This window comes from Amblyomma americanum, chromosome 1 (genome assembly GCF_052857255.1).
Source record: "Amblyomma americanum isolate KBUSLIRL-KWMA chromosome 1, ASM5285725v1, whole genome shotgun sequence".
NCBI lineage: Eukaryota > Metazoa > Arthropoda > Arachnida > Ixodida > Ixodidae > Amblyomma > Amblyomma americanum.
The window spans coordinates 179,533,360-179,653,666 of NC_135497.1; the positions used below are offsets into that span (position 1 = coordinate 179,533,360).

The 120,307-nt window shown below is 46.4% G+C and overlaps 6 protein-coding genes across 6 annotated transcripts; all 6 read left to right on the forward strand.

Moving 5' to 3' along the window:
- Positions 1-5,295: 5,295 nt before the first annotated feature.
- On the forward strand, positions 5,296-19,112 carry LOC144093835 (tubulin beta-4 chain-like). The gene is made up of 7 exons (XM_077627559.1): positions 5,296-5,454; positions 6,203-6,311; positions 7,718-7,828; positions 16,215-16,459; positions 16,612-16,811; positions 18,299-18,735; positions 18,886-19,112. Exons 1-7 carry the CDS (start codon positions 5,398-5,400, stop codon positions 19,056-19,058), a joined length of 1,332 nt encoding a protein of 443 aa, XP_077483685.1. The 5' UTR covers positions 5,296-5,397; the 3' UTR covers positions 19,059-19,112.
- A 5,502-nt stretch (positions 19,113-24,614) lies between these two features.
- On the forward strand, positions 24,615-38,456 carry LOC144093843 (tubulin beta-4 chain-like). The gene is made up of 7 exons (XM_077627567.1): positions 24,615-24,800; positions 25,549-25,657; positions 27,064-27,174; positions 35,559-35,803; positions 35,956-36,155; positions 37,643-38,079; positions 38,230-38,456. Exons 1-7 carry the CDS (start codon positions 24,744-24,746, stop codon positions 38,400-38,402), a joined length of 1,332 nt encoding a protein of 443 aa, XP_077483693.1. The 5' UTR covers positions 24,615-24,743; the 3' UTR covers positions 38,403-38,456.
- Positions 38,457-43,992: 5,536 nt separating this feature from the next.
- On the forward strand, positions 43,993-57,810 carry LOC144114268 (tubulin beta-4 chain-like). Its single transcript, XM_077647887.1, has 7 exons — positions 43,993-44,151; positions 44,900-45,008; positions 46,415-46,525; positions 54,913-55,157; positions 55,310-55,509; positions 56,997-57,433; positions 57,584-57,810. The coding sequence occupies exons 1-7, from the start codon at positions 44,095-44,097 to the stop codon at positions 57,754-57,756; spliced, it is 1,332 nt and encodes a 443-aa protein (XP_077504013.1). The 5' UTR covers positions 43,993-44,094; the 3' UTR covers positions 57,757-57,810.
- A 5,533-nt stretch (positions 57,811-63,343) lies between these two features.
- Positions 63,344-77,109, forward strand: LOC144093850 (tubulin beta-4 chain-like). Its single transcript, XM_077627579.1, has 7 exons — positions 63,344-63,504; positions 64,253-64,361; positions 65,768-65,878; positions 74,262-74,506; positions 74,659-74,858; positions 76,346-76,782; positions 76,933-77,109. Exons 1-7 carry the CDS (start codon positions 63,448-63,450, stop codon positions 77,103-77,105), a joined length of 1,332 nt encoding a protein of 443 aa, XP_077483705.1. The 5' UTR covers positions 63,344-63,447; the 3' UTR covers positions 77,106-77,109.
- Positions 77,110-82,681: 5,572 nt separating this feature from the next.
- Positions 82,682-96,514, forward strand: LOC144093858 (tubulin beta-4 chain-like). The gene is made up of 7 exons (XM_077627592.1): positions 82,682-82,857; positions 83,606-83,714; positions 85,121-85,231; positions 93,618-93,862; positions 94,015-94,214; positions 95,701-96,137; positions 96,288-96,514. The coding sequence occupies exons 1-7, from the start codon at positions 82,801-82,803 to the stop codon at positions 96,458-96,460; spliced, it is 1,332 nt and encodes a 443-aa protein (XP_077483718.1). The 5' UTR covers positions 82,682-82,800; the 3' UTR covers positions 96,461-96,514.
- A 5,459-nt stretch (positions 96,515-101,973) lies between these two features.
- Positions 101,974-115,839, forward strand: LOC144093866 (tubulin beta-4 chain-like). Its single transcript, XM_077627604.1, has 7 exons — positions 101,974-102,182; positions 102,931-103,039; positions 104,446-104,556; positions 112,942-113,186; positions 113,339-113,538; positions 115,026-115,462; positions 115,613-115,839. The coding sequence occupies exons 1-7, from the start codon at positions 102,126-102,128 to the stop codon at positions 115,783-115,785; spliced, it is 1,332 nt and encodes a 443-aa protein (XP_077483730.1). The 5' UTR covers positions 101,974-102,125; the 3' UTR covers positions 115,786-115,839.
- The last annotated feature ends 4,468 nt before the right edge of the window (positions 115,840-120,307 follow it).

Below are 120,307 nucleotides of genomic sequence, written 5' to 3' on the forward strand. Positions count from 1 at the left end.
AGTTTTGATGAGCTATTATTGTTCTCGGATACTTCCTGTCTGATGATGTGGCAAATTCTCTGTGCTGTCGAAACAGATATGAGACGAGCCGGTTTGTAGAACATCGCTACGGAGAATACATTTTGCTTATTCTCAGTGTTACTTGACTGAGGTTTTTGGCGTATTATCTAGCCATCATCTTTTGTCTCACATTTTTACGATCTTGAACAAAAATTTCAGTGACGGGATCTTCGTCAATACTAGGACGATCGAATCCCTTTCCTTGAGAGGCTCTTCTAATTGGAAGGAAAACACGTTGAGAAGACGCCGACAGGACATCAAGTGGCATTTGAGGCTGCTTGACCAATTGTTCAGCAATAGTCCAGCTCCTCGGGGCTGCTGAACCTGTAGCGATCGAACCACAAGGCCCATATCTCGTCCTTCTGTGAGCGGCATAGCCCTAACCCGGGACGCTGCGCAGAAAGGTTCGTCGTCAAAGGCTTTGGCGATTCGCCACTGTGAGGAGCCCTCAACCCTTAACACTCAACGAACATTGTCCGTGTTGAATTCTGCGCTATTGATTCAGAATCCCTTAGCGTGGTGTCCACAGAAACGGAGGGTAGGTGCTTTGGAAGCCACGCGAGATTTCGTGATCTGAAAGCCCTATGGTTGGAGGCGGGAGCGAATTTTCCGGCTAGGGCCTGGGGTAAACAGCTTTTTGTCTCTATAGCAGTTTAGCGTCAGCATCACCAGCTCTTAACGCGATAGCGGTAAAGGCCCCGTTCACCCGAAAATCCAGTACCGATGTTCGTGTTTTCGGTGTTGCGAGTGAAAAATCGCAAGCTCTTGATTGCCCAGGTAGAATGCCCAGGTATTTTTGGATGCAAAGTAGAGAACGACCGTCTGCATATATGGTAATTAACCGATTGCATTACCGCGTTATACCCTTAGGGCGGAGCTTAAGTGATCATTCCAAGTTTTGCATGGCAGGTAGGAAAGCGCTTCCTGATGTCCCCGAGGGGCTCAAGTATGTCTCCGTAGTACGTTTTCATTACAGGATAGGTTCCCATTTCGTCGACTACCGCTTGGTTTTATGACCGCGAGCTGTGGCGTTCGTGATTTGATTCCCGGTGTGTAGAGCCCATGTCATGGTAAGTGGTTCTCAGCTGGTACCCCCATGGCGGAATATTTGGGAAGCCTTCTCGATGGGGCTACCGCTGGTGTAATTACGACTGATTGTCTGCGAGTCGAGGTTACTGTCAAGGATCTGTGCCATCTGTTGCCGTCGGCGACTGCGAGGATTTTCGTGGTCAAATAGCATCCAGGTCGCGGCAGTGTAACGCGAAATTCGGCGACAACTCGTGCACTACTGGAGTGGAACTCGTTGCATTTTTATCGCCTTACCGTAATATCCGGTATACAGTCCGCACGCAGTGTATAGTCCGCAACACACAATTTTGGCTGCATATGGATTGTAAAACTTTTATTTCCAACAGTTTGAGAGGCTTTAGGCCCCTCGCCTAAACGACAGCCAGAATGTCCTGGCTTGTGGCGGCGTCTTCGGCCAGTTGTACGACCTTTGTCTGAATCATCAGATCGGTGCTGAATAGGAGAGTCTCCCATTGGTCAAGCGACAGAATTTTTTCCCTCCAGGGGGGCAAAAGGGCATTTCCAATATATATGGTTGAGATCCGCGTTGTGGTGACATAGCTTGCACACATTTGAATAGTGTGACGAATAATAAAGACTACACATACCTGGGTTCTGGAACGTATGAGTCTGGAGAAGGCTGATGAGAAAAAAAAATACTAGACTTTCCGCACTCGTTACATACACTATCAGAATCAGGCGTGCGAACAGCACATAAAATTATATTTGGCGCAGTTCAAGTATCACAAAACGTGGCAATAGAGTAAGCTTCGCGAACTTTGTGCCACATTCAGCGATGCTGAAAAGGAAAAAATGCTGTGCAGTGCATATATACAGATGGTCCGCAAAGCGCAAAATATAAATTTTTTAGCATGTATAACTCGCAGACTGTATACCAGAAACAATAGTATATGTTACAGAATTTCTGCCCCTCCCCCTAAAAGAGCCGCTTGCTATATATATATATATATATATATATATATATATATATATATATATATATATATATATATATATCAAATTCTTTCTCAGTATACAGGAAATGCTAGGCATCACATGGGGCAAGGAAATATGCTACAGATTAGAAATTACGACCTACACTGCGCTCATCATCCTCGTCCGTAGAGTTTTCCTCGTTCCATTTACTTACAAGCACAAGGCACTCCGAGCGTATGCAAATTCTAAAGCTTCATTTGGGTAAGCACAACGAATGAATGAGTCAAATAACATTTATTTACTTACATTCAACCGCATAAACGAACAGTTCGATCAGTGTTTATATTTTTTAACGGCAAGCTCATGATTCACCCAAAGATGAGGAAGACGAGGTTTGCGACGTTCCGCGATGTGTTCATCTCTAAAAACTCAAATTTCCTTTAAATAATATAAGGCACACTTTTTACGCACTTCTTGGCCTTCGCCGGATTCTGAGCTGATCCCTCTTTATGGGAGTTAGTCATTAACCTTGCGAGACCAACGACAACCAAACACGGTTGACTACAAATCACCTACTCCTTCAGTGCAGGTGCCCGCCGCGGTGGCTCAGTGGTTAGGGCGCTCGACTACTGATCCGGAGTTCCCGGGTTCGAACCCGACCGCGGCGGCTGCGTTTTTATGGAGGAAAAACGCTAAGGCGCCCGTGTGCTGTGCGATGTCAGTGCACGTTAAAGAACCCCAGGTGGTCAAGAGTATTCCGGAGCCCTCCACTACGGCACCTATTCATTTCTTCTTTCACTCCCTCCTTTATTCCTTCCCTTACGGCGCGGTTCAGGTGTCCAACGATATATGAGACAGATACTGCGCCATTTCCTTTCCCCCAAAAAAAACAATTATTATTATTATCCAGCGCAGATCGGGTTTGGGGTAGGTGTCGCATTTGTAAATATACAAGCGCAAAACGTAAGCCCATGTTACGGCAGAAGGGAAGACATTACGACAAATCCATTGCTCTCCTCACTGTAGTCGCGTCTCTTTTTGTGTACTCACTTCGTTTTTACAATGCGTGAGTATCGTTACAACAGATCCTGGTTGAACGAGCGTAATGGAAACGCCTGCTCGATGCTGCGGGCATCTTGGAAGCCTTAACGCGGGAAGCAACGCGCAAGCTGTGCAACATACTCTGAAAAGCTGTTAAAATTGTATGTACTGAATTTCGCGAGATAGGGGTCACAGTCATGCTGTCACAAAAAATCCTCAGCATATTTAATCCAGTTAATGAACAATTTCGAGCGTAAGGAGGCCCGTACCAAATCGCACTCAGCTTGCCACCGTTACAAATGCTGGTAAGGAATTGTCTGTTTTGCTGCTGGGGCCTGATGTTTAATTCACAGGAAGTGCTTTTAAACACCTGTTTTGATGCACAGCACGGAGAAGGCTCAAATGCAAGCATTTTTCTCTTAGTTTTGTACACTAGGTATGCGGATATCCATGGCTATTGAGGAAGGCTCTAATTTTGTTCCTCTTACGTTATGTTAAGGTCTGTTTACACAATGAACCCCATATCGGAGACGCCGCAGTGCCTTTGGCGGTCGTCTGTTGATACCAAGGTCGCCAGTTCGATTCCTGCCGCGGCGGCCATATTTCGATGGAGGCGTAATACAAAAATGCCCGTGTGCTGCAGCGACAAGTGGCGCATGTTAAAGATCCCCATTTGGGCTACATTATTCTGCAGCCCTCCACTGCAGTGTTCCTCATACCCCATGTGTCGGTTCGAGATGTTAAACTCGACAATTACAAAAAAGAAAATCTGGAGACCAGTTTTTGTGTCGCGAAACAGGCTTCGCGTGACGTTCTCCTTTCAGTTCGTTGAGTTCGCGCCTGGCCCGTATCTGGCCTGGCCCCGGTTGATGATGATGATGATAATGATGATGATTTTGGCCTCTGGTTGAATGGTACGTACCCACGGTGGGGGATTGGACAGGGTACATTGGCCCCGGTTATCTGCGCACCAGGGGTTCCAGCAGAAATTCCGATATCCTTTTTTCTTACGGCGGACCCCGGATCCTTGGCTGCCATGTTGGTGAACGTCGCACAGTGAAATTTGATGCGCATGTCTAATCCTGTTATCAGCACCTGTGGTGCTGGAGGTCGGAGCAAGCGGCTGTAAGTGGATTAGGCATACGCACGGCCAGTCGCCGTGCTACGTTCACCAACATCAGACAATTGTCCGCGGGCAGTGTGCATACCTAACGCACCGAAAGCAGAACGCCGCCCGGACCAAGGAACGGCAAGAGGCCCGTATTGTGAATCCACATTTACTAAAGAATTCCATGATCCATCAAAAGTATCGATTATTATACCTAGTAAAATCACTGCCCGGATGAACAATTTCTGCGCAAATTGTCTGTGTTAATAGCTTGCTGTTCACCATGCATATATTGGCACATAGCCACCCAATCTGAACCTGGCAACGTTTGGCAGAAGGTTAGGTGGGCGGATGAGATTAAGAGGTTTGCAGGCATAAGGTGGGCGCAGCTGGCAAAGGACAGGAATAATTGGAGAGCCATGGGAGAAGCCTTTGTCCTGCAGTGAGCGTAGTTTGGGCTGATGACGACGATGATGATAATGACCCACCCAAACCCCCAACCCAACCTCCCATACCCACACCCAACCCCTTCCTCCCAATGGGAAGCCACTGTTTCGAGAGCACAAACCAGGATGACCAGCGCAGACTGATCGACCAGGCAACCCCGATTGGAACAGATAATGAGGCCCTGGAGTCAGGTCTCTAACCTCTTGGGGCTACAGTCAGGCTGCTGCTGCTGCTGATGATGATGATAAAATAAAGTTTTCCAATCGGTCGGTAACATTCAAACTTTAGAACCGACCGCACGCGCACAAATCGAAAGGTTAGAAAACTGAAAAAATTATGCTGCAGAATGCACGTTGTTCTTTCGAGCGAAACCAATTTCGAGCACCGAGAAAAGAAAGTTGAAGAGGCCGAGTTTGCCCCTGCAGCCAGTTGAGAGAACCCCGTTGTGCCGGAAGCTTTGCGAAACGAAAAATAGTTCGCGTTGTACGGCGCATATCCTTTACACGGCATCCTGTACGTGAACTGAAGGCCTTATATATAAGCTCTCAAACGCATTTACCATGGCAGGAACAGGCTGCGGAACTACTTTATGCGCTATTTAGTCGACACGCGTACACATATGAACAGAGTTGAGGAAGAAGTGAGCGTTGATGCGGCGCAAGGCTACAAATACGTGGACCCTTGACCCGGGCAGGCAGTCGGCATCTTGACAGCTGAGTTTCGGAGTGGCATCGAACATGCGCGAGATAGTACACATCCAGACAGGCCAGTGTGGCAACCAGATTGGGGCGAAGGTAAGCCACCTCTACCACCTCGCGGGTTATTTCACGGCTCAGGGGATCGCGGTTGCCATTCTGTCCCAGTGCCGGTCCCGGCGCGTTTTACGTTGGTGATTACGTTGTGTCCTAAACGCCACGTACTAGAATCTCGTTTCAGGATACGGGCGAAAGCAATCGCCTGTAAAGCAGTCGCGGCTTTTACCAGACGTACTGCTTTCGTTCTAAGCTGTGGCCTCTTTGCGTTGGACAATGTTGAGCCCTAGCTAATGCTCATCGAATCTCTTGTTCATGACCACTCCTTTCGCTCTGACCTTTTAATTACTGCTCGCGCTTTGAGAGCGTTGAGATATTGTTGTTGTTTTATGGCATATAGCTCATACTTTATTCCCGGTTGTAAAAAATTCGAGACAATAGGTCTTGGCGGAGAGGTGACATGGAACAGTTTTATGGCAAATGACTGCCGCAAAGCGACGGGCGAGGATTCTTTGCCGGAATTTTTTTTCGCACGACCTAGTTTTCGCGTATGATGCAATTCAAAGGCCTCAAGTGATCTTAGGCCCTGCCGGGTTTCCGCCATCAGCAAGACACATGGCGGGTGAGAATCGATGGCGGTTGAAGATTTGACTACAAAAACCAGTTGACAAGTGGAACTGTAGCAGTTATGTTGCTTTCGCTGTGAATTACAGCCTCTAAATATGCTTTGACTGCCGCCACTGCACGATGTGACGCCACTCTGATTACTGAAATCTTTTCCCGTCTGCAGTTTTGGGAGGTGATTTCCGATGAGCATGGCATCGATCCAAGCGGGGCGTACCATGGCGATTCGGACCTCCAGTTGGAGCGCATCAATGTCTACTACAATGAGGCCTCCGGTACGCATCTGGCTGTATTGCGGTTGATAATTTCACTTTTAAGCTTCCCTGTCGAGTTGATCTTGCCTTGCGGCTGTTTCGCACTGCTAAGCATTACGGAAATTTTCCGGGCCGTTTGGCACATGACTTCAACGGAAACAGCAAACGAAAGACAAAACCGAACGCTGTGTCTATGGTTGTCCCTTATTCTCGGTCCTGCCTTAATAGCGGTGTTTGTGCTGTTAAGCTGACATCTGGCCTGTCAATGGAGCTTCTTCAACGGCAGGCCTTTGCTCTTCAAGCTTTAAATTCTACAACCGATCGCGCAAACCTAGTTAGGTCGAAGTGCAAGTCTAGTGACCTCTTCTGCTTGCGGCACGTTATGTTAGGCTATTGCAGCTTTTCAGGTTGCATTGCCCCATGTCCCGCAGGGATTAGCTTGAAGGTTCTTGACCAGAAGCTTTTTTCTCATAGGCAATGAATGTTCACAACGCGAATGAGTTTTTAATAATAATAATAATAATTGGTTTTGGGGGAAGGAAATGGCGCAGTGTCGGTCTCATATATCGGCGGACACTTGAACCGCGCCGCAAGGGAAGGGATAAAGGTGGGAGTAAAAGAAGAAAGGGAGAGAGAGGTGCCGTAGTGGAGGGCTCCGGAATAATTTCCACCACCTGGGGATCTTTAACGTGCACTGACATCGCACAGCACACGGGCGCTCCATAAAAACGCAGCCGTCGCGGTCGGGTTCGAACCCGGGTTCTGAATTCCCTCGTCAGGTTTGACGAAGACATAGTACGTCTCCCCTCTACTACGTTTCCTCTTGCTGCAGTGAGTTTGTAAGGAGTTTTTAACTCTATGTTTGCTAATACTGCCGCTGTGCTTCATTTGGAAGGGGCTCGATCATGACATCCATGATTCGGCGGACGCATTTCTATGGAGGCGAGATCATAAAGAGCCGTGTGTTCTGCGCTCTTATTGCGCGTAAAGTAACCCGAGGTGGTGCAAATTTATCCAGAGGCCGGCACTACTGCGTTGATGACAGCCCATGTACAGAATTCGGAATGTTAATCCCATATAGGACACTGTAATTTTAGTAATACGGAACAGAATCGAAACAGGAGTCGCAACAGGACGTTAATGTAGTGACATCATTTTGATCCATCTCAATTTATCTATCAACATTTCACCTTATGTTTTTCTGCTGAAAGATATTTAAATATTTTATTATTAAATATAACTGGATCTGCTGTTTAAAGGCCGGAGGGTGGCGCAAGGACCTAGTAGTGCCGCTTTTATTTGCTATGACGCCTACAGTTGGCGCGCTCCATTTTCATTTCTTTAACTGGCTTTGTTGTGACGCAGGTACTTGTAATAACTGCACGGTATCTTTGCTGCCGCTAAGTGATATTTGTTTTTTGTTTGAGGAGGTAAATACGTGCCTCGGGCCATCCTGGTTGACTTGGAGCCGGGAACCATGGACGCCGTCCGCTCGGGACAGTTTGGACAACTCTTCCGGCCGGATAACTTTGTGTTCGGTAAGGGGCTTCTCGGCTTAAAACCTACTACATAAACACTCCCACAAGAGCGCACAGTATAGACTAATCTTTAAAGCGCACAACTGGCTAAATTTGTACCCACATCTCTGTACGCACAGCGAATCCTCGCTCAGTATAATCCAGTCCGAGTGGCAGTCAGTTTAATAAAGCCACGCAATCAAGTAATTTGAGTTTGATCTATGAACATTCTCATCAGTTCCTTGCGAAACCTAGGCCGCCAAGATTGAGACGCAAGCTTGGTGGTTCATCAAGAATGTAGTGCGCCGTGAAAAGAGCATATTACGAGAGAGGGAACACATGGGCCATTTCGAAAATAAAATGAATTGGAATCGAGGATATACAAGGCAAAAGCTGTCGGCGTTCAATGTGTTCATTGACGTGGACACCGTTCTAGACGCTTAAGGAAGTGCGTAAACTGGCTCCCCGGGTCAGTGGACGCTTCACTCGCCCTTCGAGGTACGTGACGATGGTGAAGACATGTGGGCTGCATACATTAATAATAATTGGTTTTTGGGGAAAGGAAATGGCGCTGTATCTGTCTCATATATCGTTGGACACCTGAACCGCGCTGTAAGGGAAGGGATAAGGGTGGGAGTGAAGAAGAAAGGAAGAAAGAGGTGTCGTAGTGGAGGGCTCCGGAATAATTTCGACCACCTGGGAATCTTTAACGTGCTCTGAAATCGCACAGCCTACGGGCGCCTTAGCGTTTTGCCTCAGTAAAAACGCAGCCGCCACGGTCGGGTTCGAACCCGGGAACTCCGGAGCAGTAGCTGAGCGCCCTAACCACTGAGTCATCGCGGTGGGTCTCTGCATACATTAGCCCTGATAACTTCGTGGTAGACACGCGGCACTGCAGTAATAGGCCGCAGCGTTCATTGGGTGATCAACCTCTCGCGATCATCAACTGCAACCTGCCACAGAGGCAGGGTGAACGCGCTGCATATCCAAAGTGCGGAAGGCAATCAAATGGGGTTTGAAAGTGATGGCTTTACTGGCCGCAAACTTGCGATTTCGCCGTGGCGGTGCTCCGAGGAAGTACATAACGTCACAACGCGCGGCTCACCGCGCATATTTCTCTCGTTCTCGCTCCCTAGTCACTACTGAGCATGCGCCACTAGTAGCATCGAGCCACATGTGTCCGCCGCTGCGCAGCGCCACGCCTTTCCTCAAAATCCAACTTTCAATTTTCAGTTTTCTCTTTTTTCTTTCCCTCCCTCCTTTATCGCTTCCTTTACGGCTCGGTTCGGGTGTCCACCGAGATATGTGAGACGGTTACTGTGTCATTTCCTTTCCTCAAAAACCAAACAAAACTAGTCAGCCGACGGTGTTCATAGTTCATTGGCGTTGACAACTTTGAAAAGGCCGTTCATTTTCACGAAAGGAATGACGTAATAATAAATGTAATAATTGGTTTTTGGGGAAAGGAAATTGCGCAGTATCTGTCCCGTATATCGTTGGACACCTGAACCGAGTCGTAAGGGAAAGGATAAACGAGGGAGTGAAAGAAGAAAGAGGTGCCGTAGTGGAGGGCTCCGGAATAATTTCGACCACTTGGGGATCTTTCACGTGCACTGACATGGCACAAGACGCGGGCGCCTTAGCGTTTTTCCACCATAAAAATGCAGCCGCCGCTGTCGGGTTCGAACCCGGGAACTCCGGATCAGTAGCCGAGCGCCCTAACCACTGAGCCACCGCGGCGCAAAACCGGCTCCGTGGGTCAGTGGAGACCTAAATCTCGCATTCATGCACGTGGGTTCCCCACACTGGATAGGCAGCGTGCCCTCCCTGCCACCCTTGGAGGTGGCACGCAGTTAATGGTTGATCGCGAGATATTGATCAGCAAACGAACGCAGCGGCCTAGCTATTGCTGCAGTGCCGCATGTCAGCCACAACGCTGTCAGCGCTATTGCATTCAGGCCCCATCTCTCTCCCACCACTGCCACGTGCATCAAATCACGAATGAGGCGTCCGCATATCCAGGCAGCCAGTTATGCGCCCTTCCTTTGTACAACTCCATCGTCGTCTAGAACATCGTCAACGCCAAGAACACAGTGAACGCCGACACCTTTCGCTTTGTATACCCTAGATTAACTGAGCTAATCCACATTAATTTTTTCCAGTTGCATGCCAACGCCATGTTGCATGAAAGCGAAAGTGAGGTGTCCACTGACCCAGGGAGCCAGTTGTGCGCCTTTCCTTTCGTAAAAATGAACGGCCTCTACGTTGTCAACACCAATGCACCAAATGAGCGCCGGCGGCTCATTTTTTTTTTTAGGAAAGGAAATGGAGCAGCAACTGTCTCATATGTCTCGGTGGACACTAGATCGAATGGATAAAGGCGGGATGGAAACCAGAAAAAAGAAAACATGAAAATCGAATTTAAGGAAAGGTGTGGCGCGACGCAGCGGCGGAACACCTATTGCTCGGTGCAACTAGTGGCTCAAGCGCAGTAGTGACTAGACACGCTTACCCGAAATGGGCCGCTGGCTATAGCCTAGCGTAGCTCTCGCTACAAAAAATTCCATCCGCATTTGACACAACACCACATCACTCAGCAAAACGCATAGGTGGCGCATTACACAAGGAAGGAAGGCGGCCGTCTGCGGGGACAATCCGGCATAAAACAAAATATTACAGACAGATATAACACAGGATATGAGCACAACTGGCGGTTCTCCCTCCCCTGTGTTCATGTCATTTGTCATGATCCATAACAGCGCGACAGACGGGACAAAGAAGAGGAGACACAACACACAGCGCTGTGTGTTGTGTCTCCTCTTCTCTGTCCCGTCTGTCGCGCTGTTATGGATCATCGTCAGCACCAACTCGCCCAACAACTGGTATTGTCATTTGTCACCCGTTTTACATAGGGACTCGCTGGAGAGATTGTGTTCTGTAGCCTAGTACAATGCGAGTCATGACTTGTTGAATTGTTTGCAGACGTGAACATATATTTTCAACTTCTTTCACCCGTCGCATTATCGGGAACTTCCGCAAGCTGTTAACTTCAACTGTGTTGAGCGTTGTTTATCTCTCTTCTCGCTACCTCCACCACGCAGCATAGGTATTGTTTTTTCCGCCCAGGACATGGCTTTCTTTCATGCCCAGCTTTCTGGGACATCTACTACTTGTGCCATCTACCGGCAGTGGCGGCAACAGGGAGCGTAACTGAATGGGAAGGGGTACAAAAAAGTCGTAAAATGTGAACAAAATCACCTACAAAAATGCTTCGGGGATTTGTGTAATATACATTTAGCTGAGGAATGTGCCGAAGTTTCTGTCCTGTGCTATTAATACACGAGCTTCCCAGCGCGTTTGAATATTATACGATGCTGCCTACGGGAGGGGGCCAAAGTTTGGCATTTTTCCAGACTTTGAAACTGTATAGCACCGTAACACGGATAGATATCGAAAATGCTTCCCAGCTTTAGGTACCCAAATATATGGTGTTTAAAATGGTGTGCAACGATCTGGCATAGCTTTGATCGAGAAGCTTCCTGAGGCCTTTTAATTGAAACGTGATATTGCCTAAAATATGAAAGATGGCGCCCGGCACCGTGCTACGCTGCAGAAATGGTTCGGACTGCTGAAGTTGCGTCCATTTCGACGCTTACCTTTTTATCGGGTGACTTTTGCCTTGCAGACAAGAAAACATGTCAGAGCTCAAACCCAGTGTCTCGACCGGAACTTTAAATAAAGAAGGTTGTTACGATGACCATGCATTAACGCAGCTACATAAAATATTAGTGGCTGTTCATATATGCTTGTCGTGGAGAGACTTTGCAAATTGTCAGCCCTTTGCTATTATCTAAAAAGTTTATTGGGGCGTGTGATCATAATATATTAGGGTATAAGAGCTAGCTCGCCTGAATTTTAGCTATTCTTGTTACTTTTAAAGAGCGTAGCGGCATTCAAACGGCCGACATTAAAATGTATTCGCGGATATAAATGTTTAAGTTTATTCTTTTAATACTTATTTAAGAAAATTTGATACAGCTTTACTCAGAAACATTCTGAAGCTGTTCAGCTGTTGTCGGGCCGAACACAGAATTCGGAGTCTAGAAGCAAATAGCGTCTAGATAGACGTTCAGGTTGTTACTGTCACGTTCACCTGTAATGCTTTCAAATTAGTGACTCTAGCGTTGTCCGAATATGGTGACTCGAGTTTGCACTTAGAGTTCTAACCTGGGTTCAGAACCTTTTGTTTTGGTCAACTAATTTTAATAAATGTGCTCGTTTCTATAGAAAATATATTTGTATGAATGTATGAATGAAAAATTTCACGCATGATCACTATTCATACTTTTATTGCTGCAGCTATTGACGACTTTTTTTTGCTGTTCTTTCATTCCGACTTCTGTAATATGCATGCATGATGTATTGCCGGGATCCATCCTGTGTAACACAACTGAAAAAGTGAGGCTTCGCTTTTGAGGTACGAAACTTCGCTTTTAAAGATACCGCAAGATACCGCCAACTTTTTTTCATTTTTGCAAACAAATTGGTGAATTTAATTGTGTCCACTTGTGGGCTACGTAAAAGCGCTTTTACATGGACGTCATCAAGGAAGCATTTCATAACGGTATATATAAATGGTAAATATGGTGGCTGTCGCAGTTTGCGGCACTGCCAGCCGCTACGCTGCCAGTCGCTGCTACGCTGCTTCGTCGGCCGATTGTCATGATATCGCATTTAATTCTCCCGCACCTCCCAGAGTGACATCGCAAGGGGCCGCCAGGTGCAAGAGGGTTAACCACGGATTAACAGGGTTAGTCGCGATGTCATATCAATCGTCTGAAGCGACTGTCTTGACAGCCTCCTTTGAAGAGCGTTTGCATCTGTCCTTTGAGGCTGGGCTGTAATAATTTTAAGCAATAAATTTTTCTTTTTCACCAGTATAATAGATGAGTTGCGTTATCGCAAGCAGCATGCTTTTAAGATTCATCTTCTTCAAAATGCTATGAAAACGTGTAAAAAATTGACCGCCAATAGCAAGATCAAAGGATGTCAAGGGGTATAAATTAGAGGGGGAAGAAAAATAAAAAACAACTAAGTGTCCTGCCCACGCCAGTACAAATACTACATTGAGACTGTTAAAAGAATGAAAACTAGAAGTGCCCCCCGTTAGGACGGCCAATAAAAATCGAGAGAAACACCCCCACAAATACATTCAAAGAGAGAGAGAGGGGCGGGTGGGGGGGTGGCAAAGTCTTGCACAGGGTGCCGGGTGATGTGAGGCCGGCTCAGGACCCAGCCGCTATGCCCACATTTCAGCGTACGCGAAATGCAACAACGCTCCGGCTGTTTACCCCCGGGGGGTCGAATTAGTTCGAAGCGCTCCAGTGCGCTGTCCCTCATAGCCTGTAATGGAACTAATTTGTATAATTTCATTGTAGCTTTTCCCAGTTCCCAGGTTACTCTGCCTGCAGCAGCTTTGATTTCTGTGGTCAGGTGAAAAACTAATTATACTGCACTGAACAATACTATCGCTTACTTTGGAAGCAGCAGCGTTTGGTAAATCAAACCAAATACAATTGTAATAGAGAGGTAGAGCGCAACAAAAATAACCAGACGCTAAAAAGGAATGTATACCAATAATATAAGTCACGAATTGTATTCTATGTTACAAAGTTAATGAGAATATCAAATAGGCGGGGATGTCATTATAGCAGGCGGGGATGTCATTATAGCACGTAGCGGAAAGCACAATGTCAGCAAATTACCATGAATGAAGGGGAAGCCTTCATAACGATAACACTCATGGGAAGTGATCTGTTACGTTTACAGTAATATTCGAAGCACTGGAGATTATATTTCTTTTCTCCTTTGCACCTTGGGGAGGAAATCGAGCAAATGTAATAGGTCTATTTTCATGGCGTCGCTGTCAATAAACTTGCACTTGTCACACTATCTGATAGCTGGTGCGGAAGGGTTATAACTTCCCCGCAAAAAGGCAAGGACAAGGGCTATAGTGCCGACATAAAATATTTTATTATACACTTTTTATACAACATTTGGAAACAGAATGTGTACAGTCAGAATCACATAGCGTGATTACCTTGTGTTCATGTTACATGTACAACCAGAACGATGCACTCCAAACGTAACGAATATGAATATAACTAAACACACTTCACAGCAACATGGCATACAAAAGAAGCAACACTTTGCGAAAAGAATAAAGAACAAGGCAAACTTTTAATCGGTTGCCAAACAAAATGAGTCAGCAAAGAAGGACATACAAATGAACATAAACGATGGCATTGAATGTGCGTAGTACTGCTGTCGTCACTTTTCTCGAGCCTGTTTGTGCGCATTGTGCACTTGATGCCAGTATCATATGATCTACGCCCGATACGACCAATCAGTTTTCTTAAATTCGCTGCAAAATTTTTTCCTGCTGCCCCGCAGAACTTAAAGGCGTGTGTGCATGTTCATTTTCAAAGCACACCCCCCCAAGTACTTTTTCTAGCTGTACTGATTGCGTTATAAATCTGTTATCCATGGTTTGTTTACATAAAAGAATTTTTTTACGCAAAAGACAAGCCAAAAGATCAGTTTAAAAGTGACAACGGGAATACTTACAAAACACACATATCACATTTATATTACACCAAAAAATTGCTCAGGGCATATATGGCAGGTAAACAGTCACATAATACAAATACACTATTTTTAGTACACACCGAACACTCCTTTAGAAGCAGGTTACATAAGGCATCAGGAACATTACTCTTCATCTTCAAGCAGTGATGCACTTTCTAAGCTAGAGGTACAACACAGCACTATAAATACAGGAGGAAACACGCAAAACTAAAAGGCACATCTCACCACATAACAGTTACCTCCTCCTATGACTACAATTATTGCTTTTCTCTTTCTTTCCTTACAAGGTTGCGAAGTTTTTCTATTGATTTGACTTTCGTCGACATTCCCATAGCCCGAAGCTCCGTGCGCAATTCTCCTTCATTCATGTCGTCCACATTTTGTAGACAGTTTCCTTCGCTCACTTTTTCATCTGCACAGCGTAGCCTCTTCGCCCGTGTCTCTTGAATACGTCCCTCAAACCAGTACTCTTGGTCCCGCTTTTTATATGCACGGCTTAGTCTGATATTCTCACTCACTTCAAGCCTTTTCGCCAGCTTGAGAGCGTCAGCGGCTGCATTCCACATGTTAGACTTCCCATGGTGTAGATGCTCTAGGACGTCGTTTTTTCCTCTAACCCTTGGCTTGAAATTCAACCAAGGCAATTGAACCTTTCGTGCTTTGCGGAAGCGTGGTGCGCCAGAATATGAATGTACGGCGTAACTCTATCGCCACCATAGCCTTTGCAACCTTGGGCCCCTAATTCTAAGAACGTGTGAAATAATTCTGAGATTTCTCTTTCTATGCAGCGACCTTCAATATCATTTTCCAGGTGGTACAAAATTTTCCGCATAAGCTTCCAAAGGAGCAAAGTTTTTTCCTCTGTTTGAGGGTGCAACTTCCCGGCCAGTTTTTCAGGCAAAGCTTTCAGCAGGCGCTCACAATCGCCCCCCAATACCGACGTGAATGTTTTTCCCTTGTTTCCTTCATTGGTTTCCCAGACGTGAAATTTAATCCCACAGTTATTTATGGCATCAACGATGTCCTGAACGTGTATGGTCATACAACGTGGGTTGCGGACTTTTTCACGGTAATCTGTCTTCTGCTTCTGAAAGCAATCCATCTACAAGGCAGTTAACTATTCTTAACTTCATGTGCAATACATCAGGAATTACTAAATTAGAGCCGAAGTTAAACAATGGCACGTTTTTCATCCCGTTCGCCTCTGCGCAGCAATCAGCTTTCATGTTCTCGAGAGTGCGGATCAAAGGAGGCTCATTAAAGCTCCTGTTACTTGTCAGAACTGAGCACCTTGTCTGTGGGTTTGCTCGACAAAATGGACAAGGATAGTGTGATGCAGCAGACTGCAGACCCTGAACAACAAGCAAAAATTTCAAATCTGACCCTAGACAGATGCGAATCGGAATCTCGTGGTCCAATACAGATATGCTACTCCTTCGTGCGACAACATTAATTTCTTTTATCAAATCCCGAAAAGCATCTCTTATTTCAAAATAACCTTCCGGGATCTCCGCCAAACCGAGAAGGCGATGAAGGTTATGGCTTTGTAGGTGCCGCGTTTTGCAGATGATGACGAATGATAATGTTGTCCAGGTCGTGCGTCTACTCACAACGCAGCCATCACCCTCTATGTTTACAAAGAGTGCCTCGGTGGAGATCTCTGTCTCTGAGTGGCTTGCCTTTATTGCCTATTCCAGTACTGATTTTCTTCAGGATACAGTTTGTGCAAGTATACGCCTTTCACAACCCGCCCCTTCAGGTCAGAATGGCGCTGGCAACAATTGGGCCAAGGGCCACTACACCGAGGGTGCTGAACTAGTGGACTCGGTGCTCGACGTTGTGCGCAAGGAAGCGGAATCCTGTGACTGCCTGCAGGGATTCCAGCTGACCCACTCCCTGGGCGGTGGTACTGGATCTGGCATGGGCACACTGCTCATCTCGAAGATCCGTGAAGAGTACCCCGATCGCATCATGAACACCTACAGTGTAGTGCCCTCTCCAAAGGTGTGTGACATTATCTGCAGGACCCAATTTCAGCATCTTTGAAACAAATCAAACATGACATTTTGGCCTTGCTTTATAAGGCGTCTTCCTTGAATTTTGATGATTAGTCGTTATGCACAAAGTTCTCATTCTCTTCCTGCGGCTACCTCTAGGTTTCGGACACTGTCGTCGAGCCCTACAATGCTACTTTGTCAGTGCATCAGCTTGTGGAAAACACCGACGAGACCTACTGCATCGACAACGAAGCACTCTACGACATCTGCTTCCGGACGCTTAAGCTCACGACTCCCACCTACGGAGACCTTAACCACTTGGTTTCTGCAACGATGTCGGGTGTGACCACATGCCTGAGGTAAGTATTTCGCAGCTTCGTTCAAGGGGTAACTTAAGCGCCTCATGCATGTTCATAAAGAGCCCAAAGAGGTCGACAGCATCCGCCGAATTGCTAGTTCCGACGGTAGTGATCGGTTCATTATGGAACAAGCACTGCAAAGACTGCGGTCGCTAAGGTCTTTTACAAAATATTTAGAGTAATACACTACAGCTAATCTCCATGTATAAAGTGCATGTGGTGGCGATATTTTCAGAAAACACAATGACGAGCAAGAAAGCAAATAAAAGCACCCTCACCATCCGCATAAAAACTAACAAACACCGCAACTGCTATAGCCAGCCAAGCAGCTGCTCAAGGAAGCTTTGAAAAGCACTTCAAGGAAAGTGAATTTGGCAACGGCAGCAATAACGAGAAGGCGGCTGTCGTCGGGAATAATGGAGTGGCGCCTAATCTATGGCATGCGATTGCACACATTGGGAATAAAATGTCCGTGTTTAACCACTGTACCTCAGAAACTCATGAGGCGAAAAGGTAAATTAAGGCCTCGCGCTGTAAATGATTAAAAACTACTCTGTTCACAAAGCAAACATCTCAAATCTCTTGGAAATAATTTAGGTGTGTGTCAGTGGAGAATGCTTATTGAACTGTTTCTCATTTATAAAGCGCACATTTATCTCGTTCAGCTCCTTAATCCTAGAGTACAGGACCTTTATATAAAGCCTCACGTACAGTGAAATCATTTATCCCCGTTTTCTCTTCGGGAAAAGGGAATACAAATTCCCACGTTTTGGTATGGAATTTTTTCTTCGATAAATAGTGGCACTTTCTGAGGAAGTTGGGAGCCACATTAGCCTACTGAGCAGTCAGTATGGAATACTGGTTGCCATTGTTGGGGGATGGTGTTTTAGGGCCTGCAGAACGATCACATAATTTTAAAGTGCCACGACAACCGGCAGACCGGTGAAGTTAATACCCATCGATGTTTTCCTAATGTAGTAATTTGTATAACCTTTGAAGCTGGATACGAAGCAGTGACCATGTGAAGAATCCATTTTTATTTTTTTGTGATTTTGCCAATGAATCGAAACAGCAACAGAAGAAATCTTGTTATCTGACTGGGGCTGGTTTGCTTCTCCGCCGTTGTAATTTGGCTGAGGCAAATAAGAGGCATGCAGTTTCAATGTTCTCTAGAACAGACTGGCAAAGTGTAAACTATGTCACTTCTGAAATTTCCATGAGTTCGTTCTTTCATTGGGCTTCGTTGTCTGCACTGGCGTGAAGAGAACTGAATTTCAAATTTGATGACCCGATATTCAAAAGCTTTGAATGAACAGCGGCAACAATCGCGACATTCTACAAGATGCCTCCACTGACCATTGTAGCTGCTCCATAATCTTACCACAATCTTGTTCTGACTGCTCCCAAACAAGAGCGCCCAACATAAATTCTCTCTCCCCTTGTGAATTAAGCGGGCTTCTAATCAAGCACCGTCCCATTCCTCACAGATTTCCTGGGCAGCTGAATGCTGATCTTCGCAAGCTGGCCGTTAACATGGTGCCCTTCCCTCGCCTCCACTTCTTCATGACTGGCTTTGCTCCACTCACGTCCCGCGGCTGCCAGCAGTACCGGGCTCTGACTGTGCCGGAGCTGACGCAACAGATGTTCGATGCCAAAAACATGATGGCTGCTTGCGACCCCCGCCACGGTCGTTACCTGACAGTTGCTGCAGTCTTCAGAGGCCGAATGAGCATGCGGGAAGTCGATGACCAGATGCTCAACATCCAGAACAAGCAGTCGAGTCACTTCGTTGAATGGATCCCGGACAATGTAAAGACAGCTGTCTGTGACATACCGCCTCGAGGTCTGAAGATGTCGGCTACTTTCATTGGGAACAGCACAGCCATTCAAGAGCTTTTCAGGCGGATCTCCGAGCAGTTTACAGGTGACCATCGTGTTTGATTTGAAAGTGCTTCTTAAAAGCACATGCTTTCGTTGTAGGGACCCATTGCTGTCGATTTTCTGGAACAGCGCGTTTTCGGGGACAGTTCTAGGAGTGTGACCCCGCCTGCTTGATATATTATTATTTTTTCAGCTATGTTCCGCCGCAAGGCCTTTCTGCACTGGTACACCGGAGAGGGCATGGACGAGTTGGAGTTCACCGAGGCAGAGTCCAACTTGAACGAACTGGTGTCAGAATACCAACAGTACCAGGAGGCCCCAGATGAGGACGAGGGGGAATTCGAGGAGACCCAGGCAGAGGCCTAGTTTGTGTGCAGTGCCTTTTTTTTGGTTTACAATAAAGTGTTTGTTTGTCATGGATCCTTCTTTTTGAGCCAGGTGCTTGTGCACTTTAGTTATGTCGTAGGCCCGGACTGCGTCACAAGGATGGTCACGCAGAGCAGCTAAGCCTTACTGTATTGCAATGTGCGCACATCTGTAAATAGCCGTGTGACTTGCGTTTTCGGCATTTTGACGAAACTCTGAAATCTGTTAAAATCTTCTCATCGAACCACTTTTAGAGCGAGCGCAAGGTGATCTTAAGGAAAACAAGTTTTGATGAGCTATTATTGTTCTCGGATACTTCCTGTCTGATGATGTGGCAAATTCTCTGTGCTGTCGAAACAGATATGAGACGAGCCGGTTTGTAGAACATCGCTACGGAGAATACATTTTGCTTATTCTCAGTGTTACTTGACTGAGGTTTTTGGCGTATTATCTAGCCGTCATCTTTTGTCTCTCATTTTTACGATCTTGAACAAAAATTTCAGTGACGGGATCTTCGTCAATACTAGGACGATCGAATCCCTTTCCTTGAGAGGCTCTTCTAATTGGAAGGAAAACACGTTGAGAAGACGCCGACAGGACATCAAGTGGCATTTGAGGCTGCTTGACCAATTGTTCAGCAATAGTCCAGCTCCTCGGGGCTGCTGAACCTGTAGCGATCGAACCACAAGGCCCATATCTCGTCCTTCTGTGAGCGGCATAGCCCTAACCCGGGACGCTGCGCAGAAAGGTTCGTCGTCAAAGGCTTTGGCGATTCGCCACTGTGAGGAGCCCTCAACCCTTAACACTCAACGAACATTGTCCGTGTTGAATTCTGCGCTATTGATTCAGAATCCCTTAGCGTGGTGTCCACAGAAACGGAGGGTAGGTGCTTTGGAAGCCACGCGAGATTTCGTGATCTGAAAGCCCTATGGTTGGAGGCGGGAGCGAATTTTCCGGCTAGGGCCTGGGGTAAACAGCTTTTTGTCTCTATAGCAGTTTAGCGTCAGCATCACCAGCTCTTAATGCGATAGCGGTAAAGGCCCCGTTCACCCGAAAATCCAGTACCGATGTTCGTGTTTTCGGTGTTGCGAGTGAAAAATCGCAAGCTCTTGATTGCCCAGGTAGAATGCCCAGGTATTTTTGGATGCAAAGTAGAGAACGACCGTCTGCATATATGGTAATTAACCGATTGCATTACCGCGTTATACCCTTAGGGCGGAGCTTAAGTGATCATTCCAAGTTTTGCATGGCAGGTAGGAAAGCGCTTCCTGATGTCCCCGAGGGGCTCAAGTATGTCTCCGTAGTACGTTTTCATTACAGGATAGGTTCCCATTTCGTCGACTACCGCTTGGTTTTATGACCGCGAGCTGTGGCGTTCGTGATTTGATTCCCGGTGTGTAGAGCCCATGTCATGGTAAGTGGTTCTCAGCTGGTACCCCCATGGCGGAATATTTGGGAAGCCTTCTCGATGGGGCTACCGCTGGTGTAATTACGACTGATTGTCTGCGAGTCGAGGTTACTGTCAAGGATCTGTGCCATCTGTTGCCGTCGGCGACTGCGAGGATTTTCGTGGTCAAATAGCATCCAGGTCGCGGCAGTGTAACGCGAAATTCGGCGACAACTCGTGCACTACTGGAGTGGAACTCGTTGCATTTTTATCGCCTTACCGTAATATCCGGTATACAGTCCGCACGCAGTGTATAGTCCGCAACACACAATTTTGGCTGCATATGGATTGTAAAACTTTTATTTCCAACAGTTTGAGAGGCTTTAGGCCCCTCGCCTAAACGACAGCCAGAATGTCCTGGCTTGTGGCGGCGTCTTCGGCCAGTTGTACGACCTTTGTCTGAATCATCAGATCGGTGCTGAATAGGAGAGGCTCCCATTGGTCAAGCGACAGAATTTTTTCCCTCCAGGGGGGCAAAAGGGCATTTCCAATATATATGGTTGAGATCCGCGTTGTGGTGACATAGCTTGCACACATTTGAATAGTGTGACGAATAATAAAGACTACACATACCTGGGTTCTGGAACGTATGAGTCTGGAGAAGGCTGATGAGAAAAAAAAATACTAGACTTTCCGCACTCGTTACATACACTATCAGAATCAGGCGTGCGAACAGCACATAAAATTATATTTGGCGCAGTTCAAGTATCACAAAACGTGGCAATAGAGTAAGCTTCGCGAACTTTGTGCCACATTCAGCGATGCTGAAAAGGAAAAAATGCTGTGCAGTGCATATATACAGATGGTCCGCAAAGCGCAAAATATAAATTTTTTAGCATGTATAACTCGCAGACTGTATACCAGAAACAATAGTATATGTTACAGAATTTCTGCCCCTCCCCCTAAAAGAGCCGCTTGCTATATATATATATATATATATATATATATATATATATATATATATATATATATATATATATATATCAAATTCTTTCTCAGCATACAGGAAATGCTAGGCATCTCATGGGGCAAGGAAATATGCTACAGATTAGAAATTACGACCTACACTGCGCTCATCATCCTCGTCCGTAGAGTTTTCCTCGTTCCATTTACTTACAAGCACAAGGCACTCCGAGCGTATGCAAATTCTAAAGCTTCATTTGGGTAAGCACAACGAATGAATGAGTCAAATAACATTTATTTACTTACATTCAACCGCATAAACGAACAGTTCGATCAGTGTTTATATTTTTTAACGGCAAGCTCATGATTCACCCAAAGATGAGGAAGACGAGGTTTGCGACGTTCCGCGATGTGTTCATCTCTAAAAACTCAAATTTCCTTTAAATAATATAAGGCACACTTTTTACGCACTTCTTGGCCTTCGCCGGATTCTGAGCTGATCCCTCTTTATGGGAGTTAGTCATTAACCTTGCGAGACCAACGACAACCAAACACGGTTGACTACAAATCACCTACTCCTTCAGTGCAGGTGCCCGCCGCGGTGGCTCAGTGGTTAGGGCGCTCGACTACTGATCCGGAGTTCCCGGGTTCGAACCCGACCGCGGCGGCTGCGTTTTTATGGAGGAAAAACGCTAAGGCGCCCGTGTGCTGTGCGATGTCAGTGCACGTTAAAGAACCCCAGGTGGTCGAGATTATTCCGGAGCCCTCCACTACGGCACCTATTCATTTCTTCTTTCACTCCCTCCTTTATTCCTTCCCTTACGGCGCGGTTCAGGTGTCCAACGATATATGAGACAGATACTGCGCCATTTCCTTTCCCCAAAAAAAACAATTATTATTATTATTCAGCGCAGATCGGGTTTGGGGTAGGTGTCGCATTTGTAAATATACAAGCGCAAAACGTAAGCCCATGTTACGGCAGAAGGGAAGACATTACGACAAATCCAGTGCTCTCCTCACTGTAGTCGCGTCTCTTTTTGTGTACTCACTTCGTTTTTACAATGCGTGAGTATCGTTACAACAGATCCTGGTTGAACGAGCGTAATGGAAACGCCTGCTCGATGCTGCGGGCATCTTGGAAGCCTTAACGCGGGAAGCAACGCGCAAGCTGTGCAACATACTCTGAAAAGCTGTTAAAATTGTATGTACTGAATTTCGCGAGATAGGGGTCACAGTCATGCTGTCACAAAAAATCCTCAGCATATTTAATCCAGTTAATGAACAATTTCGAGCGTAAGGAGGCCCGTACCAAATCGCACTCAGCTTGCCACCGTTACAAATGCTGGTAAGGAATTGTCTGTTTTGCTGCTGGGGCCTGATGTTTAATTCACAGGAAGTGTTTTTAAACACCTGTTTTGATGCACAGCACGGAGAAGGCTCAAATGCAAGCATTTTTCTCTTAGTTTTGTACACTAGGTATGCGGATATCCATGGCTATTGAGGAAGGCTCTAATTTTGTTCCTCTTACGTTATGTTAAGGTCTGTTTACACAATGAACCCCATATCGGAGACGCCGCAGTGCCTTTGGCGGTCGTCTGTTGATACCAAGGTCGCCAGTTCGATTCCTGCCGCGGCGGCCATATTTCGATGGAGGCGTAATACAAAAATGCCCGTGTGCTGCAGCGACAAGTGGCGCATGTTAAAGATCCCCATTTGGGCTACATTATTCTGCAGCCCTCCACTGCAGTGTTCCTCATACCCCATGTGTCGGTTCGAGATGTTAAACTCGACAATTACAAAAAAGAAAATCTGGAGACCAGTTTTTGTGTCGCGAAACAGGCTTCGCGTGACGTTCTCCTTTCAGTTCGTTGAGTTCGCGCCTGGCCCGTATCTGGCCTGGCCCCGGTTGATGATGATGATGATGATAATGATGATGATTTTGGCCTCTGGTTGAATGGTACGTACCCACGGTGGGGGATTGGACAGGGTACATTGGCCCCGGTTATCTGCGCACCAGGGGTTCCAGCAGAAATTCCGATATCCTTTTTTCTGACGGCGGACCCCGGATCCTTGGCTGCCATGTTGGTGAACGTCGCACAGTGAAATTTGATGCGCATGTCTAATCCTGTTATCAGCACCTGTGGTGCTGGAGGTCGGAGCAAGCGGCTGTAAGTGGATTAGGCATACGCACGGCCAGTCGCCGTGCTACGTTCACCAACATCAGACAATTGTCCGCGGGCAGTGTGCATACCTAACGCACCGAAAGCAGAACGCCGCCCGGACCAAGGAACGGCAAGAGGCCCGTATTGTGAATCCACATTTACTAAAGAATTCCATGATCCATCAAAAGTATCGATTATTATACCTAGTAAAATCACTGCCCGGATGAACAATTTCTGCGCAAATTGTCTGTGTTAATAGCTTGCTGTTCACCATGCATATATTGGCACATAGCCACCCAATCTGAACCTGGCAACGTTTGGCAGAAGGTTAGGTGGGCGGATGAGATTAAGAGGTTTGCAGGCATAAGGTGGGCGCAGCTGGCAAAGGACAGGAATAATTGGAGAGCCATGGGAGAAGCCTTTGTCCTGCAGTGAGCGTAGTTTGGGCTGATGACGACGATGATGATAATGACCCACCCAAACCCCCAACCCAACCTCCCATACCCACACCCAACCCCTTCCTCCCAATGGGAAGCCACTGTTTCGAGAGCACAAACCAGGATGACCAGCGCAGACTGATCGACCAGGCAACCCCGATTGGAACAGATAATGAGGCCCTGGAGTCAGGTCTCTAACCTCTTGGGGCTACAGTCAGGCTGCTGCTGCTGATGATGATGATGATAAAATAAAGTTTTCCAATCGGTCGGTAACATTCAAACTTTAGAACCGACCGCACGCGCACAAATCGAAAGGTTAGAAAACTGAAAAAATTATGCTGCAGAATGCACGTTGTTCTTTCGAGCGAAACCAATTTCGAGCACCGAGAAAAGAAAGTTGAAGAGGCCGAGTTTGCCCCTGCAGCCAGTTGAGAGAACCCCGTTGTGCCGGAAGCTTTGCGAAACGAAAAATAGTTCGCGTTGTACGGCGCATATCCTTTACACGGCATCCTGTACGTGAACTGAAGGCCTTATATATAAGCTCTGAAACGCATTTACCATGGCAGGAACAGGCTGCGGAACTACTTTATGCGCTATTTAGTCGACACGCGTACACATATGAACAGAGTTGAGGAAGAAGTGAGCGTTGATGCGGCGCAAGGCTACAAATACGTGGACCCTTGACCCGGGCAGGCAGTCGGCATCTTGACAGCTGAGTTTCGGAGTGGCATCGAACATGCGCGAGATAGTACACATCCAGACAGGCCAGTGTGGCAACCAGATTGGGGCGAAGGTAAGCCACCTCTACCACCTCGCGGGTTATTTCACGGCTCAGGGGATCGCGGTTGCCATTCTGTCCCAGTGCCGGTCCCGGCGCGTTTTACGTTGGTGATTACGTTGTGTCCTAAACGCCACGTACTAGAATCTCGTTTCAGGATACGGGCGAAAGCAATCGCCTGTAAAGCAGTCGCGGCTTTTACCAGACGTACTGCTTTCGTTCTAAGCTGTGGCCTCTTTGCGTTGGACAATGTTGAGCCCTAGCTAATGCTCATCGAATCTCTTGTTCATGACCACTCCTTTCGCTCTGACCTTTTAATTACTGCTCGCGCTTTGAGAGCGTTGAGATATTGTTGTTGCTTTATGGCATATAGCTCATACTTTATTCCCGGTTGTAAAAAATTCGAGACAATAGGTCTTGGCGGAGAGGTGACATGGAACAGTTTTATGGCAAATGACTGCCGCAAAGCGACGGGCGAGGATTCTTTGCCGGAATTTTTTTTCGCACGACCTAGTTTTCGCGTATGATGCAATTCAAAGGCCTCAAGTGATCTTAGGCCCTGCCGGGTTTCCGCCATCAGCAAGACACATGGCGGGTGAGAATCGATGGCGGTTGAAGATTTGACTACAAAAACCAGTTGACAAGTGGAACTGTAGCAGTTATGTTGCTTTCGCTGTGAATTACAGCCTCTAAATATGCTTTGGCTGCCGCCACTGCACGATGTGACGCCACTCTGATTACTGAAATCTTTTCCCGTCTGCAGTTTTGGGAGGTGATTTCCGATGAGCATGGCATCGATCCAAGCGGGGCGTACCATGGCGATTCGGACCTCCAGTTGGAGCGCATCAATGTCTACTACAATGAGGCCTCCGGTACGCATCTGGCTGTATTGCGGTTGATAATTTCACTTTTAAGCTTCCCTGTCGAGTTGATCTTGCCTTGCGGCTGTTTCGCACTGCTAAGCATTACGGAAATTTTCCGGGCCGTTTGGCACATGACTTCAACGGAAACAGCAAACGAAAGACAAAACCGAACGCTGTGTCTATGGTTGTCCCTTATTCTCGGTCCTGCCTTAATAGCGGTGTTTGTGCTGTTAAGCTGACATCTGGCCTGTCAATGGAGCTTCTTCAACGGCAGGCCTTTGCTCTTCAAGCTTTAAATTCTACAACCGATCGCGCAAACCTAGTTAGGTCGAAGTGCAAGTCTAGTGACCTCTTCTGCTTGCGGCACGTTATGTTAGGCTATTGCAGCTTTTCAGGTTGCATTGCCCCATGTCCCGCAGGGATTAGCTTGAAGGTTCTTGACCAGAAGCTTTTTTCTCATAGGCAATGAATGTTCACAACGCGAATGAGTTTTTAATAATAATAATAATAATTGGTTTTGGGGGAAGGAAATGGCGCAGTGTCGGTCTCATATATCGGCGGACACTTGAACCGCGCCGCAAGGGAAGGGATAAAGGTGGGAGTAAAAGAAGAAAGGGAGAGAGAGGTGCCGTAGTGGAGGGCTCCGGAATAATTTCCACCACCTGGGGATCTTTAACGTGCACTGACATCGCACAGCACACGGGCGCTCCATAAAAACGCAGCCGTCGCGGTCGGGTTCGAACCCGGGTTCTGAATTCCCTCGTCAGGTTTGACGAAGACATAGTACGTCTCCCCTCTACTACGTTTCCTCTTGCTGCAGTGAGTTTGTAAGGAGTTTTTAACTCTATGTTTGCTAATACTGCCGCTGTGCTTCATTTGGAAGGGGCTCGATCATGACATCCATGATTCGGCGGACGCATTTCTATGGAGGCGAGATCATAAAGAGCCGTGTGTTCTGCGCTCTTATTGCGCGTAAAGTAACCCGAGGTGGTGCAAATTTATCCAGAGGCCGGCACTACTGCGTTGATGACAGCCCATGTACAGAATTCGGAATGTTAATCCCATATAGGACACTGTAATTTTAGTAATACGGAACAGAATCGAAACAGGAGTCGCAACAGGACGTTAATGTAGTGACATCATTTTGATCCATCTCAATTTATCTATCAACATTTCACCTTATGTTTTTCTGCTGAAAGATATTTAAATATTTTATTATTAAATATAACTGGATCTGCTGTTTAAAGGCCGGAGGGTGGCGCAAGGACCTAGTAGTGCCGCTTTTATTTGCTATGACGCCTACAGTTGGCGCGCTCCATTTTCATTTCTTTAACTGGCTTTGTTGTGACGCAGGTACTTGTAATAACTGCACGGTATCTTTGCTGCCGCTAAGTGATATTTGTTTTTTGTTTGAGGAGGTAAATACGTGCCTCGGGCCATCCTGGTTGACTTGGAGCCGGGAACCATGGACGCCGTCCGCTCGGGACAGTTTGGACAACTCTTCCGGCCGGATAACTTTGTGTTCGGTAAGGGGCTTCTCGGCTTAAAACCTACTACATAAACACTCCCACAAGAGCGCACAGTATAGACTAATCTTTAAAGCGCACAACTGGCTAAATTTGTACCCACATCTCTGTACGCACAGCGAATCCTCGCTCAGTATAATCCAGTCCGAGTGGCAGTCAGTTTAATAAAGCCACGCAATCAAGTAATTTGAGTTTGATCTATGAACATTCTCATCAGTTCCTTGCGAAACCTAGGCCGCCAAGATTGAGACGCAAGCTTGGTGGTTCATCAAGAATGTAGTGCGCCGTGAAAAGAGCATATTACGAGAGAGGGAACACATGGGCCATTTCGAAAATAAAATGAATTGGAATCGAGGATATACAAGGCAAAAGCTGTCGGCGTTCAATGTGTTCATTGACGTGGACACCGTTCTAGACGCTTAAGGAAGTGCGTAAACTGGCTCCCCGGGTCAGTGGACGCTTCACTCGCCCTTCGAGGTACGTGACGATGGTGAAGACATGTGGGCTGCATACATTAATAATAATTGGTTTTTGGGGAAAGGAAATGGCGCAGTATCTGTCTCATATATCGTTGGACACCTGAACCGCGCTGTAAGGGAAGGGATAAGGGTGGGAGTGAAGAAGAAAGGAAGAAAGAGGTGTCGTAGTGGAGGGCTCCGGAATAATTTCGACCACCTGGGAATCTTTAACGTGCTCTGAAATCGCACAGCCTACGGGCGCCTTAGCGTTTTGCCTCAGTAAAAACGCAGCCGCCACGGTCGGGTTCGAACCCGGGAACTCCGGAGCAGTAGCTGAGCGCCCTAACCACTGAGTCATCGCGGTGGGTCTCTGCATACATTAGCCCTGATAACTTCGTGGTAGACACGCGGCACTGCAGTAATAGGCCGCAGCGTTCATTGGGTGATCAACCTCTCGCGATCATCAACTGCAACCTACCACAGAGGCAGGGTGAACGCGCTGCATATCCAAAGTGCGGAAGGCAATCAAATGGGGTTTGAAAGTGATGGCTTTACTGGCCGCAAACTTGCGATTTCGCCGTGGCGGTGCTCCGAGGAAGTACATAACGTCACAACGCGCGGCTCACCGCGCATATTTCTCTCGTTCTCGCTCCCTAGTCACTACTGAGCATGCGCCACTAGTAGCATCGAGCCACATGTGTCCGCCGCTGCGCAGCGCCACGCCTTTCCTCAAAATCCAACTTTCAATTTTCAGTTTTCTCTTTTTTCTTTCCCTCCCTCCTTTATCGCTTCCTTTACGGCTCGGTTCGGGTGTCCACCGAGATATGTGAGACGGTTACTGTGTCATTTCCTTTCCTCAAAAACCAAACAAAACTAGTCAGCCGACGGTGTTCATAGTTCATTGGCGTTGACAACTTTGAAAAGGCCGTTCATTTTCACGAAAGGAATGACGTAATAATAAATGTAATAATTGGTTTTTGGGGAAAGGAAATTGCGCAGTATCTGTCCCGTATATCGTTGGACACCTGAACCGAGTCGTAAGGGAAAGGATAAACGAGGGAGTGAAAGAAGAAAGAGGTGCCGTAGTGGAGGGCTCCGGAATAATTTCGACCACTTGGGGATCTTTCACGTGCACTGACATGGCACAAGACGCGGGCGCCTTAGCGTTTTTCCACCATAAAAATGCAGCCGCCGCTGTCGGGTTCGAACCCGGGAACTCCGGATCAGTAGCCGAGCGCCCTAACCACTGAGCCACCGCGGCGCAAAACCGGCTCCGTGGGTCAGTGGAGACCTAAATCTCGCATTCATGCACGTGGGTTCCCCACACTGGATAGGCAGCGTGCCCTCCCTGCCACCCTTGGAGGTGGCACGCAGTTAATGGTTGATCGCGAGATATTGATCAGCAAACGAACGCAGCGGCCTAGCTATTGCTGCAGTGCCGCATGTCAGCCACAACGCTGTCAGCGCTATTGCATTCAGGCCCCATCTCTCTCCCACCACTGCCACGTGCATCAAATCACGAATGAGGCGTCCGCATATCCAGGCAGCCAGTTATGCGCCCTTCCTTTGTACAACTCCATCGTCGTCTAGAACATCGTCAACGCCAAGAACACAGTGAACGCCGACACCTTTCGCTTTGTATACCCTAGATTAACTGAGCTAATCCACATTATTTTTTTCGAGTTGCATGCCAACGCCATGTTGCATGAAAGCGAAAGTGAGGTGTCCACTGACCCAGGGAGCCAGTTGTGCGCCTTTCCTTTCGTAAAAATGAACGGCCTCTACGTTGTCAACACCAATGCACCAAATGAGCGCCGGCGGCTCATTTTTTTTTAGGAAAGGAAATGGAGCAGCAACTGTCTCATATGTCTCGGTGGACACTAGATCGAATGGATAAAGGCGGGATGGAAACCAGAAAAAAGAAAACATGAAAATCGAATTTAAGGAAAGGTGTGGCGCGACGCAGCGGCGGAACACCTATTGCTCGGTGCAACTAGTGGCTCAAGCGCAGTAGTGACTAGACACGCTTACCCGAAATGGGCCGCTGGCTATAGCCTAGCGTAGCTCTCGCTACAAAATATTCCATCCGCATTTGACACAACACCACATCACTCAGCAAAACGCAAAGGTGGCGCATTACACAAGGAAGGAAGGCGGCCGTCTGCGGGGACAATCCGGCATAAAACAAAATATTACAGACAGATATAACACAGGATATGAGCACAACTGGCGGTTCTCCCTCCCCTGTGTTCATGTCATTTGTCATGATCCATAACAGCGCGACAGACGGGACAAAGAAGAGGAGACACAACACACAGCGCTGTGTGTTGTGTCTCCTCTTCTCTGTCCCGTCTGTCGCGCTGTTATGGATCATCGTCAGCACCAACTCGCCCAACAACTGGTATTGTCATTTGTCACCCGTTTTACATAGGGACTCGCTGGAGAGATTGTGTTCTGTAGCCTAGTACAATGCGAGTCATGACTTGTTGAATTGTTTGCAGACGTGAACATATATTTTCAACTTCTTTCACCCGTCGCATTATCGGGAACTTCCGCAAGCTGTTAACTTCAACTGTGTTGAGCGTTGTTTATCTCTCTTCTCGCTACCTCCACCACGCAGCATAGGTATTGTTTTTTCCGCCCAGGACATGGCTTTCTTTCATGCCCAGCTTTCTGGGACATCTACTACTTGTGCCATCTACCGGCAGTGGCGGCAACAGGGAGCGTAACTGAATGGGAAGGGGTACAAAAAAGTCGTAAAATGTGAACAAAATCACCTACAAAAATGCTTCGGGGATTTGTGTAATATACATTTAGCTGAGGAATGTGCCGAAGTTTCTGTCCTGTGCTATTAATACACGAGCTTCCCAGCGCGTTTGAATAATATACGATGCTGCCTACGGGAGGGGGCCAAAGTTTGGCATTTTTCCAGACTTTGAAACTGTATAGCACCGTAACACGGATAGATATCGAAAATGCTTCCCAGCTTTAGGTACCCAAATATATGGTGTTTAAAATGGTGTGCAACGATCTGGCATAGCTTTGATCGAGAAGCTTCCTGAGGCCTTTTAATTGAAACGTGATATTGCCTAAAATATGAAAGATGGCGCCCGGCACCGTGCTACGCTGCAGAAATGGTTCGGACTGCTGAAGTTGCGTCCATTTCGACGCTTACCTTTTTATCGGGTGACTTTTGCCTTGCAGACAAGAAAACATGTCAGAGCTCAAACCCAGTGTCTCGACCGGAACTTTAAATAAAGAAGGTTGTTACGATGACCATGCATTAACGCAGCTACATAAAATATTCGTGGCTGTTCATATATGCTTGTCGTGGAGAGACTTTGCAAATTGTCAGCCCTTTGCTATTATCTAAAAAGTTTATTGGGGCGTGTGATCATAATATATTAGGGTATAAGAGCTAGCTCGCCTGAATTTTAGCTATTCTTGTTACTTTTAAAGAGCGTAGCGGCATTCAAACGGCCGACATTAAAATGTATTCGCGGATATAAATGTTTAAGTTTATTCTTTTAATACTTATTTAAGAAAATTTGATACAGCTTTACTCAGAAACATTCTGAAGCTGTTCAGCTGTTGTCGGGCCGAACACAGAATTCGGAGTCTAGAAGCAAATAGCGTCTAGATAGACGTTCAGGTTGTTACTGTCACGTTCACCTGTAATGCTTTCAAATTAGTGACTCTAGCGTTGTCCGAATATGGTGACTCGAGTTTGCACTTAGAGTTCTAACCTGGGTTCAGAACCTTTTGTTTTGGTCAACTAATTTTAATAAATGTGCTCGTTTCTATAGAAAATATATTTGTATGAATGTATGAATGAAAAATTTCACGCATGATCACTATTCATACTTTTATTGCTGCAGCTATTGGCGACTTTTTTTTGCTGTTCTTTCATTCCGACTTCTGTAATATGCATGCATGATGTATTGCCGGGATCCATCCTGTGTAACACAACTGAAAAAGTGAGGCTTCGCTTTTGAGGTACGAAACTTCGCTTTTAAAGATACCGCAAGATACCGCCAACTTTTTTTCATTTTTGCAAACAAATTGGTGAATTTAATTGTGTCCACTTCTGGGCTACGTAAAAGCGCTTTTACATGGACGTCATCAAGGAAGCATTTCATAGCGGTATATATAAATGGTAAATATGGTGGCTGTCGCAGTTTGCGGCACTGCCAGCCGCTACGCTGCCAGTCGCTGCTACGCTGCTTCGTCGGCCGATTGTCATGATATCGCATTTAATTCTCCCGCACCTCCCAGAGTGACATCGCAAGGGGCCGCCAGGTGCAAGAGGGTTAACCACGGATTAACAGGGTTAGTCGCGATGTCATATCAATCGTCTGAAGCGACTGTCTTGACAGCCTCCTTTGAAGAACGTTTGCATCTGTCCTTTGAGGCTGGGCTGTAATAATTTTAAGCAATAAATTTTTCTTTTTCACCAGTATAATAGATGAGTTGCGTTATCGCAAGCAGCATGCTTTTAAGATTCATCTTCTTCAAAATGCTATGAAAACGTGTAAAAAATTGACCGCCAATAGCAAGATCAAAGGATGTCAAGGGGTATAAATTAGAGGGGGAAGAAAAATAAAAAACAACTAAGTGTCCTGCCCACGCCAGTACAAATACTACATTGAGACTGTTAAAAGAATGAAAACTAGAAGTGCCCCCCGTTAGGACGGCCAATAAAAATCAAGAGAAACACCCCCACAAATACATTCAAAGAGAGAGAGAGGGGCGGGTGGGGGGGTGGCAAAGTCTTGCACAGGGTGCCGGGTGATGTGAGGCCGGCTCAGGACCCAGCCGCTATGCCCACATTTCAGCGTACGCGAAATGCAACAACGCTCCGGCTGTTTACCCCCGGGGGGTCGAATTAGTTCGAAGCGCTCCAGTGCGCTGTCCCTCATAGCCTGTAATGGAACTAATTTGTATAATTTCATTGTAGCTTTTCCCAGTTCCCAGGTTACTCTGCCTGCAGCAGCTTTGATTTCTGTGGTCAGGTGAAAAACTAATTATACTGCACTGAACAATACTATCGCTTACTTTGGAAGCAGCAGCGTTTGGTAAATCAAACCAAATACAATTGTAATAGAGAGGTAGAGCGCAACAAAAATAACCAGACGCTAAAAAGGAATGTATACCAATAATATAAGTCACGAATTGTATTCTATGTTACAAAGTTAATGAGAATATCAAATAGGCGGGGATGTCATTATAGCAGGCGGGGATGTCATTATAGCACGTAGCGGAAAGCACAATGTCAGCAAATTACCATGAATGAAGGGGAAGCCTTCATAACGATAACACTCATGGGAAGTGATCTGTTACGTTTACAGTAATATTCGAAGCACTGGAGATTATATTTCTTTTCTCCTTTGCACCTTGGGGAGGAAATCGAGCAAATGTAATAGGTCTATTTTCATGGCGTCGCTGTCAATAAACTTGCACTTGTCACACTATCTGATAGCTGGTGCGGAAGGGTTATAACTTCCCCGCAAAAAGGCAAGGACAAGGGCTATAGTGCCGACATAAAATATTTTATTATACACTTTTTATACAACATTTGGAAACAGAATGTGTACAGTCAGAATCACATAGCGTGATTACCTTGTGTTCATGTTACATGTACAACCAGAACGATGCACTCCAAACGTAACGAATATGAATATAACTAAACACACTTCACAGCAACATGGCATACAAAAGAAGCAACACTTTGCGAAAAGAATAAAGAACAAGGCAAACTTTTAATCGGTTGCCAAACAAAATGAGTCAGCAAAGAAGGACATACAAATGAACATAAACGATGGCATTGAATGTGCGTAGTACTGCTGTCGTCACTTTTCTCGAGCCTGTTTGTGCGCATTGTGCACTTGATGCCAGTATCATATGATCTACGCCCGATACGACCAATCAGTTTTCTTAAATTCGCTGCAAAATTTTTTCCTGCTGCCCCGCAGAACTTAAAGGCGTGTGTGCATGTTCATTTTCAAAGCACACCCCCCCAAGTACTTTTTCTAGCTGTACTGATTGCGTTATAAATCTGTTATCCATGGTTTGTTTACATAAAAGAATTTTTTTACGCAAAAGACAAGCCAAAAGATCAGTTTAAAAGTGACAACGGGAATACTTACAAAACACACATATCACATTTATATTACACCAAAAAATTGCTCAGGGCATATATGGCAGGTAAACAGTCACATAATACAAATACACTATTTTTAGTACACACCAAACACTCCTTTAGAAGCAGGTTACATAAGGCATCAGGAACATTACTCTTCATCTTCAAGCAGTGATGCACTTTCTAAACTAGAGGTACAACACAGCACTATAAATACAGGAGGAAACACGCAAAACTAAAAGGCACATCTCACCACATAACAGTTACCTCCTCCTATGACTACAATCATTGCTTTTCTCTTTCTTTCCTTACAAGGTTGCGAAGTTTTTCTATTGATTTGACTTTCGTCGACATTCCCATAGCCCGAAGCTCCGTGCGCAATTCTCCTTCATTCATGTCGTCCACATTTTGTAGACAGTTTCCTTCGCTCACTTTTTCATCTGCACAGCGTAGCCTCTTCGCCCGTGTCTCTTGAATACGTCCCTCAAACCAGTACTCTTGGTCCCGCTTTTTATATGCACGGCTTAGTCTGATATTCTCACTCACTTCAAGCCTTTTCGCCAGCTTGAGAGCGTCAGCGGCTGCATTCCACATGTTAGACTTCCCATGGTGTAGATGCTCTAGGACGTCGTTTTTTCCTCTAACCCTTGGCTTGAAATTCAACCAAGGCAATTGAACCTTTCGTGCTTTGCGGAAGCGTGGTGCGCCAGAATATGAATGTACGGCGTAACTCTATCGCCACCATAGCCTTTGCAACCTTGGGCCCCTAATTCTAAGAACGTGTGAAATAATTCTGAGGTTTCTCTTTCTATGCAGCGACCTTCAATATCATTTTCCAGGTGGTACAAAATTCTCCGCATAAGCTTCCAAAGGAGCAAAGTTTATTCCTCTGTTTGAGGGTGCAATTTCCCGGCCAGTTTTTCAGGCAAAGCTTTCAGCAGGCGCTCACAATCGCCCCCCGATACCGACGTGAATGTTTTTCCCTTGTTTCCTTCATTGGTTTCCCAGACGTGAAATTTAATCCCACAGTTATTTATGGCGTCAACGATGTCCTGAACGTGTATGGTCATACAACGTGGGTTGCGGACTTTTTCACGGTAATCTGTCTTCTGCTTCTGAAAGCAATCCATCTACAAGGCAGTTAACTATTCTTAACTTCATGTGCAATACATCAGGAATTACTAAATTAGAGCCGAAGTTAAACAATGGCACGTTTTTCATCCCGTTCGCCTCTGCGCAGCAATCAGCTTTCATGTTCTCGAGAGTGCGGATCAAAGGAGGCTCATTAAAGCTCCTGTTACTTGTCAGAACTGAGCACCTTGTCTGTGGGTTTGCTCGACAAAATGGACAAGGATAGTGTGATGCAGCAGACTGCAGACCCTGAACAACAAGCAAAAATTTCAAATCTGACCCTAGACAGATGCGAATCGGAATCTCGTGGTCCAATACAGATATGCTACTCCTTCGTGCGACAACATTAATTTCTTTTATCAAATCCCGAAAAGCATCTCTTATTTCAAAATAACCTTCCGGGATCTCCGCCAAACCGAGAAGGCGATGAAGGTTATGGCTTTGTAGGTGCCGCGTTTTGCAGATGATGACGAATGATAATGTTGTCCAGGTCGTGCGTCTACTCACAACGCAGCCATCACCCTCTATGTTTACAAAGAGTGCCTCGGTGGAGATCTCTGTCTCTGAGTGGCTTGCCTTTATTGCCTATTCCAGTACTGATTTTCTTCAGGATACAGTTTGTGCAAGTATACGCCTTTCACAACCCGCCCCTTCAGGTCAGAATGGCGCTGGCAACAATTGGGCCAAGGGCCACTACACCGAGGGTGCTGAACTAGTGGACTCGGTGCTCGACGTTGTGCGCAAGGAAGCGGAATCCTGTGACTGCCTGCAGGGATTCCAGCTGACCCACTCCCTGGGCGGTGGTACTGGATCTGGCATGGGCACACTGCTCATCTCGAAGATCCGTGAAGAGTACCCCGATCGCATCATGAACACCTACAGTGTAGTGCCCTCTCCAAAGGTGTGTGACATTATCTGCAGGACCCAATTTCAGCATCTTTGAAACAAATCAAACATGACATTTTGGCCTTGCTTTATAAGGCGTCTTCCTTGAATTTTGATGATTAGTCGTTATGCACAAAGTTCTCATTCTCTTCCTGCGGCTACCTCTAGGTTTCGGACACTGTCGTCGAGCCCTACAATGCTACTTTGTCAGTGCATCAGCTTGTGGAAAACACCGACGAGACCTACTGCATCGACAACGAAGCACTCTACGACATCTGCTTCCGGACGCTTAAGCTCACGACTCCCACCTACGGAGACCTTAACCACTTGGTTTCTGCAACGATGTCGGGTGTGACCACATGCCTGAGGTAAGTATTTCGCAGCTTCGTTCAAGGGGTAACTTAAGCGCCTCATGCATGTTTATAAAGAGCCCAAAGAGGTCGACAGCATCCGCCGAATTGCTAGTTCCGACGGTAGTGATCGGTTCATTATGGAACAAGCACTGCAAAGACTGCGGTCGCTAAGGTCTTTTACAAAATATTTAGAGTAATACACTACAGCTAATCTCCATGTATAAAGTGCATGTGGTGGCGATATTTTCAGAAAACACAATGACGAGCAAGAAAGCAAATAAAAGCACCCTCACCGTCCGCATAAAAACTAACAAACACCGCAACTGCTATAGCCAGCCAAGCAGCTGCTCAAGGAAGCTTTGAAAAGCACTTCAAGGAAAGTGAATTTGGCAACGGCAGCAATAACGAGAAGGCGGCTGTCGTCGGGAATAATGGAGTGGCGCCTAATCTATGGCATGCGATTGCACACATTGGGAATAAAATGTCCGTGTTTAACCACTGTACCTCAGAAACTCATGAGGCGAAAAGGTAAATTAAGGCCTCGCGCTGTAAATGATTAAAAACTACTCTGTTCACAAAGCAAACATCTCAAATCTCTTGGAAATAATTTAGGTGTGTGTCAGTGGAGAATGCTTATTGAACTGTTTCTCATTTATAAAGCGCACATTTATCTCGTTCAGCTCCTTAATCCTAGAGTACAGGACCTTTATATAAAGCCTCACGTACAGTGAAATCATTTATCCCCGTTTTCTCTTCGGGAAAAGGGAATACAAATTCCCACGTTTTGGTATGGAATTTTTTCTTCGATAAATAGTGGCACTTTCTGAGGAAGTTGGGAGCCACATTAGCCTGCTGAGCAGTCAGTATGGAATACTGGTTGCCATTGTTGGGGGATGGTGTTTTAGGGCCTGCAGAACGATCACATAATTTTAAAGTGCCACGACAACCGGCAGACCGGTGAAGTTAATACCCATCGATGTTTTCCTAATGTAGTAATTTGTATAACCTTTGAAGCTGGATACGAAGCAGTGACCATGTGAAGAATCCATTTTTATTTTTTTGTGATTTTGCCAATGAATCGAAACAGCAACAGAAGAAATCTTGTTATCTGACTGGGGCTGGTTTGCTTCTCCGCCGTTGTAATTTGGCTGAGGCAAATAAGAGGCATGCAGTTTCAATGTTCTCTAGAACAGACTGGCAAAGTGTAAACTATGTCACTTCTGAAATTTCCATGAGTTCGTTCTTTCATTGGGCTTCGTTGTCTGCACTGGCGTGAAGAGAACTGAATTTCAAATTTGATGACCCGATATTCAAAAGCTTTGAATGAACAGCGGCAACAATCGCGACATTCTACAAGATGCCTCCACTGACCATTGTAGCTGCTCCATAATCTTACCACAATCTTGTTCTGACTGCTTCCAAACAAGAGCGCCCAACATAAATTCTCTCTCCCCTTGTGAATTAAGCGGGCTTCTAATCAAGCACCGTCCCATTCCTCACAGATTTCCTCGGCAGCTGAATGCTGATCTTCGCAAGCTGGCCGTTAACATGGTGCCCTTCCCTCGCCTCCACTTCTTCATGACTGGCTTTGCTCCACTCACGTCCCGCGGCTGCCAGCAGTACCGGGCTCTGACTGTGCCGGAGCTGACGCAACAGATGTTCGATGCCAAAAACATGATGGCTGCTTGCGACCCCCGCCACGGTCGTTACCTGACAGTTGCTGCAGTCTTCAGAGGCCGAATGAGCATGCGGGAAGTCGATGACCAGATGCTCAACATCCAGAACAAGCAGTCGAGTCACTTCGTTGAATGGATCCCGGACAATGTAAAGACAGCTGTCTGTGACATACCGCCTCGAGGTCTGAAGATGTCGGCTACTTTCATTGGGAACAGCACAGCCATTCAAGAGCTTTTCAGGCGGATCTCCGAGCAGTTTACAGGTGACCATCGTGTTTGATTTGAAAGTGCTTCTTAAAAGCACATGCTTTCATTGTAGGTACCCATTGCTGTCGATTTTCTGGAACAGCGCATTTTCGGGGACAGTTCTAGGAGTGTGACCCCGCCTGCTTGATATATTATTATTTTTTCAGCTATGTTCCGCCGCAAGGCCTTTCTGCACTGGTACACCGGAGAGGGCATGGACGAGTTGGAGTTCACCGAGGCAGAGTTCAACTTGAACGAACTGGTGTCAGAATACCAACAGTACCAGGAGGCCCCAGATGAGGACGAGGGGGAATTCGAGGAGACCCAGGCAGAGGCCTAGTTTGTGTGCAGTGCCTTTTTTTTGGTTTACAATAAAGTGTTTGTTTGTCATGGATCCTTCTTTTTGAGCCAGGTGCTTGTGCACTTTAGTTATGTCGTAGGCCCGGACTGCGTCACAAGGATGGTCACGCAGAGCAGCTAAACCTTACTGTATTGCAATGTGCGCACATCTGTAAATAGCCGTGTGACTTGCGTTTTCGGCATTTTGACGAATCTCTAAAATCTGTTAAAATCTTCTCATCGAACCACTTTTAGAGCGAGCGCAAGGTGATCTTAAGGAAAACAAGTTTTGATGAGCTATTATTGTTCTCGGATACTTCCTGTCTGATGATGTGGCAAATTCTCTGTGCTGTCGAAACAGATATGAGACGAGCCGGTTTGTAGAACATCGCTACGGAGAATACATTTTGCTTATTCTCAGTGTTACTTGACTGAGGTTTTTGGCGTATTATCTAGCCATCATCTTTTGTCTCACATTTTTACGATCTTGAACAAAAATTTCAGGAACGGGATCTTCGTCAATACTAGGACGATCGAATCACTTTCCTTGAGAGGCTCTTCTAATTGGAAGGAAAACACGTTGAGAAGACGCCGACAGGACATCAAGTGGCATTTGAGGCTGCTTGACCAATTGTTCAGCAATAGTCCAGCTCCTCGGGGCTGCTGAACCTGTAGCGATCGAACCACAAGGCCCATATCTCGTCCTTCTGTGAGCGGCATAGCCCTAACCCGGGACGCTGCGCAGAAAGGTTCGTCGTCAAAGGCTTTGGCGATTCGCCACTGTGAGGAGCCCTCAACCCTTAACACTCAACGAACATTGTCCGTGTTGAATTCTGCGCTATTGATTCAGAATCCCTTAGCGTGGTGTCCACAGAAACGGAGGGTAGGTGCTTTGGAAGCCACGCGAGATTTCGTGATCTGAAAGCCCTATGGTTGGAGGCGGGAGCGAATTTTCCGGCTAGGGCCTGGGGTAAACAGCTTTTTGTCTCTATAGCAGTTTAGCGTCAGCATCACCAGCTCTTAACGCGATAGCGGTAAAGGCCCCGTTCACCCGAAAATCCAGTACCGATGTTCGTGTTTTCGGTGTTGCGAGTGAAAAATCGCAAGCTCTTGATTGCCCAGGTAGAATGCCCAGGTATTTTTGGATGCAAAGTAGAGAACGACCGTCTGCATATACGGTAATTAACCGATTGCATTACCGCGTTATACCCTTAGGGCGGAGCTTAAGTGATCATTCCAAGTTTTGCATGGCAGGTAGGAAAGCGCTTCCTGATGTCCCCGAGGGGCTCAAGTATGTCTCCGTAGTACGTTTTCATTACAGGATAGGTTCCCATTTCGTCGACTACCGCTTGGTTTTATGACCGCGAGCTGTGGCGTTCGTGATTTGATTCCCGGTGTGTAGAGCCCATGTCATGGTAAGTGGTTCTCAGCTGGTACCCCATGGCGGAATATTTGGGAAGCCTTCTCGATGGGGCTACCGCTGGTGTAATTACGACTGATTGTCTGCGAGTCGAGGTTACTGTCAAGGATCTGTGCCATCTGTTGCCGTCGGCGACTGCGAGGATTTTCGTGGTCAAATAGCATCCAGGTCGCGGCAGTGTAACGCGAAATTCGGCGACAACTCGTGCACTACTGGAGTGGAACTCGTTGCATTTTTATCGCCTTACCGTAATATCCGGTATACAGTCCGCACGCAGTGTATAGTCCGCAACACACAATTTTGGCTGCATATGGATTGTAAAACATTTATTTCCAACAGTTTGAGAGGATTTAGGCCCCTCGCCTAAACGACAGCCAGAATGTCCTGGCTTGTGGCGGCGTCTTCGGCCAGTTGTACGACCTTTGTCTGAATCATCAGATCGGTGCTGAATAGGAGAGCCTCCCATTGGTCAAGCGACAGAATTTTTTCCCTCCAGGGGGGCAAAAGGGCATTTCCAATATATATGGTTGAGATCCGCGTTGTGGTGACATAGCTTGCACACATTTGAATAGTGTGACGAATAATAAAGACTACACATACCTGGGTTCTGGAACGTATGAGTCTGGAGAAGGCTGATGAGAAAAAAAAATACTAGACTTTCCGCACTCGTTACATACACTATCAGAATCAGGCGTGCGAACAGCACATAAAATTATATTTGGCGCAGTTCAAGTATCACAAAACGTGGCAATAGAGTAAGCTTCGCGAACTTTGTGCCACATTCAGCGATGCTGAAAAGGAAAAAATGCTGTGCAGTGCATATATACAGATGGTCCGCAAAGCGCAAAATATAAATTTTTTAGCATGTATAACTCGCAGACTGTATACCAGAAACAATAGTATATGTTACAGAATTTCTGCCCCTCCCCCTAAAAGAGCCGCTTGCTATATATATATATATATATATATATATATATATATATATATATATATATATATATATATATATATATATATATCAAATTCTTTCTCAGCATACAGGAAATGCTAGGCATCACATGGGGCAAGGAAATATGCTACAGATTAGAAATTACGACCTACACTGCGCTCATCATCCTCGTCCGTAGAGTTTTCCTCGTTCCATTTACTTACAAGCACAAGGCACTCCGAGCGTATGCAAATTCTAAAGCTTCATTTGGGTAAGCACAACGAATGAATGAGTCAAATAACATTTATTTACTTACATTCAACCGCATAAACGAACAGTTCGATCAGTGTTTATATTTTTTAACGGCAAGCTCATGATTCACCCAAAGATGAGGAAGACGAGGTTTGCGACGTTCCGCGATGTGTTCATCTCTAAAAACTCAAATTTCCTTTAAATAATATAAGGCACACTTTTTACGCACTTCTTGGCCTTCGCCGGATTCTGAGCTGATCCCTCTTTATGGGAGTTAGTCATTAACCTTGCGAGACCAACGACAACCAAACACGGTTGACTACAAATCACCTACTCCTTCAGTGCAGGTGCCCGCCGCGGTGGCTCAGTGGTTAGGGCGCTCGACTACTGATCCGGAGTTCCCGGGTTCGAACCCGACCGCGGCGGCTGCGTTTTTATGGAGGAAAAACGCTAAGGCGCCCGTGTGCTGTGCGATGTCAGTGCACGTTAAAGAACCCCAGGTGGTCGAGATTATTCCGGAGCCCTCCACTACGGCACCTATTCATTTCTTCTTTCACTCCCTCCTTTATTCCTTCCCTTACGGCGCGGTTCAGGTGTCCAACGATATATGAGACAGATACTGCGCCATTTCCTTTCCCCAAAAAAAACAATTATTATTATTATTCAGCGCAGATCGGGTTTGGGGTAGGTGTCGCATTTGTAAATATACAAGCGCAAAACGTAAGCCCATGTTACGGCAGAAGGGAAGACATTACGACAAATCCAGTGCTCTCCTCACTGTAGTCGCGTCTCTTTTTGTGTACTCACTTCGTTTTTACAATGCGTGAGTATCGTTACAACAGATCCTGGTTGAACGAGCGTAATGGAAACGCCTGCTCGATGCTGCGGGCATCTTGGAAGCCTTAACGCGGGAAGCAACGCGCAAGCTGTGCAACATACTCTGAAAAGCTGTTAAAATTGTATGTACTGAATTTCGCGAGATAGGGGTCACAGTCATGCTGTCACAAAAAATCCTCAGCATATTTAATCCAGTTAATGAACAATTTCGAGCGTAAGGAGGCCCGTACCAAATCGCACTCAGCTTGCCACCGTTACAAATGCTGGTAAGGAATTGTCTGTTTTGCTGCTGGGGCCTGATGTTTAATTCACAGGAAGTGTTTTTAAACACCTGTTTTGATGCACAGCACGGAGAAGGCTCAAATGCAAGCATTTTTCTCTTAGTTTTGTACACTAGGTATGCGGATATCCATGGCTATTGAGGAAGGCTCTAATTTTGTTCCTCTTACGTTATGTTAAGGTCTGTTTACACAATGAACCCCATATCGGAGACGCCGCAGTGCCTTTGGCGGTCGTCTGTTGATACCAAGGTCGCCAGTTCGATTCCTGCCGCGGCGGCCATATTTCGATGGAGGCGTAATACAAAAATGCCCGTGTGCTGCAGCGACAAGTGGCGCATGTTAAAGATCCCCATTTGGGCTACATTATTCTGCAGCCCTCCACTGCAGTGTTCCTCATACCCCATGTGTCGGTTCGAGATGTTAAACTCGACAATTACAAAAAAGAAAATCTGGAGACCAGTTTTTGTGTCGCGAAACAGGCTTCGCGTGACGTTCTCCTTTCAGTTCGTTGAGTTCGCGCCTGGCCCGTATCTGGCCTGGCCCCGGTTGATGATGATGATGATGATAATGATGATGATTTTGGCCTCTGGTTGAATGGTACGTACCCACGGTGGGGGATTGGACAGGGTACATTGGCCCCGGTTATCTGCGCACCAGGGGTTCCAGCAGAAATTCCGATATCCTTTTTTCTGACGGCGGACCCCGGATCCTTGGCTGCCATGTTGGTGAACGTCGCACAGTGAAATTTGATGCGCATGTCTAATCCTGTTATCAGCACCTGTGGTGCTGGAGGTCGGAGCAAGCGGCTGTAAGTGGATTAGGCATACGCACGGCCAGTCGCCGTGCTACGTTCACCAACATCAGACAATTGTCCGCGGGCAGTGTGCATACCTAACGCACCGAAAGCAGAACGCCGCCCGGACCAAGGAACGGCAAGAGGCCCGTATTGTGAATCCACATTTACTAAAGAATTCCATGATCCATCAAAAGTATCGATTATTATACCTAGTAAAATCACTGCCCGGATGAACAATTTCTGCGCAAATTGTCTGTGTTAATAGCTTGCTGTTCACCATGCATATATTGGCACATAGCCACCCAATCTGAACCTGGCAACGTTTGGCAGAAGGTTAGGTGGGCGGATGAGATTAAGAGGTTTGCAGGCATAAGGTGGGCGCAGCTGGCAAAGGACAGGAATAATTGGAGAGCCATGGGAGAAGCCTTTGTCCTGCAGTGAGCGTAGTTTGGGCTGATGACGACGATGATGATAATGACCCACCCAAACCCCCAACCCAACCTCCCATACCCACACCCAACCCCTTCCTCCCAATGGGAAGCCACTGTTTCGAGAGCACAAACCAGGATGACCAGCGCAGACTGATCGACCAGGCAACCCCGATTGGAACAGATAATGAGGCCCTGGAGTCAGGTCTCTAACCTCTTGGGGCTACAGTCAGGCTGCTGCCGCTGATGATGATGATGATAAAATAAAGTTTTCCAATCGGTCGGTAACATTCAAACTTTAGAACCGACCGCACGCGCACAAATCGAAAGGTTAGAAAACTGAAAAAATTATGCTGCAGAATGCACGTTGTTCTTTCGAGCGAAACCAATTTCGAGCACCGAGAAAAGAAAGTTGAAGAGGCCGAGTTTGCCCCTGCAGCCAGTTGAGAGAACCCCGTTGTGCCGGAAGCTTTGCGAAACGAAAAATAGTTCGCGTTGTACGGCGCATATCCTTTACACGGCATCCTGTACGTGAACTGAAGGCCTTATATATAAGCTCTCAAACGCATTTACCATGGCAGGAACAGGCTGCGGAACTACTTTATGCGCTATTTAGTCGACACGCGTACACATATGAACAGAGTTGAGGAAGAAGTGAGCGTTGATGCGGCGCAAGGCTACAAATACGTGGACCCTTGACCCGGGCAGGCAGTCGGCATCTTGACAGCTGAGTTTCGGAGTGGCATCGAACATGCGCGAGATAGTACACATCCAGACAGGCCAGTGTGGCAACCAGATTGGGGCGAAGGTAAGCCACCTCTACCACCTCGCGGGTTATTTCACGGCTCAGGGGATCGCGGTTGCCATTCTGTCCCAGTGCCGGTCCCGGCGCGTTTTACGTTGGTGATTACGTTGTGTCCTAAACGCCACGTACTAGAATCTCGTTTCAGGATACGGGCGAAAGCAATCGCCTGTAAAGCAGTCGCGGCTTTTACCAGACGTACTGCTTTCGTTCTAAGCTGTGGCCTCTTTGCGTTGGACAATGTTGAGCCCTAGCTAATGCTCATCGAATCTCTTGTTCATGACCACTCCTTTCGCTCTGACCTTTTAATTACTGCTCGCGCTTTGAGAGCGTTGAGATATTGTTGTTGTTTTATGGCATATAGCTCATACTTTATTCCCGGTTGTAAAAAATTCGAGACAATAGGTCTTGGCGGAGAGGTGACATGGAACAGTTTTATGGCAAATGACTGCCGCAAAGCGACGGGCGAGGATTCTTTGCCGGAATTTTTTTTCGCACGACCTAGTTTTCGCGTATGATGCAATTCAAAGGCCTCAAGTGATCTTAGGCCCTGCCGGGTTTCCGCCATCAGCAAGACACATGGCGGGTGAGAATCGATGGCGGTTGAAGATTTGACTACAAAAACCAGTTGACAAGTGGAACTGTAGCAGTTATGTTGCTTTCGCTGTGAATTACAGCCTCTAAATATGCTTTGACTGCCGCCACTGCACGATGTGACGCCACTCTAATTACTGAAATCTTTTCCCGTCTGCAGTTTTGGGAGGTGATTTCCGATGAGCATGGCATCGATCCAAGCGGGGCGTACCATGGCGATTCGGACCTCCAGTTGGAGCGCATCAATGTCTACTACAATGAGGCCTCCGGTACGCATCTGGCTGTATTGCGGTTGATAATTTCACTTTTAAGCTTCCCTGTCGAGTTGATCTTGCCTTGCGGCTGTTTCGCACTGCTAAGCATTACGGAAATTTTCCGGGCCGTTTGGCACATGACTTCAACGGAAACAGCAAACGAAAGACAAAACCGAACGCTGTGTCTATGGTTGTCCCTTATTCTCGGTCCTGCCTTAATAGCGGTGTTTGTGCTGTTAAGCTGACATCTGGCCTGTCAATGGAGCTTCTTCAACGGCAGGCCTTTGCTCTTCAAGCTTTAAATTCTACAACCGATCGCGCAAACCTAGTTAGGTCGAAGTGCAAGTCTAGTGACCTCTTCTGCTTGCGGCACGTTATGTTAGGCTATTGCAGCTTTTCAGGTTGCATTGCACCATGTCCCGCAGGGATTAGCTTGAAGGTTCTTGACCAGAAGCTTTTTTCTCATAGGCAATGAATGTTCACAACGCGAATGAGTTTTTAATAATAATAATAATAATTGGTTTTGGGGGAAGGAAATGGCGCAGTGTCGGTCTCATATATCGGCGGACACTTGAACCGCGCCGCAAGGGAAGGGATAAAGGTGGGAGTAAAAGAAGAAAGGGAGAGAGAGGTGCCGTAGTGGAGGGCTCCGGAATAATTTCCACCACCTGGGGATCTTTAACGTGCACTGACATCGCACAGCACACGGGCGCTCCATAAAAACGCAGCCGTCGCGGTCGGGTTCGAACCCGGGTTCTGAATTCCCTCGTCAGGTTTGACGAAGACATAGTACGTCTCCCCTCTACTACGTTTCCTCTTGCTGCAGTGAGTTTGTAAGGAGTTTTTAACTCTATGTTTGCTAATACTGCCGCTGTGCTTCATTTGGAAGGGGCTCGATCATGACATCCATGATTCGGCGGACGCATTTCTATGGAGGCGAGATCATAAAGAGCCGTGTGTTCTGCGCTCTTATTGCGCGTAAAGTAACCCGAGGTGGTGCAAATTTATCCAGAGGCCGGCACTACTGCGTTGATGACAGCCCATGTACAGAATTCGGAATGTTAATCCCATATAGGACACTGTAATTTTAGTAATACGGAACAGAATCGAAACAGGAGTCGCAACAGGACGTTAATGTAGTGACATCATTTTGATCCATCTCAATTTATCTATCAACATTTCACCTTATGTTTTTCTGCTGAAAGATATTTAAATATTTTATTATTAAATATAACTGGATCTGCTGTTTAAAGGCCGGAGGGTGGCGCAAGGACCTAGTAGTGCCGCTTTTATTTGCTATGACGCCTACAGTTGGCGCGCTCCATTTTCATTTCTTTAACTGGCTTTGTTGTGACGCAGGTACTTGTAATAACTGCACGGTATCTTTGCTGCCGCTAAGTGATATTTGTTTTTTGTTTGAGGAGGTAAATACGTGCCTCGGGCCATCCTGGTTGACTTGGAGCCGGGAACCATGGACGCCGTCCGCTCGGGACAGTTTGGACAACTCTTCCGGCCGGATAACTTTGTGTTCGGTAAGGGGCTTCTCGGCTTAAAACCTACTACATAAACACTCCCACAAGAGCGCACAGTATAGACTAATCTTTAAAGCGCACAACTGGCTAAATTTGTACCCACATCTCTGTACGCACAGCGAATCCTCGCTCAGTATAATCCAGTCCGAGTGGCAGTCAGTTTAATAAAGCCACGCAATCAAGTAATTTGAGTTTGATCTATGAACATTCTCATCAGTTCCTTGCGAAACCTAGGCCGCCAAGATTGAGACGCAAGCTTGGTGGTTCATCAAGAATGTAGTGCGCCGTGAAAAGAGCATATTACGAGAGAGGGAACACATGGGCCATTTCGAAAATAAAATGAATTGGAATCGAGGATATACAAGGCAAAAGCTGTCGGCGTTCAATGTGTTCATTGACGTGGACACCGTTCTAGACGCTTAAGGAAGTGCGTAAACTGGCTCCCCGGGTCAGTGGACGCTTCACTCGCCCTTCGAGGTACGTGACGATGGTGAAGACATGTGGGCTGCATACATTAATAATAATTGGTTTTTGGGGAAAGGAAATGGCGCAGTATCTGTCTCATATATCGTTGGACACCTGAACCGCGCTGTAAGGGAAGGGATAAGGGTGGGAGTGAAGAAGAAAGGAAGAAAGAGGTGTCGTAGTGGAGGGCTCCGGAATAATTTCGACCACCTGGGAATCTTTAACGTGCTCTGAAATCGCACAGCCTACGGGCGCCTTAGCGTTTTGCCTCAGTAAAAACGCAGCCGCCACGGTCGGGTTCGAACCCGGGAACTCCGGAGCAGTAGCTGAGCGCCCTAACCACTGAGTCATCGCGGTGGGTCTCTGCATACATTAGCCCTGATAACTTCGTGGTAGACACGCGGCACTGCAGTAATAGGCCGCAGCGTTCATTGGGTGATCAACCTCTCGCGATCATCAACTGCAACCTGCCACAGAGGCAGGGTGAACGCGCTGCATATCCAAAGTGCGGAAGGCAATCAAATGGGGTTTGAAAGTGATGGCTTTACTGGCCGCAAACTTGCGATTTCGCCGTGGCGGTGCTCCGAGGAAGTACATAACGTCACAACGCGCGGCTCACCGCGCATATTTCTCTCGTTCTCGCTCCCTAGTCACTACTGAGCATGCGCCACTAGTAGCATCGAGCCACATGTGTCCGCCGCTGCGCAGCGCCACGCCTTTCCTCAAAATCCAACTTTCAATTTTCAGTTTTCTCTTTTTTCTTTCCCTCCCTCCTTTATCGCTTCCTTTACGGCTCGGTTCGGGTGTCCACCGAGATATGTGAGACGGTTACTGTGTCATTTCCTTTCCTCAAAAACCAAACAAAACTAGTCAGCCGACGGTGTTCATAGTTCATTGGCGTTGACAACTTTGAAAAGGCCGTTCATTTTCACGAAAGGAATGACGTAATAATAAATGTAATAATTGGTTTTTGGGGAAAGGAAATTGCGCAGTATCTGTCCCGTATATCGTTGGACACCTGAACCGAGTCGTAAGGGAAAGGATAAACGAGGGAGTGAAAGAAGAAAGAGGTGCCGTAGTGGAGGGCTCCGGAATAATTTCGACCACTTGGGGATCTTTCACGTGCACTGACATGGCACAAGACGCGGGCGCCTTAGCGTTTTTCCACCATAAAAATGCAGCCGCCGCTGTCGGGTTCGAACCCGGGAACTCCGGATCAGTAGCCGAGCGCCCTAACCACTGAGCCACCGCGGCGCAAAACCGGCTCCGTGGGTCAGTGGAGACCTAAATCTCGCATTCATGCACGTGGGTTCCCCACACTGGATAGGCAGCGTGCCCTCCCTGCCACCCTTGGAGGTGGCACGCAGTTAATGGTTGATCGCGAGATATTGATCAGCAAACGAACGCAGCGGCCTAGCTATTGCTGCAGTGCCGCATGTCAGCCACAACGCTGTCAGCGCTATTGCATTCAGGCCCCATCTCTCTCCCACCACTGCCACGTGCATCAAATCACGAATGAGGCGTCCGCATATCCAGGCAGCCAGTTATGCGCCCTTCCTTTGTACAACTCCATCGTCGTCTAGAACATCGTCAACGCCAAGAACACAGTGAACGCCGACACCTTTCGCTTTGTATACCCTAGATTAACTGAGCTAATCCACATTAATTTTTTCCAGTTGCATGCCAACGCCATGTTGCATGAAAGCGAAAGTGAGGTGTCCACTGACCCAGGGAGCCAGTTGTGCGCCTTTCCTTTCGTAAAAATGAACGGCCTCTACGTTGTCAACACCAATGCACCAAATGAGCGCCGGCGGCTCATTTTTTTTTTTTAGGAAAGGAAATGGAGCAGCAACTGTCTCATATGTCTCGGTGGACACTAGATCGAATGGATAAAGGCGGGATGGAAACCAGAAAAAAGAAAACATGAAAATCGAATTTAAGGAAAGGTGCGGCGCGACGCAGCGGCGGAACACCTATTGCTCGGTGCAACTACTGGCTCAAGCGCAGTAGTGACTAGACACGCTTACCCGAAATGGGCCGCTGGCTATAGCCTAGCGTAGCTCTCGCTACAAAAAATTCCATCCGCATTTGACACAACACCACATCACTCAGCAAAACGCATAGGTGGCGCATTACACAAGGAAGGAAGGCGGCCGTCTGCGGGGACAATCCGGCATAAAACAAAATATTACAGACAGATATAACACAGGATATGAGCACAACTGGCGGTTCTCCCTCCCCTGTGTTCATGTCATTTGTCATGATCCATAACAGCGCGACAGACGGGACAAAGAAGAGGAGACACAACACACAGCGCTGTGTGTTGTGTCTCCTCTTCTCTGTCCCGTCTGTCGCGCTGTTATGGATCATCGTCAGCACCAACTCGCCCAACAACTGGTATTGTCATTTGTCACCCGTTTTACATAGGGACTCGCTGGAGAGATTGTGTTCTGTAGCCTAGTACAATGCGAGTCATGACTTGTTGAATTGTTTGCAGACGTGAACATATATTTTCAACTTCTTTCACCCGTCGCATTATCGGGAACTTCCGCAAGCTGTTAACTTCAACTGTGTTGAGCGTTGTTTATCTCTCTTCTCGCTACCTCCACCACGCAGCATAGGTATTGTTTTTTCCGCCCAGGACATGGCTTTCTTTCATGCCCAGCTTTCTGGGACATCTACTACTTGTGCCATCTACCGGCAGTGGCGGCAACAGGGAGCGTAACTGAATGGGAAGGGGTACAAAAAAGTCGTAAAATGTGAACAAAATCACCTACAAAAATGCTTCGGGGATTTGTGTAATATACATTTAGCTGAGGAATGTGCCGAAGTTTCTGTCCTGTGCTATTAATACACGAGCTTCCCAGCGCGTTTGAATAATATACGATGCTGCCTACGGGAGGGGGCCAAAGTTTGGCATTTTTCCAGACTTTGAAACTGTATAGCACCGTAACACGGATAGATATCGAAAATGCTTCCCAGCTTTAGGTACCCAAATATATGGTGTTTAAAATGGTGTGCAACGATCTGGCATAGCTTTGATCGAGAAGCTTCCTGAGGCCTTTTAATTGAAACGTGATATTGCCTAAAATATGAAAGATGGCGCCCGGCACCGTGCTACGCTGCAGAAATGGTTCGGACTGCTGAAGTTGCGTCCATTTCGACGCTTACCTTTTTATCGGGTGACTTTTGCCTTGCAGACAAGAAAACATGTCAGAGCTCAAACCCAGTGTCTCGACCGGAACTTTAAATAAAGAAGGTTGTTACGATGACCATGCATTAACGCAGCTACATAAAATATTCGTGGCTGTTCATATATGCTTGTCGTGGAGAGACTTTGCAAATTGTCAGCCCTTTGCTATTATCTAAAAAGTTTATTGGGGCGTGTGATCATAATATATTAGGGTATAAGAGCTAGCTCGCCTGAATTTTAGCTATTCTTGTTACTTTTAAAGAGCGTAGCGGCATTCAAACGGCCGACATTAAAATGTATTCGCGGATATAAATGTTTAAGTTTATTCTTTTAATACTTATTTAAGAAAATTTGATACAGCTTCACTCAGAAACATTCTGAAGCTGTTCAGCTGTTGTCGGGCCGAACACAGAATTCGGAGTCTAGAAGCAAATAGCGTCTAGATAGACGTTCAGGTTGTTACTGTCACGTTCACCTGTAATGCTTTCAAATTAGTGACTCTAGCGTTGTCCGAATATGGTGACTCGAGTTTGCACTTAGAGTTCTAACCTGGGTTCAGAACCTTTTGTTTTGGTCAACTAATTTTAATAAATGTGCTCGTTTCTATAGAAAATATATTTGTATGAATGTATGAATGAAAAATTTCACGCATGATCACTATTCATACTTTTATTGCTGCAGCTATTGGCGACTTTTTTTTGCTGTTCTTTCATTCCGACTTCTGTAATATGCATGCATGATGTATTGCCGGGATCCATCCTGTGTAACACAACTGAAAAAGTGAGGCTTCGCTTTTGAGGTACGAAACTTCGCTTTTAAAGATACCGCAAGATACCGCCAACTTTTTTTCATTTTTGCAAACAAATTGGTGAATTTAATTGTGTCCACTTCTGGGCTACGTAAAAGCGCTTTTACATGGACGTCATCAAGGAAGCATTTCATAACGGTATATATAAATGGTAAATATGGTGGCTGTCGCAGTTTGCGGCACTGCCAGCCGCTACGCTGCCAGTCGCTGCTACGCTGCTTCGTCGGCCGATTGTCATGATATCGCATTTAATTCTCCCGCACCTCCCAGAGTGACATCGCAAGGGGCCGCCAGGTGCAAGAGGGTTAACCACGGATTAACAGGGTTAGTCGCGATGTCATATCAATCGTCTGAAGCGACTGTCTTGACAGCCTCCTTTGAAGAACGTTTGCATCTGTCCTTTGAGGCTGGGCTGTAATAATTTTAAGCAATAAATTTTTCTTTTTCACCAGTATAATAGATGAGTTGCGTTATCGCAAGCAGCATGCTTTTAAGATTCATCTTCTTCAAAATGCTATGAAAACGTGTAAAAAATTGACCGCCAATAGCAAGATCAAAGGATGTCAAGGGGTATAAATTAGAGGGGGAAGAAAAATAAAAAACAACTAAGTGTCCTGCCCACGCCAGTACAAATACTACATTGAGACTGTTAAAAGAATGAAAACTAGAAGTGCCCCCCGTTAGGACGGCCAATAAAAATCAAGAGAAACACCCCCACAAATACATTCAAAGAGAGAGAGAGGGGCGGGTGGGGGGGTGGCAAAGTCTTGCACAGGGTGCCGGGTGATGTGAGGCCGGCTCAGGACCCAGCCGCTATGCCCACATTTCAGCGTACGCGAAATGCAACAACGCTCCGGCTGTTTACCCCCGGGGGGTCGAATTAGTTCGAAGCGCTCCAGTGCGCTGTCCCTCATAGCCTGTAATGGAACTAATTTGTATAATTTCATTGTAGCTTTTCCCAGTTCCCAGGTTACTCTGCCTGCAGCAGCTTTGATTTCTGTGGTCAGGTGAAAAACTAATTATACTGCACTGAACAATACTATCGCTTACTTTGGAAGCAGCAGCGTTTGGTAAATCAAACCAAATACAATTGTAATAGAGAGGTAGAGCGCAACAAAAATAACCAGACGCTAAAAAGGAATGTATACCAATAATATAAGTCACGAATTGTATTCTATGTTACAAAGTTAATGAGAATATCAAATAGGCGGGGATGTCATTATAGCAGGCGGGGATGTCATTATAGCACGTAGCGGAAAGCACAATGTCAGCAAATTACCATGAATGAAGGGGAAGCCTTCATAACGATAACACTCATGGGAAGTGATCTGTTACGTTTACAGTAATATTCGAAGCACTGGAGATTATATTTCTTTTCTCCTTTGCACCTTGGGGAGGAAATCGAGCAAATGTAATAGGTCTATTTTCATGGCGTCGCTGTCAATAAACTTGCACTTGTCACACTATCTGATAGCTGGTGCGGAAGGGTTATAACTTCCCCGCAAAAAGGCAAGGACAAGGGCTATAGTGCCGACATAAAATATTTTATTATACACTTTTTATACAACATTTGGAAACAGAATGTGTACAGTCAGAATCACATAGCGTGATTACCTTGTGTTCATGTTACATGTACAACCAGAACGATGCACTCCAAACGTAACGAATATGAATATAACTAAACACACTTCACAGCAACATGGCATACAAAAGAAGCAACACTTTGCGAAAAGAATAAAGAACAAGGCAAACTTTTAATCGGTTGCCAAACAAAATGAGTCAGCAAAGAAGGACATACAAATGAACATAAACGATGGCATTGAATGTGCGTAGTACTGCTGTCGTCACTTTTCTCGAGCCTGTTTGTGCGCATTGTGCACTTGATGCCAGTATCATATGATCTACGCCCGATACGACCAATCAGTTTTCTTAAATTCGCTGCAAAATTTTTTCCTGCTGCCCCGCAGAACTTAAAGGCGTGTGTGCATGTTCATTTTCAAAGCACACCCCCCCAAGTACTTTTTCTAGCTGTACTGATTGCGTTATAAATCTGTTATCCATGGTTTGTTTACATAAAAGAATTTTTTTACGCAAAAGACAAGCCAAAAGATCAGTTTAAAAGTGACAACGGGAATACTTACAAAACACACATATCACATTTATATTACACCAAAAAATTGCTCAGGGCATATATGGCAGGTAAACAGTCACATAATACAAATACACTATTTTTAGTACACACCGAACACTCCTTTAGAAGCAGGTTACATAAGGCATCAGGAACATTACTCTTCATCTTCAAGCAGTGATGCACTTTCTAAACTAGAGGTACAACACAGCACTATAAATACAGGAGGAAACACGCAAAACTAAAAGGCACATCTCACCACATAACAGTTACCTCCTCCTATGACTACAATCATTGCTTTTCTCTTTCTTTCCTTACAAGGTTGCGAAGTTTTTCTATTGATTTGACTTTCGTCGACATTCCCATAGCCCGAAGCTCCGTGCGCAATTCTCCTTCATTCATGTCGTCCACATTTTGTAGACAGTTTCCTTCGCTCACTTTTTCATCTGCACAGCGTAGCCTCTTCGCCCGTGTCTCTTGAATACGTCCCTCAAACCAGTACTCTTGGTCCCGCTTTTTATATGCACGGCTTAGTCTGATATTCTCACTCACTTCAAGCCTTTTCGCCAGCTTGAGAGCGTCAGCGGCTGCATTCCACATGTTAGACTTCCCATGGTGTAGATGCTCTAGGACGTCGTTTTTTCCTCTAACCCTTGGCTTGAAATTCAACCAAGGCAATTGAACCTTTCGTGCTTTGCGGAAGCGTGGTGCGCCAGAATATGAATGTACGGCGTAACTCTATCGCCACCATAGCCTTTGCAACCTTGGGCCCCTAATTCTAAGAACGTGTGAAATAATTCTGAGATTTCTCTTTCTATGCAGCGACCTTCAATATCATTTTCCAGGTGGTACAAAATTTTCCGCATAAGCTTCCAAAGGAGCAAAGTTTTTTCCTCTGTTTGAGGGTGCAACTTCCCGGCCAGTTTTTCAGGCAAAGCTTTCAGCAGGCGCTCACAATCGCCCCCCGATACCGACGTGAATGTTTTTCCCTTGTTTCCTTCATTGGTTTCCCAGACGTGAAATTTAATCCCACAGTTATTTATGGCGTCAACGATGTCCTGAACGTGTATGGTCATACAACGTGGGTTGCGGACTTTTTCACGGTAATCTGTCTTCTGCTTCTGAAAGCAATCCATCTACAAGGCAGTTAACTATTCTTAACTTCATGTGCAATACATCAGGAATTACTAAATTAGAGCCGAAGTTAAACAATGGCACGTTTTTCATCCCGTTCGCCTCTGCGCAGCAATCAGCTTTCATGTTCTCGAGAGTGCGGATCAAAGGAGGCTCATTAAAGCTCCTGTTACTTGTCAGAACTGAGCACCTTGTCTGTGGGTTTGCTCGACAAAATGGACAAGGATAGTGTGATGCAGCAGACTGCAGACCCTGAACAACAAGCAAAAATTTCAAATCTGACCCTAGACAGATGCGAATCGGAATCTCGTGGTCCAATACAGATATGCTACTCCTTCGTGCGACAACATTAATTTCTTTTATCAAATCCCGAAAAGCATCTCTTATTTCAAAATAACCTTCCGGGATCTCCGCCAAACCGAGAAGGCGATGAAGGTTATGGCTTTGTAGGTGCCGCGTTTTGCAGATGATGACGAATGATAATGTTGTCCAGGTCGTGCGTCTACTCACAACGCAGCCATCACCCTCTATGTTTACAAAGAGTGCCTCGGTGGAGATCTCTGTCTCTGAGTGGCTTGCCTTTATTGCCTATTCCAGTACTGATTTTCTTCAGGATACAGTTTGTGCAAGTATACGCCTTTCACAACCCGCCCCTTCAGGTCAGAATGGCGCTGGCAACAATTGGGCCAAGGGCCACTACACCGAGGGTGCTGAACTAGTGGACTCGGTGCTCGACGTTGTGCGCAAGGAAGCGGAATCCTGTGACTGCCTGCAGGGATTCCAGCTGACCCACTCCCTGGGCGGTGGTACTGGATCTGGCATGGGCACACTGCTCATCTCGAAGATCCGTGAAGAGTACCCCGATCGCATCATGAACACCTACAGTGTAGTGCCCTCTCCAAAGGTGTGTGACATTATCTGCAGGACCCAATTTCAGCATCTTTGAAACAAATCAAACATGACATTTTGGCCTTGCTTTATAAGGCGTCTTCCTTGAATTTTGATGATTAGTCGTTATGCACAAAGTTCTCATTCTCTTCCTGCGGCTACCTCTAGGTTTCGGACACTGTCGTCGAGCCCTACAATGCTACTTTGTCAGTGCATCAGCTTGTGGAAAACACCGACGAGACCTACTGCATCGACAACGAAGCACTCTACGACATCTGCTTCCGGACGCTTAAGCTCACGACTCCCACCTACGGAGACCTTAACCACTTGGTTTCTGCAACGATGTCGGGTGTGACCACATGCCTGAGGTAAGTATTTCGCAGCTTCGTTCAAGGGGTAACTTAAGCGCCTCATGCATGTTCATAAAGAGCCCAAAGAGGTCGACAGCATCCGCCGAATTGCTAGTTCCGACGGTAGTGATCGGTTCATTATGGAACAAGCACTGCAAAGACTGCGGTCGCTAAGGTCTTTTACAAAATATTTAGAGTAATACACTACAGCTAATCTCCATGTATAAAGTGCATGTGGTGGCGATATTTTCAGAAAACACAATGACGAGCAAGAAAGCAAATAAAAGCACCCTCACCATCCGCATAAAAACTAACAAACACCGCAACTGCTATAGCCAGCCAAGCAGCTGCTCAAGGAAGCTTTGAAAAGCACTTCAAGGAAAGTGAATTTGGCAACGGCAGCAATAACGAGAAGGCGGCTGTCGTCGGGAATAATGGAGTGGCGCCTAATCTATGGCATGCGATTGCACACATTGGGAATAAAATGTCCGTGTTTAACCACTGTACCTCAGAAACTCATGAGGCGAAAAGGTAAATTAAGGCCTCGCGCTGTAAATGATTAAAAACTACTCTGTTCACAAAGCAAACATCTCAAATCTCTTGGAAATAATTTAGGTGTGTGTCAGTGGAGAATGCTTATTGAACTGTTTCTCATTTATAAAGCGCACATTTATCTCGTTCAGCTCCTTAATCCTAGAGTACAGGACCTTTATATAAAGCCTCACGTACAGTGAAATCATTTATCCCCGTTTTCTCTTCGGGAAAAGGGAATACAAATTCCCACGTTTTGGTATGGAATTTTTTCTTCGATAAATAGTGGCACTTTCTGAGGAAGTTGGGAGCCACATTAGCCTGCTGAGCAGTCAGTATGGAATACTGGTTGCCATTGTTGGGGGATGGTGTTTTAGGGCCTGCAGAACGATCACATAATTTTAAAGTGCCACGACAACCGGCAGACCGGTGAAGTTAATACCCATCGATGTTTTCCTAATGTAGTAATTTGTATAACCTTTGAAGCTGGATACGAAGCAGTGACCATGTGAAGAATCCATTTTTATTTTTTTGTGATTTTGCCAATGAATCGAAACAGCAACAGAAGAAATCTTGTTATCTGACTGGGGCTGGTTTGCTTCTCCGCCGTTGTAATTTGGCTGAGGCAAATAAGAGGCATGCAGTTTCAATGTTCTCTAGAACAGACTGGCAAAGTGTAAACTATGTCACTTCTGAAATTTCCATGAGTTCGTTCTTTCATTGGGCTTCGTTGTCTGCACTGGCGTGAAGAGAACTGAATTTCAAATTTGATGACCCGATATTCAAAAGCTTTGAATGAACAGCGGCAACAATCGCGACATTCTACAAGATGCCTCCACTGACCATTGTAGCTGCTCCATAATCTTACCACAATCTTGTTCTGACTGCTCCCAAACAAGAGCGCCCAACATAAATTCTCTCTCCCCTTGTGAATTAAGCGGGCTTCTAATCAAACACCGTCCCATTCCTCACAGATTTCCTGGGCAGCTGAATGCTGATCTTCGCAAGCTGGCCGTTAACATGGTGCCCTTCCCTCGCCTCCACTTCTTCATGACTGGCTTTGCTCCACTCACGTCCCGCGGCTGCCAGCAGTACCGGGCTCTGACTGTGCCGGAGCTGACGCAACAGATGTTCGATGCCAAAAACATGATGGCTGCTTGCGACCCCCGCCACGGTCGTTACCTGACAGTTGCTGCAGTCTTCAGAGGCCGAATGAGCATGCGGGAAGTCGATGACCAGATGCTCAACATCCAGAACAAGCAGTCGAGTCACTTCGTTGAATGGATCCCGGACAATGTAAAGACAGCTGTCTGTGACATACCGCCTCGAGGTCTGAAGATGTCGGCTACTTTCATTGGGAACAGCACAGCCATTCAAGAGCTTTTCAGGCGGATCTCCGAGCAGTTTACAGGTGACCATCGTGTTTGATTTGAAAGTGCTTCTTAAAAGCACATGCTTTCGTTGTAGGGACCCATTGCTGTCGATTTTCTGGAACAGCGCATTTTCGGGGACAGTTCTAGGAGTGTGACCCCGCCTGCTTGATATATTATTATTTTTTCAGCTATGTTCCGCCGCAAGGCCTTTCTGCACTGGTACACCGGAGAGGGCATGGACGAGTTGGAGTTCACCGAGGCAGAGTCCAACTTGAACGAACTGGTGTCAGAATACCAACAGTACCAGGAGGCCCCAGATGAGGACGAGGGGGAATTCGAGGAGACCCAGGCAGAGGCCTAGTTTGTGTGCAGTGCCTTTTTTTTGGTTTACAATAAAGTGTTTGTTTGTCATGGATCCTTCTTTTTGAGCCAGGTGCTTGTGCACTTTAGTTATGTCGTAGGCCCGGACTGCGTCACAAGGATGGTCACGCAGAGCAGCTAAACCTTACTGTATTGCAATGTGCGCACATCTGTAAATAGCCGTGTGACTTGCGTTTTCGGCATTTTGACGAAACTCTGAAATCTGTTAAAATCTTCTCATCGAACCACTTTTAGAGCGAGCGCAAGGTGATCTTAAGGAAAACAAGTTTTGATGAGCTATTATTGTTCTCGGATACTTCCTGTCTGATGATGTGGCAAATTCTCTGTGCTGTCGAAACAGATATGAGACGAGCCGGTTTGTAGAACATCGCTACGGAGAATACATTTTGCTTATTCTCAGTGTTACTTGACTGAGGTTTTTGGCGTATTATCTAGCCATCATCTTTTGTCTCTCATTTTTACGATCTTGAACAAAAATTTCAGTGACGGGATCTTCGTCAATACTAGGACGATCGAATCCCTTTCCTTGAGAGGCTCTTCTAATTGGAAGGAAAACACGTTGAGAAGACGCCGACAGGACATCAAGTGGCATTTGAGGCTGCTTGACCAATTGTTCAGCAATAGTCCAGCTCCTCGGGGCTGCTGAACCTGTAGCGATCGAACCACAAGGCCCATATCTCGTCCTTCTGTGAGCGGCATAGCCCTAACCCGGGACGCTGCGCAGAAAGGTTCGTCGTCAAAGGCTTTGGCGATTCGCCACTGTGAGGAGCCCTCAACCCTTAACACTCAACGAACATTGTCCGTGTTGAATTCTGCGCTATTGATTCAGAATCCCTTAGCGTGGTGTCCACAGAAACGGAGGGTAGGTGCTTTGGAAGCCACGCGAGATTTCGTGATCTGAAAGCCCTATGGTTGGAGGCGGGAGCGAATTTTCCGGCTAGGGCCTGGGGTAAACAGCTTTTTGTCTCTATAGCAGTTTAGCGTCAGCATCACCAGCTCTTAATGCGATAGCGGTAAAGGCCCCGTTCACCCGAAAATCCAGTACCGATGTTCGTGTTTTCGGTGTTGCGAGTGAAAAATCGCAAGCTCTTGATTGCCCAGGTAGAATGCCCAGGTATTTTTGGATGCAAAGTAGAGAACGACCGTCTGCATATATGGTAATTAACCGATTGCATTACCGCGTTATACCCTTAGGGCGGAGCTTAAGTGATCATTCCAAGTTTTGCATGGCAGGTAGGAAAGCGCTTCCTGATGTCCCCGAGGGGCTCAAGTATGTCTCCGTAGTACGTTTTCATTACAGGATAGGTTCCCATTTCGTCGACTACCGCTTGGTTTTATGACCGCGAGCTGTGGCGTTCGTGATTTGATTCCCGGTGTGTAGAGCCCATGTCATGGTAAGTGGTTCTCAGCTGGTACCCCCATGGCGGAATATTTGGGAAGCCTTCTCGATGGGGCTACCGCTGGTGTAATTACGACTGATTGTCTGCGAGTCGAGGTTACTGTCAAGGATCTGTGCCATCTGTTGCCGTCGGCGACTGCGAGGATTTTCGTGGTCAAATAGCATCCAGGTCGCGGCAGTGTAACGCGAAATTCGGCGACAACTCGTGCACTACTGGAGTGGAACTCGTTGCATTTTTATCGCCTTACCGTAATATCCGGTATACAGTCCGCACGCAGTGTATAGTCCGCAACACACAATTTTGGCTGCATATGGATTGTAAAACTTTTATTTCCAACAGTTTGAGAGGCTTTAGGCCCCTCGCCTAAACGACAGCCAGAATGTCCTGGCTTGTGGCGGCGTCTTCGGCCAGTTGTACGACCTTTGTCTGAATCATCAGATCGGTTCTGAATAGGAGAGCCTCCCATTGGTCAAGCGACAGAATTTTTTCCCTCCAGGGGGGCAAAAGGGCATTTCCAATATATATGGTTGAGATCCGCGTTGTGGTGACATAGCTTGCACACATTTGAATAGTGTGACGAATAATAAAGACTACACATACCTGGGTTCTGGAACGTATGAGTCTGGAGAAGGCTGATGAGAAAAAAAAATACTAGACTTTCCGCACTCGTTACATACACTATCAGAATCAGGCGTGCGAACAGCACATAAAATTATATTTGGCGCAGTTCAAGTATCACAAAACGTGGCAATAGAGTAAGCTTCGCGAACTTTGTGCCACATTCAGCGATGCTGAAAAGGAAAAAATGCTGTGCAGTGCATATATACAGATGGTCCGCAAAGCGCAAAATATAAATTTTTTAGCATGTATAACTCGCAGACTGTATACCAGAAACAATAGTATATGTTACAGAATTTCTGCCCCTCCCCCTAAAAGAGCCGCTTGCTATATATATATATATATATATATATATATATATATATATATATATATATATATATATATATATATATATATCAAATTCTTTCTCAGCATACAGGAAATGCTAGGCATCTCATGGGGCAAGGAAATATGCTACAGATTAGAAATTACGACCTACACTGCGCTCATCATCCTCGTCCGTAGAGTTTTCCTCGTTCCATTTACTTACAAGCACAAGGCACTCCGAGCGTATGCAAATTCTAAAGCTTCATTTGGGTAAGCACAACGAATGAATGAGTCAAATAACATTTATTTACTTACATTCAACCGCATAAACGAACAGTTCGATCAGTGTTTATATTTTTTAACGGCAAGCTCATGATTCACCCAAAGATGAGGAAGACGAGGTTTGCGACGTTCCGCGATGTGTTCATCTCTAAAAACTCAAATTTCCTTTAAATAATATAAGGCACACTTTTTACGCACTTCTTGGCCTTCGCCGGATTCTGAGCTGATCCCTCTTTATGGGAGTTAGTCATTAACCTTGCGAGACCAACGACAACCAAACACGGTTGACTACAAATCACCTACTCCTTCAGTGCAGGTGCCCGCCGCGGTGGCTCAGTGGTTAGGGCGCTCGACTACTGATCCGGAGTTCCCGGGTTCGAACCCGACCGCGGCGGCTGCGTTTTTATGGAGGAAAAACGCTAAGGCGCCCGTGTGCTGTGCGATGTCAGTGCACGTTAAAGAACCCCAGGTGGTCGAGATTATTCCGGAGCCCTCCACTACGGCACCTATTCATTTCTTCTTTCACTCCCTCCTTTATTCCTTCCCTTACGGCGCGGTTCAGGTGTCCAACGATATATGAGACAGATACTGCGCCATTTCCTTTCCCCAAAAAAAACAATTATTATTATTATTCAGCGCAGATCGGGTTTGGGGTAGGTGTCGCATTTGTAAATATACAAGCGCAAAACGTAAGCCCATGTTACGGCAGAAGGGAAGACATTACGACAAATCCAGTGCTCTCCTCACTGTAGTCGCGTCTCTTTTTGTGTACTCACTTCGTTTTTACAATGCGTGAGTATCGTTACAACAGATCCTGGTTGAACGAGCGTAATGGAAACGCCTGCTCGATGCTGCGGGCATCTTGGAAGCCTTAACGCGGGAAGCAACGCGCAAGCTGTGCAACATACTCTGAAAAGCTGTTAAAATTGTATGTACTGAATTTCGCGAGATAGGGGTCACAGTCATGCTCTCACAAAAAATCCTCAGCATATTTAATCCAGTTAATGAACAATTTCGAGCGTAAGGAGGCCCGTACCAAATCGCACTCAGCTTGCCACCGTTACAAATGCTGGTAAGGAATTGTCTGTTTTGCTGCTGGGGCCTGATGTTTAATTCACAGGAAGTGTTTTTAAACACCTGTTTTGATGCACAGCACGGAGAAGGCTCAAATGCAAGCATTTTTCTCTTAGTTTTGTACACTAGGTATGCGGATATCCATGGCTATTGAGGAAGGCTCTAATTTTGTTCCTCTTACGTTATGTTAAGGTCTGTTTACACAATGAACCCCATATCGGAGACGCCGCAGTGCCTTTGGCGGTCGTCTGTTGATACCAAGGTCGCCAGTTCGATTCCTGCCGCGGCGGCCATATTTCGATGGAGGCGTAATACAAAAATGCCCGTGTGCTGCAGCGACAAGTGGCGCATGTTAAAGATCCCCATTTGGGCTACATTATTCTGCAGCCCTCCACTGCAGTGTTCCTCATACCCCATGTGTCGGTTCGAGATGTTAAACTCGACAATTACAAAAAAGAAAATCTGGAGACCAGTTTTTGTGTCGCGAAACAGGCTTCGCGTGACGTTCTCCTTTCAGTTCGTTGAGTTCGCGCCTGGCCCGTATCTGGCCTGGCCCCGGTTGATGATGATGATGATGATAATGATGATGATTTTGGCCTCTGGTTGAATGGTACGTACCCACGGTGGGGGATTGGACAGGGTACATTGGCCCCGGTTATCTGCGCACCAGGGGTTCCAGCAGAAATTCCGATATCCTTTTTTCTGACGGCGGACCCCGGATCCTTGGCTGCCATGTTGGTGAACGTCGCACAGTGAAATTTGATGCGCATGTCTAATCCTGTTATCAGCACCTGTGGTGCTGGAGGTCGGAGCAAGCGGCTGTAAGTGGATTAGGCATACGCACGGCCAGTCGCCGTGCTACGTTCACCAACATCAGACAATTGTCCGCGGGCAGTGTGCATACCTAACGCACCGAAAGCAGAACGCCGCCCGGACCAAGGAACGGCAAGAGGCCCGTATTGTGAATCCACATTTACTAAAGAATTCCATGATCCATCAAAAGTATCGATTATTATACCTAGTAAAATCACTGCCCGGATGAACAATTTCTGCGCAAATTGTCTGTGTTAATAGCTTGCTGTTCACCATGCATATATTGGCACATAGCCACCCAATCTGAACCTGGCAACGTTTGGCAGAAGGTTAGGTGGGCGGATGAGATTAAGAGGTTTGCAGGCATAAGGTGGGCGCAGCTGGCAAAGGACAGGAATAATTGGAGAGCCATGGGAGAAGCCTTTGTCCTGCAGTGAGTGTAGTTTGGGCTGATGACGACGATGATGATAATGACCCACCCAAACCCCCAACCCAACCTCCCATACCCACACCCAACCCCTTCCTCCCAATGGGAAGCCACTGTTTCGAGAGCACAAACCAGGATGACCAGCGCAGACTGATCGACCAGGCAACCCCGATTGAAACAGATAATGAGGCCCTGGAGTCAGGTCTCTAACCTCTTGGGGCTACAGTCAGGCTGCTGCTGCTGATGATGATGATGATAAAATAAAGTTTTCCAATCGGTCGGTAACATTCAAACTTTAGAACCGACCGCACGCGCACAAATCGAAAGGTTAGAAAACTGAAAAAATTATGCTGCAGAATGCACGTTGTTCTTTCGAGCGAAACCAATTTCGAGCACCGAGAAAAGAAAGTTGAAGAGGCCGAGTTTGCCCCTGCAGCCAGTTGAGAGAACCCCGTTGTGCCGGAAGCTTTGCGAAACGAAAAATAGTTCGCGTTGTACGGCGCATATCCTTTACACGGCATCCTGTACGTGAACTGAAGGCCTTATATATAAGCTCTCAAACGCATTTACCATGGCAGGAACAGGCTGCGGAACTACTTTATGCGCTATTTAGTCGACACGCGTACACATATGAACAGAGTTGAGGAAGAAGTGAGCGTTGATGCGGCGCAAGGCTACAAATACGTGGACCCTTGACCCGGGCAGGCAGTCGGCATCTTGACAGCTGAGTTTCGGAGTGGCATCGAACATGCGCGAGATAGTACACATCCAGACAGGCCAGTGTGGCAACCAGATTGGGGCGAAGGTAAGCCACCTCTACCACCTCGCGGGTTATTTCACGGCTCAGGGGATCGCGGTTGCCATTCTGTCCCAGTGCCGGTCCCGGCGCGTTTTACGTTGGTGATTACGTTGTGTCCTAAACGCCACGTACTAGAATCTCGTTTCAGGATACGGGCGAAAGCAATCGCCTGTAAAGCAGTCGCGGCTTTTACCAGACGTACTGCTTTCGTTCTAAGCTGTGGCCTCTTTGCGTTGGACAATGTTGAGCCCTAGCTAATGCTCATCGAATCTCTTGTTCATGACCACTCCTTTCGCTCTGACCTTTTAATTACTGCTCGCGCTTTGAGAGCGTTGAGATATTGTTGTTGTTTTATGGCATATAGCTCATACTTTATTCCCGGTTGTAAAAAATTCGAGACAATAGGTCTTGGCGGAGAGGTGACATGGAACAGTTTTATGGCAAATGACTGCCGCAAAGCGACGGGCGAGGATTCTTTGCCGGAATTTTTTTTCGCACGACCTAGTTTTCGCGTATGATGCAATTCAAAGGCCTCAAGTGATCTTAGGCCCTGCCGGGTTTCCGCCATCAGCAAGACACATGGCGGGTGAGAATCGATGGCGGTTGAAGATTTGACTACAAAAACCAGTTGACAAGTGGAACTGTAGCAGTTATGTTGCTTTCGCTGTGAATTACAGCCTCTAAATATGCTTTGACTGCCGCCACTGCACGATGTGACGCCACTCTGATTACTGAAATCTTTTCCCGTCTGCAGTTTTGGGAGGTGATTTCCGATGAGCATGGCATCGATCCAAGCGGGGCGTACCATGGCGATTCGGACCTCCAGTTGGAGCGCATCAATGTCTACTACAATGAGGCCTCCGGTACGCATCTGGCTGTATTGCGGTTGATAATTTCACTTTTAAGCTTCCCTGTCGAGTTGATCTTGCCTTGCGGCTGTTTCGCACTGCTAAGCATTACGGAAATTTTCCGGGCCGTTTGGCACATGACTTCAACGGAAACAGCAAACGAAAGACAAAACCGAACGCTGTGTCTATGGTTGTCCCTTATTCTCGGTCCTGCCTTAATAGCGGTGTTTGTGCTGTTAAGCTGACATCTGGCCTGTCAATGGAGCTTCTTCAACGGCAGGCCTTTGCTCTTCAAGCTTTAAATTCTACAACCGATCACGCAAACCTAGTTAGGTCGAAGTGCAAGTCTAGTGACCTCTTCTGCTTGCGGCACGTTATGTTAGGCTATTGCAGCTTTTCAGGTTGCATTGCCCCATGTCCCGCAGGGATTAGCTTGAAGGTTCTTGACCAGAAGCTTTTTTCTCATAGGCAATGAATGTTCACAACGCGAATGAGTTTTTAATAATAATAATAATAATTGGTTTTGGGGGAAGGAAATGGCGCAGTGTCGGTCTCATATATCGGCGGACACTTGAACCGCGCCGCAAGGGAAGGGATAAAGGTGGGAGTAAAAGAAGAAAGGGAGAGAGAGGTGCCGTAGTGGAGGGCTCCGGAATAATTTCCACCACCTGGGGATCTTTAACGTGCACTGACATCGCACAGCACACGGGCGCTCCATAAAAACGCAGCCGTCGCGGTCGGGTTCGAACCCGGGTTCTGAATTCCCTCGTCAGGTTTGACGAAGACATAGTACGTCTCCCCTCTACTACGTTTCCTCTTGCTGCAGTGAGTTTGTAAGGAGTTTTTAACTCTATGTTTGCTAATACTGCCGCTGTGCTTCATTTGGAAGGGGCTCGATCATGACATCCATGATTCGGCGGACGCATTTCTATGGAGGCGAGATCATAAAGAGCCGTGTGTTCTGCGCTCTTATTGCGCGTAAAGTAACCCGAGGTGGTGCAAATTTATCCAGAGGCCGGCACTACTGCGTTGATGACAGCCCATGTACAGAATTCGGAATGTTAATCCCATATAGGACACTGTAATTTTAGTAATACGGAACAGAATCGAAACAGGAGTCGCAACAGGACGTTAATGTAGTGACATCATTTTGATCCATCTCAATTTATCTATCAACATTTCACCTTATGTTTTTCTGCTGAAAGATATTTAAATATTTTATTATTAAATATAACTGGATCTGCTGTTTAAAGGCCGGAGGGTGGCGCAAGGACCTAGTAGTGCCGCTTTTATTTGCTATGACGCCTACAGTTGGCGCGCTCCATTTTCATTTCTTTAACTGGCTTTGTTGTGACGCAGGTACTTGTAATAACTGCACGGTATCTTTGCTGCCGCTAAGTGATATTTGTTTTTTGTTTGAGGAGGTAAATACGTGCCTCGGGCCATCCTGGTTGACTTGGAGCCGGGAACCATGGACGCCGTCCGCTCGGGACAGTTTGGACAACTCTTCCGGCCGGATAACTTTGTGTTCGGTAAGGGGCTTCTCGGCTTAAAACCTACTACATAAACACTCCCACAAGAGCGCACAGTATAGACTAATCTTTAAAGCGCACAACTGGCTAAATTTGTACCCACATCTCTGTACGCACAGCGAATCCTCGCTCAGTATAATCCAGTCCGAGTGGCAGTCAGTTTAATAAAGCCACGCAATCAAGTAATTTGAGTTTGATCTATGAACATTCTCATCAGTTCCTTGCGAAACCTAGGCCGCCAAGATTGAGACGCAAGCTTGGTGGTTCATCAAGAATGTAGTGCGCCGTGAAAAGAGCATATTACGAGAGAGGGAACACATGGGCCATTTCGAAAATAAAATGAATTGGAATCGAGGATATACAAGGCAAAAGCTGTCGGCGTTCAATGTGTTCATTGACGTGGACACCGTTCTAGACGCTTAAGGAAGTGCGTAAACTGGCTCCCCGGGTCAGTGGACGCTTCACTCGCCCTTCGAGGTACGTGACGATGGTGAAGACATGTGGGCTGCATACATTAATAATAATTGGTTTTTGGGGAAAGGAAATGGCGCAGTATCTGTCTCATATATCGTTGGACACCTGAACCGCGCTGTAAGGGAAGGGATAAGGGTGGGAGTGAAGAAGAAAGGAAGAAAGAGGTGTCGTAGTGGAGGGCTCCGGAATAATTTCGACCACCTGGGAATCTTTAACGTGCTCTGAAATCGCACAGCCTACGGGCGCCTTAGCGTTTTGCCTCAGTAAAAACGCAGCCGCCACGGTCGGGTTCGAACCCGGGAACTCCGGAGCAGTAGCTGAGCGCCCTAACCACTGAGTCATCGCGGTGGGTCTCTGCATACATTAGCCCTGATAACTTCGTGGTAGACACGCGGCACTGCAGTAATAGGCCGCAGCGTTCATTGGGTGATCAACCTCTCGCGATCATCAACTGCAACCTACCACAGAGGCAGGGTGAACGCGCTGCATATCCAAAGTGCGGAAGGCAATCAAATGGGGTTTGAAAGTGATGGCTTTACTGGCCGCAAACTTGCGATTTCGCCGTGGCGGTGCTCCGAGGAAGTACATAACGTCACAACGCGCGGCTCACCGCGCATATTTCTCTCGTTCTCGCTCCCTAGTCACTACTGAGCATGCGCCACTAGTAGCATCGAGCCACATGTGTCCGCCGCTGCGCAGCGCCACGCCTTTCCTCAAAATCCAACTTTCAATTTTCAGTTTTCTCTTTTTTCTTTCCCTCCCTCCTTTATCGCTTCCTTTACGGCTCGGTTCGGGTGTCCACCGAGATATGTGAGACGGTTACTGTGTCATTTCCTTTCCTCAAAAACCAAACAAAACTAGTCAGCCGACGGTGTTCATAGTTCATTGGCGTTGACAACTTTGAAAAGGCCGTTCATTTTCACGAAAGGAATGACGTAATAATAAATGTAATAATTGGTTTTTGGGGAAAGGAAATTGCGCAGTATCTGTCCCGTATATCGTTGGACACCTGAACCGAGTCGTAAGGGAAAGGATAAACGAGGGAGTGAAAGAAGAAAGAGGTGCCGTAGTGGAGGGCTCCGGAATAATTTCGACCACTTGGGGATCTTTCACGTGCACTGACATGGCACAAGACGCGGGCGCCTTAGCGTTTTTCCACCATAAAAATGCAGCCGCCGCTGTCGGGTTCGAACCCGGGAACTCCGGATCAGTAGCCGAGCGCCTAACCACTGAGCCACCGCGGCGCAAAACCGGCTCCGTGGGTCAGTGGAGACCTAAATCTCGCATTCATGCACGTGGGTTCCCCACACTGGATAGGCAGCGTGCCCTCCCTGCCACCCTTGGAGGTGGCACGCAGTTAATGGTTGATCGCGAGATATTGATCAGCAAACGAACGCAGCGGCCTAGCTATTGCTGCAGTGCCGCATGTCAGCCACAACGCTGTCAGCGCTATTGCATTCAGGCCCCATCTCTCTCCCACCACTGCCACGTGCATCAAATCACGAATGAGGCGTCCGCATATCCAGGCAGCCAGTTATGCGCCCTTCCTTTGTACAACTCCATCGTCGTCTAGAACATCGTCAACGCCAAGAACACAGTGAACGCCGACACCTTTCGCTTTGTATACCCTAGATTAACTGAGCTAATCCACATTAATTTTTTCCAGTTGCATGCCAACGCCATGTTGCATGAAAGCGAAAGTGAGGTGTCCACTGACCCAGGGAGCCAGTTGTGCGCCTTTCCTTTCGTAAAAATGAACGGCCTCTACGTTGTCAACACCAATGCACCAAATGAGCGCCGGCGGCTCATTTTTTTTTTTAGGAAAGGAAATGGAGCAGCAACTGTCTCATATGTCTCGGTGGACACTAGATCGAATGGATAAAGGCGGGATGGAAACCAGAAAAAAGAAAACATGAAAATCGAATTTAAGGAAAGGTGTGGCGCGACGCAGCGGCGGAACACCTATTGCTCGGTGCAACTAGTGGCTCAAGCGCAGTAGTGACTAGACACGATTACCCGAAATGGGCCGCTGGCTATAGCCTAGCGTAGCTCTCGCTACAAAAAATTCCATCCGCATTTGACACAACACCACATCACTCAGCAAAACGCATAGGTGGCGCATTACACAAGGAAGGAAGGCGGCCGTCTGCGGGGACAATCCGGCATAAAACAAAATATTACAGACAGATATAACACAGGATATGAGCACAACTGGCGGTTCTCCCTCCCCTGTGTTCATGTCATTTGTCATGATCCATAACAGCGCGACAGACGGGACAAAGAAGAGGAGACACAACACACAGCGCTGTGTGTTGTGTCTCCTCTTCTCTGTCCCGTCTGTCGCGCTGTTATGGATCATCGTCAGCACCAACTCGCCCAACAACTGGTATTGTCATTTGTCACCCGTTTTACATAGGGACTCGCTGGAGAGATTGTGTTCTGTAGCCTAGTACAATGCGAGTCATGACTTGTTGAATTGTTTGCAGACGTGAACATATATTTTCAACTTCTTTCACCCGTCGCATTATCGGGAACTTCCGCAAGCTGTTAACTTCAACTGTGTTGAGCGTTGTTTATCTCTCTTCTCGCTACCTCCACCACGCAGCATAGGTATTGTTTTTTCCGCCCAGGACATGGCTTTCTTTCATGCCCAGCTTTCTGGGACATCTACTACTTGTGCCATCTACCGGCAGTGGCGGCAACAGGGAGCGTAACTGAATGGGAAGGGGTACAAAAAAGTCGTAAAATGTGAACAAAATCACCTACAAAAATGCTTCGGGGATTTGTGTAATATACATTTAGCTGAGGAATGTGCCGAAGTTTCTGTCCTGTGCTATTAATACACGAGCTTCCCAGCGCGTTTGAATATTATACGATGCTGCCTACGGGAGGGGGCCAAAGTTTGGCATTTTTCCAGACTTTGAAACTGTATAGCACCGTAACACGGATAGATATCGAAAATGCTTCCCAGCTTTAGGTACCCAAATATATGGTGTTTAAAATGGTGTGCAACGATCTGGCATAGCTTTGATCGAGAAGCTTCCTGAGGCCTTTTAATTGAAACGTGATATTGCCTAAATTATGAAAGATGGCGCCCGGCACCGTGCTACGCTGCAGAAATGGTTCGGACTGCTGAAGTTGCGTCCATTTCGACGCTTACCTTTTTATTGGGTGACTTTTGCCTTGCAGACAAGAAAACATGTCAGAGCTCAAACCCAGTGTCTCGACCGGAACTTTAAATAAAGAAGGTTGTTACGATGACCATGCATTAACGCAGCTACATAAAATATTCGTGGCTGTTCATATATGCTTGTCGTGGAGAGACTTTGCAAATTGTCAGCCCTTTGCTATTATCTAAAGAGTTTATTGGGGCGTGTGATCATAATATATTAGGGTATAAGAGCTAGCTCGCCTGAATTTTAGCTATTCTTGTTACTTTTAAAGAGCGTAGCGGCATTCAAACGGCCGACATTAAAATGTATTCGCGGATATAAATGTTTAAGTTTATTCTTTTAATACTTATTTAAGAAAATTTGATACAGCTTTACTCAGAAACATTCTGAAGCTGTTCAGCTGTTGTCGGGCCGAACACAGAATTCGGAGTCTAGAAGCAAATAGCGTCTAGATAGACGTTCAGGTTGTTACTGTCACGTTCACCTGTAATGCTTTCAAATTAGTGACTCTAGCGTTGTCCGAATATGGTGACTCGAGTTTGCACTTAGAGTTCTAACCTGGGTTCAGAACCTTTTGTTTTGGTCAACTAATTTTAATAAATGTGCTCGTTTCTATAGAAAATATATTTGTATGAATGTATGAATGAAAAATTTCACGCATGATCACTATTCATACTTTTATTGCTGCAGCTATTGGCGACTTTTTTTTGCTGTTCTTTCATTCCGACTTCTGTAATATGCATGCATGATGTATTGCCGGGATCCATCCTGTGTAACACAACTGAAAAAGTGAGGCTTCGCTTTTGAGGTACGAAACTTCGCTTTTAAAGATACCGCAAGATACCGCCAACTTTTTTTCATTTTTGCAAACAAATTGGTGAATTTAATTGTGTCCACTTCTGGGCTACGTAAAAGCGCTTTTACATGGACGTCATCAAGGAAGCATTTCATAACGGTATATATAAATGGTAAATATGGTGGCTGTCGCAGTTTGCGGCACTGCCAGCCGCTACGCTGCCAGTCGCTGCTACGCTGCTTCGTCGGCCGATTGTCATGATATCGCATTTAATTCTCCCGCACCTCCCAGAGTGACATCGCAAGGGGCCGCCAGGTGCAAGAGGGTTAACCACGGATTAACAGGGTTAGTCGCGATGTCATATCAATCGTCTGAAGCGACTGTCTTGACAGCCTCCTTTGAAGAACGTTTGCATCTGTCCTTTGAGGCTGGGCTGTAATAATTTTAAGCAATAAATTTTTCTTTTTCACCAGTATAATAGATGAGTTGCGTTATCGCAAGCAGCATGCTTTTAAGATTCATCTTCTTCAAAATGCTATGAAAACGTGTAAAAAATTGACCGCCAATAGCAAGATCAAAGGATGTCAAGGGGTATAAATTAGAGGGGGAAGAAAAAAAAAAACAACTAAGTGTCCTGCCCACGCCAGTACAAATACTACATTGAGACTGTTAAAAGAATGAAAACTAGAAGTGCCCCCCGTTAGGACGGCCAATAAAAATCAAGAGAAACACCCCCACAAATACATTCAAAGAGAGAGAGAGGGGCGGGTGGGGGGGTGGCAAAGTCTTGCACAGGGTGCCGGGTGATGTGAGGCCGGCTCAGGACCCAGCCGCTATGCCCACATTTCAGCGTACGCGAAATGCAACAACGCTCCGGCTGTTTACCCCCGGGGGGTCGAATTAGTTCGAAGCGCTCCAGTGCGCTGTCCCTCATAGCCTGTAATGGAACTAATTTGTATAATTTCATTGTAGCTTTTCCCAGTTCCCAGGTTACTCTGCCTGCAGCAGCTTTGATTTCTGTGGTCAGGTGAAAAACTAATTATACTGCACTGAACAATACTATCGCTTACTTTGGAAGCAGCAGCGTTTGGTAAATCAAACCAAATACAATTGTAATAGAGAGGTAGAGCGCAACAAAAATAACCAGACGCTAAAGAGGAATGTATACCAATAATATAAGTCACGAATTGTATTCTATGTTACAAAGTTAATGAGAATATCAAATAGGCGGGGATGTCATTATAGCAGGCGGGGATGTCATTATAGCACGTAGCGGAAAGCACAATGTCAGCAAATTACCATGAATGAAGGGGAAGCCTTCATAACGATAACACTCATGGGAAGTGATCTGTTACGTTTACAGTAATATTCGAAGCACTGGAGATTATATTTCTTTTCTCCTTTGCACCTTGGGGAGGAAATCGAGCAAATGTAATAGGTCTATTTTCATGGCGTCGCTGTCAATAAACTTGCACTTGTCACACTATCTGATAGCTGGTGCGGAAGGGTTATAACTTCCCCGCAAAAAGGCAAGGACAAGGGCTATAGTGCCGACATAAAATATTTTATTATACACTTTTTATACAACATTTGGAAACAGAATGTGTACAGTCAGAATCACATAGCGTGATTACCTTGTGTTCATGTTACATGTACAACCAGAACGATGCACTCCAAACGTAACGAATATGAATATAACTAAACACACTTCACAGCAACATGGCATACAAAAGAAGCAACACTTTGCGAAAAGAATAAAGAACAAGGCAAACTTTTAATCGGTTGCCAAACAAAATGAGTCAGCAAAGAAGGACATACAAATGAACATAAACGATGGCATTGAATGTGCGTAGTACTGCTGTCGTCACTTTTCTCGAGCCTGTTTGTGCGCATTGTGCACTTGATGCCAGTATCATATGATCTACGCCCGATACGACCAATCAGTTTTCTTAAATTCGCTGCAAAATTTTTTCCTGCTGCCCCGCAGAACTTAAAGGCGTGTGTGCATGTTCATTTTCAAAGCACACCCCCCCAAGTACTTTTTCTAGCTGTACTGATTGCGTTATAAATCTGTTATCCATGGTTTGTTTACATAAAAGAATTTTTTTACGCAAAAGACAAGCCAAAAGATCAGTTTAAAAGTGACAACGGGAATACTTACAAAACACACATATCACATTTATATTACACCAAAAAATTGCTCAGGGCATATATGGCAGGTAAACAGTCACATAATACAAATACACTATTTTTAGTACACACCGAACACTCCTTTAGAAGCAGGTTACATAAGGCATCAGGAACATTACTCTTCATCTTCAAGCAGTGATGCACTTTCTAAACTAGAGGTACAACACAGCACAATAAATACAGGAGGAAACACGCAAAACTAAAAGGCACATCTCACCACATAACAGTTACCTCCTCCTATGACTACAATCATTGCTTTTCTCTTTCTTTCCTTACAAGGTTGCGAAGTTTTTCTATTGATTTGACTTTCGTCGACATTCCCATAGCCCGAAGCTCCGTGCGCAATTCTCCTTCATTCATGTCGTCCACATTTTGTAGACAGTTTCCTTCGCTCACTTTTTCATCTGCACAGCGTAGCCTCTTCGCCCGTGTCTCTTGAATACGTCCCTCAAACCAGTACTCTTGGTCCCGCTTTTTATATGCACGGCTTAGTCTGATATTCTCACTCACTTCAAGCCTTTTCGCCAGCTTGAGAGCGTCAGCGGCTGCATTCCACATGTTAGACTTCCCATGGTGTAGATGCTCTAGGACGTCGTTTTTTCCTCTAACCCTTGGCTTGAAATTCAACCAAGGCAATTGAACCTTTCGTGCTTTGCGGAAGCGTGGTGCGCCAGAATATGAATGTACGGCGTAACTCTATCGCCACCATAGCCTTTGCAACCTTGGGCCCCTAATTCTAAGAACGTGTGAAATAATTCTGAGGTTTCTCTTTCTATGCAGCGACCTTCAATATCATTTTCCAGGTGGTACAAAATTCTCCGCATAAGCTTCCAAAGGAGCAAAGTTTATTCCTCTGTTTGAGGGTGCAATTTCCCGGCCAGTTTTTCAGGCAAAGCTTTCAGCAGGCGCTCACAATCGCCCCCCGATACCGACGTGAATGTTTTTCCCTTGTTTCCTTCATTGGTTTCCCAGACGTGAAATTTAATCCCACAGTTATTTATGGCGTCAACGATGTCCTGAACGTGTATGGTCATACAACGTGGGTTGCGGACTTTTTCACGGTAATCTGTCTTCTGCTTCTGAAAGAAATCCATCTACAAGGCAGTTAACTATTCTTAACTTCATGTGCAATACATCAGGAATTACTAAATTAGAGCCGAAGTTAAACAATGGCACGTTTTCATCCCGTTCGCCTCTGCGCAGCAATCAGCTTTCATGTTCTCGAGAGTGCGGATCAAAGGAGGCTCATTAAAGCTCCTGTTACTTGTCAGAACTGAGCACCTTGTCTGTGGGTTTGCTCGACAAAATGGACAAGGATAGTGTGATGCAGCAGACTGCAGACCCTGAACAACAAGCAAAAATTTCAAATCTGACCCTAGACAGATGCGAATCGGAATCTCGTGGTCCAATACAGATATGCTACTCCTTCGTGCGACAATATTAATTTCTTTTATCAAATCCCGAAAAGCATCTCTTATTTCAAAATAACCTTCCGGGATCTCCGCCAAACCGAGAAGGCGATGAAGGTTATGGCTTTGTAGGTGCCGCGTTTTGCAGATGATGACGAATGATAATGTTGTCCAGGTCGTGCGTCTACTCACAACGCAGCCATCACCCTCTATGTTTACAAAGAGTGCCTCGGTGGAGATCTCTGTCTCTGAGTGGCTTGCCTTTATTGCCTATTCCAGTACTGATTTTCTTCAGGATACAGTTTGTGCAAGTATACGCCTTTCACAACCCGCCCCTTCAGGTCAGAATGGCGCTGGCAACAATTGGGCCAAGGGCCACTACACCGAGGGTGCTGAACTAGTGGACTCGGTGCTCGACGTTGTGCGCAAGGAAGCGGAATCCTGTGACTGCCTGCAGGGATTCCAGCTGACCCACTCCCTGGGCGGTGGTACTGGATCTGGCATGGGCACACTGCTCATCTCGAAGATCCGTGAAGAGTACCCCGATCGCATCATGAACACCTACAGTGTAGTGCCCTCTCCAAAGGTGTGTGACATTATCTGCAGGACCCAATTTCAGCATCTTTGAAACAAATCAAACATGACATTTTGGCCTTGCTTTATAAGGCGTCTTCCTTGAATTTTGATGATTAGTCGTTATGCACAAAGTTCTCATTCTCTTCCTGCGGCTACCTCTAGGTTTCGGACACTGTCGTCGAGCCCTACAATGCTACTTTGTCAGTGCATCAGCTTGTGGAAAACACCGACGAGACCTACTGCATCGACAACGAAGCACTCTACGATATCTGCTTCCGGACGCTTAAGCTCACGACTCCCACCTACGGAGACCTTAACCACTTGGTTTCTGCAACGATGTCGGGTGTGACCACATGCCTGAGGTAAGTATTTCGCAGCTTCGTTCAAGGGGTAACTTAAGCGCCTCATGCATGTTCATAAAGAGCCCAAAGAGGTCGACAGCATCCGCCGAATTGCTAGTTCCGACGGTAGTGATCGGTTCATTATGGAACAAGCACTGCAAAGACTGCGGTCGCTAAGGTCTTTTACAAAATATTTAGAGTAATACACTACAGCTAATCTCCATGTATAAAGTGCATGTGGTGGCGATATTTTCAGAAAACACAATGACGAGCAAGAAAGCAAATAAAAGCACCCTCACCGTCCGCATAAAAACTAACAAACACCGCAACTGCTATAGCCAGCCAAGCAGCTGCTCAAGGAAGCTTTGAAAAGCACTTCAAGGAAAGTGAATTTGGCAACGGCAGCAATAACGAGAAGGCGGCTGTCGTCGGGAATAATGGAGTGGCGCCTAATCTATGGCATGCGATTGCACACATTGGGAATAAAATGTCCGTGTTTAACCACTGTACCTCAGAAACTCATGAGGCGAAAAGGTAAATTAAGGCCTCGCGCTGTAAATGATTAAAAACTACTCTGTTCACAAAGCAAACATCTCAAATCTCTTGGAAATAATTTAGGTGTGTGTCAGTGGAGAATGCTTATTGAACTGTTTCTCATTTATAAAGCGCACATTTATCTCGTTCAGCTCCTTAATCCTAGAGTACAGGACCTTTATATAAAGCCTCACGTACAGTGAAATCATTTATCCCCGTTTTCTCTTCGGGAAAAGGGAATACAAATTCCCACGTTTTGGTATGGAATTTTTTCTTCGATAAATAGTGGCACTTTCTGAGGAAGTTGGGAGCCACATTAGCCTGCTGAGCAGTCAGTATGGAATACTGGTTGCCATTGTTGGGGGATGGTGTTTTAGGGCCTGCAGAACGATCACATAATTTTAAAGTGCCACGACAACCGGCAGACCGGTGAAGTTAATACCCATCGATGTTTTCCTAATGTAGTAATTTGTATAACCTTTGAAGCTGGATACGAAGCAGTGACCATGTGAAGAATCCATTTTTATTTTTTTGTGATTTTGCCAATGAATCGAAACAGCAACAGAAGAAATCTTGTTATCTGACTGGGGCTGGTTTGCTTCTCCGCCGTTGTAATTTGGCTGAGGCAAATAAGAGGCATGCAGTTTCAATGTTCTCTAGAACAGACTGGCAAAGTGTAAACTATGTCACTTCTGAAATTTCCATGAGTTCGTTCTTTCATTGGGCTTCGTTGTCTGCACTGGCGTGAAGAGAACTGAATTTCAAATTTGATGACCCGATATTCAAAAGCTTTGAATGAACAGCGGCAACAATCGCGACATTCTACAAGATGCCTCCACTGACCATTGTAGCTGCTCCATAATCTTACCACAATCTTGTTCTGACTGCTTCCAAACAAGAGCGCCCAACATAAATTCTCTCTCCCCTTGTGAATTAAGCGGGCTTCTAATCAAGCACCGTCCCATTCCTCACAGATTTCCTGGGCAGCTGAATGCTGATCTTCGCAAGCTGGCCGTTAACATGGTGCCCTTCCCTCGCCTCCACTTCTTCATGACTGGCTTTGCTCCACTCACGTCCCGCGGCTGCCAGCAGTACCGGGCTCTGACTGTGCCGGAGCTGACGCAACAGATGTTCGATGCCAAAAACATGATGGCTGCTTGCGACCCCCGCCACGGTCGTTACCTGACAGTTGCTGCAGTCTTCAGAGGCCGAATGAGCATGCGGGAAGTCGATGACCAGATGCTCAACATCCAGAACAAGCAGTCGAGTCACTTCGTTGAATGGATCCCGGACAATGTAAAGACAGCTGTCTGTGACATACCGCCTCGAGGTCTGAAGATGTCGGCTACTTTCATTGGGAACAGCACAGCCATTCAAGAGCTTTTCAGGCGGATCTCCGAGCAGTTTACAGGTGACCATCGTGTTTGATTTGAAAGTGCTTCTTAAAAGCACATGCTTTCATTGTAGGTACCCATTGCTGTCGATTTTCTGGAACAGCGCATTTTCGGGGACAGTTCTAGGAGTGTGACCCCGCCTGCTAGATATATTATTATTTTTTCAGCTATGTTCCGCCGCAAGGCCTTTCTGCACTGGTACACCGGAGAGGGCATGGACGAGTTGGAGTTCACCGAGGCAGAGTTCAACTTGAACGAACTGGTGTCAGAATACCAACAGTACCAGGAGGCCCCAGATGAGGACGAGGGGGAATTCGAGGAGACCCAGGCAGAGGCCTAGTTTGTGTGCAGTGCCTTTTTTTTTGGTTTACAATAAAGTGTTTGTTTGTCATGGATCCTTCTTTTTGAGCCAGGTGCTTGTGCACTTTAGTTATGTCGTAGGCCCGGACTGCGTCACAAGGATGGTCACGCAGAGCAGCTAAACCTTACTGTATTGCAATGTGCGCACATCTGTAAATAGCCGTGTGACTTGCGTTTTCGGCATTTTGACGAAACTCTAAAATCTGTTAAAATCTTCTCATCGAACCACTTTTAGAGCGAGCGCAAGGTGATCTTAAGGAAAACAAGTTTTGATGAGCTATTATTGTTCTCGGATACTTCCTGTCTGATGATGTGGCAAATTCTCTGTGCTGTCGAAACAGATATGAGACGAGCCGGTTTGTAGAACATCGCTACGGAGAATACATTTTGCTTATTCTCAGTGTTACTTGACTGAGGTTTTTGGCGTATTATCTAGCCATCATCTTTTGTCTCACATTTTTACGATCTTGAACAAAAATTTCAGGAACGGGATCTTCGTCAATACTAGGACGATCGAATCCCTTTCCTTGAGAGGCTCTTCTAATTGGAAGGAAAACACGTTGAGAAGACGCCGACAGGACATCAAGTGGCATTTGAGGCTGCTTGACCAATTGTTCAGCAATAGTCCAGCTCCTCGGGGCTGCTGAACCTGTAGCGATCGAACCACAAGGCCCATATCTCGTCCTTCTGTGAGCGGCATAGCCCTAACCCGGGACGCTGCGCAGAAAGGTTCGTCGTCAAAGGCTTTGGCGATTCGCCACTGTGAGGAGCCCTCAACCCTTAACACTCAACGAACATTGTCCGTGTTGAATTCTGCGCTATTGATTCAGAATCCCTTAGCGTGGTGTCCACAGAAACGGAGGGTAGGTGCTTTGGAAGCCACGCGAGATTTCGTGATCTGAAAGCCCTATGGTTGGAGGCGGGAGCGAATTTTCCGGCTAGGGCCTGGGGTAAACAGCTTTTTGTCTCTATAGCAGTTTAGCGTCAGCATCACCAGCTCTTAACGCGATAGCGGTAAAGGCCCCGTTCACCCGAAAATCCAGTACCGATGTTCGTGTTTTCGGTGTTGCGAGTGAAAAATCGCAAGCTCTTGATTGCCCAGGTAGAATGCCCAGGTATTTTTGGATGCAAAGTAGAGAACGACCGTCTGCATATATGGTAATTAACCGATTGCATTACCGCGTTATACCCTTAGGGCGGAGCTTAAGTGATCATTCCAAGTTTTGCATGGCAGGTAGGAAAGCGCTTCCTGATGTCCCCGAGGGGCTCAAGTATGTCTCCGTAGTACGTTTTCATTACAGGATAGGTTCCCATTTCGTCGACTACCGCTTGGTTTTATGACCGCGAGCTGTGGCGTTCGTGATTTGATTCCCGGTGTGTAGAGCCCATGTCATGGTAAGTGGTTCTCAGCTGGTACCCCCATGGCGGAATATTTGGGAAGCCTTCTCGATGGGGCTACCGCTGGTGTAATTACGACTGATTGTCTGCGAGTCGAGGTTACTGTCAAGGATCTGTGCCATCTGTTGCCGTCGGCGACTGCGAGGATTTTCGTGGTCAAATAGCATCCAGGTCGCGGCAGTGTAACGCGAAATTCGGCGACAACTCGTGCACTACTGGAGTGGAACTCGTTGCATTTTTATCGCCTTACCGTAATATCCGGTATACAGTCCGCACGCAGTGTATAGTCCGCAACACACAATTTTGGCTGCATATGGATTGTAAAACTTTTATTTCCAACAGTTTGAGAGGCTTTAGGCCCCTCGCCTAAACGACAGCCAGAATGTCCTGGCTTGTGGCGGCGTCTTCGGCCAGTTGTACGACCTTTGTCTGAATCATCAGATCGGTGCTGAATAGGAGAGCCTCCCATTGGTCAAGCGACAGAATTTTTTCCCTCCAGGGGGGCAAAAGGGCATTTCCAATATATATGGTTGAGATCCGCGTTGTGGTGACATAGCTTGCACACATTTGAATAGTGTGACGAATAATAAAGACTACACATACCTGGGTTCTGGAACGTATGAGTCTGGAGAAGGCTGATGAGAAAAAAAAATACTAGACTTTCCGCACTCGTTACATACACTATCAGAATCAGGCGTGCGAACAGCACATAAAATTATATTTGGCGCAGTTCAAGTATCACAAAACGTGGCAATAGAGTAAGCTTCGCGAACTTTGTGCCACATTCAGCGATGCTGAAAAGGAAAAAATGCTGTGCAGTGCATATATACAGATGGTCCGCAAAGCGCAAAATATAAATTTTTTAGCATGTATAACTCGCAGACTGTATACCAGAAACAATAGTATATGTTACAGAATTTCTGCCCCTCCCCCTAAAAGAGCCGCTTGCTATATATATATATATATATATATATATATATATATATATATATATATATATATATATATATATGTATATATATATCAAATTCTTTCTCAGCATACAGGAAATGCTAGGCATCACATGGGGCAAGGAAATATGCTACAGATTAGAAATTACGACCTACACTGCGCTCATCATCCTCGTCCGTAGAGTTTTCCTCGTTCCATTTACTTACAAGCACAAGGCACTCCGAGCGTATGCAAATTCTAAAGCTTCATTTGGGTAAGCACAACGAATGAATGAGTCAAATAACATTTATTTACTTACATTCAACCGCATAAACGAACAGTTCGATCAGTGTTTATATTTTTTAACGGCAAGCTCATGATTCACCCAAAGATGAGGAAGACGAGGTTTGCGACGTTCCGCGATGTGTTCATCTCTAAAAACTCAAATTTCCTTTAAATAATATAAGGCACACTTTTTACGCACTTCTTGGCCTTCGCCGGATTCTGAGCTGATCCCTCTTTATGGGAGTTAGTCATTAACCTTGCGAGACCAACGACAACCAAACACGGTTGACTACAAATCACCTACTCCTTCAGTGCAGGTGCCCGCCGCGGTGGCTCAGTGGTTAGGGCGCTCGACTACTGATCCGGAGTTCCCGGGTTCGAACCCGACCGCGGCGGCTGCGTTTTTATGGAGGAAAAACGCTAAGGCGCCCGTGTGCTGTGCGATGTCAGTGCACGTTAAAGAACCCCAGGTGGTCGAGATTATTCCGGAGCCCTCCACTACGGCACCTATTCATTTCTTCTTTCACTCCCTCCTTTATTCCTTCCCTTACGGCGCGGTTCAGGTGTCCAACGATATATGAGACAGATACTGCGCCATTTCCTTTCCCCAAAAAAAACAATTATTATTATTATTCAGCGCAGATCGGGTTTGGGGTAGGTGTCGCATTTGTAAATATACAAGCGCAAAACGTAAGCCCATGTTACGGCAGAAGGGAAGACATTACGACAAATCCAGTGCTCTCCTCACTGTAGTCGCGTCTCTTTTTGTGTACTCACTTCGTTTTTACAATGCGTGAGTATCGTTACAACAGATCCTGGTTGAACGAGCGTAATGGAAACGCCTGCTCGATGCTGCGGGCATCTTGGAAGCCTTAACGCGGGAAGCAACGCGCAAGCTGTGCAACATACTCTGAAAAGCTGTTAAAATTGTATGTACTGAATTTCGCGAGATAGGGGTCACAGTCATGCTGTCACAAAAAATCCTCAGCATATTTAATCCAGTTAATGAACAATTTCGAGCGTAAGGAGGCCCGTACCAAATCGCACTCAGCTTGCCACCGTTACAAATGCTGGTAAGGAATTGTCTGTTTTGCTGCTGGGGCCTGATGTTTAATTCACAGGAAGTGTTTTTAAACACCTGTTTTGATGCACAGCACGGAGAAGGCTCAAATGCAAGCATTTTTCTCTTAGTTTTGTACACTAGGTATGCGGATATCCATGGCTATTGAGGAAGGCTCTAATTTTGTTCCTCTTACGTTATGTTAAGGTCTGTTTACACAATGAACCCCATATCGGAGACGCCGCAGTGCCTTTGGCGGTCGTCTGTTGATACCAAGGTCGCCAGTTCGATTCCTGCCGCGGCGGCCATATTTCGATGGAGGCGTAATACAAAAATGCCCGTGTGCTGCAGCGACAAGTGGCGCATGTTAAAGATCCCCATTTGGGCTACATTATTCTGCAGCCCTCCACTGCAGTGTTCCTCATACCCCATGTGTCGGTTCGAGATGTTAAACTCGACAATTACAAAAAAGAAAATCTGGAGACCAGTTTTTGTGTCGCGAAACAGGCTTCGCGTGACGTTCTCCTTTCAGTTCGTTGAGTTCGCGCCTGCCCGTATCTGGCCTGGCCCCGGTTGATGATGATGATGATGATAATGATGATGATTTTGGCCTCTGGTTGAATGGTACGTACCCACGGTGGGGGATTGGACAGGGTACATTGGCCCCGGTTATCTGCGCACCAGGGGTTCCAGCAGAAATTCCGATATCCTTTTTTCTGACGGCGGACCCCGGATCCTTGGCTGCCATGTTGGTGAACGTCGCACAGTGAAATTTGATGCGCATGTCTAATCCTGTTATCAGCACCTGTGGTGCTGGAGGTCGGAGCAAGCGGCTGTAAGTGGATTAGGCATACGCACGGCCAGTCGCCGTGCTACGTTCACCAACATCAGACAATTGTCCGCGGGCAGTGTGCATACCTAACGCACCGAAAGCAGAACGCCGCCCGGACCAAGGAACGGCAAGAGGCCCGTATTGTGAATCCACATTTACTAAAGAATTCCATGATCCATCAAAAGTATCGATTATTATACCTAGTAAAATCACTGCCCGGATGAACAATTTCTGCGCAAATTGTCTGTGTTAATAGCTTGCTGTTCACCATGCATATATTGGCACATAGCCACCCAATCTGAACCTGGCAACGTTTGGCAGAAGGTTAGGTGGGCGGATGAGATTAAGAGGTTTGCAGGCATAAGGTGGGCGCAGCTGGCAAAGGACAGGAATAATTGGAGAGCCATGGGAGAAGCCTTTGTCCTGCAGTGAGCGTAGTTTGGGCTGATGACGACGATGATGATAATGACCCACCCAAACCCCCAACCCAACCTCCCATACCCACACCCAACCCCTTCCTCCCAATGGGAAGCCACTGTTTCGAGAGCACAAACCAGGATGACCAGCGCAGACTGATCGACCAGGCAACCCCGATTGGAACAGATAATGAGGCCCTGGAGTCAGGTCTCTAACCTCTTGGGGCTACAGTCAGGCTGCTGCTGCTGATGATGATGATGATAAAATAAAGTTTTCCAATCGGTCGGTAACATTCAAACTTTAGAACCGACCGCACGCGCACAAATCGAAAGGTTAGAAAACTGAAAAAATTATGCTGCAGAATGCACGTTGTTCTTTCGAGCGAAACCAATTTCGAGCACCGAGAAAAGAAAGTTGAAGAGGCCGAGTTTGCCCCTGCAGCCAGTTGAGAGAACCCCGTTGTGCCGGAAGCTTTGCGAAACGAAAAATAGTTCGCGTTGTACGGCGCATATCCTTTACACGGCATCCTGTACGTGAACTGAAGGCCTTATATATAAGCTCTGAAACGCATTTACCATGGCAGGAACAGGCTGCGGAACTACTTTATGCGCTATTTAGTCGACACGCGTACACATATGAACAGAGTTGAGGAAGAAGTGAGCGTTGATGCGGCGCAAGGCTACAAATACGTGGACCCTTGACCCGGGCAGGCAGTCGGCATCTTGACAGCTGAGTTTCGGAGTGGCATCGAACATGCGCGAGATAGTACACATCCAGACAGGCCAGTGTGGCAACCAGATTGGGGCGAAGGTAAGCCACCTCTACCACCTCGCGGGTTATTTCACGGCTCAGGGGATCGCGGTTGCCATTCTGTCCCAGTGCCGGTCCCGGCGCGTTTTACGTTGGTGATTACGTTGTGTCCTAAACGCCACGTACTAGAATCTCGTTTCAGGATACGGGCGAAAGCAATCGCCTGTAAAGCAGTCGCGGCTTTTACCAGACGTACTGCTTTCGTTCTAAGCTGTGGCCTCTTTGCGTTGGACAATGTTGAGCCCTAGCTAATGCTCATCGAATCTCTTGTTCATGACCACTCCTTTCGCTCTGACCTTTTAATTACTGCTCGCGCTTTGAGAGCGTTGAGATATTGTTGTTGTTTTATGGCATATAGCTCATACTTTATTCCCGGTTGTAAAAAATTCGAGACAATAGGTCTTGGCGGAGAGGTGACATGGAACAGTTTTATGGCAAATGACTGCCGCAAAGCGACGGGCGAGGATTCTTTGCCGGAATTTTTTTTCGCACGACCTAGTTTTCGCGTATGATGCAATTCAAAGGCCTCAAGTGATCTTAGGCCCTGCCGGGTTTCCGCCATCAGCAAGACACATGGCGGGTGAGAATCGATGGCGGTTGAAGATTTGACTACAAAAACCAGTTGACAAGTGGAACTGTAGCAGTTATGTTGCTTTCGCTGTGAATTACAGCCTCTAAATATGCTTTGACTGCCGCCACTGCACGATGTGACGCCACTCTGATTACTGAAATCTTTTCCCGTCTGCAGTTTTGGGAGGTGATTTCCGATGAGCATGGCATCGATCCAAGCGGGGCGTACCATGGCGATTCGGACCTCCAGTTGGAGCGCATCAATGTCTACTACAATGAGGCCTCCGGTACGCATCTGGCTGTATTGCGGTTGATAATTTCACTTTTAAGCTTCCCTGTCGAGTTGATCTTGCCTTGCGGCTGTTTCGCACTGCTAAGCATTACGGAAATTTTCCGGGCCGTTTGGCACATGACTTCAACGGAAACAGCAAACGAAAGACAAAACCGAACGCTGTGTCTATGGTTGTCCCTTATTCTCGGTCCTGCCTTAATAGCGGTGTTTGTGCTGTTAAGCTGACATCTGGCCTGTCAATGGAGCTTCTTCAACGGCAGGCCTTTGCTCTTCAAGCTTTAAATTCTACAACCGATCGCGCAAACCTAGTTAGGTCGAAGTGCAAGTCTAGTGACCTCTTCTGCTTGCGGCACGTTATGTTAGGCTATTGCAGCTTTTCAGGTTGCATTGCCCCATGTCCCGCAGGGATTAGCTTGAAGGTTCTTGACCAGAAGCTTTTTTCTCATAGGCAATGAATGTTCACAACGCGAATGAGTTTTTAATAATAATAATAATAATTGGTTTTGGGGGAAGGAAATGGCGCAGTGTCGGTCTCATATATCGGCGGACACTTGAACCGCGCCGCAAGGGAAGGGATAAAGGTGGGAGTAAAAGAAGAAAGGGAGAGAGAGGTGCCGTAGTGGAGGGCTCCGGAATAATTTCCACCACCTGGGGATCTTTAACGTGCACTGACATCGCACAGCACACGGGCGCTCCATAAAAACGCAGCCGTCGCGGTCGGGTTCGAACCCGGGTTCTGAATTCCCTCGTCAGGTTTGACGAAGACATAGTACGTCTCCCCTCTACTACGTTTCCTCTTGCTGCAGTGAGTTTGTAAGGAGTTTTTAACTCTATGTTTGCTAATACTGCCGCTGTGCTTCATTTGGAAGGGGCTCGATCATGACATCCATGATTCGGCGGACGCATTTCTATGGAGGCGAGATCATAAAGAGCCGTGTGTTCTGCGCTCTTATTGCGCGTAAAGTAACCCGAGGTGGTGCAAATTTATCCAGAGGCCGGCACTACAGCGTTGATGACAGCCCATGTACAGAATTCGGAATGTTAATCCCATATAGGACACTGTAATTTTAGTAATACGGAACAGAATCGAAACAGGAGTCGCAACAGGACGTTAATGTAGTGACATCATTTTGATCCATCTCAATTTATCTATCAACATTTCACCTTATGTTTTTCTGCTGAAAGATATTTAAATATTTTATTATTAAATATAACTGGATCTGCTGTTTAAAGGCCGGAGGGTGGCGCAAGGACCTAGTAGTGCCGCTTTTATTTGCTATGACGCCTACAGTTGGCGCGCTCCATTTTCATTTCTTTAACTGGCTTTGTTGTGACGCAGGTACTTGTAATAACTGCACGGTATCTTTGCTGCCGCTAAGTGATATTTGTTTTTTGTTTGAGGAGGTAAATACGTGCCTCGGGCCATCCTGGTTGACTTGGAGCCGGGAACCATGGACGCCGTCCGCTCGGGACAGTTTGGACAACTCTTCCGGCCGGATAACTTTGTGTTCGGTAAGGGGCTTCTCGGCTTAAAACCTACTACATAAACACTCCCACAAGAGCGCACAGTATAGACTAATCTTTAAAGCGCACAACTGGCTAAATTTGTACCCACATCTCTGTACGCACAGCGAATCCTCGCTCAGTATAATCCAGTCCGAGTGGCAGTCAGTTTAATAAAGCCACGCAATCAAGTAATTTGAGTTTGATCTATGAACATTCTCATCAGTTCCTTGCGAAACCTAGGCCGCCAAGATTGAGACGCAAGCTTGGTGGTTCATCAAGAATGTAGTGCGCCGTGAAAAGAGCATATTACGAGAGAGGGAACACATGGGCCATTTCGAAAATAAAATGAATTGGAATCGAGGATATACAAGGCAAAAGCTGTCGGCGTTCAATGTGTTCATTGACGTGGACACCGTTCTAGACGCTTAAGGAAGTGCGTAAACTGGCTCCCCGGGTCAGTGGACGCTTCACTCGCCCTTCGAGGTACGTGACGATGGTGAAGACATGTGGGCTGCATACATTAATAATAATTGGTTTTTGGGGAAAGGAAATGGCGCAGTATCTGTCTCATATATCGTTGGACACCTGAACCGCGCTGTAAGGGAAGGGATAAGGGTGGGAGTGAAGAAGAAAGGAAGAAAGAGGTGTCGTAGTGGAGGGCTCCGGAATAATTTCGACCACCTGGGAATCTTTAACGTGCTCTGAAATCGCACAGCCTACGGGCGCCTTAGCGTTTTGCCTCAGTAAAAACGCAGCCGCCACGGTCGGGTTCGAACCCGGGAACTCCGGAGCAGTAGCTGAGCGCCCTAACCACTGAGTCATCGCGGTGGGTCTCTGCATACATTAGCCCTGATAACTTCGTGGTAGACACGCGGCACTGCAGTAATAGGCCGCAGCGTTCATTGGGTGATCAACCTCTCGCGATCATCAACTGCAACCTGCCACAGAGGCAGGGTGAACGCGCTGCATATCCAAAGTGCGGAAGGCAATCAAATGGGGTTTGAAAGTGATGGCTTTACTGGCCGCAAACTTGCGATTTCGCCGTGGCGGTGCTCCGAGGAAGTACATAACGTCACAACGCGCGGCTCACCGCGCATATTTCTCTCGTTCTCGCTCCCTAGTCACTACTGAGCATGCGCCACTAGTAGCATCGAGCCACATGTGTCCGCCGCTGCGCAGCGCCACGCCTTTCCTCAAAATCCAACTTTCAATTTTCAGTTTTCTCTTTTTTCTTTCCCTCCCTCCTTTATCGCTTCCTTTACGGCTCGGTTCGGGTGTCCACCGAGATATGTGAGACGGTTACTGTGTCATTTCCTTTCCTCAAAAACCAAACAAAACTAGTCAGCCGACGGTGTTCATAGTTCATTGGCGTTGACAACTTTGAAAAGGCCGTTCATTTTCACGAAAGGAATGACGTAATAATAAATGTAATAATTGGTTTTTGGGGAAAGGAAATTGCGCAGTATCTGTCCCGTATATCGTTGGACACCTGAACCGAGTCGTAAGGGAAAGGATAAACGAGGGAGTGAAAGAAGAAAGAGGTGCCGTAGTGGAGGGCTCCGGAATAATTTCGACCACTTGGGGATCTTTCACGTGCACTGACATGGCACAAGACGCGGGCGCCTTAGCGTTTTTCCACCATAAAAATGCAGCCGCCGCTGTCGGGTTCGAACCCGGGAACTCCGGATCAGTAGCCGAGCGCCCTAACCACTGAGCCACCGCGGCGCAAAACCGGCTCCGTGGGTCAGTGGAGACCTAAATCTCGCATTCATGCACGTGGGTTCCCCACACTGGATAGGCAGCGTGCCCTCCCTGCCACCCTTGGAGGTGGCACGCAGTTAATGGTTGATCGCGAGATATTGATCAGCAAACGAACGCAGCGGCCTAGCTATTGCTGCAGTGCCGCATGTCAGCCACAACGCTGTCAGCGCTATTGCATTCAGGCCCCATCTCTCTCCCACCACTGCCACGTGCATCAAATCACGAATGAGGCGTCCGCATATCCAGGCAGCCAGTTATGCGCCCTTCCTTTGTACAACTCCATCGTCGTCTAGAACATCGTCAACGCCAAGAACACAGTGAACGCCGACACCTTTCGCTTTGTATACCCTAGATTAACTGAGCTAATCCACATTAATTTTTTCCAGTTGCATGCCAACGCCATGTTGCATGAAAGCGAAAGTGAGGTGTCCACTGACCCAGGGAGCCAGTTGTGCGCCTTTCCTTTCGTAAAAATGAACGGCCTCTACGTTGTCAACACCAATGCACCAAATGAGCGCCGGCGGCTCATTTTTTTTTTTTAGGAAAGGAAATGGAGCAGCAACTGTCTCATATGTCTCGGTGGACACTAGATCGAATGGATAAAGGCGGGATGGAAACCAGAAAAAAGAAAACATGAAAATCGAATTTAAGGAAAGGTGTGGCGCGACGCAGCGGCGGAACACCTATTGCTCGGTGCAACTAGTGGCTCAAGCGCAGTAGTGACTAGACACGATTACCCGAAATGGGCCGCTGGCTATAGCCTAGCGTAGCTCTCGCTACAAAAAATTCCATCCGCATTTGACACAACACCACATCACTCAGCAAAACGCATAGGTGGCGCATTACACAAGGAAGGAAGGCGGCCGTCTGCGGGGACAATCCGGCATAAAACAAAATATTACAGACAAATATAACACAGGATATGAGCACAACTGGCGGTTCTCCCTCCCCTGTGTTCATGTCATTTGTCATGATCCATAACAGCGCGACAGACGGGACAAAGAAGAGGAGACACAACACACAGCGCTGTGTGTTGTGTCTCCTCTTCTCTGTCCCGTCTGTCGCGCTGTTATGGATCATCGTCAGCACCAACTCGCCCAACAACTGGTATTGTCATTTGTCACCCGTTTTACATAGGGACTCGCTGGAGAGATTGTGTTCTGTAGCCTAGTACAATGCGAGTCATGACTTGTTGAATTGTTTGCAGACGTGAACATATATTTTCAACTTCTTTCACCCGTCGCATTATCGGGAACTTCCGCAAGCTGTTAACTTCAACTGTGTTGAGCGTTGTTTATCTCTCTTCTCGCTACCTCCACCACGCAGCATAGGTATTGTTTTTTCCGCCCAGGACATGGCTTTCTTTCATGCCCAGCTTTCTGGGACATCTACTACTTGTGCCATCTACCGGCAGTGGCGGCAACAGGGAGCGTAACTGAATGGGAAGGGGTACAAAAAAGTCGTAAAATGTGAACAAAATCACCTACAAAAATGCTTCGGGGATTTGTGTAATATACATTTAGCTGAGGAATGTGCCGAAGTTTCTGTCCTGTGCTATTAATACACGAGCTTCCCAGCGCGTTTGAATATTATACGATGCTGCCTACGGGAGGGGGCCAAAGTTTGGCATTTTTCCAGACTTTGAAACTGTATAGCACCGTAACACGGATAGATATCGAAAATGCTTCCCAGCTTTAGGTACCCAAATATATGGTGTTTAAAATGGTGTGCAACGATCTGGCATAGCTTTGATCGAGAAGCTTCCTGAGGCCTTTTAATTGAAACGTGATATTGCCTAAAATATGAAAGATGGCGCCCGGCACCGTGCTACGCTGCAGAAATGGTTCGGACTGCTGAAGTTGCGTCCATTTCGACGCTTACCTTTTTATCGGGTGACTTTTGCCTTGCAGACAAGAAAACATGTCAGAGCTCAAACCCAGTGTCTCGACCGGAACTTTAAATAAAGAAGGTTGTTACGATGACCATGCATTAACGCAGCTACATAAAATATTCGTGGCTGTTCATATATGCTTGTCGTGGAGAGACTTTGCAAATTGTCAGCCCTTTGCTATTATCTAAAAAGTTTATTGGGGCGTGTGATCATAATATATTAGGGTATAAGAGCTAGCTCGCCTGAATTTTAGCTATTCTTGTTACTTTTAAAGAGCGTAGCGGCATTCAAACGGCCGACATTAAAATGTATTCGCGGATATAAATGTTTAAGTTTATTCTTTTAATACTTATTTAAGAAAATTTGATACAGCTTTACTCAGAAACATTCTGAAGCTGTTCAGCTGTTGTCGGGCCGAACACAGAATTCGGAGTCTAGAAGCAAATAGCGTCTAGATAGACGTTCAGGTTGTTACTGTCACGTTCACCTGTAATGCTTTCAAATTAGTGACTCTAGCGTTGTCCGAATATGGTGACTCGAGTTTGCACTTAGAGTTCTAACCTGGGTTCAGAACCTTTTGTTTTGGTCAACTAATTTTAATAAATGTGCTCGTTTCTATAGAAAATATATTTGTATGAATGTATGAATGAAAAATTTCACGCATGATCACTATTCATACTTTTATTGCTGCAGCTATTGGCGACTTTTTTTGCTGTTCTTTCATTCCGACTTCTGTAATATGCATGCATGATGTATTGCCGGGATCCATCCTGTGTAACACAACTGAAAAAGTGAGGCTTCGCTTTTGAGGTACGAAACTTCGCTTTTAAAGATACCGCAAGATACCGCCAACTTTTTTTCATTTTTGCAAACAAATTGGTGAATTTAATTGTGTCCACTTCTGGGCTACGTAAAAGCGCTTTTACATGGACGTCATCAAGGAAGCATTTCATAGCGGTATATATAAATGGTAAATATGGTGGCTGTCGCAGTTTGCGGCACTGCCAGCCGCTACGCTGCCAGTCGCTGCTACGCTGCTTCGTCGGCCGATTGTCATGATATCGCATTTAATTCTCCCGCACCTCCCAGAGTGACATCGCAAGGGGCCGCCAGGTGCAAGAGGGTTAACCACGGATTAACAGGGTTAGTCGCGATGTCATATCAATCGTCTGAAGCGACTGTCTTGACAGCCTCCTTTGAAGAACGTTTGCATCTGTCCTTTGAGGCTGGGCTGTAATAATTTTAAGCAATAAATTTTTCTTTTTCACCAGTATAATAGATGAGTTGCGTTATCGCAAGCAGCATGCTTTTAAGATTCATCTTCTTCAAAATGCTATGAAAACGTGTAAAAAATTGACCGCCAATAGCAAGATCAAAGGATGTCAAGGGGTATAAATTAGAGGGGGAAGAAAAATAAAAAACAACTAAGTGTCCTGCCCACGCCAGTACAAATACTACATTGAGACTGTTAAAAGAATGAAAACTAGAAGTGCCCCCCGTTAGGACGGCCAATAAAAATCAAGAGAAACACCCCCACAAATACATTCAAAGAGAGAGAGAGGGGCGGGTGGGGGGGTGGCAAAGTCTTGCACAGGGTGCCGGGTGATGTGAGGCCGGCTCAGGACCCAGCCGCTATGCCCACATTTCAGCGTACGCGAAATGCAACAACGCTCCGGCTGTTTACCCCCGGGGGGTCGAATTAGTTCGAAGCGCTCCAGTGCGCTGTCCCTCATAGCCTGTAATGGAACTAATTTGTATAATTTCATTGTAGCTTTTCCCAGTTCCCAGGTTACTCTGCCTGCAGCAGCTTTGATTTCTGTGGTCAGGTGAAAAACTAATTATACTGCACTGAACAATACTATCGCTTACTTTGGAAGCAGCAGCGTTTGGTAAATCAAACCAAATACAATTGTAATAGAGAGGTAGAGCGCAACAAAAATAACCAGACGCTAAAAAGGAATGTATACCAATAATATAAGTCACGAATTGTATTCTATGTTACAAAGTTAATGAGAATATCAAATAGGCGGGGATGTCATTAGAGCAGGCGGGGATGTCATTATAGCACGTAGCGGAAAGCACAATGTCAGCAAATTACCATGAATGAAGGGGAAGCCTTCATAACGATAACACTCATGGGAAGTGATCTGTTACGTTTACAGTAATATTCGAAGCACTGGAGATTATATTTCTTTTCTCCTTTGCACCTTGGGGAGGAAATCGAGCAAATGTAATAGGTCTATTTTCATGGCGTCGCTGTCAATAAACTTGCACTTGTCACACTATCTGATAGCTGGTGCGGAAGGGTTATAACTTCCCCGCAAAAAGGCAAGGACAAGGGCTATAGTGCCGACATAAAATATTTTATTATACACTTTTTATACAACATTTGGAAACAGAATGTGTACAGTCAGAATCACATAGCGTGATTACCTTGTGTTCATGTTACATGTACAACCAGAACGATGCACTCCAAACGTAACGAATATGAATATAACTAAACACACTTCACAGCAACATGGCATACAAAAGAAGCAACACTTTGCGAAAAGAATAAAGAACAAGGCAAACTTTTAATCGGTTGCCAAACAAAATGAGTCAGCAAAGAAGGACATACAAATGAACATAAACGATGGCATTGAATGTGCGTAGTACTGCTGTCGTCACTTTTCTCGAGCCTGTTTGTGCGCATTGTGCACTTGATGCCAGTATCATATGATCTACGCCCGATACGACCAATCAGTTTTCTTAAATTCGCTGCAAAATTTTTTCCTGCTGCCCCGCAGAACTTAAAGGCGTGTGTGCATGTTCATTTTCAAAGCACACCCCCCCAAGTACTTTTTCTAGCTGTACTGATTGCGTTATAGATCTGTTATCCATGGTTTGTTTACATAAAAGAATTTTTTTACGCAAAAGACAAGCCAAAAGATCAGTTTAAAAGTGACAACGGGAATACTTACAAAACACACATATCACATTTATATTACACCAAAAAATTGCTCAGGGCATATATGGCAGGTAAACAGTCACATAATACAAATACACTATTTTTAGTACACACCGAACACTCCTTTAGAAGCAGGTTACATAAGGCATCAGGAACATTACTCTTCATCTTCAAGCAGTGATGCACTTTCTAAACTAGAGGTACAACACAGCACTATAAATACAGGAGGAAACACGCAAAACTAAAAGGCACATCTCACCACATAACAGTTACCTCCTCCTATGACTACAATCATTGCTTTTCTCTTTCTTTCCTTACAAGGTTGCGAAGTTTTTCTATTGATTTGACTTTCGTCGACATTCCCATAGCCCGAAGCTCCGTGCGCAATTCTCCTTCATTCATGTCGTCCACATTTTGTAGACAGTTTCCTTCGCTCACTTTTTCATCTGCACAGCGTAGCCTCTTCGCCCGTGTCTCTTGAATACGTCCCTCAAACCAGTACTCTTGGTCCCGCTTTTTATATGCACGGCTTAGTCTGATATTCTCACTCACTTCAAGCCTTTTCGCCAGCTTGAGAGCGTCAGCGGCTGCATTCCACATGTTAGACTTCCCATGGTGTAGATGCTCTAGGACGTCGTTTTTTCCTCTAACCCTTGGCTTGAAATTCAACCAAGGCAATTGAACCTTTCGTGCTTTGCGGAAGCGTGGTGCGCCAGAATATGAATGTACGGCGTAACTCTATCGCCACCATAGCCTTTGCAACCTTGGGCCCCTAATTCTAAGAACGTGTGAAATAATTCTGAGATTTCTCTTTCTATGCAGCGACCTTCAATATCATTTTCCAGGTGGTACAAAATTTTCCGCATAAGCTTCCAAAGGAGCAAAGTTTTTTCCTCTGTTTGAGGGTGCAACTTCCCGGCCAGTTTTTCAGGCAAAGCTTTCAGCAGGCGCTCACAATCGCCCCCCGATACCGACGTGAATGTTTTTCCCTTGTTTCCTTCATTGGTTTCCCAGACGTGAAATTTAATCCCACAGTTATTTATGGCGTCAACGATGTCCTGAACGTGTATGGTCATACAACGTGGGTTGCGGACTTTTTCACGGTAATCTGTCTTCTGCTTCTGAAAGCAATCCATCTACAAGGCAGTTAACTATTCTTAACTTCATGTGCAATACATCAGGAATTACTAAATTAGAGCCGAAGTTAAACAATGGCACGTTTTTCATCCCGTTCGCCTCTGCGCAGCAATCAGCTTTCATGTTCTCGAGAGTGCGGATCAAAGGAGGCTCATTAAAGCTCCTGTTACTTGTCAGAACTGAGCACCTTGTCTGTGGGTTTGCTCGACAAAATGGACAAGGATAGTGTGATGCAGCAGACTGCAGACCCTGAACAACAAGCAAAAATTTCAAATCTGACCCTAGACAGATGCGAATCGGAATCTCGTGGTCCAATACAGATATGCTACTCCTTCGTGCGACAACATTAATTTCTTTTATCAAATCCCGAAAAGCATCTCTTATTTCAAAATAACCTTCCGGGATCTCCGCCAAACCGAGAAGGCGATGAAGGTTATGGCTTTGTAGGTGCCGCGTTTTGCAGATGATGACGAATGATAATGTTGTCCAGGTCGTGCGTCTACTCACAACGCAGCCATCACCCTCTATGTTTACAAAGAGTGCCTCGGTGGAGATCTCTGTCTCTGAGTGGCTTGCCTTTATTGCCTATTCCAGTACTGATTTTCTTCAGGATACAGTTTGTGCAAGTATACGCCTTTCACAACCCGCCCCTTCAGGTCAGAATGGCGCTGGCAACAATTGGGCCAAGGGCCACTACACCGAGGGTGCTGAACTAGTGGACTCGGTGCTCGACGTTGTGCGCAAGGAAGCGGAATCCTGTGACTGCCTGCAGGGATTCCAGCTGACCCACTCCCTGGGCGGTGGTACTGGATCTGGCATGGGCACACTGCTCATCTCGAAGATCCGTGAAGAGTACCCCGATCGCATCATGAACACCTACAGTGTAGTGCCCTCTCCAAAGGTGTGTGACATTATCTGCAGGACCCAATTTCAGCATCTTTGAAACAAATCAAACATGACATTTTGGCCTTGCTTTATAAGGCGTCTTCCTTGAATTTTGATGATTAGTCGTTATGCACAAAGTTCTCATTCTCTTCCTGCGGCTACCTCTAGGTTTCGGACACTGTCGTCGAGCCCTACAATGCTACTTTGTCAGTGCATCAGCTTGTGGAAAACACCGACGAGACCTACTGCATCGACAACGAAGCACTCTACGACATCTGCTTCCGGACGCTTAAGCTCACGACTCCCACCTACGGAGACCTTAACCACTTGGTTTCTGCAACGATGTCGGGTGTGACCACATGCCTGAGGTAAGTATTTCGCAGCTTCGTTCAAGGGGTAACTTAAGCGCCTCATGCATGTTCATAAAGAGCCCAAAGAGGTCGACAGCATCCGCCGAATTGCTAGTTCCGACGGTAGTGATCGGTTCATTATGGAACAAGCACTGCAAAGACTGCGGTCGCTAAGGTCTTTTACAAAATATTTAGAGTAATACACTACAGCTAATCTCCATGTATAAAGTGCATGTGGTGGCGATATTTTCAGAAAACACAATGACGAGCAAGAAAGCAAATAAAAGCACCCTCACCATCCGCATAAAAACTAACAAACACCGCAACTGCTATAGCCAGCCAAGCAGCTGCTCAAGGAAGCTTTGAAAAGCACTTCAAGGAAAGTGAATTTGGCAACGGCAGCAATAACGAGAAGGCGGCTGTCGTCGGGAATAATGGAGTGGCGCCTAATCTATGGCATGCGATTGCACACATTGGGAATAAAATGTCCGTGTTTAACCACTGTACCTCAGAAACTCATGAGGCGAAAAGGTAAATTAAGGCCTCGCGCTGTAAATGATTAAAAACTACTCTGTTCACAAAGCAAACATCTCAAATCTCTTGGAAATAATTTAGGTGTGTGTCAGTGGAGAATGCTTATTGAACTGTTTCTCATTTATAAAGCGCACATTTATCTCGTTCAGCTCCTTAATCCTAGAGTACAGGACCTTTATATAAAGCCTCACGTACAGTGAAATCATTTATCCCCGTTTTCTCTTCGGGAAAAGGGAATACAAATTCCCACGTTTTGGTATGGAATTTTTTCTTCGATAAATAGTGGCACTTTCTGAGGAAGTTGGGAGCCACATTAGCCTGCTGAGCAGTCAGTATGGAATACTGGTTGCCATTGTTGGGGGATGGTGTTTTAGGGCCTGCAGAACGATCACATAATTTTAAAGTGCCACGACAACCGGCAGACCGGTGAAGTTAATACCCATCGATGTTTTCCTAATGTAGTAATTTGTATAACCTTTGAAGCTGGATACGAAGCAGTGACCATGTGAAGAATCCATTTTTATTTTTTTGTGATTTTGCCAATGAATCGAAACAGCAACAGAAGAAATCTTGTTATCTGACTGGGGCTGGTTTGCTTCTCCGCCGTTGTAATTTGGCTGAGGCAAATAAGAGGCATGCAGTTTCAATGTTCTCTAGAACAGACTGGCAAAGTGTAAACTATGTCACTTCTGAAATTTCCATGAGTTCGTTCTTTCATTGGGCTTCGTTGTCTGCACTGGCGTGAAGAGAACTGAATTTCAAATTTGATGACCCGATATTCAAAAGCTTGAATGAACAGCGGCAAAAATCGCGACATTCTACAAGATGCCTCCACTGACCATTGTAGCTGCTCCATAATCTTACCACAATCTTGTTCTGACTGCTCCCAAACAAGAGCGCCCAACATAAATTCTCTCTCCCCTTGTGAATTAAGCGGGCTTCTAATCAAACACCGTCCCATTCCTCACAGATTTCCTGGGCAGCTGAATGCTGATCTTCGCAAGCTGGCCGTTAACATGGTGCCCTTCCCTCGCCTCCACTTCTTCATGACTGGCTTTGCTCCACTCACGTCCCGCGGCTGCCAGCAGTACCGGGCTCTGACTGTGCCGGAGCTGACGCAACAGATGTTCGATGCCAAAAACATGATGGCTGCTTGCGACCCCCGCCACGGTCGTTACCTGACAGTTGCTGCAGTCTTCAGAGGCCGAATGAGCATGCGGGAAGTCGATGACCAGATGCTCAACATCCAGAACAAGCAGTCGAGTCACTTCGTTGAATGGATCCCGGACAATGTAAAGACAGCTGTCTGTGACATACCGCCTCGAGGTCTGAAGATGTCGGCTACTTTCATTGGGAACAGCACAGCCATTCAAGAGCTTTTCAGGCGGATCTCCGAGCAGTTTACAGGTGACCATCGTGTTTGATTTGAAAGTGCTTCTTAAAAGCACATGCTTTCGTTGTAGGGACCCATTGCTGTCGATTTTCTGGAACAGCGCATTTTCGGGGACAGTTCTAGGAGTGTGACCCCGCCTGCTTGATATATTATTATTTTTTCAGCTATGTTCCGCCGCAAGGCCTTTCTGCACTGGTACACCGGAGAGGGCATGGACGAGTTGGAGTTCACCGAGGCAGAGTCCAACTTGAACGAACTGGTGTCAGAATACCAACAGTACCAGGAGGCCCCAGATGAGGACGAGGGGGAATTCGAGGAGACCCAGGCAGAGGCCTAGTTTGTGTGCAGTGCCTTTTTTTTGGTTTACAATAAAGTGTTTGTTTGTCATGGATCCTTCTTTTTGAGCCAGGTGCTTGTGCACTTTAGTTATGTCGTAGGCCCGGACTGCGTCACAAGGATGGTCACGCAGAGCAGCTAAACCTTACTGTATTGCAATGTGCGCACATCTGTAAATAGCCGTGTGACTTGCGTTTTCGGCATTTTGACGAAACTCTGAAATCTGTTAAAATCTTCTCATCGAACCACTTTTAGAGCGAGCGCAAGGTGATCTTAAGGAAAACAAGTTTTGATGAGCTATTATTGTTCTCGGATACTTCCTGTCTGATGATGTGGCAAATTCTCTGTGCTGTCGAAACAGATATGAGACGAGCCGGTTTGTAGAACATCGCTACGGAGAATACATTTTGCTTATTCTCAGTGTTACTTGACTGAGGTTTTTGGCGTATTATCTAGCCATCATCTTTTGTCTCTCATTTTTACGATCTTGAACAAAAATTTCAGTGACGGGATCTTCGTCAATACTAGGACGATCGAATCCCTTTCCTTGAGAGGCTCTTCTAATTGGAAGGAAAACACGTTGAGAAGACGCCGACAGGACATCAAGTGGCATTTGAGGCTGCTTGACCAATTGTTCAGCAATAGTCCAGCTCCTCGGGGCTGCTGAACCTGTAGCGATCGAACCACAAGGCCCATATCTCGTCCTTCTGTGAGCGGCATAGCCCTAACCCGGGACGCTGCGCAGAAAGGTTCGTCGTCAAAGGCTTTGGCGATTCGCCACTGTGAGGAGCCCTCAACCCTTAACACTCAACGCACATTGTCCGTGTTGAATTCTGCGCTATTGATTCAGAATCCCTTAGCGTGGTGTCCACAGAAACGGAGGGTAGGTGCTTTGGAAGCCACGCGAGATTTCGTGATCTGAAAGCCCTATGGTTGGAGGCGGGAGCGAATTTTCCGGCTAGGGCCTGGGGTAAACAGCTTTTTGTCTCTATAGCAGTTTAGCGTCAGCATCACCAGCTCTTAATGCGATAGCGGTAAAGGCCCCGTTCACCCGAAAATCCAGTACCGATGTTCGTGTTTTCGGTGTTGCGAGTGAAAAATCGCAAGCTCTTGATTGCCCAGGTAGAATGCCCAGGTATTTTTGGATGCAAAGTAGAGAACGACCGTCTGCATATATGGTAATTAACCGATTGTATTACCGCGTTATACCCTTAGGGCGGAGCTTAAGTGATCATTCCAAGTTTTGCATGGCAGGTAGGAAAGCGCTTCCTGATGTCCCCGAGGGGCTCAAGTATGTCTCCGTAGTACGTTTTCATTACAGGATAGGTTCCCATTTCGTCGACTACCGCTTGGTTTTATGACCGCGAGCTGTGGCGTTCGTGATTTGATTCCCGGTGTGTAGAGCCCATGTCATGGTAAGTGGTTCTCAGCTGGTACCCCCATGGCGGAATATTTGGGAAGCCTTCTCGATGGGGCTACCGCTGGTGTAATTACGACTGATTGTCTGCGAGTCGAGGTTACTGTCAAGGATCTGTGCCATCTGTTGCCGTCGGCGACTGCGAGGATTTTCGTGGTCAAATAGCATCCAGGTCGCGGCAGTGTAACGCGAAATTCGGCGACAACTCGTGCACTACTGGAGTGGAACTCGTTGCATTTTTATCGCCTTACCGTAATATCCGGTATACAGTCCGCACGCAGTGTATAGTCCGCAACACACAATTTTGGCTGCATATGGATTGTAAAACTTTTATTTCCAACAGTTTGAGAGGCTTTAGGCCCCTCGCCTAAACGACAGCCAGAATGTCCTGGCTTGTGGCGGCGTCTTCGGCCAGTTGTACGACCTTTGTCTGAATCATCAGATCGGTGCTGAATAGGAGAGGCTCCCATTGGTCAAGCGACAGAATTTTTTCCCTCCAGGGGGGCAAAAGGGCATTTCCAATATATATGGTTGAGATCCGCGTTGTGGTGACATAGCTTGCACACATTTGAATAGTGTGACGAATAATAAAGACTACACATACCTGGGTTCTGGAACGTATGAGTCTGGAGAAGGCTGATGAGAAAAAAAAATACTAGACTTTCCGCACTCGTTACATACACTATCAGAATCAGGCGTGCGAACAGCACATAAAATTATATTTGGCGCAGTTCAAGTATCACAAAACGTGGCAATAGAGTAAGCTTCGCGAACTTTGTGCCACATTCAGCGATGCTGAAAAGGAAAAAATGCTGTGCAGTGCATATATACAGATGGTCCGCAAAGCGCAAAATATAAATTTTTTAGCATGTATAACTCGCAGACTGTATACCAGAAACAATAGTATATGTTACAGAATTTCTGCCCCTCCCCCTAAAAGAGCCGCTTGCTATATATATATATATATATATATATATATATATATATATATATATCAAATTCTTTCTCAGCATACAGGAAATGCTAGGCATCTCATGGGGCAAGGAAATATGCTACAGATTAGAAATTACGACCTACACTGCGCTCATCATCCTCGTCCGTAGAGTTTTCCTCGTTCCATTTACTTACAAGCACAAGGCACTCCGAGCGTATGCAAATTCTAAAGCTTCATTTGGGTAAGCACAACGAATGAATGAGTCAAATAACATTTATTTACTTACATTCAACCGCATAAACGAACAGTTCGATCAGTGTTTATATTTTTTAACGGCAAGCTCATGATTCACCCAAAGATGAGGAAGACGAGGTTTGCGACGTTCCGCGATGTGTTCATCTCTAAAAACTCAAATTTCCTTTAAATAATATAAGGCACACTTTTTACGCACTTCTTGGCCTTCGCCGGATTCTGAGCTGATCCCTCTTTATGGGAGTTAGTCATTAACCTTGCGAGACCAACGACAACCAAACACGGTTGACTACAAATCACCTACTCCTTCAGTGCAGGTGCCCGCCGCGGTGGCTCAGTGGTTAGGGCGCTCGACTACTGATCCGGAGTTCCCGGGTTCGAACCCGACCGCGGCGGCTGCGTTTTTATGGAGGAAAAACGCTAAGGCGCCCGTGTGCTGTGCGATGTCAGTGCACGTTAAAGAACCCCAGGTGGTCGAGATTATTCCGGAGCCCTCCACTACGGCACCTATTCATTTCTTCTTTCACTCCCTCCTTTATTCCTTCCCTTACGGCGCGGTTCAGGTGTCCAACGATATATGAGACAGATACTGCGCCATTTCCTTTCCCCAAAAAAAACAATTATTATTATTATTCAGCGCAGATCGGGTTTGGGGTAGGTGTCGCATTTGTAAATATACAAGCGCAAAACGTAAGCCCATGTTACGGCAGAAGGGAAGACATTACGACAAATCCAGTGCTCTCCTCACTGTAGTCGCGTCTCTTTTTGTGTACTCACTTCGTTTTTACAATGCGTGAGTATCGTTACAACAGATCCTGGTTGAACGAGCGTAATGGAAACGCCTGCTCGATGCTGCGGGCATCTTGGAAGCCTTAACGCGGGAAGCAACGCGCAAGCTGTGCAACATACTCTGAAAAGCTGTTAAAATTGTATGTACTGAATTTCGCGAGATAGGGGTCACAGTCATGCTGTCACAAAAAATCCTCAGCATATTTAATCCAGTTAATGAACAATTTCGAGCGTAAGGAGGCCCGTACCAAATCGCACTCAGCTTGCCACCGTTACAAATGCTGGTAAGGAATTGTCTGTTTTGCTGCTGGGGCCTGATGTTTAATTCACAGGAAGTGTTTTTAAACACCTGTTTTGATGCACAGCACGGAGAAGGCTCAAATGCAAGCATTTTTCTCTTAGTTTTGTACACTAGGTATGCGGATATCCATGGCTATTGAGGAAGGCTCTAATTTTGTTCCTCTTACGTTATGTTAAGGTCTGTTTACACAATGAACCCCATATCGGAGACGCCGCAGTGCCTTTGGCGGTCGTCTGTTGATACCAAGGTCGCCAGTTCGATTCCTGCCGCGGCGGCCATATTTCGATGGAGGCGTAATACAAAAATGCCCGTGTGCTGCAGCGACAAGTGGCGCATGTTAAAGATCCCCATTTGGGCTACATTATTCTGCAGCCCTCCACTGCAGTGTTCCTCATACCCCATGTGTCGGTTCGAGATGTTAAACTCGACAATTACAAAAAAGAAAATCTGGAGACCAGTTTTTGTGTCGCGAAACAGGCTTCGCGTGACGTTCTCCTTTCAGTTCGTTGAGTTCGCGCCTGGCCCGTATCTGGCCTGGCCCCGGTTGATGATGATGATGATGATAATGATGATGATTTTGGCCTCTGGTTGAATGGTACGTACCCACGGTGGGGGATTGGACAGGGTACATTGGCCCCGGTTATCTGCGCACCAGGGGTTCCAGCAGAAATTCCGATATCCTTTTTTCTGACGGCGGACCCCGGATCCTTGGCTGCCATGTTGGTGAACGTCGCACAGTGAAATTTGATGCGCATGTCTAATCCTGTTATCAGCACCTGTGGTGCTGGAGGTCGGAGCAAGCGGCTGTAAGTGGATTAGGCATACGCACGGCCAGTCGCCGTGCTACGTTCACCAACATCAGACAATTGTCCGCGGGCAGTGTGCATACCTAACGCACCGAAAGCAGAACGCCGCCCGGACCAAGGAACGGCAAGAGGCCCGTATTGTGAATCCACATTTACTAAAGAATTCCATGATCCATCAAAAGTATCGATTATTATACCTAGTAAAATCACTGCCCGGATGAACAATTTCTGCGCAAATTGTCTGTGTTAATAGCTTGCTGTTCACCATGCATATATTGGCACATAGCCACCCAATCTGAACCTGGCAACGTTTGGCAGAAGGTTAGGTGGGCGGATGAGATTAAGAGGTTTGCAGGCATAAGGTGGGCGCAGCTGGCAAAGGACAGGAATAATTGGAGAGCCATGGGAGAAGCCTTTGTCCTGCAGTGAGCGTAGTTTGGGCTGATGACGACGATGATGATAATGACCCACCCAAACCCCCAACCCAACCTCCCATACCCACACCCAACCCCTTCCTCCCAATGGGAAGCCACTGTTTCGAGAGCACAAACCAGGATGACCAGCGCAGACTGATCGACCAGGCAACCCCGATTGGAACAGATAATGAGGCCCTGGAGTCAGGTCTCTAACCTCTTGGGGCTACAGTCAGGCTGCTGCTGCTGATGATGATGATGATAAAATAAAGTTTTCCAATCGGTCGGTAACATTCAAACTTTAGAACCGACCGCACGCGCACAAATCGAAAGGTTAGAAAACTGAAAAAATTATGCTGCAGAATGCACGTTGTTCTTTCGAGCGAAACCAATTTCGAGCACCGAGAAAAGAAAGTTGAAGAGGCCGAGTTTGCCCCTGCAGCCAGTTGAGAGAACCCCGTTGTGCCGGAAGCTTTGCGAAACGAAAAATAGTTCGCGTTGTACGGCGCATATCCTTTACACGGCATCCTGTACGTGAACTGAAGGCCTTATATATAAGCTCTGAAACGCATTTACCATGGCAGGAACAGGCTGCGGAACTACTTTATGCGCTATTTAGTCGACACGCGTACACATATGAACAGAGTTGAGGAAGAAGTGAGCGTTGATGCGGCGCAAGGCTACAAATACGTGGACCCTTGACCCGGGCAGGCAGTCGGCATCTTGACAGCTGAGTTTCGGAGTGGCATCGAACATGCGCGAGATAGTACACATCCAGACAGGCCAGTGTGGCAACCAGATTGGGGCGAAGGTAAGCCACCTCTACCACCTCGCGGGTTATTTCACGGCTCAGGGGATCGCGGTTGCCATTCTGTCCCAGTGCCGGTCCCGGCGCGTTTTACGTTGGTGATTACGTTGTGTCCTAAACGCCACGTACTAGAATCTCGTTTCAGGATACGGGCGAAAGCAATCGCCTGTAAAGCAGTCGCGGCTTTTACCAGACGTACTGCTTTCGTTCTAAGCTGTGGCCTCTTTGCGTTGGACAATGTTGAGCCCTAGCTAATGCTCATCGAATCTCTTGTTCATGACCACTCCTTTCGCTCTGACCTTTTAATTACTGCTCGCGCTTTGAGAGCGTTGAGATATTGTTGTTGCTTTATGGCATATAGCTCATACTTTATTCCCGGTTGTAAAAAATTCGAGACAATAGGTCTTGGCGGAGAGGTGACATGGAACAGTTTTATGGCAAATGACTGCCGCAAAGCGACGGGCGAGGATTCTTTGCCGGAATTTTTTTTCGCACGACCTAGTTTTCGCGTATGATGCAATTCAAAGGCCTCAAGTGATCTTAGGCCCTGCCGGGTTTCCGCCATCAGCAAGACACATGGCGGGTGAGAATCGATGGCGGTTGAAGATTTGACTACAAAAACCAGTTGACAAGTGGAACTGTAGCAGTTATGTTGCTTTCGCTGTGAATTACAGCCTCTAAATATGCTTTGGCTGCCGCCACTGCACGATGTGACGCCACTCTGATTACTGAAATCTTTTCCCGTCTGCAGTTTTGGGAGGTGATTTCCGATGAGCATGGCATCGATCCAAGCGGGGCGTACCATGGCGATTCGGACCTCCAGTTGGAGCGCATCAATGTCTACTACAATGAGGCCTCCGGTACGCATCTGGCTGTATTGCGGTTGATAATTTCACTTTTAAGCTTCCCTGTCGAGTTGATCTTGCCTTGCGGCTGTTTCGCACTGCTAAGCATTACGGAAATTTTCCGGGCCGTTTGGCACATGACTTCAACGGAAACAGCAAACGAAAGACAAAACCGAACGCTGTGTCTATGGTTGTCCCTTATTCTCGGTCCTGCCTTAATAGCGGTGTTTGTGCTGTTAAGCTGACATCTGGCCTGTCAATGGAGCTTCTTCAACGGCAGGCCTTTGCTCTTCAAGCTTTAAATTCTACAACCGATCGCGCAAACCTAGTTAGGTCGAAGTGCAAGTCTAGTGACCTCTTCTGCTTGCGGCACGTTATGTTAGGCTATTGCAGCTTTTCAGGTTGCATTGCCCCATGTCCCGCAGGGATTAGCTTGAAGGTTCTTGACCAGAAGCTTTTTTCTCATAGGCAATGAATGTTCACAACGCGAATGAGTTTTTAATAATAATAATAATAATTGGTTTTGGGGGAAGGAAATGGCGCAGTGTCGGTCTCATATATCGGCGGACACTTGAACCGCGCCGCAAGGGAAGGGATAAAGGTGGGAGTAAAAGAAGAAAGGGAGAGAGAGGTGCCGTAGTGGAGGGCTCCGGAATAATTTCCACCACCTGGGGATCTTTAACGTGCACTGACATCGCACAGCACACGGGCGCTCCATAAAAACGCAGCCGTCGCGGTCGGGTTCGAACCCGGGTTCTGAATTCCCTCGTCAGGTTTGACGAAGACATAGTACGTCTCCCCTCTACTACGTTTCCTCTTGCTGCAGTGAGTTTGTAAGGAGTTTTTAACTCTATGTTTGCTAATACTGCCGCTGTGCTTCATTTGGAAGGGGCTCGATCATGACATCCATGATTCGGCGGACGCATTTCTATGGAGGCGAGATCATAAAGAGCCGTGTGTTCTGCGCTCTTATTGCGCGTAAAGTAACCCGAGGTGGTGCAAATTTATCCAGAGGCCGGCACTACTGCGTTGATGACAGCCCATGTACAGAATTCGGAATGTTAATCCCATATAGGACACTGTAATTTTAGTAATACGGAACAGAATCGAAACAGGAGTCGCAACAGGACGTTAATGTAGTGACATCATTTTGATCCATCTCAATTTATCTATCAACATTTCACCTTATGTTTTTCTGCTGAAAGATATTTAAATATTTTATTATTAAATATAACTGGATCTGCTGTTTAAAGGCCGGAGGGTGGCGCAAGGACCTAGTAGTGCCGCTTTTATTTGCTATGACGCCTACAGTTGGCGCGCTCCAATTTCATTTCTTTAACTGGCTTTGTTGTGACGCAGGTACTTGTAATAACTGCACGGTATCTTTGCTGCCGCTAAGTGATATTTGTTTTTTGTTTGAGGAGGTAAATACGTGCCTCGGGCCATCCTGGTTGACTTGGAGCCGGGAACCATGGACGCCGTCCGCTCGGGACAGTTTGGACAACTCTTCCGGCCGGATAACTTTGTGTTCGGTAAGGCGCTTCTCGGCTTAAAACCTACTACATAAACACTCCCACAAGAGCGCACAGTATAGACTAATCTTTAAAGCGCACAACTGGCTAAATTTGTACCCACATCTCTGTACGCACAGCGAATCCTCGCTCAGTATAATCCAGTCCGAGTGGCAGTCAGTTTAATAAAGCCACGCAATCAAGTAATTTGAGTTTGATCTATGAACATTCTCATCAGTTCCTTGCGAAACCTAGGCCGCCAAGATTGAGACGCAAGCTTGGTGGTTCATCAAGAATGTAGTGCGCCGTGAAAAGAGCATATTACGAGAGAGGGAACACATGGGCCATTTCGAAAATAAAATGAATTGGAATCGAGGATATACAAGGCAAAAGCTGTCGGCGTTCAATGTGTTCATTGACGTGGACACCGTTCTAGACGCTTAAGGAAGTGCGTAAACTGGCTCCCCGGGTCAGTGGACGCTTCACTCGCCCTTCGAGGTACGTGACGATGGTGAAGACATGTGGGCTGCATACATTAATAATAATTGGTTTTTGGGGAAAGGAAATGGCGCAGTATCTGTCTCATATATCGTTGGACACCTGAACCGCGCTGTAAGGGAAGGGATAAGGGTGGGAGTGAAGAAGAAAGGAAGAAAGAGGTGTCGTAGTGGAGGGCTCCGGAATAATTTCGACCACCTGGGAATCTTTAACGTGCTCTGAAATCGCACAGCCTACGGGCGCCTTAGCGTTTTGCCTCAGTAAAAACGCAGCCGCCACGGTCGGGTTCGAACCCGGGAACTCCGGAGCAGTAGCTGAGCGCCCTAACCACTGAGTCATCGCGGTGGGTCTCTGCATACATTAGCCCTGATAACTTCGTGGTAGACACGCGGCACTGCAGTAATAGGCCGCAGCGTTCATTGGGTGATCAACCTCTCGCGATCATCAACTGCAACCTACCACAGAGGCAGGGTGAACGCGCTGCATATCCAAAGTGCGGAAGGCAATCAAATGGGGTTTGAAAGTGATGGCTTTACTGGCCGCAAACTTGCGATTTCGCCGTGGCGGTGCTCCGAGGAAGTACATAACGTCACAACGCGCGGCTCACCGCGCATATTTCTCTCGTTCTCGCTCCCTAGTCACTACTGAGCATGCGCCACTAGTAGCATCGAGCCACATGTGTCCGCCGCTGCGCAGCGCCACGCCTTTCCTCAAAATCCAACTTTCAATTTTCAGTTTTCTCTTTTTTCTTTCCCTCCCTCCTTTATCGCTTCCTTTACGGCTCGGTTCGGGTGTCCACCGAGATATGTGAGACGGTTACTGTGTCATTTCCTTTCCTCAAAAACCAAACAAAACTAGTCAGCCGACGGTGTTCATAGTTCATTGGCGTTGACAACTTTGAAAAGGCCGTTCATTTTCACGAAAGGAATGACGTAATAATAAATGTAATAATTGGTTTTTGGGGAAAGGAAATTGCGCAGTATCTGTCCCGTATATCGTTGGACACCTGAACCGAGTCGTAAGGGAAAGGATAAACGAGGGAGTGAAAGAAGAAAGAGGTGCCGTAGTGGAGGGCTCCGGAATAATTTCGACCACTTGGGGATCTTTCACGTGCACTGACATGGCACAAGACGCGGGCGCCTTAGCGTTTTTCCACCATAAAAATGCAGCCGCCGCTGTCGGGTTCGAACCCGGGAACTCCGGATCAGTAGCCGAGCGCCCTAACCACTGAGCCACCGCGGCGCAAAACCGGCTCCGTGGGTCAGTGGAGACCTAAATCTCGCATTCATGCACGTGGGTTCCCCACACTGGATAGGCAGCGTGCCCTCCCTGCCACCCTTGGAGGTGGCACGCAGTTAATGGTTGATCGCGAGATATTGATCAGCAAACGAACGCAGCGGCCTAGCTATTGCTGCAGTGCCGCATGTCAGCCACAACGCTGTCAGCGCTATTGCATTCAGGCCCCATCTCTCTCCCACCACTGCCACGTGCATCAAATCACGAATGAGGCGTCCGCATATCCAGGCAGCCAGTTATGCGCCCTTCCTTTGTACAACTCCATCGTCGTCTAGAACATCGTCAACGCCAAGAACACAGTGAACGCCGACACCTTTCGCTTTGTATACCCTAGATTAACTGAGCTAATCCACATTAATTTTTTCCAGTTGCATGCCAACGCCATGTTGCATGAAAGCGAAAGTGAGGTGTCCACTGACCCAGGGAGCCAGTTGTGCGCCTTTCCTTTCGTAAAAATGAACGGCCTCTACGTTGTCAACACCAATGCACCAAATGAGCGCCGGCGGCTCATTTTTTTTTTTAGGAAAGGAAATGGAGCAGCAACTGTCTCATATGTCTCGGTGGACACTAGATCGAATGGATAAAGGCGGGATGGAAACCAGAAAAAAGAAAACATGAAAATCGAATTTAAGGAAAGGTGTGGCGCGACGCAGCGGCGGAACACCTATTGCTCGGTGCAACTAGTGGCTCAAGCGCAGTAGTGACTAGACACGCTTACCCGAAATGGGCCGCTGGCTATAGCCTAGCGTAGCTCTCGCTACAAAAAATTCCATCCGCATTTGACACAACACCACATCACTCAGCAAAACGCATAGGTGGCGCATTACACAAGGAAGGAAGGCGGCCGTCTGCGGGGACAATCCGGCATAAAACAAAATATTACAGACAAATATAACACAGGATATGAGCACAACTGGCGGTTCTCCCTCCCCTGTGTTCATGTCATTTGTCATGATCCATAACAGCGCGACAGACGGGACAAAGAAGAGGAGACACAACACACAGCGCTGTGTGTTGTGTCTCCTCTTCTCTGTCCCGTCTGTCGCGCTGTTATGGATCATCGTCAGCACCAACTCGCCCAACAACTGGTATTGTCATTTGTCACCCGTTTTACATAGGGACTCGCTGGAGAGATTGTGTTCTGTAGCCTAGTACAATGCGAGTCATGACTTGTTGAATTGTTTGCAGACGTGAACATATATTTTCAACTTCTTTCACCCGTCGCATTATCGGGAACTTCCGCAAGCTGTTAACTTCAACTGTGTTGAGCGTTGTTTATCTCTCTTCTCGCTACCTCCACCACGCAGCATAGGTATTGTTTTTTCCGCCCAGGACATGGCTTTCTTTCATGCCCAGCTTTCTGGGACATCTACTACTTGTGCCATCTACCGGCAGTGGCGGCAACAGGGAGCGTAACTGAATGGGAAAGGGTACAAAAAAGTCGTAAAATGTGAACAAAATCACCTACAAAAATGCTTCGGGGATTTGTGTAATATACATTTAGCTGAGGAATGTGCCGAAGTTTCTGTCCTGTGCTATTAATACACGAGCTTCCCAGCGCGTTTGAATATTATACGATGCTGCCTACGGGAGGGGGCCAAAGTTTGGCATTATTCCAGACTTTGAAACTGTATAGCACCGTAACACGGATAGATATCGAAAATGCTTCCCAGCTTTAGGTACCCAAATATATGGTGTTTAAAATGGTGTGCAACGATCTGGCATAGCTTTGATCGAGAAGCTTCCTGAGGCCTTTTAATTGAAACGTGATATTGCCTAAAATATGAAAGATGGCGCCCGGCACCGTGCTACGCTGCAGAAATGGTTCGGACTGCTGAAGTTGCGTCCATTTCGACGCTTACCTTTTTATCGGGTGACTTTTGCCTTGCAGACAAGAAAACATGTCAGAGCTCAAACGCAGTGTCTCGACCGGAACTTTAAATAAAGAAGGTTGTTACGATGACCATGCATTAACGCAGCTACATAAAATATTCGTGGCTGTTCATATATGCTTGTCGTGGAGAGACTTTGCAAATTGTCAGCCCTTTGCTATTATCTAAAAAGTTTATTGGGGCGTGTGATCATAATATATTAGGGTATAAGAGCTAGCTCGCCTGAATTTTAGCTATTCTTGTTACTTTTAAAGAGCGTAGCGGCATTCAAACGACCGACATTAAAATGTATTCGCGGATATAAATGTTTAAGTTTATTCTTTTAATACTTATTTAAGAAAATTTGATACAGCTTTACTCAGAAACATTCTGAAGCTGTTCAGCTGTTGTCGGGCCGAACACAGAATTCGGAGTCTAGAAGCAAATAGCGTCTAGATAGACGTTCAGGTTGTTACTGTCACGTTCACCTGTAATGCTTTCAAATTAGTGACTCTAGCGTTGTCCGAATATGGTGACTCGAGTTTGCACTTAGAGTTCTAACCTGGGTTCAGAACCTTTTGTTTTGGTCAACTAATTTTAATAAATGTGCTCGTTTCTATAGAAAATATATTTGTATGAATGTATGAATGAAAAATTTCACGCATGATCACTATTCATACTTTTATTGCTGCAGCTATTGGCGACTTTTTTTTGCTGTTCTTTCATTCCGACTTCTGTAATATGCATGCATGATGTATTGCCGGGATCCATCCTGTGTAACACAACTGAAAAAGTGAGGCTTCGCTTTTGAGGTACGAAACTTCGCTTTTAAAGATACCGCAAGATACCGCCAACTTTTTTTCATTTTTGCAAACAAATTGGTGAATTTAATTGTGTCCACTTCTGGGCTACGTAAAAGCGCTTTTACATGGACGTCATCAAGGAAGCATTTCATAGCGGTATATATAAATGGTAAATATGGTGGCTGTCGCAGTTTGCGGCACTGCCAGCCGCTACGCTGCCAGTCGCTGCTACGCTGCTTCGTCGGCCGATTGTCATGATATCGCATTTAATTCTCCCGCACCTCCCAGAGTGACATCGCAAGGGGCCGCCAGGTGCAAGAGGGTTAACCACGGATTAACAGGGTTAGTCGCGATGTCATATCAATCGTCTGAAGCGACTGTCTTGACAGCCTCCTTTGAAGAACGTTTGCATCTGTCCTTTGAGGCTGGGCTGTAATAATTTTAAGCAATAAATTTTTCTTTTTCACCAGTATAATAGATGAGTTGCGTTATCGCAAGCAGCATGCTTTTAAGATTCATCTTCTTCAAAATGCTATGAAAACGTGTAAAAAATTGACCGCCAATAGCAAGATCAAAGGATGTCAAGGGGTATAAATTAGAGGGGGAAGAAAAATAAAAAACAACTAAGTGTCCTGCCCACGCCAGTACAAATACTACATTGAGACTGTTAAAAGAATGAAAACTAGAAGTGCCCCCCGTTAGGACGGCCAATAAAAATCAAGAGAAACACCCCCACAAATACATTCAAAGAGAGAGAGAGGGGCGGGTGGGGGGGTGGCAAAGTCTTGCACAGGGTGCCGGGTGATGTGAGGCCGGCTCAGGACCCAGCCGCTATGCCCACATTTCAGCGTACGCGAAATGCAACAACGCTCCGGCTGTTTACCCCCGGGGGGTCGAATTAGTTCGAAGCGCTCCAGTGCGCTGTCCCTCATAGCCTGTAATGGAACTAATTTGTATAATTTCATTGTAGCTTTTCCCAGTTCCCAGGTTACTCTGCCTGCAGCAGCTTTGATTTCTGTGGTCAGGTGAAAAACTAATTATACTGCACTGAACAATACTATCGCTTACTTTGGAAGCAGCAGCGTTTGGTAAATCAAACCAAATACAATTGTAATAGAGAGGTAGAGCGCAACAAAAATAACCAGACGCTAAAAAGGAATGTATACCAATAATATAAGTCACGAATTGTATTCTATGTTACAAAGTTAATGAGAATATCAAATAGGCGGGGATGTCATTATAGCAGGCGGGGATGTCATTATAGCACGTAGCGGAAAGCACAATGTCAGCAAATTACCATGAATGAAGGGGAAGCCTTCATAACGATAACACTCATGGGAAGTGATCTGTTACGTTTACAGTAATATTCGAAGCACTGGAGATTATATTTCTTTTCTCCTTTGCACCTTGGGGAGGAAATCGAGCAAATGTAATAGGTCTATTTTCATGGCGTCGCTGTCAATAAACTTGCACTTGTCACACTATCTGATAGCTGGTGCGGAAGGGTTATAACTTCCCCGCAAAAAGGCAAGGACAAGGGCTATAGTGCCGACATAAAATATTTTATTATACACTTTTTATACAACATTTGGAAACAGAATGTGTACAGTCAGAATCACATAGCGTGATTACCTTGTGTTCATGTTACATGTACAACCAGAACGATGCACTCCAAACGTAACGAATATGAATATAACTAAACACACTTCACAGCAACATGGCATACAAAAGAAGCAACACTTTGCGAAAAGAATAAAGAACAAGGCAAACTTTTAATCGGTTGCCAAACAAAATGAGTCAGCAAAGAAGGACATACAAATGAACATAAACGATGGCATTGAATGTGCGTAGTACTGCTGTCGTCACTTTTCTCGAGCCTGTTTGTGCGCATTGTGCACTTGATGCCAGTATCATATGATCTACGCCCGATACGACCAATCAGTTTTCTTAAATTCGCTGCAAAATTTTTTCCTGCTGCCCCGCAGAACTTAAAGGCGTGTGTGCATGTTCATTTTCAAAGCACACCCCCCCAAGTACTTTTTCTAGCTGTACTGATTGCGTTATAAATCTGTTATCCATGGTTTGTTTACATAAAAGAATTTTTTTACGCAAAGACAAGCCAAAAGATCAGTTTAAAAGTGACAACGGGAATACTTACAAAACACACATATCACATTTATATTACACCAAAAAATTGCTCAGGGCATATATGGCAGGTAAACAGTCACATAATACAAATACACTATTTTTAGTACACACCGAACACTCCTTTAGAAGCAGGTTACATAAGGCATCAGGAACATTACTCTTCATCTTCAAGCAGTGATGCACTTTCTAAACTAGAGGTACAACACAGCACTATAAATACAGGAGGAAACACGCAAAACTAAAAGGCACATCTCACCACATAACAGTTACCTCCTCCTATGACTACAATCATTGCTTTTCTCTTTCTTTCCTTACAAGGTTGCGAAGTTTTTCTATTGATTTGACTTTCGTCGACATTCCCATAGCCCGAAGCTCCGTGCGCAATTCTCCTTCATTCATGTCGTCCACATTTTGTAGACAGTTTCCTTCGCTCACTTTTTCATCTGCACAGCGTAGCCTCTTCGCCCGTGTCTCTTGAATACGTCCCTCAAACCAGTACTCTTGGTCCCGCTTTTTATATGCACGGCTTAGTCTGATATTCTCACTCACTTCAAGCCTTTTCGCCAGCTTGAGAGCGTCAGCGGCTGCATTCCACATGTTAGACTTCCCATGGTGTAGATGCTCTAGGACGTCGTTTTTTCCTCTAACCCTTGGCTTGAAATTCAACCAAGGCAATTGAACCTTTCGTGCTTTGCGGAAGCGTGGTGCGCCAGAATATGAATGTACGGCGTAACTCTATCGCCACCATAGCCTTTGCAACCTTGGGCCCCTAATTCTAAGAACGTGTGAAATAATTCTGAGGTTTCTCTTTCTATGCAGCGACCTTCAATATCATTTTCCAGGTGGTACAAAATTCTCCGCATAAGCTTCCAAAGGAGCAAAGTTTATTCCTCTGTTTGAGGGTGCAATTTCCCGGCCAGTTTTTCAGGCAAAGCTTTCAGCAGGCGCTCACAATCGCCCCCCGATACCGACGTGAATGTTTTTCCCTTGTTTCCTTCATTGGTTTCCCAGACGTGAAATTTAATCCCACAGTTAATTATGGCGTCAACGATGTCCTGAACGTGTATGGTCATACAACGTGGGTTGCGGACTTTTTCACGGTAATCTGTCTTCTGCTTCTGAAAGCAATCCATCTACAAGGCAGTTAACTATTCTTAACTTCATGTGCAATACATCAGGAATTACTAAATTAGAGCCGAAGTTAAACAATGGCACGTTTTTCATCCCGTTCGCCTCTGCGCAGCAATCAGCTTTCATGTTCTCGAGAGTGCGGATCAAAGGAGGCTCATTAAAGCTCCTGTTACTTGTCAGAACTGAGCACCTTGTCTGTGGGTTTGCTCGACAAAATGGACAAGGATAGTGTGATGCAGCAGACTGCAGACCCTGAACAACAAGCAAAAATTTCAAATCTGACCCTAGACAGATGCGAATCGGAATCTCGTGGTCCAATACAGATATGCTACTCCTTCGTGCGACAATATTAATTTCTTTTATCAAATCCCGAAAAGCATCTATTATTTCAAAATAACCTTCCGGGATCTCCGCCAAACCGAGAAGGCGATGAAGGTTATGGCTTTGTAGGTGCCGCGTTTTGCAGATGATGACGAATGATAATGTTGTCCAGGTCGTGCGTCTACTCACAACGCAGCCATCACCCTCTATGTTTACAAAGAGTGCCTCGGTGGAGATCTCTGTCTCTGAGTGGCTTGCCTTTATTGCCTATTCCAGTACTGATTTTCTTCAGGATACAGTTTGTGCAAGTATACGCCTTTCACAACCCGCCCCTTCAGGTCAGAATGGCGCTGGCAACAATTGGGCCAAGGGCCACTACACCGAGGGTGCTGAACTAGTGGACTCGGTGCTCGACGTTGTGCGCAAGGAAGCGGAATCCTGTGACTGCCTGCAGGGATTCCAGCTGACCCACTCCCTGGGCGGTGGTACTGGATCTGGCATGGGCACACTGCTCATCTCGAAGATCCGTGAAGAGTACCCCGATCGCATCATGAACACCTACAGTGTAGTGCCCTCTCCAAAGGTGTGTGACATTATCTGCAGGACCCAATTTCAGCATCTTTGAAACAAATCAAACATGACATTTTGGCCTTGCTTTATAAGGCGTCTTCCTTGAATTTTGATGATTAGTCGTTATGCACAAAGTTCTCATTCTCTTCCTGCGGCTACCTCTAGGTTTCGGACACTGTCGTCGAGCCCTACAATGCTACTTTGTCAGTGCATCAGCTTGTGGAAAACACCGACGAGACCTACTGCATCGACAACGAAGCACTCTACGACATCTGCTTCCGGACGCTTAAGCTCACGACTCCCACCTACGGAGACCTTAACCACTTGGTTTCTGCAACGATGTCGGGTGTGACCACATGCCTGAGGTAAGTATTTCGCAGCTTCGTTCAAGGGGTAACTTAAGCGCCTCATGCATGTTTATAAAGAGCCCAAAGAGGTCGACAGCATCCGCCGAATTGCTAGTTCCGACGGTAGTGATCGGTTCATTATGGAACAAGCACTGCAAAGACTGCGGTCGCTAAGGTCTTTTACAAAATATTTAGAGTAATACACTACAGCTAATCTCCATGTATAAAGTGCATGTGGTGGCGATATTTTCAGAAAACACAATGACGAGCAAGAAAGCAAATAAAAGCACCCTCACCGTCCGCATAAAAACTAACAAACACCGCAACTGCTATAGCCAGCCAAGCAGCTGCTCAAGGAAGCTTTGAAAAGCACTTCAAGGAAAGTGAATTTGGCAACGGCAGCAATAACGAGAAGGCGGCTGTCGTCGGGAATAATGGAGTGGCGCCTAATCTATGGCATGCGATTGCACACATTGGGAATAAAATGTCCGTGTTTAACCACTGTACCTCAGAAACTCATGAGGCGAAAAGGTAAATTAAGGCCTCGCGCTGTAAATGATTAAAAACTACTCTGTTCACAAAGCAAACATCTCAAATCTCTTGGAAATAATTTAGGTGTGTGTCAGTGGAGAATGCTTATTGAACTGTTTCTCATTTATAAAGCGCACATTTATCTCGTTCAGCTCCTTAATCCTAGAGTACAGGACCTTTATATAAAGCCTCACGTACAGTGAAATCATTTATCCCCGTTTTCTCTTCGGGAAAAGGGAATACAAATTCCCACGTTTTGGTATGGAATTTTTTCTTCGATAAATAGTGGCACTTTCTGAGGAAGTTGGGAGCCACATTAGCCTGCTGAGCAGTCAGTATGGAATACTGGTTGCCATTGTTGGGGGATGGTGTTTTAGGGCCTGCAGAACGATCACATAATTTTAAAGTGCCACGACAACCGGCAGACCGGTGAAGTTAATACCCATCGATGTTTTCCTAATGTAGTAATTTGTATAACCTTTGAAGCTGGATACGAAGCAGTGACCATGTGAAGAATCCATTTTTATTTTTTTGTGATTTTGCCAATGAATCGAAACAGCAACAGAAGAAATCTTGTTATCTGACTGGGGCTGGTTTGCTTCTCCGCCGTTGTAATTTGGCTGAGGCAAATAAGAGGCATGCAGTTTCAATGTTCTCTAGAACAGACTGGCAAAGTGTAAACTATGTCACTTCTGAAATTTCCATGAGTTCGTTCTTTCATTGGGCTTCGTTGTCTGCACTGGCGTGAAGAGAACTGAATTTCAAATTTGATGACCCGATATTCAAAAGCTTTGAATGAACAGCGGCAACAATCGCGACATTCTACAAGATGCCTCCACTGACCATTGTAGCTGCTCCATAATCTTACCACAATCTTGTTCTGACTGCTTCCAAACAAGAGCGCCCAACATAAATTCTCTCTCCCCTTGTGAATTAAGCGGGCTTCTAATCAAGCACCGTCCCATTCCTCACAGATTTCCTCGGCAGCTGAATGCTGATCTTCGCAAGCTGGCCGTTAACATGGTGCCCTTCCCTCGCCTCCACTTCTTCATGACTGGCTTTGCTCCACTCACGTCCCGCGGCTGCCAGCAGTACCGGGCTCTGACTGTGCCGGAGCTGACGCAACAGATGTTCGATGCCAAAAACATGATGGCTGCTTGCGACCCCCGCCACGGTCGTTACCTGACAGTTGCTGCAGTCTTCAGAGGCCGAATGAGCATGCGGGAAGTCGATGACCAGATGCTCAACATCCAGAACAAGCAGTCGAGTCACTTCGTTGAATGGATTCCGGACAATGTAAAGACAGCTGTCTGTGACATACCGCCTCGAGGTCTGAAGATGTCGGCTACTTTCATTGGGAACAGCACAGCCATTCAAGAGCTTTTCAGGCGGATCTCCGAGCAGTTTACAGGTGACCATCGTGTTTGATTTGAAAGTGCTTCTTAAAAGCACATGCTTTCATTGTAGGTACCCATTGCTGTCGATTTTCTGGAACAGCGCATTTTCGGGGACAGTTCTAGGAGTGTGACCCCGCCTGCTTGATATATTATTATTTTTTCAGCTATGTTCCGCCGCAAGGCCTTTCTGCACTGGTACACCGGAGAGGGCATGGACGAGTTGGAGTTCACCGAGGCAGAGTTCAACTTGAACGAACTGGTGTCAGAATACCAACAGTACCAGGAGGCCCCAGATGAGGACGAGGGGGAATTCGAGGAGACCCAGGCAGAGGCCTAGTTTGTGTGCAGTGCCTTTTTTTTGGTTTACAATAAAGTGTTTGTTTGTCATGGATCCTTCTTTTTGAGCCAGGTGCTTGTGCACTTTAGTTATGTCGTAGGCCCGGACTGCGTCACAAGGATGGTCACGCAGAGCAGCTAAACCTTACTGTATTGCAATGTGCGCACATCTGTAAATAGCCGTGTGACTTGTGTTTTCGGCATTTTGACGAAACTCTAAAATCTGTTAAAATCTTCTCATCGAACCACTTTTAGAGCGAGCGCAAGGTGATCTTAAGGAAAACAAGTTTTGATGAGCTATTATTGTTCTCGGATACTTCCTGTCTGATGATGTGGCAAATTCTCTGTGCTGTCGAAACAGATATGAGACGAGCCGGTTTGTAGAACATCGCTACGGAGAATACATTTTGCTTATTCTCAGTGTTACTTGACTGAGGTTTTTGGCGTATTATCTAGCCATCATCTTTTGTCTCACATTTTTACGATCTTGAACAAAAATTTCAGGAACGGGATCTTCGTCAATACTAGGACGATCGAATCACTTTCCTTGAGAGGCTCTTCTAATTGGAAGGAAAACACGTTGAGAAGACGCCGACAGGACATCAAGTGGCATTTGAGGCTGCTTGACCAATTGTTCAGCAATAGTCCAGCTCCTCGGGGCTGCTGAACCTGTAGCGATCGAACCACAAGGCCCATATCTCGTCCTTCTGTGAGCGGCATAGCCCTAACCCGGGACGCTGCGCAGAAAGGTTCGTCGTCAAAGGCTTTGGCGATTCGCCACTGTGAGGAGCCCTCAACCCTTAACACTCAACGAACATTGTCCGTGTTGAATTCTGCGCTATTGATTCAGAATCCCTTAGCGTGGTGTCCACAGAAACGGAGGGTAGGTGCTTTGGAAGCCACGCGAGATTTCGTGATCTGAAAGCCCTATGGTTGGAGGCGGGAGCGAATTTTCCGGCTAGGGCCTGGGGTAAACAGCTTTTTGTCTCTATAGCAGTTTAGCGTCAGCATCACCAGCTCTTAACGCGATAGCGGTAAAGGCCCCGTTCACCCGAAAATCCAGTACCGATGTTCGTGTTTTCGGTGTTGCGAGTGAAAAATCGCAAGCTCTTGATTGCCCAGGTAGAATGCCCAGGTATTTTTGGATGCAAAGTAGAGAACGACCGTCTGCATATATGGTAATTAACCGATTGCATTACCGCGTTATACCCTTAGGGCGGAGCTTAAGTGATCATTCCAAGTTTTGCATGGCAGGTAGGAAAGCGCTTCCTGATGTCCCCGAGGGGCTCAAGTATGTCTCCGTAGTACGTTTTCATTACAGGATAGGTTCCCATTTCGTCGACTACCGCTTGGTTTTATGACCGCGAGCTGTGGCGTTCGTGATTTGATTCCCGGTGTGTAGAGCCCATGTCATGGTAAGTGGTTCTCAGCTGGTACCCCCATGGCGGAATATTTGATAAGCCTTCTCGATGGGGCTACCGCTGGTGTAATTACGACTGATTGTCTGCGAGTCGAGGTTACTGTCAAGGATCTGTGCCATCTGTTGCCGTCGGCGACTGCGAGGATTTTCGTGGTCAAATAGCATCCAGGTCGCGGCAGTGTAACGCGAAATTCGGCGACAACTCGTGCACTACTGGAGTGGAACTCGTTGCATTTTTATCGCCTTACCGTAATATCCGGTATACAGTCCGCACGCAGTGTATAGTCCGCAACACACAATTTTGGCTGCATATGGATTGTAAAACTTTTATTTCCAACAGTTTGAGAGGCTTTAGGCCCCTCGCCTAAACGACAGCCAGAATGTCCTGGCTTGTGGCGGCGTCTTCGGCCAGTTGTACGACCTTTGTCTGAATCATCAGATCGGTGCTGAATAGGAGAGCCTCCCATTGGTCAAGCGACAGAATTTTTTCCCTCCAGGGGGGCAAAAGGGCATTTCCAATATATATGGTTGAGATCCGCGTTGTGGTGACATAGCTTGCACACATTTGAATAGTGTGACGAATAATAAAGACTACACATACCTGGGTTCTGGAACGTATGAGTCTGGAGAAGGCTGATGAGAAAAAAAATACTAGACTTTCCGCACTCGTTACATACACTATCAGAATCAGGCGTGCGAACAGCACATAAAATTATATTTGGCGCAGTTCAAGTATCACAAAACGTGGCAATAGAGTAAGCTTCGCGAACTTTGTGCCACATTCAGCGATGCTGAAAAGGAAAAAATGCTGTGCAGTGCATATATACAGATGGTCCGCAAAGCGCAAAATATAAATTTTTTAGCATGTTAACTCGCAGACTGTATACCAGAAACAATAGTATATGTTACAGAATTTCTGCCCCTCCCCCTAAAAGAGCCGCTTGCTATATATATATATATATATATATATATATATATATATATATATATATATATATATATATATATATATATATATATATATATATATCAAATTCTTTCTCAGCATACAGGAAATGCTAGGCATCTCATGGGGCAAGGAAATATGCTACAGATTAGAAATTACGACCTACACTGCGCTCATCATCCTCGTCCGTAGAGTTTTCCTCGTTCCATTTACTTACAAGCACAAGGCACTCCGAGCGTATGCAAATTCTAAAGCTTCATTTGGGTAAGCACAACGAATGAATGAGTCAAATAACATTTATTTACTTACATTCAACCGCATAAACGAACAGTTCGATCAGTGTTTATATTTTTTAACGGCAAGCTCATGATTCACCCAAAGATGAGGAAGACGAGGTTTGCGACGTTCCGCGATGTGTTCATCTCTAAAAACTCAAATTTCCTTTAAATAATATAAGGCACACTTTTTACGCACTTCTTGGCCTTCGCCGGATTCTGAGCTGATCCCTCTTTATGGGAGTTAGTCATTAACCTTGCGAGACCAACGACAACCAAACACGGTTGACTACAAATCACCTACTCCTTCAGTGCAGGTGCCCGCCGCGGTGGCTCAGTGGTTAGGGCGCTCGACTACTGATCCGGAGTTCCCGGGTTCGAACCCGACCGCGGCGGCTGCGTTTTTATGGAGGAAAAACGCTAAGGCGCCCGTGTGCTGTGCGATGTCAGTGCACGTTAAAGAACCCCAGGTGGTCGAGATTATTCCGGAGCCCTCCACTACGGCACCTATTCATTTCTTCTTTCACTCCCTCCTTTATTCCTTCCCTTACGGCGCGGTTCAGGTGTCCAACGATATATGAGACAGATACTGCGCCATTTCCTTTCCCCAAAAAAAACAATTATTATTATTATTCAGCGCAGATCGGGTTTGGGGTAGGTGTCGCATTTGTAAATATACAAGCGCAAAACGTAAGCCCATGTTACGGCAGAAGGGAAGACATTACGACAAATCCAGTGCTCTCCTCACTGTAGTCGCGTCTCTTTTTGTGTACTCACTTCGTTTTTACAATGCGTGAGTATCGTTACAACAGATCCTGGTTGAACGAGCGTAATGGAAACGCCTGCTCGATGCTGCGGGCATCTTGGAAGCCTTAACGCGGGAAGCAACGCGCAAGCTGTGCAACATACTCTGAAAAGCTGTTAAAATTGTATGTACTGAATTTCGCGAGATAGGGGTCACAGTCATGCTCTCACAAAAAATCCTCAGCATATTTAATCCAGTTAATGAACAATTTCGAGCGTAAGGAGGCCCGTACCAAATCGCACTCAGCTTGCCACCGTTACAAATGCTGGTAAGGAATTGTCTGTTTTGCTGCTGGGGCCTGATGTTTAATTCACAGGAAGTGTTTTTAAACACCTGTTTTGATGCACAGCACGGAGAAGGCTCAAATGCAAGCATTTTTCTCTTAGTTTTGTACACTAGGTATGCGGATATCCATGGCTATTGAGGAAGGCTCTAATTTTGTTCCTCTTACGTTATGTTAAGGTCTGTTTACACAATGAACCCCATATCGGATACGCCGCAGTGCCTTTGGCGGTCGTCTGTTGATACCAAGGTCGCCAGTTCGATTCCTGCCGCGGCGGCCATATTTCGATGGAGGCGTAATACAAAAATGCCCGTGTGCTGCAGCGACAAGTGGCGCATGTTAAAGATCCCCATTTGGGCTACATTATTCTGCAGCCCTCCACTGCAGTGTTCCTCATACCCCATGTGTCGGTTCGAGATGTTAAACTCGACAATTACAAAAAAGAAAATCTGGAGACCAGTTTTTGTGTCGCGAAACAGGCTTCGCGTGACGTTCTCCTTTCAGTTCGTTGAGTTCGCGCCTGGCCCGTATCTGGCCTGGCCCCGGTTGATGATGATGATGATGATAATGATGATGATTTTGGCCTCTGGTTGAATGGTACGTACCCACGGTGGGGGATTGGACAGGGTACATTGGCCCCGGTTATCTGCGCACCAGGGGTTCCAGCAGAAATTCCGATATCCTTTTTTCTGACGGCGGACCCCGGATCCTTGGCTGCCATGTTGGTGAACGTCGCACAGTGAAATTTGATGCGCATGTCTAATCCTGTTATCAGCACCTGTGGTGCTGGAGGT

What these genes read in the sequence shown, in the direction of transcription:
- LOC144093835 (XM_077627559.1), top strand. Translation starts at nt 5,398, where the DNA reads ATGCGCGAGATAGTACACATCCAGACAGGCCAGTGTGGCAACCAGATT. An exon ending in GCAACCAGATTGGGGCGAAG is followed by an intron (nt 5,455 to 6,202) that starts GTAAGCCACCTC and finishes TCCCGTCTGCAG; the next exon opens with TTTTGGGAGGTGATTTCCGA. An exon ending in GTGTAGTGCCCTCTCCAAAG is followed by an intron (nt 16,460 to 16,611) that starts GTGTGTGACATT and finishes GGCTACCTCTAG; the next exon opens with GTTTCGGACACTGTCGTCGA.
- LOC144093843 (XM_077627567.1), top strand. Translation starts at nt 24,744, where the DNA reads ATGCGCGAGATAGTACACATCCAGACAGGCCAGTGTGGCAACCAGATT. An exon ending in GCAACCAGATTGGGGCGAAG is followed by an intron (nt 24,801 to 25,548) that starts GTAAGCCACCTC and finishes TCCCGTCTGCAG; the next exon opens with TTTTGGGAGGTGATTTCCGA. An exon ending in GGTGTGACCACATGCCTGAG is followed by an intron (nt 36,156 to 37,642) that starts GTAAGTATTTCG and finishes CATTCCTCACAG; the next exon opens with ATTTCCTCGGCAGCTGAATG.
- LOC144114268 (XM_077647887.1), top strand. Translation starts at nt 44,095, where the DNA reads ATGCGCGAGATAGTACACATCCAGACAGGCCAGTGTGGCAACCAGATT. An exon ending in GTGTAGTGCCCTCTCCAAAG is followed by an intron (nt 55,158 to 55,309) that starts GTGTGTGACATT and finishes GGCTACCTCTAG; the next exon opens with GTTTCGGACACTGTCGTCGA. An exon ending in GGTGTGACCACATGCCTGAG is followed by an intron (nt 55,510 to 56,996) that starts GTAAGTATTTCG and finishes CATTCCTCACAG; the next exon opens with ATTTCCTGGGCAGCTGAATG.
- LOC144093850 (XM_077627579.1), top strand. Translation starts at nt 63,448, where the DNA reads ATGCGCGAGATAGTACACATCCAGACAGGCCAGTGTGGCAACCAGATT. An exon ending in CTACTACAATGAGGCCTCCG is followed by an intron (nt 64,362 to 65,767) that starts GTACGCATCTGG and finishes TTTTTGTTTGAG; the next exon opens with GAGGTAAATACGTGCCTCGG. An exon ending in GCCGGATAACTTTGTGTTCG is followed by an intron (nt 65,879 to 74,261) that starts GTAAGGGGCTTC and finishes CCGCCCCTTCAG; the next exon opens with GTCAGAATGGCGCTGGCAAC.
- LOC144093858 (XM_077627592.1), top strand. Translation starts at nt 82,801, where the DNA reads ATGCGCGAGATAGTACACATCCAGACAGGCCAGTGTGGCAACCAGATT. An exon ending in CTACTACAATGAGGCCTCCG is followed by an intron (nt 83,715 to 85,120) that starts GTACGCATCTGG and finishes TTTTTGTTTGAG; the next exon opens with GAGGTAAATACGTGCCTCGG. An exon ending in GATCTCCGAGCAGTTTACAG is followed by an intron (nt 96,138 to 96,287) that starts GTGACCATCGTG and finishes TTATTTTTTCAG; the next exon opens with CTATGTTCCGCCGCAAGGCC.
- LOC144093866 (XM_077627604.1), top strand. Translation starts at nt 102,126, where the DNA reads ATGCGCGAGATAGTACACATCCAGACAGGCCAGTGTGGCAACCAGATT. An exon ending in CTACTACAATGAGGCCTCCG is followed by an intron (nt 103,040 to 104,445) that starts GTACGCATCTGG and finishes TTTTTGTTTGAG; the next exon opens with GAGGTAAATACGTGCCTCGG. An exon ending in GATCTCCGAGCAGTTTACAG is followed by an intron (nt 115,463 to 115,612) that starts GTGACCATCGTG and finishes TTATTTTTTCAG; the next exon opens with CTATGTTCCGCCGCAAGGCC.